Raw genomic sequence first — 106391 nt, forward strand, 5'->3', positions numbered from 1 at the left:
AGCCGATCTTGCCTGATGTGTTGAGATGGGGATCTGGGTGATTGTGTGATTTACACGAGTTACTCTGATGAGCGGCGCTCCGCTGCAGATTAAGCGCCACAAGATGAATCTCAGCGAGATGAGCAGATTCATCAAGCGATGTTTGTGTTGCTTTCAGCTCTGCAGTGTTTGTTTTACTTCTCAGTATTCTCCCGCATGGAGCAGCTCCAGCTCTGCTGGCAGGATGTGACATAGTGGAATAATTCGCTCTGGACTTGCATCGTCCAATCACCGGAGTGCCCGAAAATTCCCAGGTGTCACTTCTCTATTATTTCAGGGCTGTGAAGGTTCTGTAGCCCCCAACCACACACATGCGCGCATGCACACACACACACACCCACACACGCACACACAAATATTTCATCTCTGATGTGAACATTTGCTCTCCATTAGGCTCTCTCTGGGTTTACCTTGGAATATAATAATGGAAGTTCAAAAACTGTAATGGAAATGTGAAATTATACAGAGAGTGTGTCTCCCTTTTGCTTCTCTGCTTACACACACACACACACACACACACACACACACACACACACACACAGAAAATTGAAGAGAATAGCAACTGGAATAATGGAATAGCAAAAATGCACAAAAAAATACATTTACACACACACACACACACACGCACACACACACACACACACACACACACACACACACACACACACACACACACACAAATATTTCATCTCTGATGTGAACATTTGCTCTCAAACCTCCATCCATCATGTCCACCTCTGGGAGTGGCTGATTGTCATTTCTTGACGGAATAAAGATTTTTGAAGGATAATCAATGAAATTTTTACATTTGGTTATTGTTTACTTTGCAGAAACACTGAGTTTCTAAAAGGCAACACAGATGAGACCAAGGGTAAAAAATGAGGAACTAGCCGCATTAATTCCGTTGCTCGGGCTGTCTGTTGAACCGCCAAAGCCTCATCTGGACCACACACAAGGATGGGATCATAAGCAAGAGGACAGAGAAGGGTCATACACGCAAGGTTAAAAGGTCATTTGAATATTAAGCTCAGCTGTACCAAAACACGTGCAAAAGCAAACAGACAAAACCATTTTCCCACCAGGTTACTGGAGTCGCACCAGTGAACTGGTAGGACATCCCAGCCAAACCTGAGCCGACCAACGAGTGCTCGCCATCAAGGGTGAGCGTTCAACATTTGGTTTGGACTTATCATAAAGGCATGACAAAGCCCAGGGGCTGACGTGTGCAGACGGAGCGCTGACTGGGTTAACATGTGTGGAGCACGTGTGCTGCCTTCACGAACGCTACGGTGGGAAAGAATGTGCTGTTTTCAATGGATGAAAAGAAACGGTTCCGATTTCAGGTACAATAAGCAGTCAAGATTATGATCCCATCAAGTTTTCTTGTTTTGCCTTCAGGCCACAAGTCAGATTTTGGCCCCCCTCTCCTCCAAAGTCAACCAGCAGTTACTTCATTTATCAAGTACGATGTGGCACCCTTTAATGAGATTAACATTTTTATTTGTTGTTAGTCAGCTCATTATTGCCCTAATTACTCATTCTGTCATCCTTTTAGGGAGACCAGTGTTGAATAATCGTCCATGAGTCAACTTATACGTCTTCTAAATGTGTTCTTCGCACAGCGAGATCATTTCTAATAATGGCCGCGTAATTCATACGTGTAAATAGGATCCGCCAGCAGCTAATGCAGCGCGCGTTTGTAGTTTACAGCTTCAATGAGGCTGGATGAAGTGTGTTATTCATCTCCCAGTTTATGGTTATAAACGCACGCGCGACTTCTAAATCCTGATTCCGATTTAATTAAGTTGTAACTTTGACATTTCATAGGAAGAGTTCAGAAAACTCAATAAGGATAATAAGATTTTTCCTAACCGATACTCCTGCTCCATACACCTGGAATGTCATGTGACTGCTGTTTGGTTTCACCGCTGACGAGATATTCATTTTTTAAAAGATGCACTAAATTATTGCAGCATTCTGCAAAGCCAAGGTCAGCGGAGAGATCTGCCTCAAACATGCCAGCAAGTTGAAACCTTGGTCACGTGACACATCAAAGTCTACCTTAAAATCACTACAAAACCTCACAAATAAAAGCTTGACGGAGAAAATAAATAAAGACCAAAATTTCTGTTTCATGAAGTCTTTGAACTGCCTGTGCCAGGCGGATTCCTCCCAGGAAAGACTCCTGGCTCGCAACGTGTTCACCCTGGAAAAACAAGGGCGAACGGATCTCCAAATATCAGCCTTCCAGAAACCAACGAGGAGGGAGAAGCGGATACTAACAAACAACGGTTCGGCTGTGGCCACAGACATCGTCGGGGGAGCCTCCACCTCCGAGCCAGAAATGAGGAGAGGAAAAATGTGAGGGTACGGAAGCAGAAATGTGCAAGTCAATCACTGGTCAATCCTTTTCCGAACGCATTCATGAATTATTGAAACGAACAAGCGGGAAAGGCTTCAGAGCTGGCGGAGGTCAGAGGTGGAGAAGAACAACACGCTGCCCAGGAAAGGAAACGGGAGAAGAGAAGGAAGGGGATAGAAGTTGTGTGGGATTAGGAATGAGGGAGGAGGGCAAAGTGCCTGCTCTGCGTGTGTGCGTGTGCGTGTGTGTGTGTGTGTGTGCACGTGCGTAGGGGGGCTCATTATTGACAGCATGTGTTACCACAGGAAGCTCCTGGGAAAAAATAAGAACCCTAAAAGTTCAGAGAGCGAGACCGAGATGAGAGGAGGACTCGAAGAAACAAAGGTCACCGCAGAGTGTCTGCAGCTGCACATCTGTGTGTGTGAGTGTGTGTGTGTGTGTGTGTGTGTGTGTGTTTAGAGGTCGGCAGCCTCTGATTCAGCAGCTGTGTATCAAGCATGCAGAGCTACATTCAGATGTAGCTCAAACATGTGCAAATACTGAATAATAAACTATTGAGGGGCTCCATCGAAAGTTTCCTCTGGTTGTGACTGTTCCCATGAGTGTGTGTGAGTGTGGCGGACAGACGGGTGGACACGGCGCTGCAGGCTCCCGCGTCTTATTGGACCGTTTAAATCGCCTACTCAAAATGTTTTACAGGGGTTTAAAACTTATTACAACATGGCACCATCATCACCTTTATTGTTGTGCAGAAACGCCCTAGAAAATTGTCCCATTGTGATCTTCTTCTCCCAGCCTCCCTCCGCCTCAGCGGCGGTTTGGCCGCTGTCGCATTCGCAGTCGCGCACGCCAATTTATCAACTCCTGCCTTGTTTCTCTCTGTGTCTAAGCTCACTTCAGAATTGAGCTGAGCAGAGCGGCTATTGTGTCCCTGCTAGAATTACCTATTGATTTTCTCCTCAGCATTATCAGCACTGCGCCGACAGCAAAACAACCAGTAAATACACACACACACACACACACACACACACACACACGGACACACACGCATGTCTACATTTTTTCTACAATGGTGATCTTCATATGAGGCAACTCCAGTCCCAGAGGGAAAACCATAGGTCAGATATACTAACACGTCAGTGTGATAAACACACTTTAACACATAACAAAATACCTTTTATTTTTTCTCCACACACACACACACACACACACATACACACATGATCACACCAGTACCTCATGAACCTGCTCACCACGTCCATGCATGAGCATCTTATTTAGAACAACAGAAAAAGGGCCGCGCTATCCTCCAACTACAAGGGTAATTCTACCAGCAACAAATGTCACCGCGGTTCGAGTCGGTTACCCTGTCCCAGTTGGTGTCAGAGGTCAGAGGGTGGACAGCCCTTCGCTCGACGCCACTGGCGCCGCCCGGGTTTTGTTTCATGACACTGAGGCGTCACATCATCCGTCCGGCTACAATCGTCCTCAAGCAGCAGAACCGAGATGTCGACATTGTTCCAAATGGTGGAAAGTTCAATTAAGCGTCTTAGCTCCTGCGTTGCTATCAATGACAGGAAGGATACAACCATCTTTCTACTTAGCACCTGGCTAATTTTAGCTACCAGAGGATCATCCGCCTCCTCCACGCACACATGCTGACACACCTGTTGCTGCTTGTGTGTGGCGTCTTTGGCACAATGTCCTGTGAACTAGGACTTTAACATGTGAGTGGAACAGCCAATAATGATTTCACACCACATGGAATCGGAGCACATCCAAGCATCAAAACAGGAGAAATGGTCTTCAAAATGTTCCATGGAAGTCAAACATTCACACCTGTGCATGCTGAGGTGAAGGTTGGTTTTCTTTTTTAAAGTAAAACCAAGTGATTTTTTTTCTTTCGAAATAACCAGGTTTTAGTGGCATTTTAAGCGCCACCGAGGGGTCTGGGGCTTAAAAAGGTATTTCTGCAGATTTATCCAGCTGAGCTCAGCCGCGCTCACATTAGCCATGCAGGCTGAAACCGCCATATTTTCCAAACATTATAAACGTCGAGATGAATTCAGCTCATAAAAGTGTTTCCCTGATGGGGAGAGGAGCCCACTCGGGAGTCACGCTGGGCCTGCAGTGATACCTCACATCACTTAAATCACCATAAGCTCAGAAACACTCCGGAGATGTTATTTTCTACCATGAGATCAACTCCCCTTTAGATATAAGGTTTAAACCCTCCCACAGATAGATTAGGTTCAGCCGGTTGCACCTTTGATTATTGTAAGTTTTTCTCCTCTCTGTTTGCTTTCTGGGAGGTGAATTACGGCGCCTCGTATCCATCCGCCCTGATTCAGCTGGTGAAACACACACGTGCACACACATCTCAACCCAAGAGAGAGCTGCATCCTTGACAGTGGATGAGTTTTCATCGTGCCTGATGTTTGGAATAAAAACTGAAATGCTCATCCTGTCATATGGGATATAACGACAAAACTGATACAAACATTACTGAGGACTATTTATCAAAAATATCAATGTAACAGAACTGGTGCGCTCGTTTGTTTACAAGTCACACAATATTTAGATAAAATGATCTATTGAGGTTACTGTTTTCCTTGGATCATGAAGACAGCTCACAGGTTGCTTCATTAAGCATAATTTAAGGCCAGAATTTCCTGGCTTTAAATCCAGCGTACAGAGCCGAGCGCCGTGCTCAGCGTTAACCTGCATCCATGAATCGGTGATAATGTATCAGATTCGATGCGTGTATTTCCTCTGTCGGTCACGCTGCCTTGATGAGCCAATCTCACCCTGTCTGGCTTGTTTCTCGCATCATTTCTCCATCACTGGCGTCTCCTGCATGAATTCCTCCTCCTCGTCTCCTCGTCTCCTCTCTCCCTCTCCTCCTCTGATTATCTATCTCTGAGCTCTGCCACTGACAGAGCGCACGGCCAGTTGACACACCTGGTGATGAGGCTCTTAATGCCGATGACCTCTCCCGCTCCTCTCCTGCCTTTATCTCCCGGCGTGCACGCCGGCACATGCACACGCAGGAGAATCACGCTCGTCCTGAGGGAAACTGGTCTCCTCCGCAGCAGTTCTGAAGCAGGCCCGCGTTAAAGCGCAGATACACGCTTCAAAGTTTGTTTTCATCTTCCCATAATGGCCAATTCAGCCTCATAACGATCAAGAGCCGGAATCTGGTTCAGGACTTTACAGGTTTGGCCCGTCTAGAACCCATTACGTTGTTTCCAGTTACAATTACGTCTGCATTTACCACAAATTAAACCACAAATCTCCCATTTGCGACCGATCAAGTGTGGTTATTTGTTTATTTTTCTGTGCAACAAAGCTGGATGACCAATGGGGGATAATTATGTGAAACCTGCCTGGAATTCTTTTCATGAATTGGACCCATTTGAAAGACTGAGGTGCAGGTGGAGACATACTGCAGTGACTGGAAATGACAGTGAATTAACCTGGGAGTGACTGCAAACGTCTGAAAGCTTCGACTCAGCAAGCTTGGCAACTCTCAACCTCTTTAAATGGTGACGTTTCTCACAGAAGCTCCAGCTCAGGTTTGATTCGCGGACTTTGAAACGTGATGTGAGACTAGAGGATTTAAATGCCCTCGTTTGTGGCGCCCGGAACGCGCGTTAAAGTTTATTCGTGAATCTTCGGTAAAATGCGCGTCAGAATTTTAAATGCATAGAATCCTCTGGCTGATGAGCTCCCTTAAGTGGAACAGACCAAGTGTCTCTGGGGGGGGGGGGGGGGGGGGGGGGGGTATTTTTTAAAGAAAGTAATCCCACCGGCGTGGGGGCGTCGGTCGATGAGCAGGCGAGGCTGCGGGTGTCTGAGAGGGGACTCACCTCTCTGCTGGCCCTGGCACCAGTGACACAGCACCGCGGTCAGAAGGACGAACCGGAGGCGCTGCATGGTCCTTCAGGTTCGGAGTGAACGAACGCGAGCCTGAGGAGTCCGGAAAAGTTTCAGAACTCTCTCTCTCGCTCTCTCACTCTCTCTCCCTCCTCTCTCTGTATAGGTCTCTCTCTCTCTCTCTCTCCACTCTGGATTGGTCTCTCTCTCTCTCTCTCCACTCTGTATTGGTCTCTCTCTCTCTCCACTCTGTATAGGTCTCTCTCTCTCTCTCTCCACTCTGTGTTGGTCTCTCTCTCTCTCCACTCTGTATAGGTCTCTCTCTCTCTCTCTCCACTCTGTATTGGTCTCTCTCTCTCTCTCTCCACTCTGTATAGGTCTCTCTCTCTCTCTCTCCACTCTATATTGGTCTCTCTCTCTCTCTCTCCACTCTGTATTGGTCTCTCTCTCTCTCTCTCCACTCTGTATAGGTCTCTCTCTCTCTCTCTCCACTCTGTGTTGGTCTCTCTCTCCTTCCCCCTCTCTTCTTTAAACTTGAGACCCAGGATGGAGGTGCTGATGGGAAACATATGGAGGAGAACGTGGATCTTGGACATGCTTTGCTCTTACCCTTTAAAAAGAATCTAATTAATTTCATTAAGTATATTGATGCTTCATGATAATTTAGTCATTTTTACATTTTCTACGGGATCATCCAATAAAATCAAATGTTTGAGGGGCTCAGTTGTAATTTAAAAAATTACAGAGAGAATTCAACTCTTATAAAATAATATGAACAAATGCCCATAGCTAGAATAATTTTTCTTTCAGGAATTTTTTTTTAATTCTTTTTAATTGTACATATCAATAATCACCTTTGGCCCAATGGATCAATAAAGTTTATGTAATAATCATTTTATTAAAAGTGTTTTTAAAAATATATTTATTCAGTCAAATCCCACAGCTTTTACACATTGGTCTTGTTATATGAAAGGCAATATTGCAATTATACTTTTATTTATTCTCAAACTTGAATGCACCTCCAATTCTAACACATCCATTTACTTTTTGATACCCGATCACGTAAGAGGATGCATCAAACGTGCGCATTGTACACGCTTCTTTAGGGAACAAGGAAGGTCTGGCCACCATTTTGTGGCTCTGCGACCCTCAAAAACTGTGCAAAAATACACAATGACCCCAGGAACTGTTTGGGGTCAGCCAGAGCTCTGAAACTAAACAGGCTGGAACGCTTCAACCCCCCCAGAATAAACCCCAAAGATCCCCGCAGATGTTCCCAGAAACCCAGTACAGGCTGAAGTCAGCCAGCCCCCCCATCCCCCCCCAAAAAACAACTTTGTTGACTCAAGTATGAATTCTTTTACAGTGTAGTACGATAGAGCACAGAGCTGTGGACTGAAGTGTGCCTCAGTCAAGTTGCACAACTGATTTAGGGCTCCTCCTGCTGCCCTGCACAACCAACCACACTCTGAGGTGGTGAGGACCAGCCGGAGGACAGGAGTGGAGCCACCGGTCAGGAGAACTGAGGACAATGTTTGGGCACTCTTTTGTTTACTTTAAAGACTTCAATTTATATGTTAAAATCATTTTGAGCAGCGTTGTTGTGGGCTTTGACTTTATGAAAACAACAATAAAAAATACTGCAATATTAATCTTAAGCACCCTAAAAATGGGTAGGTTTTGCCCTCTTCTGTGCTCTTCTTCGATGGTTTTTGTGCACTGGCGCCCACACAGGTTTATTATAATGTTACAGGCTCGTGAGCTTGTCAATCATACCTGTGCATTTGTTTGTAACTCAAGCCCATGTGTGTGTGTGTGTGTGTGTGTGCACTTTATTTATAGGCAGACACTGCAAACGTATTTGGGTATCGAGCCGGTTTGTGTCGGCTCCAGCTCAGACCTCCACAGGCAGTGACCCAGTGACTCCAATCATGGGTTCTCCTCACTGGGCTCAGAGCTCCGGGCAACCAGGATATTCTGCTGGGTCTCTGTGGGGATGGATGCTGTCCAGGGTGCGCTTGATCACGACAACAAGGTGAGTCAAAAGAAGAAAAAACATCCTTTTGTTTACTGGAGTAACAGAGATGTTCTGTTATCTTTTAGAAGGTTCTTTCAAGAGGATGAGGAGATGCTGATCCTGACTCACAGTGATGAGCTGAACAGAATCTACTCCGACGGGTCCCGAATGCCCTTTGATCTCACCTCCACGAGCAGTGATGACATCACAGGAACCCAACCAGCTCTGGATGAGCAAACACCAACATCCAGCAGAGCATCGTGGTGGGGCAAGCCAGCCTTGAAGGAAACCAGAGCTACCATTGTCCCCTCTGGATCAGGAACCATCACCGTAACTTCAACCGTCGCCCCTGCAGACACCCACTGGTTTGACTGGAGGAGGTTCGGCAGAAAATCCTACCCACCTGCACGGCAGCTCGGATCTCATACGCAAAAGCAAAAGCTTTGGGAAGCAGAAGTAGAGAAAGCAGGGGGAGATGAAGGGAGAAAAGGGATCATCCCACTAAATCCAGTTCAAAATTCGGGCGGCGTCACAGAGCGGCGGGATCCTGCGGCCACCATCACCGCCTGGGAGGCTGCTTGGAACGTCACCAATGCTATACAGGTCCCAAAGATCACGCATCCACCGAAGCAGTTCCAGCTTAGACTATGTTTATTCCCCTCCATCCATCCATCCATCCATCCATCCATCCATCCATCCATCCATCCATCCATCCATCCATCCATCCATCCATCCATCCATCCATCCATCCATCCATCCATCCATCCATCCATCAGCAGTGGCCCTGAGTCGCTTGAACTTCCGAAATTTGTAGCAAAAAGGAAAAAAAGAAAAACATAGTTGATGGTTTGAAGAGTTGGAAGACCTTCCATTTCTAAGCGATCCAGTGACCCATAATGGTTTAATTTCTCTCCCTTATCGACGATCAAACGCAATGTTTTGAAAAGTTGCCCCGGTCTGTTTTTATCAGACTCACTCCAACATAGAAACAACAACAAGAAAATCCCCACATCTTGTGTGCATCAGATCTCTCCATGGAAAAGAAAACCACAGAAAAGCACCCACCGTGTCCTCACCGTGGCAACCGCTAATGGCTCGGCTTGTTGTGTTTGGCTGAAGTACTCACATCATGCCGATACATCCACCAGCTAATGACGACATTTAGGTATTTGGAGATTTCAGCCAACATAAGGATGTCTATTAACCTGGACAACAATAATGTGAGCAGCTTCAGGTGGAACAAGGGGAGTTGCTGCTTGTGCGGTTCTTAGCACAACTTCCTGCTCCCTGCTTGCAAGTTCTAGCAAAAGGTTCTCCACGGTTCCTCCACCAGTCCAGCAACGTGGACACTGATCTGACTGGAGACACTGTCCCTTGTGAACGTTGTGTGTCTCTGCTCTGAGGGGCTGATCATCTGTCCAGGAAGAAGCAACAGGACTTAAAGGAATCAAATGAGGCTGTCCAGCTCCGACCGTGCTCTCGCCGGGAAGAGCAATTCAGCATCTTTATTTTCTTGTTTGATGTTTTCAAAATCTCTCAACAACACAACCAAGACGATAAAAGAAAAAGACAGAATAATCACAGTAACATTGGCAGACACATTTGAAAAGAGGCCAACAGGTAGTGTAATTGTGGCATAAAAAGAGCGAGCAGAAGCTTTATCTTCCATCAAGTCTAAAAAGAAAAAGATGTATTATCCGCTGGTTTGTTGATGCCAAAATAAGTGAGTGTGTGCCAGCTTCATAAAGTTTTTATTAGAGAGCAAAATTGCAGCCAAAAATGTAAAATCCAGCATCAACTCTGGCTGCTTCCAACTGGGGAATATTATCAATCTCAGTTTTCTTTCCAACCAGACTCTTAATGAGGCAGCTTCACTTTGCATTCGAACACTTGAGAGACGCAGACTTCATTTCTCATGCTCACAACAACTTCCATCATCTTATCTGCCCCGGATTACTTCAGCTTCAGATCACCCCAAAATGAATGTTCAAATTTCATGTTCTGAATTCCTTTTTTTAATCTCTTAAGTCCAAACATGAAGAGCGCCCCAAGAAGGAGCGATCAATTTCACTTTCCTTTTTCCTTTCTCTTTTTTGGTGACTTAAATGGACATTTCCTGCAGTCTAAAGGGTCAGACCTGGCCGACCCACTCCCGTCTTTGTAGAAGGAGCATAAATATTAGGAGCAAACCAGATAACGCTGAGTTTTTAGAAAGAGCTACACGCTTCCTCAACACTGCTTTTAGGGTGTCAGGCGGATCTGAAAAGACTAACCTGCTCCTCCATCTTCTTCAGTGTCAGATCACACCCCCCCCAAAACACACACACGCACACTCCCCACCCTTCTTCATTGTTCTGTTTGAGCAGCTCTTGGGTGTGTTAGAGCGAGCGATGAGGAATTGGCTGGCAGAGACACAGAGGGAATGAGCAGCGGAGAGAGAGACAGAGACAGAGAGAGACCGGAGATTAAATCAAAATCGTTTCCCTCCAACTGCTTTCATCCACCAGCAGCTCCGTTTGAACATCAAAGCTCCATCAGCGCACGCCTGATTCACATCACTTAGAAAATGTTGAGCTGAAAGAGCGAGACTGTCTGTGCCTGCGTCTCTGTCTCTGTATCAGCCACAGACTCTTTAGGCGTTAGTCAAAAACACCTAAACGTCTCGTCTGATCTGCTTTTCAGTAACGAGGGTGAAGGTCATGTTACACGTTCTACAGAGGTTCTACAGTGATCCTTTTCAGAGGGACTTTATTGAGAAGCAACCACAGCAGGTTAGACCTCAAACATCATGTAAAATCATGATGGGGAAGCGCCACGGGCAGCCACAGTTTGCTCATTCGTGAACAGGAAGTGGAGGTCCCGTTGAGCCCAGCTCCTTTCACACATGCTGGATTAACTCAGTTCATCTGCAATCCATCTGGACTAGCTGCAAACCCGGTTCCTTTCTTGAACTCAATTTTAATCCTGATGGACGTCCACATCCTGATTCCAGATCAGCCTCGTGTTTGAATGTTTGTGTAGAAGAGGAGCGGTAATTCCGATCTCTTCCAGCAGCCACCGGATTTTCCAGGGATGTGCGTTGATACTAAACTGAGCAACAGATACATGATGAAGTTTGGAGATCTTCTAATACCCCTCAGTCTTTCTTTAGGAACCTTTTACCCTTATTTATTACAGTGTCCTTTGACTTTAGGGTCAATAACAACGAGGCCACACATCTCTTTCTCTCAGCCTTTTCTCTCATCTTCTTCCTCAGACACCTTCTCCCTCAGCTCTCTGGCGACTGCTCTTCCTATTGATCAAGGGCCAGCTCTCGCCACTCCTCCTCCTTCTGCTCTCACTGCTCTCCTCAAATTTTGAAGGCGTCGAGCCAAAAACACTCCTCTCGCCTCCTCATTTTCCACCCATTGTTGGTCCACCCTCCTCTTTCCCCTTGATTTGCTCCTCCAGAGGGTTTCTTTTGTTCGACACACATGCTATAGTGACTTTTAATTGATTGATAATCATGGTGGTGATTATGTTTGAGTCTGGAACCTTTGTGTGGATGAATCAGATCCACAGCCTTGTTTTATGTGGTGAGGGCGCACTAACCACTGTGCCTATGTACTTTGTTGCACCTTCTAATGAACAGGAAGAGCGAATCCTAGAGACACATTAGCGTTTCTTTCTTTCACTTTTTTCCTCTCTTGAGTGCACTACAGAAGACCAGATAGTGACCACCAAACAAGCAACACTGTCAGGAAAAGCTCCCCTTTAACAGAGAGAAACGAGCTATACCAGGCTCATGTGGGGGGAAGGGGACTCCTGCTCCTGATGACCAGTTTAGTGAAGGAGGAGGAGAGGGGAGAGCATGGAGGGGAGGAGAGAAAGGGGAGTTATCTTTCTCCTCTCTTGTCACCCACCCAGACTGGTATTTAATTTGCACCAGTCTCAATTGAATTGGGGCTTGATTGTGTCTCACTGTAAGTCGCTTTGAACAAAAGTGTCTGCTTGATGACTGAAATGTTAATGCTAATGTAATCTAGAAACCAGTGAGTTCAGATATCTGTCTCGGTTTTCTTTCAGGGCATATTTGTGTTGGGTTTACCCTTTGCTCTGGTCCGGTCAGGCTACCTGGGTCTTATTCTGATGGTCCTGTCAGCCTGGGTCTGCAACCACACAGGAAGGATCCTTGTGGCCTGTCTATATGAAGAGCAGGAACAAAGGTGATGTCACAGGTCTTATAGAATATAGACTGTATTTATGGGAATGGGAATTCGTCCTTGTTTCAGGGGAGGTTCCGTATTGAAGGTTCGAGTCCGGCACAGCTACCAGGACATTGTGGAGGCCAGCTGCAGAGGACTGTGGCCACGCTGGCCCGGCCTCGGGGGCTTCCTGGTCAATCTGTCCCAGGTAGTTGAAAATTTCTTTAAATCATCAAGCCAGTGAACAGAATTACCGAAAGTAGCAACACCACAGCAGCATCTCTTAAACCCTTTAAAAAAAGTGGACCCCTCAAGTAGGAAACCTTTACGTTTTACTATCACAGAACTGAATAAGTTTATAAAAAGATAACAACCAGTCGTCCCATTATTCAATCAGTCCTGCATGAAACCAGTAGAATAAGATCATCACTCAGTTTGAGGACAGGGTTGCTCTCTGGTATATTCATTTGCTCATTAGATAAACGCTCCTCCTCCTGTTTTTTGGTGTCTTGCAGGTCATTGAACTGCTGATGACTTGCACACTCTATCTGGTGGTCTCTACCAGTCTGCTGTCTGACAGCCTGTCAAGGGCGGCTCCGCCAAGATTAATGTGTTCCCTCTTGTCTCTGATGTTTCTGCTGCCCTGCCTGCTGCTCACTGATCTCAGATCAGTCTCCACCCTCAGCCTGCTGTGCTCCCTGGCACACGTACTGATCAGGTGATGACAACAAACGGCGCTGGTGAAATATGCACGTGCTGTTAGCTGATCAGCACCAGCAGCTGACAGAACTCAGACACCAGAACCGTCCCTGCAATCAAGCCTCATTCTGTCTTGTCATCATTTAGCAGCAGCTGCTGGTTAGGCTGCCTCCTCCCACATGTTGCACGCTGTAGTTGCACGGGTTGAGCCTTTATCCCCTAAAACATCTGTTTCTGATCTATTTCACATTTCTGGGATAAAAAAAAAAAAAGACTAACAACTGGTTAGTTATTGCTGGTGAATAGCACCCACAGTCCTATTGGATGCACAAACTGACTACAGGATTGTTTTGCGCTCATTATTTCAGCCTCTTGGTGATGCTGTACTGCCTGAGTCAGGCCAGCAGCTGGTCCTGGTCCTCTCTGACCCTGCCTGTGGTTCCCGAAGACTTCCTGGTCTCAGTGGGTGTCATCATCTTCTCTTACACCTCGCAGATCTTCCTCCCTCCTCTAGAGGGCAGCATGGAGGACAGGGGGCAGTTCAATGCCATGCTGGGGTGGACTCACGGTACCGCCTGCATCATGAAGACGACATTTTCGCTGCTGGTCAGTGAATCGGTGTTTGTTTGTCTTTTGTGTTTTTTTTCTCTGTTTCTCACAAATCTGTGTCACGTCCTCTGTGTCAGTGTCACTTTTATAGAGATTGATGATAGACTAGCGTATTAAAAGGACTAATTAAAGGAGGAACAAGAAGCAAACAAATGGGGTGATTGATTGACTGGTTGTTGTGATTGTCAGGCCGTGTTGACCTGGGGGGCTGGGACCAGTGAGGTCATTACAAAGAACCTGCCCTCTGACCTCCGACCTCTCGTCAACATGTGCCTGCTGGCAAAAGCCCTGCTGTCTTTCCCACTGCCGTTCTACTCTGCTGCCGAAATACTCCAGAGCTGCCTGCTCACAGGTGAACACACTTTCGGTATCAGAAGCATCACCTGACACATTCCTAAATCTTACCACATGATCATAAAGAAAGGTTCTATCTACTTGTCTAAATAAGGGTGGACTAATGAGCCCTAACAAAGCCCAGATGTTTCAAAAGATTCCAAAAGCATCTTTAAAAAAGAGCAATCTGATTTCTTATGATTATTATGATTATTGACTGTCGTACAGTCAAGCTGAAGACAACCCTTTACTTTGGTCGCCTTATCAGAACCATCTCTAAGTCAGTTTTTCTTTTAATTTCAATGCTAACGGCCATTAGTAATGCCTCCTCTCCACGCTCCCCACAGACGCTGAAGGTCCGGGCATTTCCCGCCCAGCCCTGCTGGCCCGAGCCGCCCTGCTGATCACCTCATACCTCCTATCCCTGCTGGTCCCCAGGTTCTCCCTGCTGATGGGTTTGACAGGCAGCGTGACCGGTGCCGCCATGACGCTCATACTGCCGTGCCTGTGTCACCTCCGACTGCGGAGGGGCCGACTCACGGGGAGGGAGCGCCTGGCGGATGTGTGTATCCTGAGCACGGGGGTCATCTGTAGCGTCTCGGGTGTGTTCTGTTCAGTGAAAAGGTTGTTGTTAGGACTGTAGGATCTAGGGTCACAGTTAGCATGGGCATAGCTGGGCATAAAATGACGATGCATAAAGTAGTTGAACACGCCGTGTGATGGCAGATTAAGCATGGCGTAGCTTGCTGCTCATGTCAGAGTGAGTGATAATTTAGCTGTCAGTCATTTTCCTTTTATAAAGAAGTGGAAAAAATGTTTTGGCATCAGTTTTTGTTGTTATTTTTAATGACGCTCCTCGGGCACAAAACTCCTGTTTCAATTACCTCTGACGAGGAGGCGAGCATGGCTGACAACAGCACTGTATAAAGAGAGATCCCCGTTAGCTGAGCAGGTGTGCTTATGTCACCATGATTGATGTCGGTCCAGCAAAGTTGTCAAAATTACACGGTTTACTTCTGGAAAGCAATCACCTCTTTATCAATGACTGTGACAAAATCACAAATCTGTGCAGTGACAATAAACTATTCCACATGTGACGCAACACAGTGTTTGTTCTTGTATGCTAAAGACGGGAGAGAGGACCAGAAAAAGGCCTCTCGCTGGAGAAGTGAGGACGTTCTGGCTGAATACAACAAGTTCAGAGGGCTATTTGATAGATAACACATGGGTTAGGGTTAAGGTCAGGGGCTGGGGAGAGCTGGGATGGCCCACGTGAGCTCTAACGAGATACGAGCTTAAAATATGACTATGAAATATGAATATTTCTTTTTCAAACTGCTACCGCGACATCCGTCCGTCCATCCGTCCGTCCGTCCAGGACCGTATGGAACCTACCAGTTACCTCATGGCCACATGTGAATCCAGTTCTTGGTTACTGCTGGAGTAAATCCGAGGATAAAATTGTATATTGGCTTGTATCATCATCATTACGAGAGAGAAACCATGGTTAGAAACCCTAAAATGAAACAAGAACCAGTGTTTGCATTGTGCTGACTCCAGACCTGTGTCCGGGATGATTCATTACCAAACCATCTCCCCTCTTCTTTCTGCTACGGCAGCAAATTCGTATTCTCTAAACTTGGGACAACATTTTAGTCATAAATTATGCTGCTTTTTAAAAAAAATTACTGTAGTACTGCAGGTTGCGTGCAGAACAAGCCTCCTGTAATCATCCAGGTAACTTGATAAATTACATGTTATATTATTTTCACACCTCCTCGCTCTAACAACCCACATTTCTGAAAAAACTAGTTTAAATCAGCAAAATTCACCAACTTTCAGGCAGACGGTGATCATTTGATGTTAAGTTTAATCTGTTTTTGGACATAGCTGTAGCTATGAGGAATTCATTAAAGGTAATCAATAGCGAGTTGGTGAAAATGACGGGAGGATAAACAATTAGCGCGCTGTTTGCGATCTTATGACCACGCAAAGATTTTCCACCCACATTCAGTCTTAAATGAAATTATGCTCTAAATGAGGAAGACTAAACCCACACGATGAGAAAAGCAGCTTAGCAGCTCTTCTGAATGGCTGCAGCTGGCACGCTGCCGGCCGCCTGACACACACATTCATGAATTTACTTAAAAAGTGGCATTTACTGAAGCAACCAAGAGGGATTTTGATTAAAGCTTCACGCTCACCAGCAAAAAAAAACAACAACAACCCAACAACAATTCTTTGATTAAAAAAAAAGAGTCTCATTGGTTCTGGCGAGGTGTCAGCCGCCGCTGTTTTCCAATACAATGCTGATTCCCTGGAAAAGCAAGTTAAGGAAGCAGCGAGTAGGAGGAGAGGAGGAAATATACAGATGGGGGAAAAAGAGAGCTAAAGAAAAATAGAGGCAGACGCAGAATTGATGAGGTGAAGATGGAGCCAGAGATGGCGGGGAAACGCAAAGCGGAGGTAGCGAAGGTAAAGTGAATTAGCTCCGGCGGATAAGGAGCTCAGCACTGGCTGCCAACTTTGCTCATCTTTCTCACATCTGCCCGGCAAATGCACTGCGTTGTGTATGTGTGTGTGCAGGGAAGTGAAATGATAGGACAGTGTGTGTGTGTGTGTGTGTGTGTGTGTGTGTGTGTGTGTGTGCGTGTGTGTGTGTGTGTGTGTGTGTGTGTGTGTCAGCTCCTCAGAACATACATGAGCCTGTATACGCTGTGTGGGTGTGTGGAGCCTGTATATGAATAGCAGCTTGTGTGCATGTATGTATGTATGTGCACGAGTTGTTGATTCATTGGGTTGTTTGGCTCCGCCTCTTTTAGATCCACCTCAGTAATGGAATGAGGACCAGTACCAAGGCTAGAAATCTGCAGAAATCTGTCTGTTACTCACTCATTACTCACAAATATACGCATTTTGTATTTTGGAGTGTTTGTTTCCCACGTGTTTATTTGTATTTCATATTTCTATTTGCCTTTTAGGAACTTGAATAGCGATATTTGGGATATTAGGGATTTTCTGCATGAAGAACTACCGAGTAGTTCTTTTCAAAGAACCGAGAAGATCTTTTTCAAAGAACTTTCTGGTTCGACCCCCCCCATGTCCAAACGGATTGGTCCAGGGAGGAGGGGAGGGGAGGAACATCCAGATGTTGATGCTGGCTGAGCTGAAAGTCTGGTAGCGAGAAGAAAAGGAGATAAAATGAGAATATCAGTGAAAGAAGGCTACAAAAGCACCGCAGGAACCTGAAGAGAAGCTCCCCGTAAGGGTGGTAGATCACCCTGGACAGGTCTCCGGATGGTCAGCCTCAGCGTTCGCCTGCTCTTGATAATAAAAGCACTTTGGTCATAAATATTAACGAGTTACGGCTTCACCTACGGGTCCATCAGGGCCACCCATTCATCAGAGCAACTCATCTGCAAATCCACTCCTGGCAGAACTCTGCTTTATCTGGGCCCACCATGCAGTCCGCACCACCAGCAGCTCCGGCACTTTGCCCGCCGCTCCCCCTCACCCACCCCCCACTCAGTGCTACCCCCCCCCCCCCCCCCCCCCCCCACCCCCCCTTTGGCAAGACCCACTCTGCTGCCCGGCTGCCAGAAACTGCAACCACTTCCAGAATCCCTGAAATTCACCCTTTCATGTCAGCCACAGACGGGCAGAAGCCACTGGGTTTTTCTAGTGGGGGGGGGGGTTACATTATGAGGACATCTGCCTCCAGTTTGACTGTTGCTGCAAGAATCCATTCCCAGCTAAACCCCAAGGCCAGGAAAACAGGAATAACTAAATAGTAACATGGCATCACTGGTGGCGCTAATGTAATCAGGGCATTATGATAATTAAAACGTTGGCATTTAATCTCCATGAGCCCGGGGTCACCAGATGTGGAGGACGTCTCATCCTAGACCGGTCCAGGAACTCACAGCCCAATCAGCTGACCCTCAGTTTCCTGCCTCTCTGTCCAGTTCTGGCTTCAGCTTTTTGGGATTTCTTTTTCGTTACACATCCCACGCAGGCGATGTTGATGTTCAGGAAGCTCACCGGTGGTCAGCTGAGTCCCGGACGGCTGCGACAGCCTCCCTCTGGAGCCACGTTTTCCCAGTTCATGTCAAGGAAAACCCCAGATAATTCCGCATCTTCCCCCCAACAGTCGGTTAAATATTAAAGCTATCAACCATATTAAACGGCGTTCACGTCAGACTGGAGTCCTTGGTTTCCCTGCCGGTCGCGTCCACGTGATTTTAACGATGTGGCAGATGTGGTGTCAACAGAAGCTGATTAAAATGAATGTCAGCATGCAGATCTATCACACAATGACCCACATCTCACACACGCTCAAACACACACTGCTCACTTGGCCACTAATCAGGGCTACATGTGTGTTGTGCTGTATACATGTGCAATTGGTGCGTGTGACTTTGTATTAGCTGTATATTACGAGGTCAGTCATTAGTGATATTAGTCCTAGGCAGCTGTTCATACACTGGATTTGGTGTGTGTGTGTGTGTTTCTGTGTGTGTGTTTCTGTGTGTGTGTTTCTGTGTTGTACATTTTTTCTGATATTTTTTCCATACTTTGTAATAATTTATCTATTGACCTGTAATGTCACAGGCCACATGATCAATAAACAAGTGAGCCGGCTAGCGGCCAGCTAGCTAGCCTTCACGCTGCGAGCCGAAGGTGAGCTGACGTGGCGTAAACAGCATTGCTGTGTAGCTCAGGCCTGACCCTTCAACTTCCATCCCTTTGTTTTTTTGCAAAGTAGAACATTCTTCTTCTGTTCCTCATTTCTGCTGTTGGGTTTTTACGCAGCAGACAGGATGGGGTGGGGGGGTCGCCTCATAAATGCGTCACAGTGCGTTAGCAGTGCATCAACAAAGGAAAGACACAAAGGTTTCGTGAGAAACAAGTCACAGTAAGGTGAATAAAGGTGGCCTGACCTGGACATTCTTGGTGTTTCTGGGCTCTATTACAATAGAGCTGCTGGGGTCCAGGGTTGTGTCTGGTTTTTCCTGCAGGGGGCGTGGTGGAGCTCAAATTGCAGCAGCTGGCGCTGTGGGCAGGCGCACCTGTTGGCAATTGTCACCTGGCCACCTATTTAGGGAGAGAGCTCCTGCCTAGCTGCTGCCTCTGCTGGATCGGAGAGCGTGCCGTACCCGACTACCAAGTTCTCTACAGTCCAGGGGGGCTGCTTCTGCCTTCTGTGTCTCCACGGTGCGTTTGAGGTCTTCATGCCGTCTGAGGCCGTGAGCGTGCTGAGTCGGACTCCTGAGTTCTCTGCTGTCCAGGGGGACTGCCTCTGTCTTCCTTGTGTTGTCCCCCCCGTCAATAAAACTCATTTGGACCCTCTTACCACCGTGTTCTGGCCTGCTCTTGGGTTCTGTCTAAAACCTCAATTCGTAACAAGAGCGCTGAATATTATGGGTTGCTGGGATGGAACAGAGGTTATATTAGAGCCTGGATTGTGTTAGAACCACCCATTATATACATTTATTATTGAAACTCTAAAAAAAAAAGGTTTAAGGCAGAAATATTCAATATTTAGGTGGTCTTGAAGCTCTCACGGGGATTTAACAATCACAGAAAAGACTGTGTAATATGCAGTTTTAACACAAAAAGCCACCATGGGACCATAGAGTCAACATTTGAGTGCTGCGGTGGAAATGTCTCTGCAGGCTGTAGCCGATGAGGCTAATGTGGTCATTCCCGCCACTGGAGAGCCGGCGCCGTTATTTCCTGCAGAAATAGCAGCTTCCACAGGCCAGAGCGGTTAGCAAGATAGATGGTCCAGCAGAGAGGTGCGAAAACTCCAAGTCAGCATTTTTTTTCACTTTATCTATAAGAGAGGTAATATTACACGATCAAGAGTGGGACACTGTCGCACTGGCTAACTCTCGCCATCACCCCTCCCCCACTCCGTTCATTATGCTGAGTAATGAGTGCAGACTTTTCAGTCCATCCAACACTCCCCACACCGCTGTCCTCAAGTAAAACCCTGGGGAGTTGATCACTCTGGGGTAAGAGGCAGAAATCTGATGTTATTACACTAAATCCGCACATTTCTGAGAGGAAACTGGAAGTTACAGTGGTTGACTAAATGACACGTTTGCTGAATAAAATTAACTTAATAAATCGAAACTGAACTGAAGTTTCACCGGACAGTTGAAGCTGTCCACATCCGTCCATTCATCTTTCCAACATTTGTCTTTCATTGGCTTATTTGACAGTGTAAAGAGATTTACAGTCGGGCTGTAACATCCGACTGCAGCTGCTCCCTCCTCCCTGCTTTAATGAAGATTTCCCTATGTGGACTTTAAGTGGATTAAATTGGACTCTGCGCCTTCTTTTAGCTTTCAGGGATCTCTTCAACGCCTTTTTTCTCCCTCTCCCTTTATCCCCTTTAAGCAGCTGGAGCTTTCCCTCCTTTGTCAGGGCTGTGAATTTAAATTTGCTGTAGCTTACTGTATCGTTATGTTCTAAAAGAATTATTGATATTAACAGAGGTCGTCGAGCTCTCCTGCCTCATTGTTTGCTCATGTTGGTGACCGAGCAGCCGTGACATCTGGAGGATGGAGCGGTTTCCTGATGGGGAGATGGGGGCTGTCTGGCGAGCGAATGCACCTCTCTGTGAAAATGTGCAAGTCACTTAAATCTGAGGGTTTCATCTCATGGCCGGAGGATAAACGTTAGCGCAGATATGATTTGAATAAAATGAATATTTAAATCAACAGAGCTGATGTAACCAAACTAATCGCGGGAGCAATTCCAGCACAGCAAACCGCTGCTGCAATCTCCAACTCATCTGCACACGTTAGCGCCCAGTTAGAAAACGAAATAAATAGATAAAAGAGTCTGTCGGAGCTGATGTTTCAGCAGAGAAGCCGCAGACGGACAGAATAATGATCACACACAGTAAATTACAGAGCAACAATGAACCTGAACCTGCAACAGTGTGTGTGTGTGTTTGTGTGTGTGTGTGTGTGTGTGTGTGTGTGTGTGTGTGTGTGTGTTTCCTTACATATTTGTACGTGGTGGTTATTATTCAGTAATTAATACGCAACGATGTCTTAAGGATTGATTTGCAGATTCTTCCAGCTTCTGTTTTTTCTACATACACACACACACACACACACACACACACACACACACACACTGTTTGTAATAGTCTTGTCTGATTCCAGGGGCTGATCTCTGATCATTCTGCTCCAGCTGGACTCCCAGCAGTTGCCCGACAGGCTCATTCTGCGCTCTGGCCTGAGGAGCAGCGCGGCGCCTGCAGATCCACACGGCCTCTCCGCTCCAGCTTTGTCTCTCTGCAGGAGCACCAGGACGAGGACGCGGGCTGATCTTCCAGCAGCTCTCCTCTCACAGGCCCGAAAAGCAACGATATCATTGTTTTGAATGCGTCACCGCAAACACGTTCACATCTGAGAACCCCCAAATTCTATATTTATGGCAGGTACAGAAAATAATTCCATTCCAATAATTTAGAACCCTGATTTATTTTTTAAACTCCTCTCTGCTCTCTCTGCTCTGGGCCTTTTTCAATATTTAAATCTAAACTTGACGAGCTGCAACTCCAGTGGATGCTGTAAACTCCTGGCTGGTGGAGGAGTCGCCCAGTCTTCCTTGTCCTACTGCTCAAGAACCAAGATCTCATAAAAGCCCATTTACTTTCCCTTTTGATGACCATCTCTGGAGCTATTATTGGCTATTAGCGAGTGATTAACTGTAATGGTTGAGGTATAATCAGCAGGGGTAATTGCACAGCCCCAACTGATGGATGACTTAGAGATAATCTGCTACCACTTCAATGTTTACGTGAAAATGCTCTTAATACTTCTGTGCTTTGCATGGTTTTTGACTTTATTTGATAAAATTGGATGTTCCTCACATCAGCGCTGTATACGGTACATAAACGAGGACGGCCTGATTGACTGCAGGTTCACCCTCCTGTCATTGCAATGACCTGCCAATCAGTTTGGTGCAGAAAACTTTAAGATTCCATGACGAGCTTTGGGCTAATTTGACGCACCAGCGAAGCACGATGTTAGTGCACAACGCTAAAGTTTGGATCGGCATCAGCTGTTCCTGAGCTTCTTCCCAGTCAGTGACATTCACACACTGCCTCTATGCAGATATTTACTGGAACCTGATGCTTACGGCTCCAGAGCGCAGCATAAAACCCAAAACAACGTATGTTGCGTTTGTCTGTGGTGAAAGAATCAACACTGACTCAAGGGGGGGGGGGGGGGGGGGGGGGGGGGCAGTCGCCTCTGCAGCAGGAACCTGTTTGTTTTGCTGCCCAAAGGATCATGGCTGTCGATGGTCGACCACCACCACAGGACGCAGACAGCCTCTGAGGGTGACTATGGCTCACCTGTGGTGTCCCACAGCAGTTTCCTGCTCACCCCCCCAGACTGCCCAGAGCTCCCAGCACACCTTCCACTGGAAGATGCTTCCTGGCTGTTGTTGCTTCACAATGAGAGGAGGACTGAGAGTCGATGAGCCTCGGTCAGATATATGGTCAGATTTTTAATGCACAGCAGCATTGCCTTCCACATTTTCAAAGAATTTTGAGTTAAGATCATTTTAGTGTGTGAGGTACGTGGGCAGTTGATGGAAGCCTGCATCATCAGTTTCTCCAGTAAGGTTGAAATCAGGTGGCTGGATTTTTTTGGGCTTCATAAAGTCATGTTATTTCTGCTTTCTTCTACAGCTGCATGTGCATGTGAAGAGACCGAGCAGATCTTCACACTTCAGAACCGAGCCTGTAGCCTCTGTCACCTGTGCTGAATCCATACAGGCCTGCCGTGACGTGACTTCACCTGAGACAGATTTTTGTCTGCAGATTAATCTTTATGTGTCTGTTGGACATTCTTTGCTAATCGTTGCTATCTTTGGATAAAGCGTGTTGGACAACGTCCTCTGTGTCTGTGGTCCACTCTGAGTCCGATGATCTGAAGTTCCAATGATTTCTCTTCCACTTAATCTCAGCGTGCTTCTAAAACTTCAATAGCTGATCTCACATTTGCTACAGACTGTTTCGGAATGTATTTAATCCTACGAATTTGCATGTGTCTCTCTGTGTGTCGTTGACCTAGCTGGATTGTTACTGTTGTCTTGATCACATTTCTGGCTCCTTTTGAACCTTTCAGGATGACAGAGATTCTCTCTGCGCAACGCTCCCTCCGCATTTTAATGACAGCTCTTCGAACGCGCCAGCGCGGTTTAGTGAGGCAACAGTTTGCTGCTTCTCTACCTCAGAGTAACTACACTGAAGCACCTTGCTCAAGGGCACCGCGGCAGCTCCAACGTTCAGCGTATCCCCCATAACAAAAGAGGGTGCCGGCTGATGGCTAATGAAACTACCATCATAAATGACCTTTTCTTGGGGGATGAAGCTGCAGTTTCACTGAGGAGAACAATAGCAGCAGCATGACCCTGTATTGGGATGTAGTTTGCAAATATATTCACCAACCAAGCGTCATGACACAGGGAGGGTGTGCGGTGCAGAAATCCCTGTTTGGAGCAGGCACACAGACAGGCCTGATCTTCTGCCTGTGCTCTAATCCACCAGAGAGAGGTGCTGTCACTCACAGCTGGCCGGGTGTCGTTGACCAGCCAGTGTCTCCAGCTCCACGCCGCCTCTTTACCCCCCGCTGGATGAACGTGTTCTGTGCTGCTCGGTGAGAAGACACCACTGTGATGTGAACCTGGAGCGCCCGTCTGCGCACCAGAGACAGGAGAGGAGGAAGGGGCGGTGCGTGCGGAGGACGGATGTCAGGATGCCACTTCGCTCCCTCCCCCCTCATTATGCCTCCGCAGGACAGAGGAGGAGAAGGAGACCTTTAAATATAACGACATCTTCATTTGTTCTTTCCAGGACTCCTTATTATTACCTTTCAACTCTGCTTCTCCCTCCTCGACTCAACTGTTTTCCCTGCAACAATAGATTCAAATCCATGTTTTAATCCTCTTTCTCCTTCTGCTCCCTCGTTCTGCCTCCTCACTCATGTTTCCTCTCTCTCTATTGTACAGTATAATTGCACGGGTGATTAATTATAAGGGAAACTGTAAGAGTGAAAGGAGGGGTGGACATTTCTGATGACGAGGACATACACACAAATACACACGCGCACACACGCATCAACCCAAACAACAGGTTTTCACCTTTGAGTTGTGTTTTTTAGTTTTTCCCCCCCTTTTCTTGCACATGGCATACACAATGTTGTTCCATGCATATATTCCACTTTATTTCCCGCCTGCACTTGGTGTCACACATCTGTGGCCTGGGATCTTGTCTCGGGAGGATTTCTCATTAGCAGACAGCACCAAACGCGTCTGGCGAGACAGGAAAAAGAACCTGTGTGTTGTTATTTTGTTCCACTTCCTTCAGAAGGATGACTCTTTCCCATAACCCTCACTCCAAATGTGTTGCCATCAGTGAAGGTTCCCCCACGTTTATTACTCGCACGCTTTCCTGACAGTATCTAATTTGCTCGTGATGTTAACTCCTGAGTCGCTGTATCCTTGGGGAAACTACAGAACCACAGATTGCTCTCGAAAAGCAGAACCACGGGAGCGTAAGGTGCATGAATGGCACTTTGAATGTTCGTCCCTGCCACCGGTACATCAAAATGTGAGTGAATGGCTCCTTAAAGCAGTCAGCAGCCTTGAGAAGTGTCATATAAAATACAAAGCCATGAAGTTAGGTGGTTAAAAGGACAATGTTCACGTTTAATGCCTCCATTTAGAAGCATCGGCAGCTTCGCCAAAAACATTTTCTTAATACAACAACAGGAAATGCAAGCAGCCAATCAGTGCGAATTTGACCTGCACTGATTGGGGAGGATGTCGGTGCCGATCGTAGCATTGCATCGCTGAGCAAATCAACGGCATTCCTTAAATCTGCTTTACATACCCGCACGTTAAAAGCAAACACAAAGCAGCGAACGTGCCATCGAGGCAGACGTTCAGTAAGGCGATCGCGTCTGAGATGGGCCACACGTCTCGGATGAGAGCGTCTGGTCTAAGGGTGATCACGCGTTCCCCGCAGGCCAGTTTACCTCCCAGCTTCGCTTCTCCAAGTGGATCAATTCCAGCAGACTGATGGAGTTTTCGCCACAGATTGATGTTGCTGGCGCTGCTGCAGAACGGGACTGTGGGAGCTCTAAATCTGCCACCCTCTATCTCTCCATTACATTCTGTTGTTGCCACCCAAAATCACCTTGAGCCGACCGGCTTCGGTCACCTGGAGTGACTCAGCATTTTTGTCAAAGTCAAGTTGAAGACCCTGCTCCCAATTTCGACTCGGTCTAACCGTTAGCTACCGGTTCCTCTGTGTGGCGCACAGCAAACGTAACCGAGTATGAAGGAGTCAAAGTGTGGAAATGCCTCCGCCGTCTGTCTGTTTCTCCTGTGTGACTACGATCAGACAACAGCAAATCTGACATCAAACTGTTTTAATCATGTTACCCAGCAACGGGCCAGCCAATGGAAGCTACTGGGCTCCGGGAAAGGTCCTGAAAGCTGTCAGCGACGGAGGCAGTGATGATCCGATGGATTTGCGGGAAATTCTCCTGCAGAACTCCTGACCATGACATCATTACAATCTGCCTCAGCTGGATGTGTTCAAATGTGGAAAGATGACTTCCTGTGATTGATTCTCCATTCTCTTCGCTGGGCAGTAATAAATGTATTTTTAGATTTAATGTTTTCCGAGGTTGGCTGTCATGCGTCATCTCCGTTGTTTTTGTTTGTTTTGTGTGCGCCTGTGTGTGTGTGTGTGTGTGTGTGTGTGTGTGTGTGTGTGTGTGTGTGTTCTTTTTTTACTGCAGAATTGTTCTCATTCAGAGGTCTGAGAACACTGAGCTCTCTGGTCACAATTTGTTCTCCCTGAGATTTCTTTGACCAAACCTACGCATCTAATTCCATCCTCAGTGGCGCCAGAGGCAAAAAGAGAAACGTGTAATAAATATCTCTTTTTTGGTAAGCTGTGTGTTGTTTATTTAAGCCTAATTAACATCAAATAGAGTGACTTCAATGTCGCATTTTTGAGAAGAGGTGAAGAAGCAAAAATTACAAGCACATTTAAAAGGTGTCTTCTGAAGCGTGTGAGGGCAGCTTGAAAAATGGCATTAACAAGCGGAGGAACGCATCAGCCTGATGTTGATTACTTAGTTGGAGGGAAGAACTTCTATCAACTGGGCCAAGTTCAGTAACAAGTCCACCAGAATGGAGGGATGGATTTTAATAACACGGTGGGGAATGATGAAGGGAATCAGCCCCGCGTGAGCCTTGACTTCTCTCCGTCTGAAGCTTGACCCGCTCATTTTTCAACGGGAATGTTGCCACAGTTCCACAATTTAATTAGAACGCCATTCTGACCACTCGCTCTGGAGAATTACTGCGGCCACTCTGTTCAGTGAATGAGCTGGATGACTGAGACTTAACTAATCCTCTTTGCCGGGTTTATGAATCCCCCTCGTGCCAATTTCATGCGTCCAAATACGCCAAATACAATGTCACACATGACAGGTCACAAGATGGCCGCCTCATCAGCCCCACTTATTGCACCTGTGACATTAAGTTAAAACAAAGCATTCTGGACACTTTAATCCATTTAACCTGGCCCGTCCTGTTCGGACCACTCCGTTTGATTCCCTCCCCCGCCCGCTGCTTCTTCTCCGGATCGATCGGGAGGGCAAAAAGCTAATGACCCATCTCAGCAGCCAATTCACTCCGCTCAGCCTCGCTCAGTACCTGTCCAGACCTCTGAGGAGAGGACGCCGCGCTGCTGGACTCTAACTACCCCACATTATATAGCTGAGGGGCTGTACAGGTGTTTGTGTCAGAGCATTTGCCTTTACCTATTGAATCTTCCTCTCTACTCTATTTTGCACACGAACACAGACTTTTATAAATGTAGTTCATAAAGTGAGGCATCACAGCACTTTGGGCTAATCTCCATAAACTGGTGTTCAACAGCGTGACAGCACAAAATATGATGATCGGGTGATCGCTTTTTATTAACTCAGGGAAAGTTCAATAAAACTTATTTCCCTTCCTCCCGGGCTCTTTGTTTCTGAGATTTTCTTCATTTTTCCTCTGTGATTGCAAACGAGTTGTGTTCGAATACTCAGCAGTAAGTCGGACTCGTTGCCGGTGGCTACGGACTCCGCCAGGGCTGCGCTCTGTCTCCCCTTCGGTATTTGTGGACATCATGGGTTTGGAACCCCTGTGAGGAGGGGTGACAGGTCGGCCATCATTACGTTAACAATGCTGACTCGATTGGTTTGCTGCTGGGTGTGAAGCAGCACGGATGAGGATCAGGGAGGCCGTGGTTCTCAGGAGCAACCAGATGGATTGCCTAGTCTAGGTGGGTGATGCATACTTGACCCAGGTGACGGAGTTTAAGTGAGTGAGGGAATGATGGAGCTGGGGAGTGGAGTTGATTGGAGAATCAAAGCAGCAGCCTTTATGATGAAGAGGAAGCCAGAAGGCAAAATTCTCAATCTACCGGTCAATCTATGTTCCGTCCCTGCCCAGGAAGGTGATCCTGGCTCGTCCAAGTGGGAGGAGACCTTCGAAAAGGCCCAGAAGCAGGGAGAGGGATTATTTTACCAGTCTGGCCTGTGAATGCCTGAGGATCAGCCCGTATGGCTGAGGAGAAGGAAGTCTGGATGGATGGATGGATGGATGGATGGATGGATGGATGGATGGATGGATGGATGGATGGATGGATGGATGGATGGGTGGGTGGATGGATGGATGGGTGGGTGGGTGGGTGGATTGATGGGGTGGGTGGGCGGGCGGCCGGACGGACGGACGATGGATGGATGGATGGATGGATGGATGACGGACGGCCGGACGGACGGACGATGGATGGATGGATGGATGGATGGATGGATGGATGGATGGATGGATGGATGATGGATGGATGGATGGATGGATGGATGGATGGATGGATGGATGGATGGATGATGGATGGATGGATGATGGATGGATGGATGGATGGATGGATGGATGGATGGATGGATGGATGGATGGATGGATGATGGATGGATGGATGGATGGATGGATGGATGGATGGATGGATGGATGGATGATGACGGACGGGCGGGCGGGCGGACGGACGGACGGACGGACGAAGGATGGATGGATGGATGGATGGATGGATGGATGGATGGATGGATGGATGGATGGATGGATGGGTGGATGGATGGATGGATGGATGGATGATGGATGGACGGCCGGCCAAATTTAAACGTCACATGTCTGAAACACATTTAAACACATACTTATGTAACTCCCCCTTTATTTTTAACAACTCGGGACTTTTTGAACGTACATCATTTTTGTAAACCCTCTTAAGTTACTTTTTTAATTATTAAAACAGAAATCCCCTTAAACCGTTACAAACACTTAACTTTTACTGCGCACAAGATGCCAAATATTGTCCAAAGATAAAGAAAAGAGGTCCAGGATAAGCCTCCAATCATTTCCAGGGGTCTCAACCCCATGATAATGAACCATGTAATGGATGAGTCTAAACACACTGTTGCAAACATTAATCCTTTAAATGTGTATATGAATTTAATTTATTCCACTTCTATCCATCAGTAGCTCCAAATTATCAGCATTTTCATGCATAAATAGTCATTTTGTTCCTCTGCAAGCCTCTGTTTCTGGGCCTATCTGTCTGATCTATTCCTCTCCGTGCCCTCCACCCTTAAGTTCAGCTTCAGCGCTTATCACATCTAAATTCATTAGTGCCTCAAGAAGAGTGTGTGTGCACACGCTCTTGTGTGTGTGTGTCATCAGCACTAAATGATTATAAAGCACAGTTATTAAAAACTGCCATTATTACGACGCCTGTAGCAAAAACACTCTGATATGAATTTACCTCCTATCTGCTCTGCAGGCAAACACGCACACACACACACACACACACAAACACACACACACAAACACACCCACGTACACACACACACAAACACACCCACATACACACATACATATTGATGAATACAGAGTGTACATTTGCACTGACACACACACACACACACACACACACACACACACACACACACACACACACAGGAAGAACGGATGGGGAACACGCTCACACCTCTCCTCTGGCAAGAGCAAAGACCCGCACGGGCTCCGGAGCTTCGTGTCATTTTTCATGTCCTGTCCTGCTTTGACTGTCAATTTTGAACCCTGCAACCCAAAGTGTTGGGATGCAACCCAATAATCCACACTCCAGGTGGTCGGCATGGAGACACATCATCTATTAGAAATGATGGCGGCGGTGCTGAGTTTGAAGGTCTCTGGATGTTTTCGGACATTTTTTGGTTTCATTACACAAGTTGAGTTTCTGCACAATAAACTTGAGCGAAGGTCTCGGAGAGAACGGGAAAAGAATTAAGGAAAATAGGAATGTGAGATTTCAGCGCTCCTGCTCGGTTATAAGACATTTCACTAGAACACAATAATAAAAATCTTACTTCACTTTCCAACATTCTTTATTTCATTATTGTATGGTTCAACCTTGTCTTGAGTGGAATAATGATTGAGTTTATCAAAAGGTCCTACGAAGCTTGTGGAATCTCTCATAATTTCTTTATGAGCAATAACTGACATTGATTAAATAAATAAATAATATTTTTTGCCTCAATCATGAGTTTTTAAAATGCTGTTGGACTTTACGCAGCAATCACAAGGCAACCGTTCACTGTTTTGTTTACATGGCGGATGATCTACGGATGCGACCCAAACCCTGAGCCTGGCTTTGTTTCCTGGTAAACATTTGGCCATTTGCCTTCTAGATTGATGCTAACGGCTGCTAGCTGTTGTTACCTCTCCTCCTGTCGTGATGTTTATACGAGCAGAGAGCAAAAAAAAATGACTTTGGAGAATATTTGGCACGTGGCTGCGACCATCTCGCAGACCACTCTGTGCCGGAGTGGAGAGGAATGTTCAAAGGCTGCAGTGTAGAACTGAAACACCTAAAGCAGTGAAAACGGAGCCAGTGAGTTACTGAAAGCTCGGAAGAAAACCTACCCTACCTTGAACCAGCTAGCGAACAGTATTCCTAGCTACTAAATCATGGACAGTTGCTGAAAATGTGAGAGAAAGCTGGAGTTTCTCCAGCAACGGCATTCTGGTTGCGCTTTGAAGTCTTTTTCATGAACAAGCAGTGCACATTCAGGTATTTTATGTTGCCCCTACGAAGACTTATCTTTGATCTTTTTTCCAATTTCATTTTTATTACTTGAGCAGAAGGGGAGAGAAAGCTCAACGACATGTTCTCAGACGTCCTCCAGAAAGGTGTTACTGAATGTTCCCAACCATTCAGCTGGCCTGGCCCACCCGCCACACTCATAGGAGTTTGTCAGGGTTTGTGTAGTTTCAAATCTGTGTTTGGGCCTCAGCATAAGGGCAAAGCCGCCATAAGCCCGTGGCGGCAGGAACAAATGTTCCCAAATCTTTGGAGAGGAGGACAGCCAGAGATCTGTGTGATCTTCTCCTGCAGCCTCGGTGCCTCTGGTTTTATCAGCACTAAAGCAGATACCCACACTCACTCCCACCATCCACCTGCCATCACCAGCTGGCTAATACACCTGGCTCGCAGGCACAGGCCAAAAAAAGAGTGTTACCATAGCAACCATATGGCGTTGGCCGGGCACGGCGGGCATCGTCATGGTAACAGCAGAGCATATAAGTGAGCAGTGCCAGGCCAAGCTGGACGGGTGCACACACAGCTTTGCATTTGTGGGGGCTTTCATAGACCCTTGTCCTAACCCCTAAACCAAACCAGGCCAACTAACCCACTGATCCTAAACTAAACCCAGGTTTATTCTCTTAACCCTCAAACAGTCCTTTGCAGTTGTGAGGACCAGCGTGTGTGCGTGCCCACACACACTCTCCATCCTTTCCTACAGAGCTCCATACCCAGACGCAAAAATGTCCTTTCAGTGTGTAACAAAGCCGGGCTCTGGACCGAAATACACCCGTCTGTGTTTCCCTCCACTGAAAATGTGCGCTGAGTGGGAAATGTGACAGCAGCAGTGGCAACAGTTGAAGCGCGGAGCGATCCCCGGGAGCCGATCGCGCTCATTACCGCCTGTTGCTCAGGACGGGTCAGGCCAGCCCGTCCGCCATCTCAGCCTGTCAGTCCAGCAACAATAAGGTAGCAGCAAGAGTCAATAATAATAAAGTTAGCTAAGCTAGCTACACACTAATACACACACACCTACTTGGATTTTGACCGAACACTTGTGAGTTTGGTAAAGGCGGCAAATAATTGACATCCCATGTGTCAGACAAAGAAAGCAGAGGATTGGAAGCTAATGACGTCATCAACACCTGAAGCGCTCGTGCAGCTAGCGTGCTGTGCGTCTCATTCTCAGCCGTCCGTCGTCTACCCAGTTATTCCTACGAGGGGTCACGAGGTCAGGGACCTGTTTGGGTGAAAGGTAGTGCACGCGCCTGACCCGTGGCCAGGCTAACATGTATAGACAATCAACTGTTAACACTCCTTCAAAGTTCAGAGTCAAAGTTTTGTCTCCTCAAGCTCGCTGCAGATCCACATGATTTGATGTTGAAGAAAGGCGCGTCGACATCGGGAGTGTTGTGGAAAATCTCCTCAGACGGGACCTGAAGTGAAAACATTGTGTTTCAGAGTCGCAGACAGAATGTCAACATGCCAAGTCATCAGGGAAATCAGAGGTAGGTCTGAAGACGTTCTCCTCGTAAAGGGGCCGTGAAGCTGTGCGACGTACGTGACACCTGGTGGCTCATTTCATAGCTTCTGTTTAAACAAGAGTTTCCTTCACCTGGTTGTCAGCCGGCTCAAAAAGCTCGCTCAAAAAGTGTCCCCGGAGTGTTGAAGGATGGGCTGAGGAACTGGCTCTGGCTATGTTTACGAGGGCGTGCGCGGATGCGGGACATGCGCGGCCCAAGTGCATGTTTGTGAGCGAATGTTTAAGCTCGCGCTCGCTCTCTGGCCAGGTTGCATACCTCAGACCTGAGTATGCATGAGAGAAACGAGGAGCACAAACTTACTCCCCTACCTTCCCCTCCCTTCGCCAACTTTGACCTTGAGGCTGAACCGCAGTCGAAATATCTCAAGTGCCCAGAGCACAAATATGGAACTGACACAGAATACAGTATTAAACTGAAAAATAAACTGCTTTTAATCCTAAACTAACTACTACCCAACTGTAAGTATTTAGGTTCAAATCTTGGGCTGAGGAAGGTCCAAGCTCACTTTCCTGTATCTAGATGGGTGAATCAACACTTCCAAGCTGCATTGAGATAAAAAAATAAAGCAGATGTTTTCTTTATTTTCTCTCTTTTTGCACTACCGCCCTTGACAAACGGATCATTTGTTCAGCTGGATCTCTCCAGGCAGCTCACACACGTCACACAAGAAAAGAACAGCAGGTTATTGTAGAAGGGATGCTGCTCAGTTTAGAGATGTAAAAGTTATTAGAAGCTATCAGCTGGTATCTTTGCGCTGTAGAGGCGCCGCAGCGACTGTAAAGCTCCTTAACTTAGACGCTGGACTGGTTTTGTCTTTAGATCCAGTTTGGATCCGTGGAGATTTGCACTGACGTCATGTTCTGCTCCTCAAATGAGAAGTATTCTTCATCATTAGAGAGTACAGGTAACTAATGGAGTGCTGTGCTCTTAGACAAGGACACCTCACCCTTCTCCAAAAATACTCATCGGTCCATTTCCTTCATCATAATCATTAACCCCCCCCCCCCCCCCCCCCCCCCCCCCACCATTTCACTCACCTCCGTTTTCCTCTGTCGCAGCTCAAATCCGAACTTTTCAGAATAAAATGTCTGAGTTTGATTTATTGGAGTTGTATTGAAACCTCATGACGTGGAGTCGTTAGTCATCCTTCAGAGGGCCGTCCTCCATCCTCAGGTGGACGAGGTGCACGGACGGTTCTCCCCAGCCCAAATGATCATCACTATATTGATCTGCTGGCTTCCTTATTATCATAAATCCATTGTTTTCTTTGTAAATTATTGGTTGTTTTTGAGTCATCTTTGGCATTTATAATTAATCCCAGTGACTCCCAGAGACAAATATTGGCATTTTTGCAGTGGAAGCTACCCTGAATTAATCATGAAAGAGACAAGGTTGAGGCTTTTATAAGAATTGAAATTGCGATTTCTATTCAGGCTGCGAATGAAAGGAGGCCCAAATCAAACGAGGTGACCTCGGGTCGCGCATACGTCTCTTCCCTCTTTCTTCCTCTCGTCTTCCTCGACAGTCGGAGCAGCGGGGTTTTCATTTCTGCCGTGGGCGAAAAATGTTTTTTAATCCCATGTTTTTTCAACATCACATTTGATTTATTCAGTCAGGTTCTTCTTTATCAACAGATCCATAAAGCAGTCGTGGGAACTTTGAGATTTTACAGGTTGAAAAAACAAGGCAGCTGTATTTTTCTGCTTCGAACTGAATTTAAAGAGATACATAAACAGGATAAAAACACACATACAAACAGGAATCTGGACAAACCTTAGGACTGCTCGATTCCCGGGGTTCCGTCTTTCCTCAGGGATACGACTGGAGCTCCCCATCCATCACAGAGCAGACGCAGGATGCCACATTCGGAGATGAAGTCACATTGCATTGCTTCAGCTCCGACGAGTCGTACGAGATGTTAAATACCGGGACACTCTCTGCACTCTCTGGGGCAGAAGGGGGTCATTTCCCAACCTCAAATCTATTTATTCCCGCTGTCCATTTGCGCCATTTGCTCTCCCCACTGGTCTGTTATTACATTGCACTGAGTGTTGGGTTTTGTACCTGTAGACAGATATCAGCCCAAACTTTGTTTCGCCGGCAGTGATGGATGAAATCCAGCCGTGGGAGAGACGTGCAGGGACGTCTTCAGTCAGAGGGGGGAAAACAACAACACCAGAGCGGCGTCGGCCTGATCGCCCGAGCAATAAATGCCTCCGAATCGCCTGTGCATCGCCATTCACAGCACCCACGTTGAAATATGAATTCGACTGCAAATGCGCCCGAGCAGCGTCATTCCTAATGCAGCAAGTGGCACGTTTCACAGAGGAACTGGGAGAATGTGAGCGGAGAGCCACCTGAGAAGCTGCAGCTTCAGCAAACACAAGGCCGAGGAGCTGCTACATTGGGCAATGTTGCGGCTGAGAGCAAGCTGAGGAGTGATGTTTGGGTATCGGGCAGACAGTTTTATATGCAGGACACATGCGATTCCAGCCCAGACATTTCAATGCAGCGAGCGCAAAAGGAAACAAAAACATTTGAAGTTACAAGGACTTCAATTTTCCAGCTGCCCCGTAAATGTCAGGAAATATATTTACTCTCCCTGCAGAGGCTAAAGTTTGCAGATGCATGTGTCCTGGCCTTTCAGAAGAGCTATTGTGAGATAACACAGGTGCAACACAGCAGTTTCAACATACTGTAACTCAGCAAGGTACCGAACCAAAACATCTGTCTTTGCATGATGTCATGTAGGCCAGCAAAGGAAAGCAAATAATCTTGGCAGAAATCAGCTCACACAGACATGTGATACACTAGCATGTATGCTAGCTGGGAATCTGCATTGCCCAGTCTGAATATAAATACTTTAAACAGCTTTAATGGACCGGTCCAGGGTGTGTCCCCTCATCCCACTGGGATGAAGAGGATAGGAGGAGGACAACATACGGTTGTCTCCTCTCTTCATTTCCTCTGTTTTTGCTGATGGGAGTGACTGAATGGTTTGTTTTTCAGGACAAAGGCCTTTCAAATCAAATATGTATTTAACTTCAGATATACTTTGGAAACATTTGGAGGCCACTTGTGTCGTTTCTTTTTGACATGAAGTGAAGTGTGCACATGTTGGTGACACATCTCACATCCGGCAACCTGCTGAAAATGAGCGCTGTGCCCATTTAACTGCAACGTTCGCTACAAAAGTACCTGCAGTCCTAATCGCTTTTGAAATAAAAGCATATTCACAAAATCCAATTCTCCTTCCAATGGTGGAATTGCTAAACAATGAGCTGGTGTTTGCTCATGTAAAGCAGCAAATCCGCTATTGATTTATCACCGTTCACAGCTCTCTTCCATGCTGATTTCACATGGTTGGTTTTGTTACCGGGTTATGAAAATGTAACATTTGACTTGTACGATTTAACATCACAGAAGGTCAAATTACATTTTTTTGCATCAGTGATCTGACCAAAGAAGCAATTTAAATAAATCAAATTGATTTTTTTTTACAGTTGAATATTGATATTTTGATGCTTGAATTAAATATTGATTTATTTAAAAAATGATATAACAGTAGATAGTTTCTTTGTTTGTTTTTTAATGTTTTCAATCTAATATTGTAAAGATATGTTTCACGTTAACTAACTGTAACTTTGGTCGATAAAAATACCTGAAATGGGTTTCTGAAAGACCGCACTGTGGTCAGGCTTCGACAGAATCCACTAAAAAATGAGAAAGATAAAATACGAGGCTCGCATGAGCCTTATATGTGTAATGTAATACGTCGCTATTGATTGAAATAAATAAATAAATGAATAAATAAACTACAGCCGGAAGTCAAAAACTCACTTTTTAAACACCCCTGGTTGGTGACGTCACGCATTTTCGACGGCGATCACCCTCCCTCCCTCCCCGTCTCTCTCTCTCTCTCTCTCTCACTGGGTCTCTGGGTCTCTCTCCCCCTCCCCTCTCGCGCTCCCTCACTCCGCGTGAAACAAAGTGTCGTGTCCACGAGAGCCCGCAGGAAGCGAGCAGAGAACCCGCAGAGAGGAGAGGGAATGGGGCGGCCGAGTCCTCCACCACAGGCGGAGTAACGAACCCGAGCGGAGCGCCGACACTGAGCAGGAGCCGGAGCGGAGCGGAGCCGGAGCGGAAGGAGCCGGAGGAGCTGGAAACAAACTTTTCTCGGCGGAGCCCGACAGCCACGGACTCAGCGCGCAGCGCTGCTTTTCCAAAACATGGATACACTTTTGTCTCCCTTCCTGGGACTCCTGTTCCTCCACTCGACCGTCTCCAGTCAGATAGCGACAGGTGAGGACCAAGTGGGTTCGGCCCGACCCCGTTTGACTCCTTTCTGTGTTTTAGAAGAGGGTTTTTGACTCTTCGGTCGCCTTTTTCCTCCATCTCCGGACGCGTATGCATTTCTCACAGGTGTGTTTAGGTGCGAGGGGAAAAGTTCGGATCCGCTCTCCATGCGTGGCCGTTGGCGAAGGTTTGCGGGGCAGATCGGCCCCAAATTTACACAACCAACAAACTCTGACCCGTTTATTTCACCCATTCCGAAATTTGGCGTCTCACACCGAGTTGCAGCGTTTCTTTTTGCACGTCGCGGCTCAGGAATGAAGATTTTCTTGATAAAGTCGATGTCAATGCGCGACTGAAAGGGACGATGTCCCGACGTGCACGATCAGTTAACACTTTTGCGGTGTTTCAGAGAGGCATTCGGTTAATTATGCGCACTTTAAAACACATTTTACAGCTTTTTGGCTGCGGGGAGTCGCAGTTCGCCGCTTCGCGAAGCGCCTGAATAGAGAAAAAGTTCGAGCGTGCACGGTGGCCCGTGTCTGGAGGCCATATATACTTAACACCACTGAAAGCGTGTGCAAGAGCAATGTGATCGTCATAAAGTGCCATTTCTTTTATTCTGCGATGCATTCAGTCTGTAAAGAACTCCGTGCACGGTGGTCGGTTTGGTGCGCGATCGATTGCAACTTTATTCGCGGTGCGGGAGTCTTGCGGGAGAAAGAGGGGGAAGAAATGTTACCTGCGAGGGGAAGGGGGAGCTTTAAAAAACAGCTGTGAGTGTGTTTACGCCTGGTTACACACGGTGAATATGCGGGTTATGACCGTGCGTGTCCTCTGAGACCTGAAACCAGGCGCAGCCGTGCGTTTTGGTGATGTTTCCGTGCGTTTTGGTGATGTTTCCGTGCGTTTTGTTGATATTTCCGTGCGTTTTGGTGATGTTTCCGTGCGTTTTGGTGATATTTCCGTGCGTTTTCGTGATGTTTCCGTGCGCTTTGGTGATGTTTCCGTGCGTTTTGGTGGTTTTTGGCTCACGACGGGTCTCTTTTTCAAGCTCTGGCACGTTTCTAAAGTCATGGTCTTTAAAGGAACTGTGCGATCCGTGCACGACGGCCCCTCTGCAGCGCTCCGCGCACACCGAGCTGTCCTTTCACCCGCGTCTGTCTGCGTGGCTGCGCAGAGTTTTAACGCCGCATCAGCCAGTTGGTGGTTGAACTTCAGAGGAGATTTTCACCCCTTCATACAGCTGAATCTTGCTTCGCCAAATTTTTAATCTGATCATTTAATTTCGTACATGCAAAGCTGCCCCCCCCCCCGCCCCCCGAAAAAAATGAGCCGTCGATGTCAGTAATTAACAGTAAAATATGTGTTACCAAAAAGTACAGGATTCTGGCTGGGAATTACACATTAATTACCCCCCCCGCCCACCCACCCACCCACACTCCCACCATTAACCCCCCTCTGCTCCGGGCCATTTGTTCCCTTGGGCTTAAAATGTGTGGAATTTCTCTGAGGCCTCTTGGGAATCTGTCCGCAGTTAATTTGCAAGTAAATACTAGTGAGTCGCTGCTGCAGCGGAGATGAGACGATCCTCAGTGTAAAAGGGGTCTGAAATAGTCCCATTTCTTTGTATCCCGATTATTAAAATTACCCATTGGTAACCAGTCAGCTGGTCATTATTGTTTTTTGTTTTTTTAACCGATGCTAACTAACCAGTTTAGACACCTGTTTCTTTAAAGAGCTGGTGGGTTTGATGATGATGAGATGGCTGGTTTCAGAAGCAGATAACAGCGAGCTCTGGTAGCCGCTCGCTTTGCTCGCTGATGTCAAGGACAAGAACAGTTAGTGACATTGATTTGTCCGTTCTCCAGCACCGACAGTCACCTTGGTTCGTCTCGCATCGCCTCATTTTCTAATTTGTCTTCTGCTTCCCTCCTTTTTTCCGAAAACTAAAAGATAATTTAGGTTTATATAAATCTGCCTCTGTCTCCCCTCTGTGGTTTGTCACGCCGTATCACGTCCAAAGTCACTAAATGTGACCGTGTCTTTGTGAAACCAGTGTTTGACTTTATGCTAATTTGACGACTCGTTAAATCTGTCTTCCTTGGCTGGTTGAAATTCGACACAGATTTTCCCCGTTTTTAATCTTAATGAAGTGAGATAATTGTTTTCCTTTAGAAAGAATTAAAAGGGTGCCGTTGCTGCTGAACACCAGAGCGGGTTTCCTTTGTCAATTATTTCAATATTTTGAAAATTGAAACCAAGTTGGTTTAATTCTAATTGCTTTTTGGCTTCATTTGTTCGACGAAAAGTCATATTTTGCCTGGAGACGAGCAGGAAAAAGAGAGGGAGAGCAAGAAAGAGGACAGAGGGAGGAGGGAAAAAACAAGAAATGCAACGCTTTTGGCCACGGGCATCTCCTCCACTCCAGAGACTGTGAAAATGGCAGGAGGCTGTGCGTGCGTGCGTGCGTGCGTGCGTGCGTGCGTGTGTGTGTGTGTGTGCGTGCGTGTGTGTGTGTGTGCGTGCGCGTGTGTGTGTGTGTGTGTGTGTGTGTGTTCCTCTGTCATGTCCCATGCGTGTGTGGAGCAAATGTGTCAACTTGTGTGCTGCTGTCACCAAAAGAGACGCCAACGATTGAAAACCCTCCGGAATACTGTCGTACATCGATGAACATGCAAAATGTTTCCCAACTCATTGAAATTCTTGTAAAAAGAATCTTTTTATTCCACTAAAGGGCCCCCAAATCAAAAGGTGGTTTGTTTATTTACCTTCATCCTCCGGGAGGATGCCTTCCACATTCAACTCCCTTTATTTGAGAAGGTCCAGTGAGGAGTCAACTGGACTTCTTCAGAACTGAAGAAGCCTTTTGGATGAAAGCAAGCGGACGTCTCCCAGTAGCTTTCAACAGTCCAGTTGACCCTCTGCTCGACCTTCACGGATTAACATGATCTGGATGAATGAGAACCTGCTTGGAACTTAATGGCGTCTTGTTGAATCAAACATCACTCAGCTTAGAGCCAGTCTGCTTCTCTGAAAGTACATTTCTTCAGTCGTGGAGGGTGAAGTCTGCACCCGCACAATCTTATGTGTTAAATTCAATTATTCTGTTGAGAGAAATCACTTGCTAATCCTTCATTAGAGTGTGTGTGTGCGTGTGCGTGTGCGTGCGTGTGTGTGTGTGATTTTGAGGGTCTGCGTTGAAAACCCATTAGTGCTACATGGTGACTTCCACCCTCTTCCCATTGACACATATTGTGATTCATGGCTCAGCACAACATGTGCAAAATGATTATCTGGATCTGAGTTTAAGGCAGAAATGGCGCCCAAAGGTTCCTTTAACATGAGAAAAATGTTCACTCGACACAGAATCATTCATAGAGTTCATTTGACCTATTTGTTTTTTATCTGTATCGCATTAGAGCATCCTGAAAACTGCTGTTTTTACCCCAGCTCTTCTAAAGACTGTAACCACGGGCGAGGTTTGAAATCTGGCCAAGCTAAGTATCAGTAATACAGAGCCAAGAGATTCCTCAACTGATGGTAAACAGCTGTATTTAAGTAGCACTTACTGCGTTAGCGCCAAGCTAACATCGTCTGTTTCCCTCTGAGGCTCCAATCATACCTCCAACAAAAAGGATTCCATTGTTTGGAGGAGAGGATTCCATCATCAGTCCCCGCAGCTATAGGGGAAAATGTCAAAATGGAAGTTAAATGTAAAATGTGCTTCAGTCGTGAAACCTGGCATTGTGTGATCTTTTTTTAACTGAAGTTGGAACCTGATCGCTGACAAAGCAAGTAATCCCCAGCTGTGGCTCAAGGGTAAATGAGATGACCTCATGCTCTCCTGGATGAGGGAAATGTTTAGAATTACATTCAGCCATTTTAAGGTGGCGTAGGACTTTTGTCCCCCATAAAATAAAACAGTTGAGGGTATTTATGAGCAGAAATTTAGTTTTCTTTTGACTAATTACTGGATGGAGCTCGCTTGTAAAACATTCAACTAAAGAAACAAAAAAATCTGATGATTCTGAGCGTGAAAATAAGAATCTAAAGACTTAAATGTGCCTCGCGCTAAAGCTGGTGGTAACTTTACTGGCAGGAGAAAAAGTGCCAACTGCTCGTCATTGACCAGGAAGTGATCCAGTAAAGTGTTAATGTCCCGTTGGAAATGGAGGAAGGCTGCGCGTCCGCAACAAATCCCAAATCCCTGAAATATCACATCCCTGATGAATGATGGTATTAGTCCAGTATCATCAATCTCTGCTCTGCCCTGTTTGGCTCTGCTCACAGCTGCCTGTGCAGAGGGGCTTCGAAACGCCCCGCTGCCCCCCTCGCTCTCTCTCTCTCTCTCTCTCACACACACACACACACACATGCACTCTTACACACTCGGCTGGCTAATGACAGATTAAGTAATCAACACTCACTGCTGATTAATTACATTAAAGTGTGCACACACTCTCACTCCCTCAAACACACGCAGATGTGAGCAGCCTCTGCACCAGTTGTGTAGCCTCATGTGTGATGATAATGATATATCAGGGGTGGCTGGTGTGTGTGTGTGTGTGTGTGTGTGTGTGCTTGTGTGTGTGTATGGATGGGAGAAGGTTTGGAAGGAGCGCTGGAAAGTGATGACAGCCTCGGGAAATGACTGTTTTCAGGCTTGAATCCTGGTGAAGGCACAGCGGAGAGTTTGAGCTTGGACATCTGTTGGTTCTTATATTTTTCCTGCTTTTAAATGTGCTTTGTGCACGTTATTTCTGATGCTTTTGCATGATTTGTTTGCAGCTCCTCTTTCACTTGCTGTATTAACATAACGAAGCCTTAACAGAGGCGTTGGGGTGTGAAAATAGCTGTGCTTTCTCTGCATTTCTGCACATTCTGAATCTTAACTTCTCTTTCTCTGCTTTGCTTTCCTTGTATGCAGCTCACATCGGACGTGCTGAGAAGGGTGAGTTACGACCAGCCAGCTGTGAGCTGAGCCACATCTGCTACAGTCAGCCCTTTCACCGTGTTAGTTACAGTCTTTAGTGTTGTAATTAATCCTTTTTGCTTTAATAGTCAATAAACGCTCCGTTGTGTGTAGATGTTCCTTTCAGTGTGTCGTGTTCGTATCACCCTCTCATGGTAACCACCCATGTAAAGTCATCTGACCTTGATCGCCAGGATTAACATTCCAAATTTTGCCATTTGTGCCGTCTAAATGACGTGTCATTGCACTCTGGTGAAGAAGTTCTTCACCTGGACCTAAAGGCAACACGACTGTAGAACCTTCCTGCAGGTTCTGCTCTTGACCCTCATTCACCTTTTCACACTCAATGACCAGTCAATGGTATGGCTCTGTCTGTCTGTCTGTCTGTCTGTCTGTCTGTCTGTCTGGCATGAAGGTGACAGTCTTTAATAAAGGAACCCCCCCCCCCCCCCCCCCCCCCCCACCTCTTTTATCTCTTCCTCATGTTAATGAGGGAGATGAAAGTGACAAGTTGGTAAAACCGAATCCCTGCGGAGCCTTAAAGTGTTTTATGTGGAGCTGGAATTTGGCATCGCACACAGTTGTCCCACTGTGACAAAAATCAAAGCAAATTGGAATTTTATATTCTGTGTTTACAAAAATAGAAGGCCCTCGTCTATTTTACACACATTAATTGTTAAAACCAGTCAAAAGACGCCTTTTCTTTTTGGCCCTTCAGCGCATGCTCACCAACACAGGATACGGCGGCCAAGAAGTTTAATTAATTAATTGAAATAATGACGGCGACCCAACAAAAGCTCAGTGAAGCAGAAATACTGTCACTTGAGATTATACAAGACAGGTCCTTAAAAGTGGGTTTGGCAGGTTCTACATAGGTTTCTCATTAATCTCAGTAAATTCCATCCGTCCAGGATGTGGTTTCCCTAAAGTGTGTAGAGAGAACAGCAGGGGCCCAAATAACTGATACTACTCACATCAAATAGATCTGAAAAGAACTTTAAAGTCTCTCATTCTCCAGCAATATTAGGCTAACTAACATTCTGTCATCGTCCTGGTTGTCAAGGTAACGTAATGAAAATGGGTCATTGAGACATTTTTGCTGTGAATGTTTTTAGAAATTTTGGTGCGGGAAGCATCCAGGTGTCCTTCCTCTAACCAGCTACAGATGAAGGCTCATCAATTGCAGATGGTTTTTTGTGGTCATGTCATCTTCTGAGCACTTAAAGAGCCACTTCCCACAAATTAATGTCGAATTTTTTTTTAAGTGGCTTTCAGATTTTAACAGGCACTTTTAAAAAATGTATTTATTTTTTTTAAATTCTGAATACAGAGTAGAAGTGTTTGTAGACCCTACATCAAAGTTGTGTGTGTTTCTGTGTGTGTCGCCATCTGGGCCACTGGGCATGTTTCTGTGTGGCGTGCGCGGGTTGAAATGGTTTCCATTAGTCCCATTAAGAAGACGTTCATCTTCTCTCATCAATCTGCCATTAGCTCATATCATTTATGTCCTTATCAAATCAGGACACTTGTCTGTCAGAGCTGCATTCGTACCCAATTTAAACCCTGATCCATCCAACCCTGAGCCATTTACATGTTTTAATATAGAATGAAAAAAAACAGTCTTATGTTGTTATATTCCTTTACAATAAACCTCTTTAAGCTGATTTCAGTAGAAAGCAGTTTAAAGCTTTCGAGATATATAAACCCTGCCCAGTGGACGCGTGTGGGGCTGAGGGACAGATGATCGGTCCATTAAGATGATCCTCTCCAGTCATGACCACGTATCTTCACATCACACATCCACTGCTGTCTGTCTGTGTGGCAGCCATTTAAATCTTCCAGCACGTAGTACAAAGCTGCCTCCTTCCTCTAAATGGTGCTACAGGGATATTTTGATCTGCCTGTACCAGCCTTATCTGCCTGTCTGCCTGCCTGCCTGCCTGTCTGTCTGTCTGTCTGCCTGTCTGTCTACCAGCCATCCTGTCTGCCTGTCTGCCTGCCTGTCTGTCTACCAGCCATCCTGTCTGCCTGTCTGCCTGCCTGTCTGTCTACCAGCCATCCTGTCTGCCTGTCTGCCTGCCTGTCTGTCTACCAGCCATCCTGTCTGCCTGCCTGTCTGTCTACCAGCCATCCTGTCTGCCTGTCTGTCTGTCTGCCTACCAGCCATCCTGTCTGCCTATCTGCCTGCCTGTCTGTCTGTCTGTCTACCAGCCATCCTGTGTGTCTGTCTGCCTGCCTGTCTGTCTACCAGCCATCCTGTCTGCCTGCCTGTCTGTCTACCAGCCATCCTGTCTGCCTGTCTGTCTGCCTCTCTGTGTACCAGCCATCCTGTCTCCCTGTCTGCCTGCCTGTCTGTCTACCAGCCATCCTGTCTGCCTGTCTGTCTGCCTGTCTGTGTACCAGCCATCCTGTCTCCCTGTCTGCCTGCCTGTCTGTCTACCAGCCATCCTGTCTGCCTGCCTGTCTGTGTACCAGCCATCCTGTCTCCCTGTCTGCCTGCCTGTCTGTCTACCAGCCATCCTGTGTGTCTGCCTGTACGTGACTGGGTGACTGCAGACACATGGTCAGTCTGACAGCAGTTGCATGCGCACGCCTGCAGTCAGTCACTGTAACAGCCAGTCAGACGGTGTGTGTGGGTGACTGCAGACACATGGAACATCTGTGTGTCCAGCTTTTTGGGGCGGTACCGACTCTGCCGTGTCCAATCCTACATATAACGCCCTTGATATGGCCAGATTTGAGAGTCTATGGCTTTATTGCCAACCCAAACCGTTCTTCAACAATAGGCTAAAATATTTAAGTTATATTTAAGAGGATTATCATCTAGCAGGATTTAATTCTATTCTATACCACGGGGTGTTTGGGCTTTTATTCAATTTCCCTGTTTAACAGGATCTTCAATAAAAGCCTCACAAGAACTCACTCCAAGGGCGTTTGGTATAATTAGAAAATGAAATTCTCTATCTCATCCACATTAAGTTTAAGAACATGTGCAACAACAGCTGTACCTTTCTACCAAGTGCTCAACAACACAGATTTAATTGAGCACATTCATGGAACTCTACAATGGTTTTTCAGTGGCTTCCACTCATCCCTGGTAACCTCCACTCAGATCGTATGTTATGTCTCAGTGACTGAATAAATCCTTGTGGGAAAAGCAGAATTCTATCTGCCGCAACCAAAATTCATTTAGATATTCATAAAGTGCCTAGTTTGAATGTCTAAATAGTGCCTCAGTGCACTTGATACTGTGCAGACTCCTCCATGTCTGGAGTGCAGAGAAATCCGTCAGTTTGGTCCAACAAACTCTCGGCTCCTTTCTGCTCTTCTCCCACCGGTTGATTTACCTCGTTCCCCTTTTCCAGCTCCAGACTTTCTCCCCATCTTGTAGGAATTTATGACCCACTAACCTAAACAAAGCAACACAATGTTTGTCATTCCCTCCCCCTTCTGACTTCTTATTTCTCCCTCCTGGTAGTTTTGCCCCCCCCCCACTTCTTCCATCCCTGTTGCACCTCCTCCCTGTTTCTCCAGTTTCATCGTCTCCCCCTCCAGACTCATAATGAGATAAAGGCTTGGATTTTCACAAATCTAGACTCAGTGGTGTTATGTTACATGGATAGACTCTTTTAAGGTGGAAATTGTAATAGCCCACACGCTAAACACGGTGCAACAGAAGCAATAATAAAAAGAAACTAGCAACCAAACAGGTTTGCTATGAGCCCTCTGATTCAGCCTCTGTACTGAGGAGTCACTGTTGCGGCCATAAATACTGGATTTCATAAGGATATTGTAATAAAATTTCATTTGCGAGACCAGTTGTCCTGAAATTTTCAAGAATTCCAACAAATTGTCCTCCATCATCTGCATATTACAGTAACATTTCTTTTGTCCCAGAATAATAAGCACAGATCTTTGCAACATTCAGCCTGTGTGGACATTCGTTGAGTAATCAGGCCGTTCTCTTTCCTCTGTGGTACACATTAGGCATAATTTGAGCCGTAAGACTATGACTTTATCTCCAGCATAATCCCACAAAAAGAAATCTTATTATCCTGTGCAGTTAAGTGATTTCAGTATAATTACAGACAAAATCAAACGGCTCATCAGTCAGTCAACAAGCTCATCAAGTTAACCTGACTGAATGTCTTAGTTTTATCTATAAAGGCTACAGTTGCCACTCGTACAGCGAATCTTAGAGGTTATGGGTATTTATAGGCTCTTGCTCCAACAGTCGTGGGACCTTTCAGAACAAGTTCTCCTGATTATTGAAGTGAACAAACACTTTATACCTCTCAGCTCAGGTGGACAACACTACTCAGTAATCCCATTCACACGCTTGCTGCCGTTTAAGCCATTTTAAACACTTGAAATTCCCTATATAGACAAGACTTGTATAATTATTTACATTAATTATTGTCAGGAGCCCAGACATTCAGAAGTAATCACACAAGTTTCTCTCTGACTAATGTCAAACACCCTCACAAACACACATGTACACCATCCCATTCTGAATATAACCCTTTATAGACGGAATAGTCTCTTTATCTTAGTGGTTGGGTTAACTGTCACTAAGTCTGTGCTAAGCCAAAGGTAAAGTGTGTGTGTGTGTGTCTGTGTGTGTGTGTGTGTGTGTGTGTGTGTGTGTGCGTTTGTATGAGGTTTAGCTTAAGCGACAGTTTATGTCATGGCGAGGTAGAGCTATATCTGCTAACCGTTATTCCAACAGGACAGCTCGCCTGGCTGTCTCAGACGCACACACACACACAGACACACACACGGCCATGTAAATCTACCTCAACACACAGCGTCGTTGCTCTGTCTCTTAGGTTTAGCCTGTCACTACAACATGAGGAGTATGAAGCCCAGCCTTGAAACAGAACTACTGCTGTATATGCTGAAAGGCAAAGTAAGCTCATAAACTTATGGGAACATACTCCCCTGTCATAACCTAATAATTAATGCCAAAAACCTTTAAAGCATTTGTTATCTGATGGTTAGTAATCATTTCTCGCCAGTCAAAATCCCGTCCTTTTTTTCCGGCGCTGCAGAGCGAGTGAGTTCCATCCAGTTTCACTAAACAGGCATCCAGAAATGACCATTTTTGGTGCTATGACTAACCATTTACAAACAGTTCAATTATGGATTCATCAGGCAGTAGGGCGCCACTGCATAGATGGAGCACTTGTTGGGTACAGTGGCTTCAGTTCCTTTGTCCTTCAAATCAGCTCAGCTCTGAATGATGCAGATTGCCTTTGTAGGGTCCACCCAGAGAAAAGTAGTCGTAGTCGTAGTAGTAGTAGTAGTAGTAGTAGCAGTAGCAGCAGCACTAGGAGTAGTAGTAGCAGCAGCAGCAGCAGTAGTAGTAGTAGTAGTAGCAGCACTAGGAGTAGTAGTAGTAGTAGTAGTAGTAGCAGCAGCAGCACTAGGAGTAGTAGTAGTAGCAGTAGCAGTAGTAGTAGCAGCAGCAGTAGTAGTAGCAGCAGCACTAGGAGTAGTAGTAGTAGTAGCAGCAGCAGCACTAGGAGTAGTAGTAGCAGTAGCAGTAGTAGTAGCAGCAGCACTAGGAGTAGTAGTAGTAGTAGCAGCAGTAGTAGTAGTAGTAGCAGCAGCAGCAGTAGTAGCAGCAGTAGTAGTAGTAGTAGCAGTAGCAGCAGTAGTAGTCGTAGCAGTAGTAATAGCAGCAGCAGCAGCAGTAGTAGCAGCAGCACTAGGAGTAGCAGTAGTAGTAGCAGCAGCACTAGGAGTAGTAGTAGTAGCAGCAGCAGCAGCAGCAGTAGCAGTAGTAGTAGTAGTAGCAGTAGCAGCAGTAGTAGTAGTAGCAGTAGTAGTAGCAGCAGTAGTAGTAGCAGTAGCAGCAGTAGTAGTAGTAGTAGTAGTAGCAGCAGCAGTAGTAGTAGTAGCAGCAGTAGTAGTAGTAGTAGTAGCAGCAGCAGCAGTAGTAGTAGTAGTAGCAGTAGCAGCAGTAGTAGTAGTAGTAGTAGTAGCAGTAGAAGTAGCAGCAGTAGTAGTAGTAGTAGCAGCAGCAGTAGTAGTAACCATGAATGTACCGCTGCAGCATATCAATAAACAGTATAATGAAGGACCGACTGGTGCTTTAACTTCCTTTGTGCAAATCCAAAGTTTGCTTTACATCTCACACCAACCTTAAAAACACTAAACTATACTGAACCTCAACTTGAGTCTCTGGAATGAAAATGCAGCAGTAAATGTGTGGGGGCCCCGCACACACATGGGTGGAGAACCACAGTCAGTCTCCAGGGGCACAGAAACACACAAACACCCCTCTGGATTGAGTGAATAAGCATCCACCACATGTGGTTTTGGTTACACACACTTTCTCCACGCAAAGGCCCCAAGATAACCACCGCAACTTAACCACGGTCAAGTTGGTGTGTAGATCTACCGTATCGCCATGCCACCGCTGAGCTCGTAAATCTGTGCGCCTGTATCTGGATCTGTTGTGCGTGTGTGTCCCAGTTGAAGTCAGAGCACAGTGAGATGAGGGAATCAGGGTTAGTGAAGGAGAGAGACGCTTCAGCTGAGACAGCGGAGGCAGAAGTGAAAATATGAGTCGCACTGATCAACCTTTCTCTCCGTTATTTCTGAAGCCCCGCCTCTCTTCTGACCCTGCGTTAGGGTGTTGTACAAAGTGTGGGTGAAGGGGTTAACTCTGCAGCCCTGGCAGTTCTCTTAAGTAAATACTTTGCTCTGTTCCGAATATTTGTGCGATGATTTTGCATGTTGCTGTCTCCTCTGCAATTCTTTCCAACATGACTCATGTTAACGATGCTGCCTGTTTTTTATTAGAATCAGAGGTGAAAAAACCCTCCTGTGGCTGCTGGAGCGGTCTAAAACCACCTACTTGTGTTTCCTAGTTCGCAGCAACATGGATTTTATCCCTAAATTAACTGTAAATCTTTTTTGGGCTGCTGTGAAATCAGTTTGTCATTGGCCTTCTTAATACCTTTATACTTGATTTTATACCTTTATACTTTATTATTCTACTTTATTCTCGGCTGGCTTCAATAGATGAATCCAGAGATTGTTTCCACCCAGCAATTTCTCTTTGCATCCCAAGGACACATTCCAGCTGCCTGTGATTCTCACAAATGGATTTTCTGTCAAAAAAATGTTGGTTTTGTCCAGTTTTACAGTTATATTTACCTTTACGAAGCAATAGAAAAGGACAACCAATACCTTTTAATCGCACAAAGGCGGTATTTACATGTTACATGCTCCAGCCTTTGTCGTTCAAAAGATGGATTGGAAGCGCTGTAGGACACAAAATCGGAGCGGGCAGAGAAAATGTGTGGGAGAAGGAAGGAACGAGAGCTGTTTGAAGTGTGATAAGAAACTGTAATAAGAGAGCAGACTGACACAACAAACCCTCACAGCTGCACTCTTTCATTCCGTACCCCCTCCATTCTTGCTGATAACAGCAGACGAGGGGAGTGAAAGTTATACTAGTTTGATAGGATACCGAGCTCGGATCCTCTGTGTCTCATTCCGGTTTCTCTTTGTGTCATCTGTCCAAGTTTTGGTTTCAAACTAAACAAAGTGATAGAGCGAGGTGGGTCAGAATGCTGGCCACGTTCTTGTAGACCTCGTGTCCTCATTAAGATGCTCCGCCAGATGTGTTGAGTTGTGTCGTGGACGCTGGGCACCTCCGATCTAGGATAAACAAGGACGGTACCAGTAGCTTTCTTATCCAAACAAAAGAACTAGAGGCATGATGGGGTGGGATTACAGTCTCTCCTTTATTAAGGCAAAGTAAAGACCAAATTCCAAGCAAAGGCCAACTGGGAGTCGCACCAAATACAGGAAAACTTTCAGAAAATGCTCTCTGCTCATTACAGATGACAGAGATGCATTGCACTTACTTTTCTGCACCAGAAAAAACAAAATAAAAACCCAAAAGTGTCTCCGGGCCAGCAGCAGAAGCCTGTTCTTTAAGTCTCTGTGTAGACAATGAATGAATTCATCCAGGTTTATGTACCTTTGAAACCCAAATACAGGTTGAGACCTGGCTGATGGACTTTGTTCAGTTTTTCTGTGTGTGTGTGTGCGTGTGTGTGTGTGTGTGTGTTTACACTGTTAACTCGCTGAAGGTTTCAGTCTGTTTGTCTTTCAAGGTTCTGTTTCTGCTTCACATTCTTCAAGATTTTGTTAATGCTCTGCAAGTGTACGCAGGGAGATTTAGTGCAGGCTAAAATGACTTGACTTCACTCTGTTGACCTACTTACATTTTGCACATGTGCCCCACCTTTTAAGGTGGAATAACTCTCAAAATCACAAATGCATTACAAATGAGCTTGTAGTACATTCCCCAGAAAATACTCATTATGTTATTGTATATTAAAATAGTTACCGCCCTGTTTCAGACCTCCACACAGTCTGGTTGAACTATTTAGACCTGATTTATATGCACATTACAGATGTGCAATCAGTGGTTATGAAAAAAGGAATACGCATCCTTGTCTCTTTGCTTCCTCTCGTCTGCTCGGCTCCCTCGTTTCCTCCACGTTCCATTGCTCATTACACCGATCACTCAACTCTCGCTGACACACACTAGTCACACCTCATCACCTCATTACAGGATGCACACACACGCACACACACACAGAAAGTTTTCAGTCAGTGAACCTACATTACTGCTTAATGTGGTCGGGGTGCATGTAGATGATGATGCAGAAGCAACTGGCTGAAACACGAATGTGATGTTGTTTAGTTAAAGGGGGGATTTTCATGATGCTACATTAGATTCTTGTTTCCACAGACAGAGTTCCAGTGACAGCAGAATGGAGTCCACCCCCATCTTTAAAGACTGTAACCCAAATTGATCTTACATTTGCACCTACAAATGCCTAAAAAAATCAAACGGTACAAAGTGGATTTTAAAAGAAGTCTACCCCAACACCCGGCTTTAAACTAGAATTATTGCCCGTCTCGTTCATTATGTCCGCAGTCTGTTAAAGAAATGTCAGGAATCATGACAAATTCATGTTGGGAGTGAGGCTCAGGCTGAGCCAGGCACCAAGGCATCAATTACTCCCACATATTAGATTTTCTAAAGAAGGATTTTAGCTGGATGTATTTCAACTATGCTAACTTTAAAAAACAACGGATTTTTTTTCTATCATATAAATGTTTATAGAGTGGCACTATGTTACCTTTGCTTTCATGGGCCACATCATCTTTTTGGATTTACTCATTAACGCATTCACACTATTTCTACTGCCACAATATTCCACAGTCCACCCACTCTGGAATGCAAAAAGTTAAATATTAACAGTAGTGTGAAGTTGTTGTGAGTAGCTGACTAGTCAGTCACAGTGACTCACACACTGACACACGCTGACCAATAAAGCCGCTCTGTACATAATAATAGAACGAGTGTGTGTGTTTATGACAGGTAGTTAATTATTTGAATGTGTCTGTCCACTTGCAAAGGCTGACCAGAGGCCTGACAGGCAGCTCTTAATTAGTTGCCACATCTACCAGTGATGCAGCCTGACAGTAACCGTGGCGATGACAGAATCTCCTGCCTCTGAGCACAGAGGCATGCTGGGATTGACACAGGTCTGCTCAGTCATCATGCTGTTTGTACATATACTCGGTAAGTGTGTGTGTTTGTGTGTGTGTGCATGCGTGGAGGGGGAGAATAATCAGTCAGGCAGTCACTTTCTTGTTAGTCAGTCTGTCAATTAGTCATTGAGGAAGGGATTAACACACACACACACACACACACTTTCTAGAGTGGTAAACACGGAGCAGGAAATTGCATGGCAACTTCCAATCTTGAGGTGTGAAGACAGATTAACCTCCGTCGCTACATAGCTCCTGCCTCTGTTTGACCTCTCTATCTGTAAAACTGCCCCCCCCAATCTGTAGATCTGTTGCTGGGTGTCAACAGAGAGAAGACCTGTCGTACCGGAGAGGAGACAAGTGTGTCTGTCGGTTGTGTGGGTTTTAATTGCCATCATTTTACCTTTATTTTGGGCGCTGACGCACAGAGCAAATTTATAGGGGAAAGAAATTGAGTGGCAAATGGATTGCAAAGCGTGCACGTAGGTGCATGCAGGAGTGTATGCTTGTGCAGTGTCTATGGAAGTTCTGACTAACAGGGTTATTGGGATCAATAGCTACAATTTATCTCTGAGTGCTCTTAACCCGAGCAAGTCCATGTTAACCTGTTGTCAGGGCTGCGGCAGGTGCACGAGGGCGTCACAAGAAATGTGTCAAGAGTTTCTGCATCTGGTTCACAGGGAGAAATGTTTCAATTCAAGGAGCTGAAATTCCCATCGTTGACCTTGTTTGTAACCATGGAATGCTTCAAAATGACCTTCAGAAGATTGTTTTCATGCATTGAAATCAGAATTGCACTAAACCTCCAAACACACGAGAATCTGCCAACAAATGTCACGATAGCCGCTTTGTTCGGCACCACAGAGGAAGCGGTGCATGAATTATACAGATTCAGTCCAGGTCAAAGAAGCATTTGCAAGTGTTCCTGCTGTCAAAGTGGGCAGAAACTGTCCTTTCTTCCTCTTCTGCCCATATGTTGCAGCATTAAAGTGAGAACATTATGTGGAACAGGATGTGATCAGGAAAAGTGCTGAATTGTGGTTACTTGAGGCTTGTAGGTGGAAGCTGTCATTTGCGTCCATGGGTGTCCATCTGCTGTGACCCCCTGTTCAGTTCCTCCAGCATTAATGCACATATGGGCTTGACACACACACACACACACACACACACACATGGGAACAGCTGAAAGAATCTGCCCGTCCTTCATCCTCCCTCCTCCCCACAGAGCCTCCGGGTTCATCCAGGTGTCCACGTTCCTCCTGCAGCTCTTCCCTCTCTTTATAGATTTTCCGTCCACCAACCACAACATTTTCCTGACAAAACTCTCACTTTAGATTAACAGGTTTTAATTTTGGTTGTGCGTTTACATTAATCTGTGTATGTTGGCATTTCTGTTCAGTGATTATTTTTATCTCCAGAAAAGCTGCCTTCGCAATGAAGTCATTAAAAACATGTAGGGGATATTATTGTATTAGGGAGGAAAGTCATGAAAGACGTTACAACAAAGAATGAATTTTACAGACGCAGAAATGGGAATAAAGAATGGAATGGACAAAAGAAGAGTAAAAAAAACTGCTCCAGTTTTGTGCACCCAGGAGCTCTGAAGAGTCTTATTAAACCAGGGCTGTGCGTGTCACTGTGTGTGTGTGTGTGTGTGTGTGTGTGTGTGTGTGTGTGTGTGTGTGTGTGTGTGTGTGTGAGAGAGTGTGTGTGTGTGTGTGTGTGTGAGAGAGTGTGTGTGTGTGTGTGTGATATATTGAAACACACTTCTCTGGACTGCTGCAATGATGAGCCGGGGAGTAGGGAGTAAGAGGTGTCATCTACCTTACACACACACACACACACGCACACGCACGCGCAGAGGTGCCGAGCTAAGCCAAGTTCTTTATTGTATTACTGTGGCCAGCCTGTATCAGAGCGAGGACGGGGGGTACGGAGAGAGAGAGAGAGATGAATTTGTTGCGACTGCTCTGGCGGACTCAGCTTTTTAACACCGCGCTCCTCTTCTTTCTTACTTCTCCTCTTTTTCCTGTGATTTCTCTGCCGTCCACAGCTGGAGGACTGCCCTGCTGTCATCTCCTCTCTCTGCAAACTTATTATATTAATAGATAATGAGATCAGTACGGGGACAACAAATATTGGGGAAGACGGGCTGAGGGGGAAAATGGCAATGATGGTGAAAAAAAAGAAAAAAATGAGGGATAGGAGTAGAGAAATGGAAAAGAGCTGGCAGAGAGGAGGGGAGAGATAGAATAGATGAATCTGATTTATCTATAATGAAATCAGCTTCAGTCTATATGGAGCTATGCGCTCCATTCAGACTTTCTGCTGTTACAGACAGATTTTACCTCTTTAATATTCTAAAGATCAGTGTGAGCAGATACGTGTCCATCATATGGGTTGGTAGGAGATGCACCAACTGGGTCTCACTAGAGAGTTCGTTACGTTCACGTATTATCTGTGTACACACACACTTCACTGTTTTTTGTCATTTCTGATACTATATTGGAGACATTAACTAATTTTACTGATTTATATACTATATATATGTATTTACACAATGTATAGTTGTCTTGCCCATTTTAAATAAAGAAAAGCATGTTTGCTGAGCATCTCAGGTACACAGAATCCAAGTAAAATAATCTTCCAAAACAACAATAGTGTAACAGCTTTGCTTCACCAACACAGTGATTATGTGTCTCTTATGGGTTAGTAAGAGCAGGAGGATGCCCTCTATGTCATTTCCTTCATATAAACGTGAAAACAACATCATTGAAAAAGGCTCTTTTTGTTGTGTGTGTGTGTGTGTGTGTGTGTGTGTGTGTGTGTGTGTGTGTGTGTGTGTGTGTGTGTGGGCATGCTCTCTGTCTCTCTCTTACCTTTCAGATCCATCCAGGCGTAAAGTAGTCCACTTCTCACTGGCTGCCTCGGGCCAACACATATGCAGACACACACATTCATCCACACACTGCCCATGGCAACATTTTCGGTCCAAGGAAGCTGCTTTTACTCTTCTAGTTGTTAGTTTGAGTGAATTTTACACAACCCCCTTGGCATAATAACACACGCGCACACACGCCCGGACCTATCCGGAGATATGCAGAAACACGTGTTCACATTTAAAGGCCTGACTGCAGGGACCACTGTGGCTATAGCGTAATAACAAGTACACAGGTACAGCTTTATTGACATTTCTTTCTCTGTTGAAGCAGCAGTCATGGGAAGAGCCGTGTGTGTGTGTCTGTGTGTGTTTGCATTTGATGTTATGAGACACTATTCCGGTTTTTGTCAGCTGTGGATACAAAATTGTTGAAAATCAAAGGGTGGGACTGCAGATGCATCACTATAATGCCATGCTGTGATGTGGGGAAATGAGCATCCATCTCTGGGATGTGACAAAAGTAGATATTCAGCAAAATAGCCCAAAGTGTACATTGCAATAGGAAGGAAACAAAAATGATCCTGATTACCATTTCCCAGTTTGAAGGAGGCATTAATGGGAGAAAAGTGTGGTGCTGGTCTTCTCTTTCATCCCTCTGCCTCTGTCCCTTCCCCCTTTGCCTGCAGGACAGGAGGGCCGAGGGAGGAGCGGACAGTTTGGGGAGACGATCCCTCCCTCCGTCCCTCTACCCTCCTGTCCCCGGTCCTCTCAGCATTACAAAGCCCCTTGTCCACTTTGATTACTTACATTAATGTGAGCAAGAAAAGGACCACGCTCTGGGTTGGCCTGTGTGTGCGCTAGAGGCAGGCAAAGAGCTCCTGTGCTTGTGTCTTTGCGCGCAGGGATATAAGTCCACAACTAAACCGAGCAGTGTCGTATAGCAAGCAGTAGTTTCCGTGTCGACAAACAGAGATCATTTTGTATTTCCTGCCCTCCTGATGTGAATGACGGCGCTGACATGAAGGGAGGAGGATAACATCTGTATAGAGATGTGCACTCAAGGATAAGTGCCCAAGAGGAGGAAGAATTGATAAGACAATTGGACATTGATAAATATTATGTGTGAAATTGCAGCCAGCCTGGGCTTGTTTTCCATTACTGAGGTTCCAAACTGGGCCGAACAAACACAATTAATTGCTTGGCACGTATGGTGGCCTACGTGCCTCAAAGGGAGTCAGAGCCTGTGAATGTGGGTGCACGTACATTAAACAAAAGGAAGTGAAAGCTTTTGTGTGGTACAGACAAGGGAGAGTACTGTGGGAAAGGAGGGTAACAGACAAGGGTCGTGATCATGACTAACACTTGGGTCCAGTTAAAAGGATCTTTGGTGGGTTAAAATATGGGAGGAAGACGACTCGTTTCATACACGTGCGCATGTGTGTACACACAAGTATGTCCCATAATGTACCTGGAAGCTGAAAGTGAGTCACAGACTTGATTGTGAAACCAAGTCTGTGCAACCAGGACATTCCACAGATGGATCCGGCAAACCTCAGAAGTGTGACTCAGGACCACGTGTAAACCTTCAGACCATGTGACCGACTGCTGCGGCTGGTGGTGATCAAAACCTACCACGGTTCTGATCAGTTCTGGTCACAAGTCCTCCCTATGTGGGAACAAATCAGTGTAGTTTGAGCAGCCTGTCGCGTGTGCACACGTTCAAATGTTCGGTGGTACCGTCAGATACAGCAGAAGTTGAGCTGGGTCTCGGTTTGTGTTGTTTTTGCTGGGTCTGGATCGGGGTCAGGGGTCACGATCAGCGTGCGACTCAATGTTACACTGTCGTTATGTCCTCCAGAAAGACTAACATTAAAGGGTCTGTGTCGGTGTGTCTGTGGCTGATGAATCGGGCTCTGATCCCCCCGGAGCCGTCGGTCACGACCCTGCCAAATGTGCACAAACTCAGCCACCACGGACTGGACGTATCAGGGTCAGCACCACAGTCCAGCCTCTCAGGAATCATCATTTCTTGGTGGTCTTACATGTTATTTCCAGTACACAGAAGTTCCGCTTTGACCATCGATGGCCATCCTTTTTATTGGGTTTGGGCTGTGCTTGACACGCTGATGCCAGGAAGGTTTCATCTTTGAAAGCTGATGCCGTTTTTTTTTTTTATTTCGCAGGGCACACGTTCTGATTTCTGATGCAGGGAAACGGATCGTACGCGTACGGGTTTTCAGTGACCCAGAGTTCACGGTGTTCCCCAAACACTGCCGGGGTTTCAGCAGCTGACAGGTGGCGGCGTTAGGTTGTAATCTGTGTCCCAGTCCTGCCTCTCACCAGTAAACCTGTGATTAGACCATATAATTGACCTCTGCCCTCAACATGTCTGGACAGAAGTACATGAAGAAGGCAGTTGTGTGTCTTATTGTGTGTCTGCGGGAAAGCCCGAGGCGTTTTTTTTTGCAACCTTGTGAACCGGTTTGCCTCATTTCCTGCGCACCCATGCACACACTCACACAGACGGAACAGTACCCCACAGGTAGCTGGCCTCTCCCTACCATGAGCCACTCCTTAGCTGCCAGACACGCGTAGCAACACTAGACTTGGCATAACTAGACTTTAGAGGATTATTACCTGAAGGTGAATTATTCTAATTTGGTGAAATGACCAGTTTTCTAAATGAGGCCGAACATCTTAAATGGGTCTCATAATTAAACCCAAGGACACGGTAACACAAGTACTGAGACTTTCCTCTGAAAACTCACACACACACACACACACACACACACACAGTATTTCCCTGTTATAGAAAAGTGTAATAACAGCCGTCCTCGGGCCAGTTACAGCTATCATAAAGAGACGACAAGTCCCCAAACTCATTTACCACACACACACACACACACACACACACACACACACACACACACACACACACACACACACACTGTATCAATATACATTCTATATATTTTATGTTTCTCACTGAAGCTGCTGCTGTCGCTCACTCTGCCTCATTCATTTCATTATGTTTTCCCCGTCAACTAGATTTAATGACACGTGTGAATCAGACACGGTCCCTCCTGTTTTCAGGCCGCTGGCGAGGAGGCGACAGAGAACGTTGAGTTCACATTCTTACAGTGAATTTATTTTAACTGCAATAAAAAGAAAAAAACATAACAGAAACAGTCGGCCTTGGCGTGTACATATACCGGTATATAAACTTGACTTTTGAGAGAGAAGTTGCCAGTTGATGTTTGTATTTTGGAGGCCAGAAATTTGAAATTGGAATTTCCACTGTAAGTGTGAGTCAGACAAACTTCTTATTAATGTTCACCTGCCACTGGAAGTGAACCAAACCAGATTACAAATGCTCCCTGTTTATTCAAGTAAGTACAGAAGTCGTCTGCACTGGTGACATTATTTACTCCTGTTATCATCACACACATAGCTTTTAGCCTTTAGCCGCTGTCCTCGGGGAGTTAGGGAGATGTGTAATGTATGTGGAGCTCTGTAGACTCTCAGACTGCGATGCCTTGGAAGCTGTCTGCCCTGTTAGCTCGCTATTCCCACTTGTGTGTTATTCTTTTGTTTGTGTCTCGGTGGTTTCCACCGCTGTGTTTTGTGCTCTTCTTCTGCGCTCACAGTGAAAAGTAAATTTCCTTCAGGACAGTAAATGCTGTCGTTAGGTATCTTTTGTTTTGTTCGACAGAACTGTGTCACAGGCACAGATGAAAGAGCTACTTTGACACATTATTTTCTCAGTTTGAGCTTTTTTTCCAACATTAGATTTTTTTATAGGTTTCAGAAGTCCCAGAACGCTTTTCCAATAGTTATTTCAGGCGCTTCTTTGATGCTGAGGTTTTGGATGTGCTTATTTGTTGCTCGCTCTCCGTCTCTTTGCTCTCTCCAGTATTATTGCTGTTTCAGGTGGTTTATTGTGTGTCGTGTAAAGAACTGCTTTTCGTCAGACAAGCCGAACAACAGAAGTGCTTCTGCTGCACAAACACAGGATAGGCTAAATCCGACCCAGCAGTCAGTCAGTAAATCAGTCAGTCAGCCTTTGCACCGGCTTTCTGGACAATTGGAGAAGTCAGCCAGGCAGTTCAGCGTGTCACCCGCCTCTGTGCCGTTGCAGATTTAACCTGCTTACATCTCTCAGCGGCTCACTTCTGCTCTCACTTTTCTATCACTTTGCTCCTTCCTTTTCTTGTTTTCTGGAAATCTTCCTCCTTCCTTCCCTGTTAGTGGTCTGTGTGTGTGTGTGTGTGCATGCATGTGCATGTCTTAGGGGGTTAGTGTTAATGTGTGTTTGTTCTGCTCTTATCTCATCCACACCAGACCTGCTTCTCCGTCCAAACCCTTAGCTGTGACCTGATTGGCTCAGACACAAACTGCCTCCTTTCTGCTCTGTGATTGGTCCTTTTAAATCCTCCACAATGGTTGGAGCATGATTTGATTGTACTCTCTTGGTAATTTATCTGTTTGCTGTGGGGACACATGATAAGTGGTTTACTGTCTCCGTGCAGGGAAGCTTGGCGTCTCCAGCGGCATGTACGTACAGGTGCCGGCTGCTCTGCCCAACAAGTAGCTCACAGACCACTAGCAATCATCCTGCCCCCGTTCTGTCCTGTATCGATCCCCTTTCGAAGCTTCTTTATGTAAAACTCAATAGAACCTGTCCATTTAATCCAGTGCTGTGCTCGTACTCAGCTGTATTTGCATAGCGTACCATATAAAAGAGTTATCAATCACTTTCGAGATTTTTCGGATGTCGTGCGGGCTGAGCATCTTCAGCGAGTTAGCCAGTCAGCATTTTTGAGGTCAATTGTGCGGGGCGGAGAGAGGCAGCCAGTTGAGACATGTGTGAGGATTATACTTCAAAGAAAACACCAGCTGTGTTTTCCATTCCGAGCAGCGCCGAGTGCTGTCTAAGGATTCAGTAATTACTCCCTTCTGACTGATATGGAATGACACACGCTCATCTGATTACATTGATAAGTCTTTCTATGACCTTACAAACTAACCATGTCGAGAGTTCTGGTACTGCTGAACTTCCAGCCAGAACACTTTTTTATTAACTTCAACTCTGGTTCCAGAAGAAAAGTTCAGCTCCCAGTTTGGTAAGTGTGTAACAGATCACAGGCCGCCACGTTTTTAAACAGATTCCTCCCCAGGCACCTCCTGAATGAGATTACACATTGACCCACATCGACAGAGACACAAAGAACTGGGTGGACTGGGAGACAGTAAACACAGAAGTGGGTGTGGGAGGGAAATGGGTGAACAAACATACAGACGAGGAGGGGACAGTTCAGTTTTCCTGGGTGAAACCTGACTCTCCTGCCTGGCTGAAGTCATCCACAGGCTGTGCAAAGTGGGGGTGGGAAGGTTAAGGAGAGGTGAGGAAGAGTTTCCATTTTTTACTTTGGTGAGAAGTCCTCCTCTCCTTCCCTCTGTCCTCCCTTTTTCTGACTTATCTGACATCCAACCTGCCAGCAAACCAGTCAGCCAGCATGGGAAGTTGCTTTAAATGTCAGCATTTGAATAGGAAAAGAGATTAACGAGGGGGTGATACTGAGCATAAGAGAAGGAGAGGGACACACGGGAGTGAGGCAAATGTCATAAAGATAGTGTCTACGGGCTGTTCTGACCTCTAACAATAACACACACACACACACACTGATATGAGAACACAGGGCTGAGGCAAAGGGAATATTAAAAAAACAGATCTTTTTTTAAAATATAAAGAAATTAATGTTTTTTTTCTTTAATGTCTGAATTGCAATAATATATAGGTTAATATCTACTATAAAAGCTACAGTCGAATATTTAGACATACAGCCCACTGGAAACCGTACTAAGAATGTTGAATTCGTGAATCAAAATTCTGTTTTGGAAAAACAGAATCGAGCAACAACCTTCTTATCCGTACACCCAAAGCTAGAAACCTGTAATTGGATGTGTGTACAGTTGCAATGCAAGTGTAAAATGTCTGAGTTCAGTATCATGTGTATTCATTACACACCCATTCTAACTTCAGTTTTTACAAATATGTCAACCCGCATGTAGGTTGTGAATGAATGGATGAATTCCTTTATACACGTGCACAGTATGTGTGATATGTACAGCCTTGACACCCCAACATTAACAAAGGACTGAGTCCCTTTAACATTGTTGAGACGTGTGTAAGGCAGGTCATGACTGCTTTTGAGCAAAGAGCCATCACAACTCAATTATCAGTGTGGGGGAAATAATGTGGTGCTTGAAAAGTGCTGCAGCTACAGTTTGAATGGAAAAGCCGCATTAACCCCAAGGGAAGATAGTCAGGACGGGAACGACAGAAAGATTCCTCACAGGAGGAAAAACACACATTTCTGTTTTACGGTTACTGTCAATGGAAACTCCTGAATCAGCTGAACACCCACACACACGCACACACACACGCTCACATGCACACGGATACGTCTCAGATTCAATTACAGCATTGTGAGATGAAGGAGAAATTCTTCAGCCTTCAGCACTTCCAATTAAACCAGAGCACTACATGTGTGTCACTGCGTGTGTGTGTGTGTGTGTGTGCCAGTGCGTTGCTGTGTGTTTTTACGTCTTGTGCGTGTGTATGTTAACAGGCGAGATGTGTGTATAGGGGCTTCGGCTTTGATGGCATTGCGCTGTGCTGCAAGGACCACTGAACCATGACGTGTGTGTGCGTGTGTGTGTGTGTGTGTGTCAGCTTCTCTGATGTCACCTTGTATCATTTCAGGTTAATTTCACCTTTTCTGACTGAGAGAGAGAGGAGGAGAGAACAAAAGGAACAGAAATGACACAGAAAAAGTCAATGACTCGGTCCAAGTTTATGAGAGTCGTTCAGGTGTTTGATGTCAGGACTTTTCAATGACGCACAACAAAAGGGAAGACACCAACAACAGGGAATATAAAGTATTCCTCTTGGACAGGAGAGAGCGGATTTCAGTGGCATTCGGCTGCACATAAGAGCCCTTTTCACATAACCCAGTGAAACTGATGAGCATCTCTCACATTAGTGTTTGCGCCTGCACGCTTGACGCACCTGCTCAGACTGGACCTGAGCTCTCTAGGCTTTGCACCTCCACACGGTCAAACATGCAGGCCTGACCTCAAACTGAACCGCTGATGTTACAGTCCAGCTTTCACACAGTTTACCCACATTCTTGTCTTCACTTAGGGAAGCCACAGTCGTCTTCAGTCTACACACAAAAATTGCTTCCCACAATGGCACCAGTGTTGCCTCCAATGTTTTTATCCCTGAACGCGCTTTTGGAATTGATTCAATACAGTTTATCCTGTTCTGTCACATTAAAATGCAGGAATCCAAATCAAAGTAGTGAGATTATAATGTTAATCCAGTAAGAATTGCAGAGAAACTCTGTTTCCACACACTGTTTCCTGTTAAATTTAATTTAGGAGGAACAGATTTGACAATTTTTATAAAGAAATGAGACTTTTCTAACTGTGTGTGGTAGTAATGATGATGACGATGAGGATGATGATGCTGATGCTGATGATCTGGCTAGTGGGGTCCTTTCTCTGCCCTTGAGCTTTCCAGTTCTTTTAATTATTTTACTATGCAAATGCAGTACCATTATTTAATTAGCGAGGCACCCAATCACAGAGGCTGATTAGAGGGTGATTAGCATGCAGTCGGTTTCTGTCCCCCTTAGTGTCCTTGTAGTGTGAAGAAAGAGGACATTAATGACCCATCTGGACAGACTATGCTGCGTGTACTGGGAAAATTGTTTCACAGATTTGTCAGCCAGTACATTTAGTGAACTCAGTAACTCACATTTAAATATTTCTAATTGAAAACTTCCGATTTACACAAACGCTGTCACTGAAAACTAATCCGAGCACGCTGCTGTATCACCTGTAACACTTGAGCCGAGCGTGGATGCAACAACTGTCTTAAGCTGTTCCTAGAAATAGACTGTATACGGAGCATGAATTAGATGCTGCACACACACGGATAGATGCGCCGTGGCAGTAGGAAAATGTCTGCTCTTCTCATTACTGGCTGAAGCAGATCAGATACAGAACGCAGTCCGATGCTCTGTGTTGTTGGTTTTAGTTGGCTGGACCTGGACTTAAGGGAGAGGTCTGTTATGAGGTTTCGGTTTGTGTGTGTGTGTGTGTGTGTGTGTGTGTGTGTGTGTGTGTGTGTGTGCTTGTATTAAATGATTAACACACCTGTTTGCTTGTGGGAGGCCTCCTCTGCTACATTAGTTAGCCCATTAGCAGCTAAAAGCAGTAAGGCTGTCAATCACTGAGAGTTTTCAAAACTAATTAGCACTCATGAACTCAAGAAATTAAAGTTGAGGCGCTTTAGAGGAAACGCATCACAACAAACAAACAAACATTGTGGATAAGATATTATTATTTATCTGCATACTATCGGAAATGTATAAGATTTGGTGGTGATGCATCCCGCTCAACAGATTTGTGGTGTTTATATTGAAATTACATTCATTTGTTCTCTGTTGGGAGTCAAAATCCGTTTTTTTTTTGTTCTCATGTAACAAGATTTAAACCGACAACACACATCGTGGGGCACCGGCCACGGAGGCTCGCGCGTACTGTGCGTTTTCTGCAGGCATTTTTCACATTGGGACTGGAAGTAACTTGCTGTGACAAACCCTTAATTGAACTGAACAGGAGCGAACTGAATCACACAACAATAAGCGGCTTAAAAATGAAGCGGAGTCAAGACGGATGTGATGCAGTGGATCTCTGAGGCCGCGAGTCACCGCCAGCAGCCTGCGACAGTGGCTTAATTTGATGTTAACTTGTTTCTCTTCTGGCGGTGGCTGTCACCTACTGGCGTCCTTCTGTTCAGATCGGTGGGGTATCTGAGGGCCTGTCACTCTGCTCTCCATCACAGCCACTGCAGCCGGCTGTAGGACACAGGTAGCGGCGCTGTAGCGCTAAATGAAAGCCAGAAGATTTATGTTGCTGACAGTGCGGGTTGATAATACACCGCGGTGCACCGGAACACCATCAGCGGTGGAATATTTTCTGTATACGTGCCATCATTGGAGCCCGGCAAGAGGCTTCATCTTTCCACAAACTAAAGCCACTGCAGATGTTGAAAAAATGACCTGCGAGTGACCTGATGCTTTTCTACAAAGATTCCATCCTTATAATTTAGCCAATGTCAAGAGGACATAGAGGCCCACAGTGTGACTTGAATCAGATGGCATCGCGGCTTTTCTTAGCCATATCTCTCCCAGCCATTTTATTAGCACAAGCCGTGCGTCACTTGTAGGTCAATGAATCAGATAGCTAGCAGTGCCCAGCACTCTATTTCCATCAGCAATATTGCCTGTGCAAGCCACATATCATCGCAGGCTGATAGTATCAGTTGGCCGTCAGGGACAGGTGGCGTCGCTCTGTATTAAAGCGACTTCCTGTTTAAGTGGAGCCACCGGCAGCCAGCTCACACATGTTTGTCCCAAGGCCTTGGCGATGGGCTCAGATGATCAGCTGAAGGCTCGGCGGTGGAGTCGGCGGTGATCCTGATTGGCCTTGAGTGATGGCTGTTGGAGCTGGGACTCCCGCTGGGTTGTTAATGAGTTGAGACAGAGGCACGAAAGAAAAACAAGGCAGAAAGTTTTGCTTGGAGTCCGCAACCTCATTTTAACGACACATTAGGAACATTTTATTTCTGTCACTAACCACTCATCCTGCTTTCTGTTTGCAGGGAGCTGTACCTTTAACGAGGGCTTCTCGAAGTGTGATTACCAGCAGGATCCATATAACGACTTCGACTGGACGCACATCAACACCAAGGAAGTGCCGTACGTCTCACCAGACTTGCCACAAGGTAACCCCCCCCCACTAGTTCACAAGTGTAGCACATTTCTTCTCCCACTCATTTCAAAGGCACATTAAGTTCTCCTGGATTTAAACGGTTAACGTCACGTAATAAAAATGTTTACAATTTGTAATATTTCAACAGTATGAACAAACCCAACTTGTAATCTACCGCCAGCATTCAGCACAGGTAAAACTGAAATAATAGGAGCATTTAATATGTGAGACAAAGTAGACCTTTCTAATGATACCTCTATTTAACATGTTAAGTATCCGAATACATCTTAAAGCCAAACGTCCTCTCTCCTCTTTAATCAGTTGTTTTCTTCACCCTGATGATGATGAAGGGGAAATTAAATTTTTCTGCCCGAGGGCTGGGGGTCTAATTACCAGAATATGAGGTCATTAATCAATGGCAGTGAACAGAGAAGGTTGCCTACTTTAGCATGTTAAAAATAAAAAATAAAGAATTCAGCCATGCACCGTTATTAAGAATGAAAATATTGGGGTTACCCACATGGAGAATGTGGAAATGGAACCTTTCCGAACTTCTCAATTTAATTTCATCCTTTCTTTTTTGTGCTTTAAAAAAAGAACACCCGAACATAACATCTAAATCCAAATGATTTAAGCTAAATTCTTTGTTTAACCTTAAAATGTGCCTTTCCTTAGCAGGTGCAGAGAAAACTACACCTTTGCTCATTTTTCTGTACCGCACATCTTATAACAATAATACACAATTTAATAGTTTGTTCAAAACATCAGGATTGGAATTTGTGTTGTATGGGAACGACTTCAGGATGTAAAGTCTGTTCTAGTGCAGCAGATAAAGATGTCAGCCGATTTACCCTTGTTAACCTCAGGAGCCTGGAAATCATCCGTCATTACGCCTCCACCATGCTTATGGTATAAAACTCTTTAAAGGTTGCTATGACAATAGGGCACAGGTTTAATCTCTCTTTCAAGACAATCCAGCTGAAATGACATTTCAAAGGAGTTGTTTCAAAGACCGTGTTCATATTGGCACCCTTCCTAGTGAATGTCTGCCTGAGGTCTGATGCATGTGGCCTTTCTCTGAAATTAAGGTTTCCTGCACAGTGGGAGAAGCAAATATTCAATATCACGTTTGGTGTTATTAATAATAAACGCTGTCATGGTCCAAGGTGTGCAGGGGTTAAATACGTAGCCCAGGAGCTTAGAGGTAATAGCGCTGCATTAATGTCCATGTAAGGCCACGGAATGATCAGGACCACGAGGTTGGCGGACCAGGTTAATGGTTTTGAGGTGTCGATTGCTAAGGAGTGTCGCCTAAAGGTATAGACATATGCACGGCCGTTTGATGTAGCAATAATGTTGGGAGTGGGTCAGACACTGGAATCAAAAGATAATATAATGGGTGACAGTAGCTGACTACCAGTTTAGAGCAAACAGGCTGATGAGTTAGTAGCTTGGACACACTGGAGAGGTCTCTCTGTTTCAGTTGTTTCTCAGACGGTGATCATTACAGTGAAGTGTTGTGATTTATAGCTGCTGGCTCCCCGAGGGCATGGCATTATTCTAAAGCAAGTACTTTGGCCCATTAACGTACCTACTCAGAAACAGAGAGCTGCTCCGTCCACTGAGTGGAAGACTTTGGCATGCGAACCGCCTCTGGGAGTGAGTTTGTTTTGCTGATGAGTAGTCCAGGGGGTTCTACATTTTCAGAAGTATTACCAGAAGAAAAGTCATCTAAGGGCGTCAGGGAGAATCGGATAGCTCAGCCAACAATTCCGGTTTTGTTCCTTATTACCCACATTGATTTGTCACAGTTGCTAATCAGCATTTATGCTCAAGGCGATGCTGAACGTGGAGGGATGGTTTGGCACTTTTCTTGTGGAGATAAAACTATTCAGTGTAATCTCTCTGGGGGCGGTTATTGGCACGAGCCGCTATGGCAGGGTCTCGATGCTACGCTGGCACTGCTTGCTGTGCCAGTTGAACATTCATAGGCTGGGCCTCGGTGGCTCAGCAGACTAAAGCAGCCGCTCTTGACACACAGTATTGCCATCCAGTACAACTCCAAACCTATTTCACATGGCATTTGCTCTGTGACTTTCTTCTCCTTTTGATTGTTTCCAACACGGTTCTTCTGCTGGTCTGCTTTACTAATGGATCAGATTCCTAGTATATTGGTTAGAATAGTCCTGTGATGATGGATAGAGTGGATACTCACACAAAGGGAAACTCTCCCATTAGCGTTTATTTTCAGAAGCGTGTAGTCGTCTTGCTGAGGAGGACTGTGCTTCCTGCTGCTTGTTCTTATGTGACATATCTGGGTCTTATGGCTGTCACAGAGGTAAATTTAGCCTCAACGTTATACTTTGCCACCATTCTATTAGCGGCCATTTTAGAATTTGGCAGTTAAAAGACATCAGCCATTTTAAAAGCTGGCAGGCTCTGGAGTCAGATGTTCTTGGCATCGGAGGGTCTGCTCTCTCATTGGTGCATCATTTTCGTCGACTATCTCTCTCTTTTGGCTGTTTTCCACTCAGATTACCAGGTTCTTCCACTCCGAATTTTCTAAAACATTGTTTCAGCAGAATCACTCTCTTAGCAAAGGGAAACTCTGCTTTGGCTTGTGCGGGAGGAAGCATTTTTATAAGCTGAAATCAGGAAGATTATATTGCTGCCATGTTGTTTGTTGTGACGGATCTGGGTCTGTGCCTGATAGGAGTATTTTTGGTTCGCACACCATCATGGCAGCCGCCTCAGAGGCACTTTTCACCTGTCGCACGGCAGCGGGTCCCACGCTACGTTTAATCTGGATGGATTCAGATTTAAATGATAGGCTCGCACCTGTTTTCAGGTCTCAGGTCTTTGGTTGTAATCGTGGTCGGGTTACATTTTTATAAGCAGAACAGCATTTATTCCAACAGTGCTCAGCGTGAAGCTAAAGCACGTGTGCGTACGTGCGTGTAGGTGCGTGTGGTGATAACACAGAAAGGGAAGCAATTTAAGAGATGAGGAGAGAGTATAGAACAATTCAGGCAAAAAAAAGATGCAGTTTTCAGTTTAAAAGCTAGTTCGTGCATGAATGTGTGTGTGTGTGTGTTTCATTTTAGTCTGCAGAGAAGAGTGTTTTCTCACAGTAGATTAGCTAAACAATAAGTGATTATTACCATTGTCCTAATGCTCATTGTATGGAGCATATTGGCTGCTGTATCATTCAAATGAAATTAACCAATTAGCCTGAATGGAAGTTGTGTGATTGGGACACAAATGCTGCCGTGTCACACTGAACACAGTCTACATATTAGAGTTTATTGTTCCACTTTGCTTTTTTTTATACTTCTCCAGTGCTCCTCTCTGTTCTCATTGTCATGCACTCTTCTTTTATCTTTTGCTTTTCTGTTCCTGCCTTTTTCGAAATACTTTTACGAGTCTAAAATGAGTTTAGAGGTTTAGGTTGCGTTGCGTTTTGCCGCAGCAACACCGGGTTCTGCAGCCAGTTCAGCTCATCCAAAATAGGTCCATTCGAAACACATAATGTTTAGGCATCATTATGGATTTTGTGTGATCTGTGCAGTAGATGCTTGCTGTACAAGTCCAGTTGGTACACTCACTCTGTGCACACTAACAACCCCCTCTGAGAGCATCTTTGCTGGTCTGTTTAGGTATGTGTTGCACCAGCATGAGGAGCTGCAGATCCACCTCCAGTTACTCATGATTTTTTTAGACTGACCTCATCTTCATCTCTGCGTCCAGGCTCCTACATGTATGTGGATGTGTCTCAGTACACCGTGGGGGAGAAGGCCAGGTTTCAGCTGCCCGTCATGAAGGAGAACGACACCCACTGCATTGACTTCAACTATTTCCTCACCAGCCCCGACGGCTCCAGCCCAGGAACCCTCAATGTCCTGGTGAAGGTAAAAAAGAAACTATTACTCCATCAGAATCTAGGAAATAATGCTGGTTATACTGGTGAGGTTATGATGTTTTTAATTCAGAAGAAGAATCAGGCTGATATCCTCAGGGTCAACGATTTTATGCTGTATTATCCAGATGTTTCCTTTCCGTCAGCTTAATTGTCTTTTACAGGATCCTCTTTTAATATCAAAAATGTCATGTCCGCATTTGGTTAATTGACGCCCGAAATTCCCTGTTTTGATTTTTTTAAAAATAGGAATGGCAGGAATGCCCTTTTCTTCAGTGACTCATTTGTCAAACTGCAGCAACTCTTGTTTCCACCAGCCACACGTCCTTTGTTGACATGCTTATCATTGTCTTTTTAATTAAAAGCGACATGTGTTTAAGTTTATTCTGTGTAAATCGTGAAATGAGGCGTTGATTTTACGATGTTATTTCCAGGTGAACAAGGGTCCGCTGGCCAACCCTATATGGAATGTGACAACATTTACTGGTAAACCTTCATTACATGACAAACTTGTGTGTCTTGATTTTATTTGCATCTGCTTATTACAATATGAACCTTCAGGAAAAGAGTGGCTGAAAGCTGAACTCGCGGTTTCCACCTTCTGGCCTAATGAGTATCAGGTAAAAATCCTTTTTTTTCTCGAGTTGTGTTTTATTTAGACGTCTGACCCCCACTGCCAGAACATGACCGTGCTGTGAGGCAGGCGGCTGATTTATATGTGTTGACTGCAGCTCAGGAGATGAACATCATGTCATAAAATAGTGAGAAGTGTGTGCGTTTGTTAGTACTGCTTCATGCTGATGTTTGTTACACCGTCGCACTTGTTTCAAAATCCTAGTGGGACTGTTTTCTGTTGAACACATGCTGGATGTATTGATTTGTCTTTCATAATTTATGACCAACAGTCAGGCTGTGTTGTGTGTGTGTGTGTGTGTGGGTGTGTGTGTGTGTGTGTGTGTGTGTGTGTGTGTGTGTGTGTGTGTGTGTGTGTGTGTTGAATTGCACTGGCAGCTGTGTGCCTGTCATAGATGGCTTGTCTGTAAATGTCCTGGCAGGCCTGCACACACACCAAACATGTTAACACATAAAGCCTGGGGACCCTGTAATATTACTGTAAGGCAAAGTGTGAAACCATCTTCCAAATGGTCCATCTGGTGCCCAAATGGCCCATAGTGACTATGCAGGCATCACCCACATGAAATTCATGCATTAACATGCTTTAATTAAATGCAATCTTCCCTGTTTGCCGAGGCTCGTGTTGGTTTTTAAAGCCTTGAAAGAGGTCATTGGATGTGAGTTTATGAAGCTATTTATTCATGTTCAAACAGGTTTCTGTGCTAACATTTAGCTCCAGTCATAATGAGACTAGTTTCACCAGGGGAACATGGAGCATACACACACTTATGAAGTCTCTCTCGCTTTCCCACCCCACCCCACCCCCTTTAACTCTCTCTCTTTCTCTCTCTCTCTCTCTCTCTCTCACACACACACACACACACACACACACACACACACACACACACACACACACACACACACACACACACCATTGCTGTTTATGGTCTATAACCAGTAAAGGTTCACTGGGATGCTGGGGTTTAAGGACAGCTATGAGAGAGACCGCCAAAACACAATTCCATGTTGAGCCCAGTTTATAGGATTGAGAGTACATATATCTGAAGGGTTCCTGTGGTTTGTGGTGTCTTTTGTTTATGGTGTTTGTTTGCTTGTCAGTCAGTCCAACAGGCAGCAGCTAAGATTTAGCTGCCAGCCGAAAAGAAAACAGCAATAAAATAACTTTAGTAAACATGGTTCCATGTTTTGAACAGGAAGTCAAACAGTATAACGACAAGGAGAAGCTAGTAGGAAAAACCAAATGATGGCAAGAAAAAGGCACATAATCTTTAGATTAAGAAGGAAGCTAATGTTGTGTCATCTGAATCAGTCGCTTCCTCTTCACTTACTCGACCAGATTTAGATCCACATATATTACAACAAAGAAAAGTGTCTCTGAGTAGAGAGGTATTAAAATTGCAGCCCGTTACCAGAAACCACTTGTGTAATCTCATGTCTCGTGACATAGAGCAATCGAAATGAAATGCAAACGTATTTCCCCTCGTCAAATGAGTATGCTTGATTCAGCGTCCGTGCATGTGTGCATCAGTCACAGTGATAAATGTGTTTGGATGATAAAAGGATTAATAGTCCAGCCCTTTCTGGAGTCATTACATGTCAGTTTTCTGCCTCTGGCATTTCAGCGTTGCTTTGCCCAACAGAGACTATGTAAATGTGAGCTATCGGTAATCCTGCCTCACACCGATGACAATCTGTCAGTCACCGCGTCACACCTGCGCCGTTAAAACCCCCCCTCGGAGACACCGGCGCCGGCTTCGTGATGCAGAGAATTCAAACATGTATGGTTGAGAATTTAACTAGAAAGACCAACAAAGAGGAGCACCGAGGCAGCTACCATTATTCTGGAATACACATTCATGAACAAATGCTTAGACGACTGCTAGAATCCCCGACGAGCAAAACAAATAAAACAGGCAGAAAGCAAAACACACAGCTCACTGTAAGGTCGTGTAAAATTGACCTTTTGGCACTGTGTAAGTTATTACAGAGGATAACGAGTGTGCTGTCTTGGTCCGCCTTTGGTTCGTACATCACAGCCGTGATGATTCTGTCCGGACCAATTAGCTCTCTGCCGTCGGTCTGGCTCCGCCCTCATTGTTCCGCCACCACAGTCCGGAAGAAGGGTGTCAGAAAGCGAGCTGATAGGTGCCAGTGATCCGGGTGGCCCCTCTCCCTGTTTTCAACACAGGGGCGGTGATAAGCACCACTGGTAGCAGCTGTCCCTCCGAAATGCTGCTGGCCGCTTCAGATCTCCTGGCTGTTGGCATATTTGACCACAGCCTCAGCGTCTCACTCTGAAACGCTGCATTTGCCTTACAGACAGGTGACAGTGTGCAAAACAACTGGGACCCCCCAATATGTCTCGATCATCGACCCGGTTACGAGCTGCTCTTCAAAGGCCGGGGTATTTGGTTCACCTTATGTGGACCAGAACAACAACCAGTAGACACATTATGGGTATAGCTCCTCATATAGACGTAGATGAAGGTATTAAAAGTCAACTGATGACTGTCTGCTGTGCTCCTCGGTGAGCTGAGAGTGAGAGATGGTAGCAGAGAGAGACAAGCTATATTGGGAAGGGTAGGGAGGGGGGTGACAAGCAGGGCTGATAAGCTATGGGTAAACAGTTCATGGCAGATTTGCTCTTACAGGTGATGAATGACAACAAACCCCCTCTCCTCTTTTTGGATACCCAACACTTCTCCACACACCCCCACTCCTCTGTTCATTACAAAGATTTCTCTGAGCAAACACTGTTTGAAAGCAGCGATGGCAGACAAGAGACATAACAGGAGGGAAGTTAGGCAAGAGAAATGGGGAGAAAAGAGGGCTGATGCTGGAGGAGTGAGGCAGCAGGGAGTGCTAAATGCTGCATTGGTGGGAGCCAGACTCGTTAAGAGGAGAAGATTCGTTAAGTAGCTCTGAAGACAATCGTCGCGTCTGCTGCACCACGAGCAAACATTACTGTTTTTAAATGTGTTGGCCTTTTTCACTCCGCTCGACCTTTTTTAGATGCAAACACTTTAATAGCCCATTAATTTCAAAGAAACGTGGCCGTGTAGAAAAAGAAGTGAAGCGATGACGTCAATAAAACAGGAAAAGGAGAGAGGAGAAGAAAGAGCAGGTTCTCCCTTTTTCACTACCTTTCTGCCGTTTTTCATTATTTATTATCATCACTGTGGCAGCAGTTTGTGCGTACCAAAGCAGATTACTGTGATCCAACTAGAAGTATCCCATTTATCCTCCCTGGCTCGTTGGCCAGAATGTATAAATCCAGCATCAGTCAGAATAGCAGCTTTGCATTTATCCTGTTTAATACACGTCGCTGCAGCCATCACCGTCTCTGTCTATCCACTGGCGACTTTGACTGAATCCATCACAGTGTCGGCAAATTTGCATGGCAACGGTCTGTTGTTGTAACGAGAATATACGGAGAACGGAATGTAAATTCTGAATATTAAAGTAGGTGAGTAGGAAAGTGCTGTCGGGGGTTCCGGGTCTGCTAGAGGAACCCCCGTATTTGCTCTGCTTTGCCTTGGTTGTTCCATTTAATAAAACTGATAAAACCGTGTAGACAATGTCGTGTGTGTGACTCACAGCAAGTGTTCACAAGATCCAATTTAACCAGTAATGTACTTCTCCTTTCTTCCTAAGGTCATATTTGAAGCATCAGTTTTGGACAGCAAAGTCGGCTTCATCGCCGTCGACGACATTCAGGTGCTCAGCTACCCATGCGGTGAGTCATTAGCATAGCAGCAATTAGTCTTAGCTGGCTGAGTAGATGCAGATAGCTTTGGCCACTAATTAGACTGTACCTGGGCTGGTTTCCTTCGCAGCTGAATGGGCAGATAAGTGGAAAGGTGACACGGGAGAGGAGGGTTGTGTCGAGGGGAGGAAGAGGAGTCCAAAAGAAAAATGGGAGAAGTAGAAAATGGAGAGAGTGGGAGAGGGGAAGAAGAGAGGATGGGGGAGAGTGGAGCAGGAAATGAGATGGTATTATGGGGCAATCGTGGCGAGAGAGATTTTGACCACTCAGCACTCTCTCTTGCCTCCTTGGCTCTCATACGCACATAGTGAACACTAGGTGTCCTGTCTCATACTGACAGGGAAGAGATGAGGAGTGCAATCCTTTTTAAATTCCTACTGCGTCCCCTGACTTCTCTCCCCACCGCCAGAGCCCAGAAAATAGCTCGTAATGAGAAAAAAAATGTAACATTTAAGGTGCAGTCGTGGGGCTACAGGTGAATTTGAAACAGTCCACCAGCTATTTTAGTCCTCCGCTGCGAAACGCTTATTGTTGCTACTAGATTCTGTCAGATACGAGCCATTGAGGGGTCCTAGCATCACTTTTCTCCACCATTCCATCGACAATTAGTTATATATGCGTGAAAGAAAGACTGAATTGGTCATGCTGTCACTTAACCGAACCTTAGATTTAAAAACAAATGAAAATATTAAGCACCAAAGTCTTACAAAGGACCCACACGCAGGAATTCTGATAGGAGGGAGCAAGTATTTGAAAAGGAATTAGTACGTCGTCTCCACAGTGGCAGCATTCATTCACACAGCTGCATTTCTGGACACACTCAGGTTTGTGTGTGTGTACTTGCATGAATGCACGGTGCAGCCCAGTGAGTGTGTGCATTGTGGGTTTTCATTGAGCAGAGTAGCTGCTATCTGCGATTGCAGTCGCCTCCTCAGAATGAAAATGTCACAGTTGAGCGGAATCTTCAGGGCCTGAAAGGCGTATTTCATAACGTGATGGTAGTAGAGTATAACCGAATTATATGACATTGATTTTATCTCCCTCTGGCACTGCAGCTCTGTAACTATAACTCAGTAAAATCTAATTACATGAATAATGAACAAGGTTATAAAATGTCTCCCCGTGTATATTGTGTGTTTTTGATAACCTCCATGTATCTAACTGCCACCGGCTCTGTGGCTTCACAGTAAACTTACTAATATCCTTCATTTGTTTCTGTGCTGCAGATAAATCCCCTCATTTCCTGCGTCTTGGGGATGTGGAGGTGAACGCCGGGCAGAACGCCACGTTCCAGTGTATCGCCACTGGACGAGACACCACCAGCAACAAACTGTGGCTGCAGGTGCACATTTGACACAGTTATGCAAAGAGCAGTTCCCTGTCCTGCCCCTAAGTTGTGTTTCAATCAAATGATTGTCTTGTAAAAGTTAGGAGTATTGAAGACACACACACACACACACACACACCACACTGCAAGCCTCACATCCCGCCCGCTAACATGATTAAGAATTTAATAGCTGCTGATTTCATTATGGCTCTATTGTGGTCATGACCTTCAAACCTGCTGTCAGTGAGACTGGGAAACTGTGTGTGTCCGTGTGTGTTAAAGCAGGTGTGAATGGCCTAATTCTGACCTTGAGCAAGGCATTGACCCCGTGTCTGCCTGCCTTTCTGTCTGTCTGCGTATGATGGTTTTTCCAGAGGCGCAACGGTGAAGATATTCCTGTGGCTCACACCAAAACCATTAACCACAGACGGTTCGCAGCTTCCTTCAATCTGAAAGAAGTCACCAGTCAGGACCAGGACCTTTACCGCTGTGTCACCCAGTCGGAGCGCGGCTCTGGGGTCTCCAACTTTGCAGGGCTCATTGTCAGAGGTGAGATGTATTTTCATTTTTTGGGGATGTAATATTTATTGTCTAGACTTTAGACGACTTTCTAGGGCTTTAGAAAACATCACAAATAAATGTGTGCCAATGTTGAAGGCTAATACTCTGAGCTGCTAGCAAATTAATTATTATCAAATCACTTAAGCTCGCTTGTGTTTTTGTGCCATTGGAAAAAGTAAAAACGTAGCCGGATGTCAAATTAATTTGATTTGAAGTCTTTTTTATCGGCCGAGTTAATATTGCGCCAGCTGTGAGCAAGTTTTGATTGTCTTTAACTTTTGAAAATGTCAAAAGTGTTTCCCATCAAATTTACATTCACAGTGTCTGATAAAGTAGCAGAGTGCAGATTAATGAGGGAATGTGTGTGTTTGTGAGCGTGCACATGCGTACGCTGCCTTGCATGAACGCAAAATGTGTGTGTGTGTGTGTGTGTGTGTGTGTGTGTGTGCTTCAGCTGTCGTGCTGCTGACATGCGGTTAATAAGGTGTCACCAATGTGCGTTTGAGATGGGAAGCTTTATTCATTCGCCTCCAATAGCTTACATATTCAATTCATCTTGCTGAGAGACAAGGGGGGGACAGGCAGAGGGTAAAGGCGAAAGAGATGGGGGGATTGATACATGAGTGACAGGAACGGAGGGGGGTGGGGGGAGAGAAAGGAGTGAACAAAAAGAGAGAAGACGGCAGTTAAATGTAAATAGCCTGTTCGATATTTCAGGAATTTCCGAATATGCGAACCGCCGAGCTGGTTGTTATTCCACAGGAACGATGGCACGGAAGAGAGAAATTAAAAAGCTCCAGCAGGAGTCAGAGAGTTGTGTGTTTCACCGGGTCAAACCTGGTCGGGCGACGCCATCAGTCACATCCCCAAACAAACCAAGAAGAGAATCGACTGTTTTGTGTTTTTTTAGCAGGACCTCAGAGATTTACTATCAAGTATTTAATGTTTATTTATCAAGAATTTTTTTTTTTAATATGAACAGACAACAGCAAAGGATCCGCATGTTTGTGGACATGAATAGAGCCCATCTACATATATGAAAATAGAGCCAGCTTCATGTTGAGCTCCGTTCCTCAGCACGCTGCCGCTTTCACAATCTGTGAAAAGATGCCTTCTGGTGCTCCCAGGGATACTAGTGATGATGAATATTGATCCCAAGTCTAGTTTTTAGAAAGATATCACAATAAAGGAATGAGGACTGCATGTATGAATGCTGGAGGAGGGCGCCTCATGTTTATTTATTAGAAATATCAGATGAGCGACGAGCGCTGGGGAGAAATGAAAGGAACAGAGAATATCATTATTTTACTTCTTGCAAGTGTCTGTGCAGGAAATTTAAAGTTCCTGCAGGACAGTGACAGGCGTGAACGTTGTCAGAATTAAGGTGCATTAATCATTTTAGCTGTGCTTTCCTGAAAAAAAGTTTTTTTTATATTCAGAAAAGAATGGATGAAAACATGAAAGAGTGCCGGTGGCTCGTTTCTGCCGAGGATGTGAAATCAGTGGGAAAAAAAAGTCTTTTTTCAGTGAATAAAATATTTTCTGACAGCGAGCAAAGCAGTTGTGGTTTTAGTTTTCTGGAACGCTGCCTCCTTGACGAGCGGGTATTTGGCTCCTGCAGATGTGCACAGCTGGTCTGTACTGATATTTACACAGAGGCGATGGCGGGGCGTCACATCACCTCTCTTTTTGCATTGCTCTCTGTCGTTCTTTTCTACACTTATCATTTCACGGGCACCTATATATGGAATAATCACCCAGAAATGAAAATGTTCCCGTTACTCAAACCCCCATATGTTCCCAGCCCCAAATGTTCGATTTCATTATACACCTGCTGACTGTGGAATGGCTTAAACAAGGAAGATGCCAAGTATAGGGCAGGAATTAGGTCTGACCCCACAGTCAAATAACAATGCTGTCTGTCTCAGTTACTAGTGCTGGTGGGAGTGTGATGTGCATGTGCATGTGCACGTGCACGTGCAGCTAAATTATAGATAACTGACCGTAATCATCGTTTATCAGGATCTGCTCACTGTAACCATGACAGTCACGTCTAGGGGAGGTCTACGTGTAAATTTCACGTACTGTATGTGTTAGTGACATCGTGCACGTGCGTGCGTTGCACTTTGCCATAATCGAGCCTTGCTCTCTGGTTCCTATAGTGACATAGTGCATCATCATGCCAGCCCTTATCATATTCTCTCTCTCTCAGACACAATAAAACACACACACATACAATATGCCAACTCGCATTACACACAATCCATGGCCTAAAAAGCTCCGGCAACATTATTGTCACATGTGCACACAAACATCCATATCAGCCTCAGAAGAACACACAACTGACTTGAATTTATACAACTGTCTCAAACTGCGCTGGTCCTCTGGCGGCTGATATGAAAGGAAAACACAACCACTCTTGGACTTCTATCTCTCTGAGGACTTTCATAGCCACAATGTTGCACCCAGCTCTTCACCCCAACCAAAGCCCCGACCCTAAGCACAATTATCAGCCTGAATCCTCAAACCAGACCGGGCACAATGCATTTTGTAGCGTGCACATGAAGACACACTCCTCTGGTGTTGCAGAGGTCAGATGTCCTCCAGTGTCTTCTGTGGTGATGTCAGCAGCAGGACATGAAAACTAAACTTTATTGACAAGGCTGCTGACGGTGGACAACACAGAGGAACATGCCTCGTGGCCACCGGTCACCAACAAAACATCCCTTTACGTCGGTTGTCCGTGTCTGTCGGGACAGATGACGGGAAAGTGCTCAAAGGCTAAAATTAAACAATAAACAACACCAATCTTTGGAACCCAGTGTTAATTTGCACTGTTACTGTCATTTACATTTGACCCAAAAAATAAATGAAGATAAGAGGGTTTGTCTGTGATTAATAATGAAAAAGATGTTGACAACAACGCCATGGTAACCCATCAGCACTGATGATCTGTTCTAGTTTTCAGGTCAGCTATAGAAATGACAACTGACGGTAAAAAAACAAGACAGTGCAGCTCTTATTTTCTCTGGAGTCAAGTAATGACCCACTTCCATCTGTTACTGTTGTGTTTTTATGTTTATTATTCACATTTTAGATATTCAGTAGTTTAGCAGATAACACAAAATATTGAGGATGCCAGCACACAAACATACAAACGGCATTTTTATTTTTGTACATGTGGCGTCACCGTTCGTGTGTTTGTTCAAATATCATCAAGTTGCTCATCTTTTTGTTTTGGTGGAGTTAAGAATCAACATATTTCATTATATGGAATAAACACACTCGTGCACGTGCTGTCAAACTACAGCGTTTCATCAGTGGTTAAAAAGACACTTCCTAGGCTGACAGCCACACACACACACACACACACACACACGCACACACACACACACACACACACACACACACACAGAGAGAGAGGCTGCTTATTCACTCAGATAGAGCACGTGGATGGATTCCTGTGTGGTGTGGTTAGTCCACTCAGCTTAATTTACAGTGGTTCTCAGAAAAGAACGCTGGAATTCCAGAACATTGTTGATTTGTTTGTTGTTACTTTAAATGGTGAGTGAAGTTGTAAACAGGGTTATACACAATAGCCGTAGCTGTCTAATGAATTCACTGTCCAGCACATTCAGTGATGGATATGAAAAATGCGTTTGCAGCCTGAACTTGCTCAAATGAACTCATCACAGATCTGAAAAGGGCTCCAAGTATCAGGCGCTACAGTGGAATGATCGTGAAGCAGCTTCTTAATAAAAGCCATCCAGATTCCTTTTTAGAAGATAGAAGGCTTTTGATGTGAAGAAGGCACGAATGCATGTTTGCATTAATATTAGATTTCTTATAATGCCAACAACAAAAGCCTCAACGTGGATGTCACCATAGCCACGAGCTCTTGAGATGAAAGTAACCAAGTATGGAGAAAAACACTCTATAAATAACATCAAGTGTTGAAATATCATTAGGAGTAAAATAAGCACTGGAAGCTGAGCCTGATCTGGGGCTGAGAGAGCCGATCCACATGTGGTGTTTGCTGTCCTCGGTGATCACCGACTCTCAGCCGGTTCCTCGCCACCCACACAGCTCTACTGCTGCAGCATCACAGATCGGTGGCGCTCTTTAAAATAGCTCTGTAAAATCTTCATTTCAGCTAATTAACATCACCTCTACTGTGACATGACAGCCCTTCCGGAGCTGCCACCCTCTATTGTTCAGCCGGGACCTTGTTTATCCTGTTTATTCATCCTTTTAAACTCACAGTGCTCTTGATTTGTGCTCTCTCCCCAGAGCCCCCGCACCCCATCGCACCACCCCAGCTGCTGGGCGTCGGCCCGACCTACCTACTGATTCAGCTGAATGCTAACTCCATCTTTGGAGACGGACCCATTATACTCAAAGAGGTGCGTTTAAGTGTCAGTCCCTGTGTAAACCTTGAAGCAGCACAATACAAAATGACGATGTAACACCTGTTCCAGGTCAATGCGGTCGATCGTCCTTTTCAGAGGTGGTGGTTGAATTGTTTTGATTGCTTGAAAAGGGGGAAAATGCTAAGTTTATTGACCCATTGAATGTTTCTATGATGCTGCTGTTTTACAACCTTGGCTTATTTAGACTAGCACAGCTAACAGAAGAATGAGAAAAGAGGGAAAAGGTGCTGCTCTGCATTTTAAAAGAACTTGTCTCTGCCAGAGCTGTTTTATTCTTTTTCCTCTCAACCTTTTCCATGGAGAAGAAACAATATCAAACAGCAGTAAAAGGAAAACAAAAACCTCGGAATCGGCAGCATTAGCCCGCTGTGTATGAAAATAGATGCACTTTCTTGTAGGTTGAGTACCGTATGACGTCCGGCACCTGGACGGAGACTCATGCTGTCAACTCCCCCAACTATAAGTTATGGCATCTGGACCCAGACACAGAGTATGAGATCAGAGTGCTGCTGACCAGACCAGGAGAGGGAGGGACGGGCAAATCAGGACCCCCCCTGATCACCCGCACCAAATGTGCAGGTAGGACACTGACTGACTGGTAGAGAAGGAGATCAACATGGTGCCAGCCTCTTGTTGAAGTTAATTCTGTGAACTTCTACACTTTGGCTGCTCCAGATCTCTGATTGCCTATTGATTTGTCCATATGCTGCGGTTTTTCTGTTTTATTCTGTGTCTCTATTTGAGAAGGTGGGCAGGAAATGGCATTACGGGACATATGGAGAATAAAAAAGGAGAGAAGAGGGTGCGGATCAAACCACATCCCCACGTTTTCCCTGCTTTTTATCCCGCTTTCTTTTAGCCTTGTCTCTCCTTCCTCCTTTCTGTCCCACCCCTGCTTTTTGTTGCCATTCCCCCATCCTTCCATTCTCCTACCTCTCTCTTTATTTCTTCTTTTCTCTGTGGATCAATAGACCGAGGGCAGAAACGCTGTCTGACATTTGTAGAAATAAACGACTGAAATATAAACACAACTAGCCTTAGGGAGGAGACAGAGGGCCCGATGTGAGAGTGTGAAAGAGGAAGAAAGGCAGGGAGCTTGAATGAGAAACAGGATAAAGCAGAGAGATGATGAAAAACAATAAGGCAGGTAAAGCGAGAAAGAGCACGAGGGGTGAGAGAACGATGAAAATGGAGAATAAAAATGAAAGCGAACTGAAAACTCATAACCACCCAACCTGACTGATGTCTTGCAACCTGAATGTGTTTGTGGGAATCGGCGCGTTGGTGTGCGATGACAGTGAGGAAGTCGTAATGTTTCCAGGTTTGAATTGAGGGTAGAAATGAACCTTCCTCTCATTTACACGGCAACACATTTGGATGTAGCGGTAAAAGCATGCGCCCATTTTTCTCTGTTCCGTTTTTAATAGCGTAAACTGCATCAGAGCGCACGTGCACAGATGGACCCATGTTGACTTTGTTGAGACAACAGGCAGATGCACAGTATGTGTGTAGAAATGTTATTTAAATGATAATGGCCCCTTCGCTTCTTCTGTTTGGTTAGGATTTTCTGATCTCACCACCTGTAGTTTGCTGAGTATTTAGTTCCAGACAAAGCGATGAAAATTCGAGCACGTGTGTGCGCAAACGCCAGGCTAACGCCGGGATGCCTCTACAGAAAAGAGCGTTTAATTAAAAACCAATAACTTTAATAGATACACATTAGAAATCACACTCTGCAGAGCCACTGATATGGTAACCTGAGGAATACTAATCAGCTCTCCGTCTCCTCATTTTTATCCCTCTTTTCCTCTCTTGTTTATTTCCTCCACTGTAAATCCACACCCTTATTATGCCCCCTCCGCCTCTCCTCCTTTCTCCAACTCTTCTCCCGATTTTTCTTCCTTGGTGATTTATTGCTCCAGTCTGAAGGGTGAAAAATAATCAACTTGAAGTGAAGGGTTACCGAGGGTGTGTGTCGTGTGCACTTGTGTGAGTGTGTGACAGAAGAAGGCGATGAAGTAGCTTTTAATCCAAATCCTGAATTTTCTGCTGAAAACCTTTTGGTCATGGCAGGTTACCCACACACACACACACACACACACACACACAGGCCCACCCAGACACACTAAAAGAAGAGGAACAGGCCGCACTAAGAGGTGTCCAGATGGACATAAACGCGCGCACACACAGAGTTCAGAAAGTCACGGTATTTCTCGGACGTTGCACAAACTCAGCTCACTTGGATTAATAGAAGAATGGAATCACAAAACACACATTTCCTGCCACAGAAGCACAAATGTTGTAGGAGATTCACACAATATATCACATGTATTTCTTTGTCCTGTATCTATGAAAACACACACAGTCAGCAGTACAATAATTCGGTCCTCACAAGAGCAGTTATATTCAGGTCATTTCCCGTCTTTATTTATTTATTTATTTATTTATTTGGTGTTTCGGATGAGAGGAGCAGCCTTGGTGTTGGGGAATGTTCTGTCATGTTTCTCTATTATTCATTCCTTATGTGAAATACGGGATGATTTACTGAATAAATGCAGGAAATCAAGGATTTATGCAATTTATTACAGTTTTTTGCTGTCATTATCTGGAATTTACTTTAATTTAATTACCATCCCATAGCATGTGATCCTTTAGCCTCTGCACAGGAAAATTAATATCAAACTGAACCCTGCACGTCCAAATTAAATTGCTGTTGTTGTGCTAATTTGAATGTTCCATGAGCTTAAATGTGGCCTGTAGAGAGAGACAGAACACCTGAATGAAACCTGAAGTTTCATTTGTCTTCCTTGTGACAGTGGAAGGATTACCGGCGACTAATTGGACAGATTAAGGTGGATTTAGCTGCATCTCCTGTCAACCTTTTCCGCCCTCCCTCCTCGGGATCCTATGCCTTTCCTCTCTGTTTTCTTTAAGCCGCTTTCTCCCACTAATTGTATATTTCATGGATCTTTCTAATTCTTCATGTTTGCAAACGAGGCAGTTTTTGAGTTCTATTTCATGTCTTTTCCTTTGCAGTTTGGTTCTTCCTGTGCTTTGATTCCAACCTCTGGATCCAGCTGATATGAAGCTTTCCATCCTCGGTGTTATTGTTGGTGTTTATTGGTATTGTTGTTGTTTTCAAAGCTCCATCTGTGGAGAACAAAGCCTTTTAATTCCAACATGAATCCAGCCGTTTGTCTGTCTACCAGAGGAAGGGAAGGGGACAAGGCACTGAAGGCAGCCTCTGTGGTTCAGCTTTGGACCCAGTCCCGCTTGACTCTGGCCCTGTTCCAGGCTAGTTATCGTGTCTCCCCGTTCCTCCTGTCGGCCTCTCTCTCCCCTCTTTCATCTTCGTCTCCCACCTCCCCCTCTTTTGCCTCATTCATTGCTGTGATTTTACATTTTATTTGCTCAATTTCTGTTGAGCTCGCTCTCTGCCATAACTCTGAGATTTTCTCCTCTAATGTGTTTGTGTGATATCCACTCACTCAGATATTTTCTTTTAATTCCATTTTAAAAAGAACAGCTTCTAGTAAAGCTGCATTCACAACAACAGATCCTGAAATCAATACAATTTACTGTTTGTGTCTGAGTGTGCCTGTGTGTGTGCGTGTGCGTGTGTGTGTGTGTGTGTGTGTGTCCTAATAGCCAGGTTTAGAGTGAAGATCACAGGTATTGATTTTAAACTCAGAGACGTAGGGAAGGGGAGACAAGCTAAGACAGCTGTAGGTGTGTAATATTCAAATATCAACCCTCTGATAACAGGTGAAATCAGAAATATATTTCTCAGACACACCAGCTGTTGATGTATAGAAAGTTTACGTCCTCATGTGTTTCTATAGGTCTATTTACATCTAAAGCACATTGGCTCTGTGTGTTACTTACGGCTCTGTTTTCTGTGTGATCTACTGTTCCAGGAGTGCACCAGCACACACAACACACACACACACACACTCACACACACACACTCAAGCTGCAACTTGTGACAGATTAAGTCTGTGCAGATGACAACTAGCTATAGCCATGTGTTCAAGTGTGTGTTTGTGTTAAATTCAGGTTTAGGTAATAACCGGTGATGGTGTGTGTGTGTGTGTGTGTGTGTGTGTGTGTGTGTGTGAGTGACTGACAGGCAAATAATTGGTTGTCAGGAGAAGCGACAGGTTTGTGTCCTTGTGCTGTCTCCCAGAGAAAAACGGAGCAGGTGGGGTGAGAAGAGACTTGCTTCTCTATATAAGATGAAGTGTTGTTATTAAAGAAATCTGGAAGAAGTTGCACTGCAACATCAGTGCTGGAGTAAAAGAGGAAGGGGCATCACAAGTTGATTCATTCTGATTAAAGATTTCAGGAGAAGGAGAAGGCTTAAACAAAATGAACTTTGCAGTAGTTCCAAAGCAATAGAAAGAGATGGAGAGGCCTATAATCAGCCTGAAATATCAATATGAATCAAGGCATGTTTGGTTTTGGCAGAGCATGGCTCGCCTGTCTTCATTCAGCACCTCTGACACAATACAAACATACAACCACAATAAATAGCTCTGGGTGTAGTTAAAAGATAAAAAGATGAAGCAATGAAGGCGAACCAAGCCATTCAGACAGTCTGATGCTGATGTTTACAGTGCACAATAATGTTATATTTAACTGGCGGTAAATACAGCAGAGTGTTATTGTGAAGCCGTGAGAGCTCTCTGACGGAGCAATCTGCTGAAGATTATAGCTCTCTCTCAGAAGGAGTGGCGAGTTCAGATTGATTGGTGGCGACAGCAGCAGCAGTCACTCTCAGTGTGAGATGCGCTGTAACCTCAGTGGCTCTGGAAACTAAAACTGGTAAACATGGAGGATGAAGTGTGGCTGAAATGTAGTGGGTGAGAGTAAAGGGTGAGAGTAAGAGCCAGCGTGTTGGGTGGAGGCGTAATTGATCTGGTGTAATGAGCCGTTTAAGGTAAATCCCAGGCCTGTGAGTGTAGATTGTGTAGATAACTCCTCTGAAAGAGGAACAATGCGGAGGGAGGCCAGTATAAGATGTTGCATTTGAGAAATGGGAGTGAAACTGGAAACTCTGTGATGCACTTTGATTCTCCTCAGCCCTGAGCTTCATGCTTTCCCTTTGCACGGCTCTGCTTCTTTACAGAACCAATGCGGACTCCAAAGAGGCTGAAGATCGCTGAGACCAGGTCCCGGCTGATCGCAGTGGACTGGGAGTCACTGGGATACAACATCACACGCTGTCACACCTTTAACGTCACCATCTGCTACCATTACATGACTGCAAACAATCACAGTAAAGCCGACTGCTTGGACATGGATCCCAAAGGTAAACGGATCCCAATAACATCACAATAAATATGATTAATAATGTATGCAACATTTCTGGACATTAAATAGATTTTAGGATGTACCAGATGTGCAATCCTCATGGGATATTTAGTTGTACATTAGGAAATGGGTGTAGCACGGACCATACTATGTTTTATGTAGGTTTTTGTGTAACATTTAGGGTTTTTTTCCCCACAGCACCACGGCACCTGGTGGGAAACTTGCCACCGTACACCAACGTCAGCCTGAAAATGATCCTGACCAACCCAGAAGGACGGAAAGAGAGCGATGAGACCATCATACAGACCGATGAGGATGGTGGGATAGACAAAGCACATTACCTACATTGTATTTTAGGGCCTTCAAATGTGTGTTTCCGTTCCTTCTTTCATATAATAAAATTTGTGTTGATTCTGACAGTTCCAGGGGCCGTTCCCAGTCAGTCTCTGAGAGCTACTCCATTCGAAGACAGAATCCTGCTTTACTGGAAAGAACCCTCTGAACCCAACGGGATCATCATCCAGTATGAGGTACCCTAAACTATGTGTAGACAGTAAAGTATCGCCGTGCTCACTGGGAAACACGTGCCAACCAGTCTGCTCGCCACAGATCAGTTACAGTGGCCTGCGCTCCTTTGACCCTTCGGTGCCTCTCCAGCGGCCAGGACTCACTGCGTCCTTGCCCTCCAATGCCAGCCACCACCTCTTTTCTCAGCTCCACCCAGGCGTCACGTATCAGCTCTCGATACGTGCGTCCACGTCCAAAGGATTCGGCCCCGCCACCACACTGAACGTGACTACTAATATTTCAGGTTTGTTGTGATCTACTGTTCCACATTTTGAAAATATCTACTTTACGCGAAGCATGGTCAATAATACTGGACCTCTGTTCTTTCTCCAGCTCCAACAATTGAAGAGTACGACGGATCGGAGGCTTTTCTCAACGAAACTGCAACAACCATCACGGTTCTGCTCAAACCAGCGCAGGCAAAAGGGGCACCGATCAGGTACTGTAGAAAGATGGTGCAAATTAGTACAACACTGCAGTTTTCAAATCAATATATGTACAGGAAAGATATAATACAGGTTTTAAGAAAAGCACCGTGTTGCCGTGTTCTCTTCAGTGCTTACCAGATTGTTGTGGAGATTGTGATTCCTCAGCGGACACGCCGCCAAGCTTCCTCTGACTGCTACGAGGTAATTAAAAATCTGCATTTCACGGCCACTGCTTCCCAAGAAATAAATGATATACAACCTTCTCCTTCTGCAACAGGTTCCAGTTTCGTACCATAGTGCATCCAGCCGTGGGTCACCATATTATTACGCCGCCCAGCTGTCTCCCAGCAACCTTCCTGAGCCGCTTCCCTTCACTGTGGGAGACAATAAAACCTACCAGGCAAGGCCTTTTCATCTTTGTTAAATATTCAGTATTCAATTCAGCTATGGCTCACTGAAATAGAAATTTAAGAGTATTTGTAGACATTTAAGGATGTGACACACCGGGGAAATTAAGATTTATAAGTCTACTTTAATAAAGTAGTCTGAATACAGAGGGTTTAAATAGAGTAATCTAGCATATCCGCAGATAATATGTGTTTTCATCAAACATTCTAAACTAATGAATAATGTTAATCTTTGACATGAAGAAGCATTACAATCGATGTTGGTTAACCTTTGGAAACCAGCTTTTCAACGTCCTACCACAGGTATAAACCAACAGCTAACAATTACTGTTCCAGTTTTAGATTTCTTGATATTTTAAACGGTTTATGGCATTCACGAATTGCCTCTCCAGTGGAGAAAGCAGTCAGACAGAGGTGTGACACGCAGAGAGGTTCGTCTTTTAAGGACTCAGGCTAAGGCAAAGGTGCCGAGTTTTTATTTTTATTTTCAATTTGCAGGGTTTTTGGAATCCTCCGTTGGCTCTGAGAAAGAACTACAACATCTACCTTCAAGCTGTCAGCAGCACCGAAAAGGTGACTATATATTTATTCACAGAGAGACACAGCTGACAGGCGGGGCTTTTGAAAAAAAAAAAAAGTATGAACACAGAAATTAAATGCACTTTTGCTGCAGGACACGTGTATGCATATGTTTTACTGCATATGGACCCACTTGTGTGTGTTTTGATTTTATTTTCAGGAAACAAAGACCCAGTGTTTGAGGCTGGCGACTAAAGGTACGAAGATACGAGATATCAAGTGTTTATTAGAGAAAACTGTATTAATGTTACGTGTTTGTGTGTGTGCCCATTTATCCCCAGAGTGTAAATGTCATTTTGCTTTTCCAGCAGCCATATGCTGATAGATTATCAGACTGGTATTAAATGTGAGTTAATCCCTGTGCAGCAGCAAACACACACACAAGTGCACTCAGAGTGTTTTGAGGAAAGATTTTCAGAAAATATGAGACTGATGGGTCGGAGTTGAACTGCATGGAGCAAAAACAAGGATAAACAGAGAAACATATTAGTGTGAAAGAGTTCATCCTGGTGGCTGATAGTGACAAGCTTCAGGAACATTGTGTTTACAACAACTCTGTGGCAGTATTAAAAAGTTCATTTAGTTAAGCAAGGCCAAAGCCAACAAATATCTTCATTATCTGTTAATCAACAAATGGCCACTGCAGGAAATTGCATATTCAAATTGCTTATTTTCACAAGCAATGGACAACAGCTACATTTATTAGGAGGCATCTGTTATTGAACAAAAATGTCAAACAATTTTGATGTTATTTGGGGAGATTTTAATGGCAGCAAGTCTGCAATATTAGCACGATATGAAGACTACCTATGAAAAGTTGACGGTGGTCATAGGTAGAGGCATGCGTGGTTCAGAAAGGAACCTTAATGAACAGAGAGGCCTAATGGACGTCTATTCCTGTACCCATGCCCCTCTGACCCGGGGGGGCATTGAGAGACGGTGGTCCTGTTAGGTCATCCGGGGATTTAGCGTATCGTCGCTGTTGCCTCGGGGGTTTTCTGTTTGTGGCTCTTTGGTCAAGTTCTGGATGTTAGTGTACTGACCTGGATCAGTTGTACAGACATTAAGAGCAAACAGGGGCATCGAGAAACAAGAACATTTAAAGGATTGTTGTTCTTTCTGGACCTTCTTTTTCCACCAGTCTGACATCTGTTAAAAGTCTGCTGTGGAGTCGAGCCATTAACAACAAGGTTCTAATGGTTATTTTGATGAATAAGTGCAAAGGGCTTTCAGAAACCAGGACAGCACTCTGACCAATTATTTCCAGTGCACGTGTCACTTTGTGAGGAGCTGCCCTGCCCGTTCTGAGGGCACTCATTGTGCTGGTAGGAGTGAGGATGACGAGTGGCCACAGATTACAGTCCATCCTTTCACCCTATGGACACAAAAAAGAGACCTTGAATCCAAATATTTTAAAGGGTGAGGCACTTCACCTTTATTAACTGAAAGAATCAACATCATTTTAGACCTCTGACACTTTATTTCACGCTTCGTCCTTTATCACCATCATTGTGAGTCCAGCGCTTTGCTCTATTGTTGCAAACGGGGACATTTTAAAGAATTGATCAATAGAAACATTTTATAATAAAATGTTACATATAGCAGGCAGAGCATTGGAGGAATGTGGAGAGATTATGTTTATCTGGTTGATATTTAGCATAGAAGTGGATTATTGTTTGAGAGATTGTGCATATGTCTTTGTGTTGGATTATTTGGATTATCGTAATGCACCATAATATTCTCAGGCTGCAGGACAAACTATTCTGGCATCAGGAGATCCGATCTCTAAGCTTTGGAACATGAAAACAGATGCTCGCTCTCTTTCCGTTCACTTTTTGTTTCACGAGCTAAATCTCAGCTAACACCAGTCCCCACGCGGGAAACATGGCTTGTGAATTATATCCAAAGCAGGCAGAATGGGGAGGTGGGGGGGGGTCGGCTTGACTCTCTGAAGGCATCGGGAACTGAAATGAGTTCGAGCACAAGTAATATGTGCTGACAGCGGTGCAGAAACATTGGACAGCCTCGGTCAAATTGCATTTCAAAGGCGAGAAAGACACCAAGGACCTGAAATACAAAAGACACAATTACAGCGCCGTCAGACTCTAGTCTGGCTGTAGTCAGTGTCTGTTCACACTCCCGTACTGTATGTCACCCCAGCGAGTGTGTCCAAGCTGAATCTATCACCAAATGAGTCAAAGTGAGTGTATTTAGTGCAACTGTCCCAGCTCCAGAAGAGAGCACAAAAGCCTGGCAGCTCATTCTGACTGCGAGGCTGTGAGTCCAGCCAGGTCCAATCATTACAACCAGTCAATGCTAAGCAAGAAATCAGCTGGTCGTCCACATTTGGCCATTCTGTCTATCAATCCGGAGCCAAGAGGTTTCGATTTGCAGAGGCATAATGGGGTTAAACTGCCTAATGCTCCAGATCAACAACCTCCTTTATTTACCATCATCGGCCATCAGCAGGAGGGTCCCCCTACATGAGCCTGGTCCTGCTCAAGGTTTCTTCCTGTTAAAGGGGAGCTTTTCCTTGCCAATCATTATTTTCCCTGTCGCCCCCTGCGTTTACAGAAATGAGTCAGCATGTTTCCAAGTGCATCTTCACAGTAATAAATGACAAGGATCTCCCACTCACAAAGCTTTAAGCTCCTCAGACAGAACTTTTAAAGACACAGCGTGAGCAGAACTCAAAAAAATCTAAAAACAATCAAATCTCCTTTCTTGAGTTTACATTTCCTGTAAAGCAAATCTAGTGGAATAAGAACGTTTGATCAGTAGTTCACTGTGTGGTAAAGCAGTATTCATGTGTTTTTTCGCTATGTTAACAGGTGCCACAGAGGAGCCGGAAGTCATCCCTGATCCGGCTAAACAGACAGATCGGGTGGTGAAGATCGCTGGGATCAGCGCCGGCGTCCTCGTCTTTATACTGCTGGTGCTGGTAGCCATCCTTTTGGTCAAGAAAAGGTGAGTGGCAGCCCCCCCGCACGCTCCCCGTATCATTCTGGACCAGTCTGAATACGTCCAGCTACGTTCCACAGCAGCAAGACGACCCAAACGTGCTCCCGAACCAGCTCTGTTGTTTTGTGTCGGTCCGGTATTTCCTGTAACGCCGCCATCTTTCATCCATCTACCATCAACGTTGATCTCCCTCCAGAACCACCGTAATCATTTTCTGACATGAGTTCTGCTGTGAGAAGTAGCAGTACAGGTGACATCCATGTGGGGGAAAGTAATTTCCAAAAACTAAACCTCCTGTCTCAGATTTCTGTCAATGGTTCTGGTATTGGGCCTGTTTGGTCTGGTGACTGAACAACCACCAGGAGCCCAGATTAGAGTAATAAAATGGTGATGTCCTCTCTTTTTATCCTGTAACATGGTGAGCTGGAGGAGGTCATTACTTTAGTGAAAAAGATGAACTTGTGGTGACGCTGAGCTTCGCAGGAATGTTGTGTCTGAATAATTGCTGGGTGGGACGTTAGTCTGAACGAGGGCGCCACCAAGTGGCCTTCAATCACACCTGCAACCCGAGAATCCGGCTCTCGCGCTTCTGTTTGTCGGCTGCACCTTCAATCCAAACTTGTGCTATGAGCAGTTTTCTGGTAGGAAGGAAGCGTCGCTTGAATTGGCACCAGCTCCGTGATGCGTTTCGCCAGCGATTGACAGGATGGATTCCAGTTTCCGTCCTCAGTTACATGCAGGTAAACGCCCGTGTAAGAAAAGGAGCAAAATATCAGAGACACATTTACCTTTCTGAATACTCTGGGCGGCTCTAATGATCAGTGGTGCGTGCCACCCTGAACCGGCTCAAGTGGTTAGAGCAGCTCAGCTTCCACCGCCCTTCCTAAGCCAATCATCCTGGTTTATGATGACACGCCATACAACGGTACGCAGCTGATGTTTTGAACGCAGCTAAATTCAGACTACTGCAATCAGCTATCAGCCACCGATGTCTCCACGGAGCAGATGGGAAGAGGCGGGCCGGTGTTTGGGAGCGCCGGACCCGACCTGCTCGAGCCCCTAAACACCAGCACAGGCACATTATTGCTGTGAGTGAGAAACAAACTTAACAGCAGGCTTAAATTATTTGTTCATTTTTCAGAACTGTGAGTATTTTTAGCACCTTTTCATATATGTGTCATGACTGGATAATAGCTCCTGTCAGGGTTCTTAAAAGCTATCAAGAATTACGACTGGTTGCCTGGCAACTAGCACCACGCTCCAAAAGTCATCGGAACGGTATTGTACAATCCCAACAAATGGCTTTGGTGCACTTTCAAAGTTTGAAGTGGAGGCGAGATGGTAAAGGAATGTTTTGCTCCAGTATTGAACCGACACGTCTCAGAAGAAGCGTTTGTTCCCTCGACCACATCGGCCGTTACTGTGGATTGTCCTCATTAACAACTGTTAATTAAGATGCTTTGTTTGCTGTTGTTTTCAAGCTTTGTTTTTTCATATGTATGCCTGTACTTGATTCCCCTCATAGAGCTCATTAGCATAAACCAACACGGCTTCCTCACTTCCTGTCTGGAGCCCTGCTACGGTTCGTGTTGAGCTACGAGCTTCACATTGATTTGTGGCAGCAGTCGAGCACTTGAGACATGCTTTGATTGTGGAAAGTGGTTTTCTGTCACCCTCATGAGCGTGAACCACATGTAACCTGTTTCCATGAAGGTTTCTGGGGAGATCAATCTTCACCGCCATTGAACCTTTACAACAACAATACTGCATCTTTAAAATGGTGGGACATGATGACGCTGCAGTGACATCATAGCTTTACATCAGCTCTCACTAATCTTATTCTTTCCTTTACATACGTGAAGGTGAACAGGCTTAAAATCTAATGGCGCCATCCAGTGACAGGAAATGCAGTATTTAATAGTTAACGATTAGTGGAATTAGAGTAGTAGGTTGCATGATAATAATTTATCCTTGATTTCTGTAATAATTTGATAGTTTTATTAGCATTTAATTGTACTTTTAAATTTATTGGCCTTCACTTCAAGGCAAAGGGCCCAAAGTTGCCATAGAAACCCCTGCATAACCTTTAATTTGTAGAGCTCCAAAGGTGTTTTCTTCTGTTTCTGTTGTTGCTGGTTGAGACAGGACAGTATTGTCCTAATTTTCACCTTCATGACCCTTAATGTCTCATTCTTTGCTCTCTGATTGGCTCTCAACCCCAGGAGGACCTACTATTCATACTCTTATTACCTGTAAGTAACCAAACAATCAGCCCACCAGCTGGTGCTCCCTCATTAGGAAATTCTCAGTGGTTAGATGTTGTTATTTTTAAAGATGCAGTATACTTTTTTCAAGAGAGAACACATTTTTTTTCAGCTCTGAACAACCAGCCAAAGCCATCCTCATTGACACCTTCCCAGGGTGGGGGTCAGATCACGTTCATGTCAGTCCGACCGAGGAGCTCAGCAAATCTCCTTCCTATCATTTATTTCTACATAAATCAGACAAAAAAAGGAATGTTTGTGGTTTCCTGTTGAAAAGTAACCAAATCAAATGTATTGCCAGTTATTGATTAGAGGGACTGAACTGATGGTGACCTGACCTCAGCCCTGGTGACCTCTACATGCTCCAAAGTTGCTCTGAAAGTGGCTCAAACAGGCCACGCAGTTTCCCATCTGCCACAACCACGGGAGGCCAAAGTGGGCCGACATATGCAGAAGCGTGTTATTTGAAAAAAGAATGCTGCACTTGTGACTTGTAGCTCTTTGTGTGCATGTAGTCATGTGACCATCCATTCGCCCATCAAGTCGACCCCGCTGCACGTGCTCGGTGCAACTTGCCCGGTTCCCATCGTGAAAGGGATCCAGTCTGGGTGACGTGGCTCTGGGCTTTGTAGTTTCTGGTGGGGAATTCCATGTTTGTGGGTGACTCTCTGTTTTTGTCTCACACCGGCTGTGACAAATGTGAAGCCTTAATCCCTTTATATTTAGTCAAGAATGAAGACGTTGTTGCACAATGTTGCCTGTTCATTTACAGCAGAGCGTCAAGCATCACAGGTCACGTTTCTAGGTTCGGAGCAACATTTTAATGCCATTTGACAATTCTTGTTACACATTCAACACAGCATTTGACCCCATTTTAAGGGCCAGAACGGTTCAGCAAACTAGACGACTAGGCGACAGAATAATGTGTTTACTTGTGCAACGCTGACCTTAAAATGAATACAGACATTTCCCATCTCTGGCCACAACTTCTTCCCACTTTCCTTGCTGTGAAATATCCCATATTGTCAACAAACCTCCAGAAAGAGAAATCCAAACAGCTCAAGTTCCTGCTGAGTGCGTGTGTGTATGTGTGGATATTGTGTGTGTGCATTTTTGTGCTTTTAGAGGAGGTGGAGGTGGTGTGTTTTAAGGTCAAGAGGTAAACAAAGTGCAGCATGCTCTCTGTCTCTTTAGTGGGGGGAAATCAGAGCCGTACGCTGTATCAGTTGTGCAACAAATCGCCATCTTTATCAGACTGGGAAAACAGCATAAAACATAGAAAAGTTGTTGGAGCTGTTGTTCTAACTGGTGTGCGTCTATGGCTCTGGGTACAACGCTCCTGCATGGCCTGTCATGCTTGAAATATGAAACCCTCTGTGACTTTTCCTGGGACTCTTTGGGAGGCACATTCTTGAGACGGACGCTTTGATGCTGGGATTAGAACCGGTTGTTACCTTTACCTGGTGTCAGGGATTGTGGTTCAGGTCCTGCTCCTCATAGAACTGTTACCTCGTCTGTTTTATCTGAGTTCCTCTGGATGATAACTGCTTTACAGTTGTTGGGATGTTTCACTGGTTGACAGCTCATCGCCGGTACTGAGGGTAGTAACGGGCCTTCCTTTGCTACCAGTAGATGAGACAATTTCCCCGGTCTTTGCTAGCTGCCATGTTCCCTCTGCTCTGCTCTCACTGCACAGCCAAGCCTGTTACAAACAAGCCTCTCCTCTCCTTCCCTTGCCTCTTCTTTCTCTTTCCTTCACTCTCGGTTGGTTTTTTTATTGTGTGCATCTTGAATCAGCAGCCTGCAGGCCACAGTCGTGCTTGTATTTCTAAAATCATGTGACAGACTTCACGCAGAATCATCTTTAGAACGGCGAGACCGCGGTCTGCCGGCTGGCTGATCTTGTTGTATTTGTTTACAAGGCGTGCCGGCTCACAGAGCCTTTGTCTGCGTCGACAGGAAACTGGCCAAAAAGCGCAAAGATGTCATCAGAACGACTGGGCAGGAAATGACTCACATGGTCAACTCCATGGATCGCAGCTACGCCGACCAGAGCACGCTGCACGGAGACGATCCCATGGCCGTGACCTTCATGGACTCTCACAACTACAACAACAGATGTAGGTTCACAAAGAATTCGTATTATGTATTCTATTCCTACTCAAACAGTCACTGCGACAGCTAATGCTATGCTAACTCTAAAACATAAACTCTAAACATAAAAAACATAAAACATAAAACTCTAAAACATCTTATCACCACTGTTGAACAGATTCATTTGTGCTGTTGCTGACGTACTTTGTTTTTTGATCCTTGAACTAGGGTTTAATCTGTATGTTTGATACATTTTTCCTTATTTTTTTTAATTCAAGAAACTGGCAAATCTAATGTTCTGCCAGGTAAAAGTAGATTAGAACTTTTGCTTGTAGTTTGATTTAAAGGCTGTAGCGGTGGAGCACAGATACTGTAGGTGACCTTGTGAGTACATGAGGTCATGTTTAAAAGCCTGTGTGACCCTGAGAGTTAGACAGGCTCTCACCATCTTTCCTCCTGCAGTGCCCAACGATCCTCTGGTCCCCACTGCTGTGCTAGGTGAGACTGGGAGCATTGTTTTTACATTAGCATCAGTGCCCCCCCCCTTTCATTTTTTTTTACCACATCTTCACCCTGAACACCGTGTATGTCGTCCCTCTTGTATGTTTCAGTGCATCTTTGCATCAAGTCAGACCAAGGTTAAGACGTCTGAAATGTGGAATGAAAATCATTTACAGTTGTATTTACTTCAACCTGGAGCTCAAACTCAGGTTGATAGTTTGGCTTGACTGGACTTTTAGTGCCACACAGACTCTAACAGCACCCAGACTAGAGAAGACATTATTATAATTAAGATGCATAATAGACGTGGGTATTTAATGGTGCCACTTTTCTGTACGCAATTGTGTTGGTCCTAAGAGCTCCAAAAGCCAAGCATTTCATCTGGTTTCCTGTGTTTTCAACGTAAATCTCAGAATTACCATCTTTATCCCTTTGAGTGTTCATTATTTCCCTTATTTTTCCATATTCTTGACCCTGATGCATGAACGGAGTCAGATCATTTGTTACTTTCGTTGGAGCAGAATGAATCTGTGATAAAAAGTCACTGTCAACAACTTGCTGCCTTCAGGCTTGTGAGTGTTTTGTTGTGAGTCCTCTCGATTAGCGACCATCTGCGTGATTCTCCAGCCTGGCTCCGCCGCTGTTGCCCCACATCGTGAACGGCTGTAGATTTTGCCAAGTTTGGGTCCATCTGCAGTCTCACAGTGTGTTTGTCTCCAGCTTAGTTCAGCAACCACTCTGCAGCAGGATGTGGGCTTCTAACAGACCCCGAAGGGCTCCAGCGCCACCAAACTGTGTTAATTAACAGTTCCGTGGCTCCTAATTCGGAATGAAAGCTGCAGCTACAGTCTGTCTTGGCCGATCACGTCAAAGAGCACGAGAAGCAGCAAATTAATCGTCAGTGTCGGGTCAAGTTTATTGGCTTGAGGAGGATTTAACTAACAGTAATGAGCAAACGTGTCCTCGTAGCAGAGACGAGCATCATTTGGATGGAATAAACAGTGTCAGTTAATTAAAGGTGTTAAAGATGAAATCGACTCACACCGGAACACAGAAACCTCCAGCTAGAGGTTTGGAAGCTAGGGGGCCGGCGTAGAATAGAGAAGAATGGGTTTCAAACAGAGAATTAGGGATGATTTTAAGGAATGACATTAGTTTCATGAGTTTCCTTTTGAGTTTCATGGGTTTCCTTTTGAATCGTGTCGGTGAGTGTGCCGTTGTTCTCTGCCTGTCATCCATCCCGAGCCCTTTAAATCTTGCCGCTAGATCAGACTCTTAGAGTAACCTGCAGCTCATGACTCTGCGTGTCCGGAAGTCTCACGTAACCTTTGTCGCTCTGTTCTCTTTCTGCTGGGCTGCCACGTAGTTCCGATCACAGGTGAGTACGGACATTTATGTGATCTTACAGAACATGCGCCTTCTTTCAGGAAGGGTTCAACACATGAGAACGTCTCTGATTCGCGCAGCCACAACTGCGCTGTGCACTGAAGCACCTGAGTTTTTCCCTTGTAGACGAGAACCACACCGCCTCTGCTGCTGAGAACAGCCGCCTTCTGGACGTCCCCCGATACCACTGCGAGGGTACCGAGTCCCCGTACCAGACCGGGCAGCTGCACCCCGCCATCCGCGTGGCCGACCTGCTGCAGCACATCAACCTCATGAAAACCTCTGACAGCTACGGCTTTAAGGAGGAGTACGAGGTACACGAGTGTGTGTGCCGTTGTTGTTAGCACGTCGGCTACGCTTTCGCTAAATGTCTGTGGAAGTAAAGTAAGAAAGCCGAGCGATAATAATAACCTTTTGCTGATTCAGAGCCTCTTCGAGGGCCAGTCAGCCTCCTGGGATGTGGCCAAGAAGGAACAGAACCGCACCAAGAACCGCTACGGCAACATTATAGCATGTAAGGAAGTCAGCCTGTCTCAAACATGCAGAGTATAACAGAAAAGACACATTATTTACCCTCAGTAGAATCCTATCAGCAACTGTGCACACAAATTCCTCATATCGCTCATATGCTGACGACACTCTTTGCCACTCTTGTGAAAGAGGCCTTGATGTCGACTGTTTTTTTAAATTCTGTTTGAATTATTAAAGCCAAAGGTCTCTCCCCCACCTTTAGATGACCACTCAAGGGTTATCCTCCAACCCATAGAAGACGACCCCTCCTCCGACTACATTAATGCCAACTACATCGATGTAAGTGGAAACGCACCGAACGCTACTATTGGCTCCCAACGAAACCAACGAAATCACACTCCCTCGCTCGTATGTCAGGCCTATATACCTTTATTGCATCTACTAGTCATCCATCACGTCATCCAGTCACCCCGAGCTAACATCGTCTACACGTACAGTGTTTTCCTCATGTCTTCCTCGTCTACCCATGAGCTCATCTGATTGTGTCCTCAGGCAGGTAAATCAGACAACTGAATCAAAAACAACAGCAGATCATTTCCATTCCTCTCACTACAGGCTGAGAGATGCACTTTTCTCCTCCCCTGGCACTAAAAGGAAGCCCAAATCAATCAGCTGCTTCTCTTTTATATGAGGACCGTATGACACAGGCCGTGTTTCTAGACGTTATGCTTGACACCAAACTGCTGGCTTCATGTTTAATACACATTTATTTATTGGACAAAATGGTTTTAAGTTGCTACAGTCAGCTTTAACTAGCTAAGGCCATCATTGACCTATCCAGTGTTTGTGTGCATCGGTTATCGTCGATCACCTCTTCTCACCTTCACCCCCACTCTGCTGTCACCTTTACAACAACCTGCATGTTCATCGTCCACCTGTGGACCTTAAAACATGTTGTCACTCACATGTTCACATGTTCCCATGACCGTGCATGCATGCATGCATCACATAACCCATCTGTGTGTTAAACTAGAATTAGACTGAGTGGGAGCGGCGCTGCCTTCTGTGTCCCGCAGCACCGCTCGGCGGACGCCAGGAAGCGTCCTCTCCATTCAGTCTAAGTTTCCACTCACCTTTTTTTTTTTTCCTGCATGCCCTTTTCAAACTCACAATATTCGAATGCTTTTCGTTTTCTATTGACGCTTCTTTGACGTTTGTGCTTTCTTTCTTCCTTCCACTCGTTCTTTCTGCCCACGGCTTGGGCTGTAGATTTGGCTGTACAGGGATGTAAGTATCACTGGACTCTTTCAGCCCCTTGACCCCCTTCATGTTACACCCTTTCAGTTGCTGGGGCATCTGCTGCATGAAAGATTTAGCCCCCCCCCCCCCCCACTTTAACACCCCACTGTCAAATGTAGATCTAATTTGCTCATTTCTGCTGGATTGATGTCATAGTCCTGTGGACCGGACGCTTGTTATAAAGGTGACAAACAACAAAGCAACTGTAACACTCAGGTTATTTTCCTATATTTACAGAACTGTAAACGCACTTCACACGCACGGAAAAATGAATTCTGTCTGTGTTTTTAGGGCCGTGTTGGTGGCGCTGTGATGTTTTTTAAATTAGACCTACTCTGAGATTTATGTGACAAACGGAAGAGGCTGTTTCTCTGCATATTCGGTCATTTGTCTAACGGCGTTGTGCTTTTAGGGCTACCAGAGGCCGAGTCACTACATCGCTACTCAAGGTGAGAAACTTGGTCCAACCTGCTAGTAAACAGGAAGCGTTCCCTCACCATTCTGCTGTAATCACACTAATTATCCACTGGATGCAGGCCCTGTGCACGAGACAGTGTATGACTTCTGGAGGATGGTATGGCAGGAACAGTCAGCCTGCATCGTCATGGTGACCAATCTGGTGGAGGTTGGAAGGGTAAGTCGTTCAGACAGGCAGCAGATCGGAGTAAGACGGCTGTGAAAGACAGAAAAGGTGTCAATCATTGCGGATGGCATTAAATTAACAATAAAGTGTTAATTCATTACACAGAAAAACATGGATGGAGTTTTTGTCTCTATTTTCATTAGCAAAGATAAAAGAAAAGAACGTCTCCATTGTGACGTTTAATTTATTCAACACAGCGATTGTTTTCAGCGCCATGAAGAGGCAGTGAGATCGTACGCTGCACCTCATTATTGTTTCTGTGGATCTCACATTGGGCCTGTGGTGAGGGCGTGTTGCTAAGTGGTGATCTCTCCTGGTTAACAGGTCAAGTGCTTCAAATACTGGCCCGATGATGCAGAGTTGTACGGAGACTTCAAGGTCACGTTCGTGGAGGTTGAGCCTCTTGCTGAATATGTGGTTCGCACGTTTACTCTGGAGAGGGTGAGTGAAAGCTGGGACTGATGCATAGAGAAAGCTGGTGTATCCTTCCACCTGTAATCACTGACACTGCTGGATAAAGAAAATAAGGAGAACAGATCAGAGTTCCTATAGTTGTACTGTTTTGGGACCATTATCATTAAATCCAATCTAAATGTGTCTGTTAAATCAGCGCGGCTTCAATGAGGTGCGGGAAGTCAAGCAGTTCCACTTCACGGGATGGCCTGATCACGGAGTTCCATATCACGCCACAGGACTACTTTCCTTCATCCGCAGGGTTAAAATTTCCAATCCACCCTCTGCTGGCCCGATTGTGGTCCACTGCAGGTATAGAGACACTGCCCTTCTGGTGTATACTGGACACGCAGCAGAAATGAGTGGATGTTAGGAATGATGTCGATGCCTCGATCTGTGTTTGTCGCCACAGTGCTGGAGCAGGACGCACAGGCTGTTTCATAGTCATCGACATCATGTTGGACATGGCTGAGAGAGAAGGAGTGGTCGACATCTACAACTGCGTGAAGGCCCTCCGCTCCAGGAGGATCAACATGGTACAGACTGAGGTGACTGCATTACCCATCCTCCATCCACATCTGCATCTTAGAACGTCCTTGAGACCCCTTTACAGCGGGACTCTGCAGGCTGCAGGCTTGTACAGACTTAAGTAACGTCATCTCCCATCGTGACATCAACATGTGAAGATGAACATCTGGGTCTTCTGAGACCGTAAACGTCAGAGTTTAATTCACATTTTTGTGAAATCCTAAACTTGTTTAGCTTTTGCGCCTCCCAGTGGTTACATTGGGAACAACACCATGTGGTACCAATGTGCACTGGACTATTTCAAATACTTAAAAACGGTTGGTTAATTTAAATGATGTACAGAGACTTAAATACATATTTCTCTGTTTTTACTCAGTGTTATCTAACAATATAAAGGCAATCTTGAGTACTAAGTCTAAGCACAGCGCCACCCGTCAGAAAAATCATTCACTCACAGTCATCCACCAGAGCAGCCTTCAGTTCATTCTCTGCGTGTCCTCTGAACCGAAGCTGCAGTCATCCCACCAACAGACCCAAGAATACAATTTCCTGGGCTGCCATAACCCCATACCTGAAACTCATCACCTCCCCTCACTCACACAAAAACTCCATCTCCCATCATCACCCACCCTCACGCCATCATGAGCTACCACCCCTGTCAATCAAAGAGGTTTGCTTCCTGTTGTTCCTGGTTGCCCAGCTTTTATATATTTCTGTGAGCATTAGTGTATGTCTACGTCACTATGCATGTCTTGAATGGTTTGACTCCAGGAGCAGTACATATTCATCCACGACGCCATTCTTGAGGCCTGCCTATGTGGAGAAACAGCCATACCAGTCTGTGAGTTCAAAGCTGCTTTTTATGAGCTGATCCGCATTGACTCACAGACCAACTCATCGCACCTGAAGGATGAATTCCAGGTAACTGTTTTACTGATGTTTGTTCATCCCTTTAACAATTCCTCGTGTGAGCATTTGAGCTAACGTGCTAAACTGCTCGTGCATCTCTGTCCCATCAAAAACTTGCTGTAGACTTTTCCAACACTCAACGTTCTCCTATGTAATAACACATACGTCTTCATTTCTTTGCAAATCACCCATCTATGAACTTAGTCACATGTCCTTTGTGCTGTGCGTTGAAGGACAGTTTCTCCTTACGTCTCTTGATTTTGCTGAACAAAAAGATATGCAGTGGTGACAGTGAAATGCCTTCTGTCTTTCTCTTTGTCCAGACATTAAATTCGGTGACTCCTCAACCTCAGCCTGAAGACTGCAGTATCGCGTTGTTGCCTAGAAACCAAGATAAGAACCGCTTCATGGACGGCCTTCCTCCTGACAGATGCCTTCCGTTCCTCATTACCATAGACGGGGAGAGCAGCAACTACATCAATGCAGCTCTGATGGATGTAAGTTTGCCGCAAACTCGCCTCACATGCACAATCCTGTCCACCTGCCCCATTAGGTGAGAAAAGCTCCCGACATTTCACACTGTTGCCAGTCGTCTTTGGATGGAATTAGCGTTAAATATTATACCTAAACCCATTTAGTTTAAGACAATAAACACATCTGCTGCAGTTTGTGCAGGTAAAAACACTAAACACGAGAGGTAAAACATATCTGCACATATGTTTCAGCACACGCAGACACACGCACACACTCCCTTCCCTATCTGTGTGACGCTGTGTTTGTGGTTTCAGTAGCAGAAGGCTAGAGACAAATCCAGGTTCTAGGGAAAGACCACCAGCCTCTCTGGCCACCTCCTCAACTGTAACAGCCTCATTGTTGCAGGGCTTTGTCTACAACTGTTGGCATGTCTCAACATGCAGCAAAAAACAGTCTTAATTAGAAGATAACTTAGCAACATCTGGGCAACGTCAGGCGTAGCTGCTAATGGTTCACCGGCAGGTCTGTGGGCTCTAGTTAAGTAGCTGAGTTTATCAGAACTGTTGCATGGCGTGGGACGAATTCCAGCAAAGCTGCTGGAGGACAAAAAGTGCTGCTGGAAAGTCTCTGGAATTCAGTCCAATTATTCAAAGCTGAGCCACTTACCTTTGGCCCTCTCTCTAACCAAGCTGTCAGAAGAGTTCCAGGTAATGGGATTTCACTTTAAATCTCCAATACTGGATTTGTTTCATGGCTTCATTGTTGTTCTGCCACCAGGATCTGTTACTTTTTTCCTTTTTTTGGGGGGGGGGGGGGGATCTTCATTCACTCCCTAAATCCTGAACCCCCCGCATTAGATTGTCCACACGAGTCCGAGTCATTCACATCTGTCCGCGCTGTTTCCCTCGGGAGGAGTCAGGTGACTCGAGAAAGGCGCGCCGCCTGAACATGAGGTTGCCTGACTCTTCGGGAGAGAAACACACATGTGTGTGTGTATTTGCAATGCACGCTACTCACCCCCCGGTGTGAGAGGCTCCACTGCATGATCATGTGACCAACCTTGCCTGCCTGCGGCCTACTCAGCTCTGTTGTGTGTAGTGACCACGAGGTTGGGGGGGGGAGCACAGAGGGGGAGGGGACTCGTAATAGCTCATTTCTGTTTCCTGCTCCGCAGAGCTACAGGCAGCCTGCCGCCTTCATCGTTACCCAGCATCCTTTGCCAAACACAGTCAAAGACTTTTGGCGTCTGGTCTATGATTACGGCTGCACCAGCTTGGTGATGCTGAATGAGATCGATCTGGCTCAGGTACGCCTCCTTTCACTTTGTTTTCTTTATGGTTACGTTCACCGCTCACCTAACGAGCACCCTCCGGCCGCTGTCCTCAGGGCTGTCCTCAGTACTGGCCCGAAGAAGGGATGCTGCGTTATGGTCCCGTGCAGGTGGAATGCATGTCCTGCTCTATGGACTGTGACATCATCAGTCGCCTGTTCAGAGTGTGCAACCTCACCAGGGTCAGTACGCCTGCACGCCGTCCTGACCCACGCCTGCGTGCAAATGTAAGAAATGTAATAATCCACCTGCTGTGTTGCCTCAGCCTCAGGAAGGCTACCTGATGGTCCGCCAGTTCCAGTATCTGGGCTGGGCGGGACACAGAGACGTGCCCGCCTCCAAGCGCTCCTTCCTGAAGCTGATCCTACAGGTGGACCAGTGGCAGCGTGAGGGGGAGGAGGGAGAGGGGAGGACCATCGTGCACTGTCTGTGAGTACCCTCCATCTTCCCCCTTCTCCTTTTAGACAGCGATCGTGACCAAGCGGCGGTAAAATCCTGAGCTCCTGCCTGTGTTCGTGCAGAAATGGAGGCGGCCGCAGCGGCGTCTTCTGTGCCAGCAGCATCGTGTGTGAGATGTCCAAGAGACAGAGCGTGGTGGACGTTTTCCACGCCGTGAAGACGCTGAGGAACAGCAAACCTAACATGGTGGACACCCCGGTGAGTGGCGAGGAGCAGGAGGAGGAGCAGGAGTGAGCCTAGAGCTATGATCAGCAGGGATGTCTTCCTAATTTATGCAGAAGTCCAGAAAGGAAACTTAAAGCCATGAGAGGGAATAGCAGCAGCACAGATGAAGTCAGGAGGCGGATTACGGGGGACGTTGGTCTGAACTCTCCTCTGCTTCTCCACAGGAACAGTATCGCTTCTGCTACGATCTGGCGCTGGAGTTCATCGAGTCCTCTTAAAGCAGCACCAGAAGAGGGGCCAAGCGTCCTTTCACTTTCTCTATGTTTGACCCTTGGGTGTTGCTTGGTCCCGGCTCGTGTCCTTAGTAGCTATTCTGCATCTGTACCGGTGGAATTTGACAGTTTTAGCATAAAGAAGTTTTTTTTTTTTAAAAAGAAAAAAACTGAGGCTGTAACAGAGGAGCGCTGAGGGAGAAGGACACGAGAGAGGATGGAAAACCTCCTTTGTAATTATTGTATAGCCTTCTGAGGGCCAGTGGCTCTCTGCAAGTTCCCCAGGGTCCCAGTGAATCTTTTTCTGCCCTCCTCCTCCTCCTCTTCCTCCTCCTCCTCCTCCTCCTCATGATGATTCAGTTGTAGTACGCTTTGTGCTCTGTAGAGGTCACCCTTCACTGTTGCACCCTCGGACCACAGCTCGTTTCCAGCCGCCCTGCAGTCTAATGTTGTGCTGTGAGAGGATGTTTGAGTATTTTCTGCTTGAATTTACTCGTCCAAGCTGAAAGTTACTGTCGAACTCCGAATGCTTCTGGTTTCTACACCAGCGAACAACGAACTCCCTCAGAACAACGTTGCATTTGCGTACGTAACAATCCAACCCAGAAATGATCCTCAGTATATATTTGATAATTAGATACAGAGAGGAACGTTTACACCGGGATGTTTTCCATGAAGTCACAGCTTGAAACAGTGCAGGATTTCCACTACAGCATCAGTGTGTCAGTGTGTGTCTGTTCCTGCAATCAGCGTGAGCTGCGAAACCTTGAGCTTTCTCTCCTTTTGTTACACTACTCCCCGAGCTTGATTTGAGATGTGTGCTTATTTTTTTACCCTGCAATAATTGTAACTGCAAAGTCGTCATTTGTGGGTTTTTAATTTTTTCTTTCTTTAATTACAAGCATGTCACATTTGCATAATCGTGTTTAATTTAGGGCTGGGCCCCATGCACTTTCAATTTAGACCGTTTCCACAATGATTTTAATGCTTCAAACTGAATTTGGTTACTAAACTGACTCCTGGAAAACAAACACTGTTTATTCATCCGGTTAATGAGATTGGAAGTGAACCGACCCAAGGCCTCACCCATGTTGTGCACCGGTGGCCAAGACGTTTCCTTTTATTATGATTTGTAGCTGATGTTTATGCATATGCCAAAGATGTTGTGTAAATATGTCAATATGGATAAGCACATTGTTTGTATTTATTGTTTACTTGCATTGCTTATAAGAACAATCATTCCACGTTTACGATGCTGCCGAGGATTCTTAAACTGTACCGCTGACGTTTATGAAGATGGACCGACATCCGTTCCTTTTCTTGATCAAATAATCGAACCCAGACTGATACAGTTAGTCAGGATACAAACTTTCATTTAAATAAAATTTGAGATTTGATACCATATATCACCACGAGGGGGCGCCCCCGTCCATCTTCATAGCGGTCAGGGTCTGTCTCCCCGGGACCCCCCAGAGGTCAGAGGCCACAGCAGGTCACTGAGGCATTTAAGAACCCCCAGGCAGACGCTGTATATTAAAGCAAGAAGTTTTTTTTAGTATTCCGTGTGTAATCCAGTCATGACGTCTTGTTTTCACTCAATGAAAAATGTGATGTTGCCGTGTTGTTTTCTGTGCCGAAGCCCAATGAGCTCTGTTTGTGGTCAGTAGAACATCAGTGTATTCCTCTATGCAGCAGATTTTACATTATGGCTCGCAAATCCCTCTCACGGCCTCATTGGGGACAAGCTGTTTATGGTGGTCCTGCTCTCCATCATCCCCGAACACACCGACCGTAGCGGGCCAAGGGAGTGGAACACGCAGGACCGGCAAACAGAAACCTTTATTGTGCCTAACTATTCGAGATTCCTCGCCGATACAAGCATTTTGGCAGCATCTTTAAGTGCAAACGGTTTTGTTGAATGTACTCTCATGAGCGATGGGTGTTCTCCGATACAGTGTGTTTTATTGCTCCCGACACGTCATAAATTCATTAGTGAGGCTTTACTGTGTTTCTGTTGTGCACACTCTGAACCAGGAGAGGAATAAAATGCTGTAAATATAACATGGCAGGTTCTGCTCAGATGGACCAGGACTAGCCCGAGTTGATCCAATAGACTATGATGAGAACCCTTAAAGGCTCTACTGTTGGATAGGACAGATGTAGGTGATGGATGCAATGTCAGGACGTGCGCCCGGTTGTAGATAAGAAGCCAGAGATTGTACTCTCGGTGGCCGACAGCGCGTTTCCCCTGGAAACGGAACGTTGCCGTGAAGGTGGAACATTGTGTTTTCAGTTCATTTCCTCCTACTTCTAATCCAAAGATGGGAGAGAAGCTTCGGATGTCTTCAGTGATGGAGAGGTTGGCGTGGAGCAGAGGCCAGTCTGAGCAGAAAAAAAATGCTGATATTAATGATTCTTGTCTGTAACGTTTGGCTTCTTTGCTGTAATAAAGACCATTTCTTTAATTAAGCCTGATGAACGTGCTCTTTTATCAGCTCTGTGCCTGATTTTAACACTGGTTAGAGTTTCACTTTCACTTTTTTATCATTAGAAACGTTGCGGCTCCACCTAATTATCTACTCATGTCAGAGATGTGAGAAAATATAGTCATTCTCTCTCGTTGGTGTTACGGAGAGAACGGCTGTAATATTGTGGTGGAAATGAGCCAATTTTAGTATCTTTGGTGTTCCTAAAGATCTGCGACTCCTTTTAAATCTCCTGTGGCGACGGGCAGCCGAACAAAGTTTCTTCCACAAGCCGTCCGGTTTCTTCAAAAAGTTTAATTTGCATAATTATTTACAAGGGATGCTTGACAGCAGTACTTCAGAGAGGTAAAATATACGGAACCACATTGTTTCAACAGGAAACTCAAATGAAACCAAAAGAAAAGCTCCCGTTTCGTCTCGGAAAGGAAATACTCGTCTAAACTTAGTCCTCCGAACACAAAAGGAATTCTGTAATACTAAAGCAGCAATGAAACACTAAATAATACATTCATTTTCACTATCCTGCATGCTATCAGATCTTAGAAAAGAATGAAATGTGAAACAACAGAAAATAGTTCCATTTAAATTAGGCATATATTATATATTTATATATATATATATATATTTCTGTACAAATACTGAATATTTGGCATTATATTTATCCTCATTATTGATATATCTAACAACTGAAAATAGTTAAGCACAATCCGTTTTATGCTATCAAACTGTTTTTCTGCTCACATCCAAAAACCCATGAAAATGAGAGGTCTTCTCTTATTTCTACCCACAGCCACAACACAAGACATTTCTCCACCAAGGCAAACTAAAGTGTGACGCTGTCTCCTCTCATAACGCACGCGCAGCAGCACCGCGGTGGAGCAGTGCAGCGCCACAGGTCGGCCTGCCAATCAAATCAAACAATGGCGGAATAACCCTTTAACGGTGATTCCCGCAGACTCAGCCCTTTTCACCGGAGAGAAACGGCGATGTGGAGCGGGACGAGGACAGCGAGGACGAGGGAACACCGTCTGCATGTCCATTTAAATGTCCTCGTCGGAGCCACGCGAAACGCGCACGGGGTTAAAGGATTTGACCTTTTGGGAAATTTGATTTTCTGAATGGATGTGCAGCCGCGCTTAACTTAGAGGAAATCGCCCTGAAAGCTTCTTGACCAGCTAGCACGGGCATCAGTGTGGTTTAAACGGTGAACTAGGCGACCCCTGCAGCACACAGAAAAGTGCAATTTGGCAAACTGGGTAGGATTTGTTCACTTTATGTTGCCACGGTAACGCTACTCAGTTTTCTGCGGGGATTTAGTTACAGTTAAACGAGTGGGAGAAAAAGCCGTGAGATTCCTGGCTGAGTGACGTTAACTGCAGCTCCGATCAGCAACACAAGGGGGAGCTCTAACTGTGCGCCCCTGCGGGACCGTGCATGAAGTCAACAGTGGGAACTTTCCTTTAAACGAGGGGCCTGTTGCCTTTTCCAGACAGACCTCCACTTTCCTGGCGCTCAGCCGGGGATCCGTGCGTGTCCACACGTCCGCCTGGCGCCCACTCACCTCGGGGAGCCCCACAGACGGACACAGAATCAGGCTTGGCTTTGCACCGAATGAGGGAAAAGTGGCTTTAATGCATTACCTCCACACAGAGGTGTTAGCCTTATGCTAAGCTGTGTGAGGTAAAGCCCAACCACTAATCTTTTTCCAAAAAGGTCAAATCGCAGCCACCCAAATAGCAGCCTGGCGGCGGGAGTCGGCGCCATCGGACCAAACCGGGGTTTGTAAATTATTGCTTGCGGAGCAGAAGAGTTTCCCACACAGCAAATGTGACGGCAGATGTGGTCGATCTGGCCTTGATGAGAGGAGAGAGCAAGCGATAGACGTTGTTGAAGTGCAACTGTATCGGAAAAAGAGAAGAGAAACTTAAAGCAACGATATTTTCACCCTACAGGGAAGAGACCCTTGGGACACCAGGCCTTCTGTCCACGTGGATGCTCCCGGTTCCGGTTGATTGTCAGAATAATTCCAAACTAAAGGTCACAGGAGAGAAGCTGGTAGATTTGAGCACCTAAAAACAGACTTCTCAGAGGTTGGTGCTGCTGTGAACTGAAATCTGGTGCTGCGCGCAGCCTAAACGCATGTCTTGAGTTGTGACGTCACGGGTGAAATCCAGCCCCGGACCCGTGCACGCAGCACTGGAACGTCGCTGCTTCCGCTCGTCCTATACGGGGCAGCTGCGCGATGGTGGACGAGCCTTCGGTGACGGTGACGGTGGACGTGACGCTTTCAGT

General features: G+C 45.5%; 3 protein-coding genes across 18 annotated transcripts in view; 2 read left to right on the top strand and 1 right to left on the bottom strand.

Annotated features, from left to right (window-relative positions):
- Positions 1 to 6448, bottom strand: part of LOC115253079 (laminin subunit alpha-2-like) — a 78540-nt gene extending 72092 nt beyond the window's left edge. Inside the window, 1 exon segment of the mRNA XM_029850013.1 lies at positions 6271 to 6448. Coding sequence (XP_029705873.1) covers positions 6271 to 6337 — 67 coding nt within the window. The 5' untranslated portion in view covers positions 6338 to 6448.
- Positions 6449 to 8208: 1760 nt separating this feature from the next.
- Positions 8209 to 15178, top strand: LOC101061657 (vesicular inhibitory amino acid transporter-like). The gene is made up of 8 exons (XM_029850014.1): positions 8209 to 8312; positions 8381 to 8624; positions 12360 to 12499; positions 12566 to 12686; positions 12994 to 13196; positions 13546 to 13783; positions 13976 to 14138; positions 14467 to 15178. The coding sequence occupies exons 1-8, from the start codon at positions 8209 to 8211 to the stop codon at positions 14760 to 14762; spliced, it is 1509 nt and encodes a 502-aa protein (XP_029705874.1). The 3' UTR covers positions 14763 to 15178.
- Positions 15179 to 35857: 20679 nt separating this feature from the next.
- ptprk (protein tyrosine phosphatase receptor type K) lies at positions 35858 to 104082 on the top strand. 16 transcript variants are annotated; one of them, XM_029849730.1, is made up of 42 exons: positions 35858 to 36193; positions 41115 to 41138; positions 63365 to 63487; positions 67222 to 67382; positions 67825 to 67876; positions 67952 to 68010; positions 71681 to 71762; positions 73019 to 73134; positions 73494 to 73668; positions 77971 to 78083; positions 78509 to 78689; positions 83239 to 83421; positions 83622 to 83741; positions 83844 to 83953; positions 84033 to 84234; positions 84324 to 84429; positions 84547 to 84619; positions 84696 to 84818; positions 85324 to 85398; positions 85565 to 85601; positions 88236 to 88371; positions 90588 to 90617; positions 92589 to 92749; positions 93186 to 93221; positions 94591 to 94602; positions 94737 to 94924; positions 95037 to 95124; positions 95344 to 95489; positions 96351 to 96368; positions 96793 to 96829; positions 96917 to 97014; positions 97348 to 97464; positions 97634 to 97788; positions 97889 to 98024; positions 98776 to 98925; positions 99237 to 99410; positions 100077 to 100094; positions 100562 to 100693; positions 100774 to 100899; positions 100983 to 101146; positions 101239 to 101374; positions 101566 to 104082. In XM_029849730.1, the coding sequence occupies exons 1-42, from the start codon at positions 36121 to 36123 to the stop codon at positions 101617 to 101619; spliced, it is 4500 nt and encodes a 1499-aa protein (XP_029705590.1). In that variant the 5' UTR covers positions 35858 to 36120; the 3' UTR covers positions 101620 to 104082. The 16 variants fall into 16 exon arrangements, with proteins under 16 accessions (XP_029705590.1, XP_029705592.1, XP_029705597.1 ...); XM_029849732.1 differs by having other exon boundaries at positions 97889 to 98012; XM_029849737.1 differs by having other exon boundaries at positions 95344 to 95420.
- The last annotated feature ends 2309 nt before the right edge of the window (positions 104083 to 106391 follow it).

The sequence above is a fragment of the Takifugu rubripes genome, chromosome 16, assembly GCF_901000725.2.
Source record: "Takifugu rubripes chromosome 16, fTakRub1.2, whole genome shotgun sequence".
In the NCBI taxonomy this organism is placed as follows: Eukaryota; Metazoa; Chordata; class Actinopteri; order Tetraodontiformes; family Tetraodontidae; genus Takifugu; species Takifugu rubripes.

Bases quoted from the DNA above. Each gene is read 5' to 3' on its own strand.
- LOC101061657 (XM_029850014.1), top strand. From the start codon at position 8,209: ATGGGTTCTCCTCACTGGGCTCAGAGCTCCGGGCAACCAGGATATTCT. The intron at 12,687-12,993 runs GTAGTTGAAAAT...GGTGTCTTGCAG, and splicing joins TCCTGGTCAATCTGTCCCAG to GTCATTGAACTGCTGATGAC. The intron at 14,139-14,466 runs GTGAACACACTT...CGCTCCCCACAG, and splicing joins CCAGAGCTGCCTGCTCACAG to ACGCTGAAGGTCCGGGCATT.
- ptprk (XM_029849730.1), top strand. From the start codon at position 36,121: ATGGATACACTTTTGTCTCCCTTCCTGGGACTCCTGTTCCTCCACTCG. The intron at 73,669-77,970 runs GTGAGATGTATT...CTCTCTCCCCAG, and splicing joins TGCAGGGCTCATTGTCAGAG to AGCCCCCGCACCCCATCGCA. The intron at 92,750-93,185 runs GTAGGTTCACAA...TTCCTCCTGCAG, and splicing joins TCACAACTACAACAACAGAT to TGCCCAACGATCCTCTGGTC.